We start from the raw sequence: 105000 nt of genomic DNA on the forward strand, positions 1-105000 counted from the left end.
CATATCACAGCTAAAACCGAGAACATGCTCCGACTCATTCAGCGAGTCTCGGGTCGTAGACGAGGCCTTGGAGAGGCCAACCTTCTGCGCATATACCACGCGTTCCTAATGAGTCACATCAATTACGTCGCCTCTGCCCACAACTGGACGAAGGTAGAAAAGACGAAACTAAACACACTCATGCGCAAAAGCATTAAACAAGTCCTTGGTTTGCCTCAAAACACGAGCACTTCCCGTCTCGACCAACTAGGCATGCACAACGGCATCGATGAAGTGATCGAGGCCCAGACCACGGCCCAAGTGATCCGCCTCTCCTCCTCCAAGGCAGGCCGCCGACTTCTAAGCGAGGCCGGCATGTCCCCACACCCCTGCCTTGAACGCGCAGTAACCCTCCCCAGAGTTGTCCGAGCTACTTACATGGTAACCCCATTTCCGCGAAATGTCCACCCACAACACAACAAAGGCAGACGGCTGGCCCGCGCTCGCGCGATCCTAAACCGTACCGCCGCGAATCGCAACTCTACCGCATTCGTCGACGCAGCGCAATACGGTAACTCCTCCTCTTTCGCACTCGCGGTAGTAGATGGCGACGGAGCCCTACGCTCAGCCGCCTCGGTTAGGCTATCAACAAGCGCCATAGCCGAACAAGTTGCTATAGCTTTAGCGATGACCGACCCCTCACTCACTAATGTCTTCACAGACTCTCGCGCCGCCATTCGGGCTTACGAAACCGGCAACATCGCTCCAGAAGCAGCCCGCATTTTACAAACACGGAAATATACGGGCTCGCACTACCTCTCTTGGTTCCCTGCCCACATGGGCAAAGACGTTCACCCACAACAACCCAACCTCAACGAAATGGCTCATGATCGAGCACGAGAACTGACCCGCCGTGACGATCAATCAGCCACCGAAGAGCTGGGCCCAGACGTGCAGTTTAATGACCCACTACTCACCTTCCATGAAATTACCTCCCACTACCGACACAACAGAAGCCGATACCCTTTACCCCATTCAAAACTCGAACGCGCGCAAGAAGTAGCCTTTAGAATGTTACAAACGAGATCGTACCCATCACGGGGCCGACTCAGCCATTATAACTCAGACATAAATTCACAGTGCCCAGATTGCACAGAAGTGTACTGTTCACTCGCGCACATGCTCTGGCAATGTCCCGCGTTACCTCAGGGACCTCTCACCAGTGAGTCCGACTGGGAGGAGGCACTCAGGAGCCCCAATCTCCGAAACCAACTTAAGGCAGTCCAGAGGGCCCAAGAACTGGCGGAACGCCACCACGTTCCAGCCCCGACTCGGGCGTCGCCTACGGTAGCGGCTGCTAGGATGTCCCACGTGGGCACCCTGGTGGCTTAAACTCCTCAGGACCATATATTAAAGTTCTTGACTGACTGACTGACAGCAGAGAAGTGAATGCACATACTTCATGTCGAATCGTTCTGAAGAAATAGAGTACTTGTGCTAGTACCACCAATTTTTTCGTGAAACGGGAATGCGGCATCTTCCGATAAATTAGATTGAATATTCTGCGCACCGCCACTTTCGAACTCAATAGTGATCTGTGAAGTTAGATGGCTTCCAGGGCTGTATGAGCTTGACAGTCGTACGCGTATTTTTTTTTTCGTAAAAGCATCCTCCGCAACATTTCAGAGTTGTCATATTTCATCCTAGAAACTTTCGCATCTCGATCCCTTCAAAGTATAATAAAGAAAAAAAGACGTTAAATTTGATTACCCGCGTTCTCAGGATCGAAGGTTTACTTCGTCCGTTGTGGCTACCGGCAAAATTCGAATCTTCTCTGCAGATGCCCCGAGTGAACGTTTGCCAAAGAAGTTATCCTTCTGCCTCACATCCGATGTTTTGGTTTTCTTTCCAGAAGTTTCTGATTCCCGGAATGCTCCCAATGTTGAAAGTTCTGGTTCGTGAGTGTTTGTTTCTGTTGTCGTACGCTACTCCGTTCCTGATTCACGTGGTCTTGTTTGCAAGGGTAATTTCAACCGCAGCGTCCCGCATATCATTAAAGTGGAATTTGTAATTGGGCACAGGGTGTGCTGGGCATAAAAAATGGCGTTGAAAATAAAATACGACATTAATCAAAACAAACCCACTTCTTGCAAGGCAGGAAAAAAAAAATATCAATCGGCTCTAATACTTCTACTGAATGAGAGTTCATTTTGTGTGACGTCATCAGTTCCCCATTCTCCAGAGCACAATAATAATTGTTGCTTTGTGCACTTATTAGCACACGCCAGAGAACTCGACAGAGCTCTAATTTGAAACATAGAAATTTCTTCTGATCTACATAAAATTTTGGTGTGTTTTGCATGTTTTACGAGAATGGGAATTTGTTTCGTTTGGCACAACGTTAATGAGAAAAAGAAGGTAATAATGCGAGGGAAAGTACTGGGAAGTTTACTAGCAGTAATTGTGATACAATTGAGAAACTTAAGTGCATGAAAAGATAATCTGAAACCTTCGAATAACGTGTCTGATGCTATACTACTGAACTATGGCGGTGGTCAAGCGTCAGACAACAATATGGGGTAATATGTTGTGTATCTCAGCGATAAATAAACAGATAAATAAATAAATAAATAAATAAATAAATAAATAAACAAATAAAAAATTTGTGCACATGTAGTTAGTGCACTATGGCTTAAATGGGTAACTGTTGAGCAACAGTTCATATGCAATTTACTTTGTCGCTCTACACTTCTATTTTTTTTGCTGCTGAGGTGAACTGCTGCAACCGGTTGTTCAACCACCGATGGGTGGCTGGGGCTCTGTGAAGCTGCCAATGGACAGCTTTTCTCCAGGCTACCTTTCGCACTGTACACGTGTTTTTTATTGCGTAACAATAAAGTTGTTTCTAAAAGTTCATTCGAGCGCGAAAACACGACACGATCACTCACACACACACACACACACACACACACACACACACACACACACACACACACACACACACACACACACACACACACACACACACACACACACACACACACACACACACACACACACACACACACACACACACACACACACACACACCCATGCATCAAAGACACACAGCGCTCAAGGGAACACGCCCAAAAATTAACAAAAAGAGATGGCAAGTACGCGCACCTGGTTGCACATGTCATCTCGTGTGGTTGTGACGCACGATTTTCTGACAAAGATTCTAGGCAGAAGCACAAGTAAAACTGCACGTGAAGTGTTAGAGGCCTTTTTCATTGAAAAAAATAAAGATCACTGTGTAAGCGCCCCTTCAATATCGTTGTTACAAAGCGAATTTCAGTTTATCGCTCTGAGGCTATGACATTGATTAACTGTACGTATTGATATGAATGCTGTTTGGCCTTCTGTGGTGTGTGCGCGCACAATGTGTCCTGTATATATTCAAGCCTTCGAGCTATCAATAAATCAGTTGGAAGTGTGCGCTGTGTGCGTTTGATGCATGGGTGTGTGTGTGTGAGTGATCGTGTCGTGTTTTCGCGCTTGAATGAACTTTTAGAAAAGATGTACCAACTAGCGCAACAACAAGTTCTTTTATTAGAAAGTTGTTTGATTGATTCATTGATTGATTGATCTAAACTTGATGGCAGGTATCGAGCACTCTTTCGCTTGCGAGCGTAACGAAGCGCATGATGTGCTTACGAAGTGGCTGCTAACCAATAATCGGTCGAACACTACTTGCAGGCGCGTAGTCTGTCAGCACGAGACCCTTGCTATGAATTAATGAAAAAAAGAGAATTCGAAGGGCTCATTTTATGTTTTTGTTTTCTTTGACACATCATTAGACAATCACGCCTGGGAAAGTACAAGTACACGACGTGTTAGTTGTGGTAATTGTGATGAAAATTGTAGAGTGAGTGAACCTGATTTTCTGTTAGTTCTCGGTAATGTTGAGTCTAATAAAGAAAAAAGAAACGAGCCCTCTGAATCTTTACATTCATTGTGTAAGTCGAAGGGACACCCCAGCGGGTTTTTGCTTACGCTTCACAAGCAGACATTTCTATTCACCGGCAAATGAGTAAGCTCTTTCACTGTTCATCACATTTTCACATTTTCACATTTATTACTTGCATTCTGCTGAATACCCTTGAATGTGTACGCCATCACAAGAACTGTTTTGCAATCTTCGAAGCTCCGCCATCGTGAGAACAATCTTACGAGTTGCGAAATTGTAAGCAAAGCCGGTAACCGCGTCATCAAGGGAATTACACAGTTGCACTTAGGTCAGAGCCGAATGAATGCGGCATTTTCGCAGTTTGTTCTTCGTTAGAACTGAACGTTAGAGCACGTTACGAACCTTCGACCTGTCGAGAAAATGCGGGCAAGTGAATGTCGCGTGTGCGGCTCTCACGTACTGCTCCTTCTTTTGTTTTTATTTTTTCTTCCCTACTTTCTTTTCTAAGTTTTCTTTCTTTCTTTCTTTCTTTCTTTCTTTCTTTCTTTCTTTCTTTCTTTCTTTCTTTCTTTCTTTCTTTCTTTCTTTCTCTCTTTCTTTCTTTCTTTCTTTCTTTCTTTCTTTCTAATTTACTTCTTTTGGCCTTCCCTGACATTCAAGGCGTTTTTAGGCAACTTTGATATTCAGGGCGTTTCACACGGCATGAACAAAGTAGCAGTGCGGATGCGAGTTTCAGCCGCGGTTTCCGTGCCCAACAAGTTGAGCAGAGTTTGCAAGCGCGCTAACCGAGAGTGACCGATGAAGATGGCATGCAACAGAAAGCACGCGAGAACGTTGGCGAAGTTCGCTGTGGGTGTGTTATATGAGGTCTCTTTTTACTGCGGTCGAACTGACACCGTCCCCATGGGGAGGTGTCTCAACGGGTGACTCAGAAGCACTAGAATAAATTGAGCCACAAACCGATATGTAACATGACTTTACAATGTACGAAGTGCGGATGCACTCTGGACTTTTTTACATGCTTGGTGCTTGTTAGTTACCGACAAGGATTCGTGTGGCTCATTGTTGAAGCTCACGCAATCGTCCGTAAAGGGGACGTGCGTGTCAGCGCAGCCTCGTTATCCTAGAGTAAGAAAAAAAATCAATTTCTTGGGTGATACATCGTAAGTTCACGTGTACCTAGTTGGCTGTGTTCGTTAATGACGAGCTCACCGCAGCGAAGGGTATCGTTCATCTGTTTTTAAAGCATTCTGTGTACATTATTTATGACGATGGGATCTGCAATTGTGCCAGGAGGCTTGCTTTTTACATTTATTGCCTTGCTGCAATAAACATTGTGGATAGTAGGGCATCATCCATCATTCTTCCTGGTCCTCGTCTCTTAAGCACTGGTTGTTGCTTTCGTTATGCAGTACCAACAGGCCCAACGTCACTCACTTTCGTAACTGTGGCCAGTCTAACGGGCCGACGACGTGGTGAAGAAGCTAGGCCTATCTGTCCCGGCGTGGGAACGGCCCGCTACGTGCTAGTTCACGCCCCGACGATCATAAATAAAGTTTTACAGAGAATACTGTATATGGCTTGGGGAAACAAAGAAACAAACAAAAAAAAGTTTGCCACGAGTGACGCTAAACGTCTCTATCAGCCGCTCCATCAGTTACATCGTTTTTACGTCACGCGCGAGTGCGTCATTAGGAACGTTTTTAACGACGTGGTTCATCCGTTCACCGCTGGCCCAGCGTGTTGCCGTTTCAAGGAAGTGGCCAACATGGCAGCCTTGACGACGTGAAGGCAGTATATTAATCACATCGCGTTCAACCTACTTCAGTAAGAAAACGATGGGGCCAGAATTTCATTGGCCTTTGTGCGTCCATACCAACAGAACTTGCAAGTAATGTAATCATAACACCACCTCGTGGCCTCACAAACCTTGCGTATGCCATGCGGTGCACCAATGTGGTGGCTTCAGTGATGGCAGTGCAATCTACTTGTTGTGCGGTTGTGAGTGCACGTTAAAGGGCATCAGATAGCCGTGATTCCGGAGCCCTGTACTAGGGCGTGCCCGATAATCATATGATTCTGACGTGTAAACAAATATCAAGGAGTTTCAATTGTAATTGTCACTGCTTGAAAAAAAAAACTAATGATAGGTGGGTATCACCTAACGCGAATAACCAATTTTCGAAATTTTCACTGCCTATGTTTTCGCAGCACATTGTGTAAATCCGAAGGCACGAACAAGAATTATAAATAGCGGCTTCAGAAGTGCACACGGATTGCAATTCGGATCAATCCTGTCCGGAAAATGCGCCTAAATTTCCGTGCTTTCTGGGCTCATTGCGAATGCACGTCGGTGAGGTGTCACGGGATTGACAGCGTCGGATAATATTCATATGGCTCGCAAGAGCTAAAAAGAGCGACCCCTGGAAGACACCAAATCCATCGGCCTATAGGATTAGGCTAATCCCGGAGCGTTGCATCACAGCCGGGTAAACAGAAGCAACGCATCCACCATATTCTTAATCCTCGCTTGCGCACGCATTTGCATAAGAGTCACGCCGAGCGTTTCCAGGCGTGTTCGCGTTGCTCTATGCCACATGGGTAAACAATAACGCTTACCTTTCGACCTTTCCACTACTCAGAGTCAAACACGTCCGGTCTTTCGATGCTGAAGGGGCTGATCCTGCTCTGATGCGTTGTGGAACGTCGGACCTATGCATGCTATGGGATTAGGGCAAAGTGCTCACGAAACACTTCTGCTGTTTGCAAAAGGCTGCATCCCTATGCTAGTGCACAGTTTGAATTGCTGTTTAAGTTGGCCCGTTTGAAACTTTTGGCACGAGCATAAGCGGGCTCTAGCTTTGCTTAACGGTCAGTGTGGACGTGTTGCTGCGTTAGACAGACGCGATAGTTGACGAACAAGTCGGAACAACATCCGCCCATGCCACAGGCAATCGTTGATGCAGTGCCCCGTATGCTCCACATCAACGATCGCTTAGGTGCACAGACGTGCGATGTTCTAAATTCTTCAGGCAGCTCTTTTAACGCCCACTTTACAGAATGCGCATGTTATCCTTTGTTTGACAAGCGCCTAGATATAGGTTGCTGATCAGACCCAGAAAGTATCAGAACGAAATTCGTGGTGCTTTTGAAGTTCGTCGTAAAAATGAAACAAGCGTCAGTGTGCCCTGCGATTCTTTACGGGAAAGAACATAACATTTTTCTGATACCAAGTTTGATTTTGGTTGCGCTCCTGGTTCAACTATTGTTAGTTCGGGTGGCCGGAAGTTGCACTGCTTGCAGGGGGCAACAATCTTTGGTGGGGGTCTGCTGATGATAAAGAACGGACGACTACGATAATGCTCGGCCTGCCTTTATGATGTGCTGGCTTCGCCGGCCGGGAACGTTGCTTCGCTATCAATTATGACGTAACCAAGACCGCAGCTCCTAGCGCTGGCCGCACCGTCCGACGATAGCTGGGGTATTATTATGTACACTGTCATTTTTCACGAAGGGAAACCCGCGAGCTCATGGCCTGTACTCTGCGGTGGCTGCGTACAGCACCATCAAGCAACAGCTGAAGAAAGCGCGTCCGCTTTTAGCGACATCTATTGGCAAACAAAATTACAAGCCACGGCCGGTGCGCAAGTGGTGGTAGATTACGTTCCCGCTTTCATCTCGTGGCGGGCTATGCCACCATAAATAAAGTTGCTTTCTTGATCTGTCGTTTGATAGTGCTGTAGGCAGCCTCCACAGCACGCAGGCCACGCGATCAAAGTTCTCCCTTTCATAAAGAACGATATTGTACCTTGTCAGTCTTTATGCAAGGGAACCCGCGAGCATGATGCTTGCGTGCTCCGGCGGCTGCTTGCAGCACGATTAAGCGGGAAAGAGAGCAACCTCAGCCTGTTATCGCGTCATCTAGAGACGAGCAAGACAGTCAGACATTGGCGATATGGAAGCGACGGTTAGATGTCGCCCCTTATTTCCTCGTGAGCACGTGGAATGGCAGCAGCAAGCGCTGAACCAGCCAGGATTTCACGCTTTTTGATATCGCCACTTGCGCAATCGAAAAGGCAGAAAACGAAGTGAAATAAGTTGTGTTCGATATCATGCGAGACAGTGCAGAACGGCCATGCGATCGCATCGCAAAGCAGAGTTTTGGACAATTCACCGCAGATATGTGTACGGTGTGCACACCTTTCGAAGAGGGCAATGGTTCTCGCAGCGTCCTCTCTCTAATGTGTCAATGTATAGCGCTGACTGCACCCCTCTCTCCTCCCGAGACGCAGTGACCCCCCCCCCCCCCTATTATATCATTGTATGAGGTTGACTTTGCGCGCCCTCTTTTGTGACTACAGGGGGTGCAGCCAACCTCCTAGCTCCACCTCCCGCCTCTGTGTGCATGTCTATAGATATTTCTCGAATTTGGACCAATCGAGAGCTTATTTCATCATCATGTCAGTCCCGATTACGCATTGATATTTATTATATTATCGGTTCGGTAAAAGTCATTCGCCGCAAAGTAGGAATCCTTTACAGAAGAGGCAAAAACTGCACAAACAACTTCACCTTCGTGCATTTTTCTGCTCAGAGCAGCTAGGTTAACTGAAAAGAATCATAGTGCTACAGAGATGACCCGGGTAACAAGGACGACGTGCCTTCTATGTCCAAGTCCAACGCACCTAGCCAACAATCTCAAGAAGCTGCACTTTTATGGTATTTGACTAAACTTCCTGATTCTGCACTGATGCTCGGGCTCGTTAAGAAGTTATTTTGAAGTACAATTTCAGTTTATATATATATATATATATATATATATATATATATATATATATATATATATATATATATATATATATATATATATATATATATATATATATATATATACATATATATATATATATATATATATATATATATATATATATATATATATATATATATGTATATATATATATATATATATATATATATAAGTATTTTATTACACAAAACAAAATGGCCGACTTGACAAGAGATGCGTGCCCCCTTCTGATTTCTCAGTTTTTTTCTGTATTTACGCCATATAGCTGCACTTAATAGGTTGGGCATAGATAACATTATACAGACAATAATTTTGGGTTTTAGTTATGGTGCTCATAAACGCATCAGACTGCGTACAGCAAGTGGAGCTGCTCAATAGGCAGCATCAAGTGTCGTCTGTGAAGCTGCGCGTCGCATCATTTTGTTTGTGAACTTCTAAACGTGGTAAGCAAAAAAATACTGCTCGAAGCATGAAAAAAAAAAAGATGATTGAATATGTCAAGATAACTCATGCTCCTTGCCCTCAAACAGGATCTGACAATGCATTCAGGCCAGTTGTCAATCCCCAGAATATCAGCCCTAGACCGGGAATGGAACCCGATACTAATGTCTTTCTGAGGTTGTCGCTCTTACAAGTGACCTAACAGAAATACAAGAAAATAGCGTAAGAGTAATTTTACTTATTCATTTATTTTCCTATTTTTTATTGTTATTGTGATCGCCGAAGAAAACGACAAAGTGCAGTGGGGACCAATAATGAATAAAGTATACAACAAGCCAATCGCCAACTCTATGCATGCGGTACTGAAGGTCGCAGATATCGGTGCCGTAAACTAATGTTTTCCTGGTGTGTAATGCTTAAAAAGCAAAAAAAAAAAAAAACTGCGGCTGTGCTTCAAATTCATGCAACTGTGCGACCTGGAACTTTACTTTTCGTCCCCATCTTCACACCATTTTACCCTTCACAGGGGCAGAGTAGGAAACCAAGTTGCCGTTTGGTAACCTGCCTTCTTTTCACAGAACAGCATTTCTTTCTATTTGAGCCACTGGTTATGTAAATTTTCGAATATGCGTACCCGAGAGAGCTGCCGAAAGATGCGGTTATAAATCACTTCTGAGTTAAAAAGCGTTTCCTGCATACGGTAGTTCTTTATATTGTAAATCCACTTGAACATGGATGAAAAGTACAGAGCGATGAAAAGATTATCTATTGAATATTGACTAGACCGAATGAAACACTTCCTTTGTTGCGCGTCCTTCTCACAAAACCTGTTCTTTTCTTCTGAGGCATTCCATTGTTACAAGCCCCTTACTCCGAACAATAGAGCTATTGTAACGATGTGAGTAACAGAAAAATAAGAAGAAAACAGGAGTGTGCCGGTACTTTCTAACAAAAACTCCTGAGTGGGAATTCATAATGAAGATATGAATACGAACACACACGTGTTCATCACGTTACTGTAGCTCTGATGAATATTCTGGAACGTGGGTTCTTATCAAAGACAAGCTCGAAAAAAGGGTGTACTTGGAGTGTCTTTCTTTGATGCAGCAGTAAGAAAACGCACACACCTCCAATCATGAAGAATGGGCGAAGCTCTGAGTATCGCATCGGTGGGTAACCATAGGTTACCTGAGAGTTGGCCCATATGGTAATCGAGAGACATAAAGTGTATACAAAAATGTAAATTTATTTTACCTTCCGTTCCTCTTAGGCGATTCAAGGATAATTTAGAAAATTGCTGGTGTGAAAGATATGTCTCGAAAATGAATCGAAGAACCCGCCATCTTACCGGTGGCAAGACACCATCTTAATATGGGTAATTGGTTGGGACATATAGTGCTCGACGTGTGTCCTTGTGTTACAGGTGTTTCTGAGAAGCCTCAACTCATCGGTACTCTTCTAGATTGGTTATCTTTGTCGGGAACGGTGATCTCCTACCTTTTAATTAACATATGTCTACGTCAAAGACTATTGTAAAACGCTTTTTTCGCGTATCTCACATATGCTTCAAATATAGGAAGGGTTCTATACCGTTACCGCATTGGAAGGCAAAGCTAGGCCCCAAGGAACGTCACCCCTAATAGTAAGGCGTGGCTGTCTTTGCGTTATGGCCACGCGCTTGCTAATTCCTGGTCACGAATGATGCGCACGTTATCAGTGTGGGTGGCATAGCGTTCTTGACAACAAAGTCACAAAAGGAGAAACTTCAAAAGCTCGCAGGGTTTCTTGTACATTGAATTGAGAAGACTGGAAGGCGAAATCTACCTTCTATATCTTCTCAGTCCATGTTTTGATTCTGCCCCACCACCTTTCGAAAACCGTCTGCATCTAGCGTAGTTTTGCACGGCCTTCAAGATTCCAGCCACCTTACCTAGTTTTGCATTGCCTCCAAAAGTTCAGGTACCTTACTTGGTTTAGCAGAGCCTCCAAGATTCCAGGCACCTTACTTGGTTTAGCAGTGCCTCCAAGATCAGGTTAAACTTGACCTCAATATGACCGCGTAAGTTGAAGTCATCACGAGATGTTAATTTATGGAGCGACTTCATAACGACGTCATAAGATGGCATGAGTTTTGGCGATCTATGACGCCATCGGGAATTCATAGGGCGGTGTCATAACGTGATGATCATTTTTTGCATCAGTCGCCTCCCATGCCGTAGGAAGTCGAGGTCAATGGTCAAATGTAGTGCTTGATAAGGTAGATTAGACGTAAACGTTGATGAAGAAGCACAATGTTACCAGATGAACGGTATTGTTGTGAGAAGGAAAAAAAACACTTGAAAGAGTGCCAAGTCTTTCAGCGTATGAAGCTTTACATTTTGTTTTAGAAGTGGTTCTTACTGCGGTGGCACGGGCTCCTGAAAATCTCCACAAACTTATTAGGTCTGTGGCCCCTTCAGATGGCAATAGAATAAATTTTGAATGACTAGGAAATATTTAGGTTCTAGTAAGCGCTGTCCAAATATGTGACGTCAACGCGAATCGGTTGGATATTTTAAGGTGGCCTCACCACCCATATTTTTTTCTGACGCGTTTTCTCGCCTATTCAGAGTCTTCTAGTCGCAATCCTGACGTTTTTGGAAGGATGAAAAAGTAGTTTACTAGTATGAGAGAACTCGTATTTTGTTAATGATTGTCTCTTGAGGTGACTGTGTCTACGTAAGATTAGTACGTTTTAATCAAAGTGTGTCAATGCATCTGCAATGTTAACCTGTGGCTTTTGTATATTTGATGTACAACCCACCCCTTATGTAACACCCCCCCTGTGGGGTCTTTAAGGAAATAAAGTGAAAGTGAAAGTGAAAGTGAAAGTATGGTTATCCTCCATGATGAGCCAGTTTAGCTATCAATAATTTTGTCTGTGAATAGCCTAGTGTCCTTTAACGGCAGCGACGTTTCAGAAAGTGTTACAGTTGTCAGATAATAGAACGTGACGGGCATACTCTGCATGCATGCACTTACCCATTCGTTCGTACGAATCACATATATTGTTTGATTTATTGATATGTGGGGTTTAACGTCCCAAAAACACCATACGATTATGAGAGGCGCGCAGTGGAGCGCTCCGGAAATTTCGACCACCTGGAGTTCTTTAATGTGCACCCAAATTTGAGCACACAGGGCTGCAACGTTTCCGCCTCCATTGGAAATGCAGCCGCCACAGCCGGGATTTGATCCCGTGACCTGCGGGTCAGCAGCCGAGTACCTTAGTCATTAGACCAACGTAACGGGGCTCTCATATATTGAGCGGAGGGTAGCGTTCCCCTGTGACATTCTCTTGCACGGAAGTCACGTTGTTATGGTGAAGTGCCCCGTCCTCGTTACTTTACTCGGCATGTCTCCTTGAGCCTCTTTGATTGGCCGGAATGGGAGCACATGTGTTCGCATTCCATGGAGTAAACAATATCACAAAGAGAAACAGGAAGTGTGCCAGAAATATGAAGCCTATACAGAGCAGTCTTTGGAATGCAAACGAGAGCTTGACTTGCTCTCTTGTTTGCCCCTGTGAGACGTGACGAAAGTGGGTATTATAAATGTGACCAGGTGCGGCCCATCGTCTCCTTAAAGCCTCCGACACCACGAGGATAGTTTCAGCGCAACAACAGAACGACGACAAAGGGAGAAGACGGAGACGACTGCTAACTTCCAACTTTCTCGTCTTCTCCTTGTCCCTTTGTCGTCGTTCTGTTCTTGCGCTATAGCTATCGTCATGTCATACCAACTAGCCCGAAACCGCCACACTGCGACACCCCTCGTGATTGAGACAATGACATGAGACTGTTCAGTTTTTGTAACTATTATCAATCGCTTTTTTATTATACACACGCAAGCTGCACACACACGCACATACGCGTCCTTTTCTTTCATTATCGTAATCAGACAACTGATGCGCACTGTACAAGTTCAAAACAACTTCACCTGAAGGTGTCCTAACACGTAAATTCTTTCCATTCGACATAACCGCATTAACTCATGCCGAAAACATGTGTTGAACACTAGATGAACAAGTTCCGTCAGGGTTCTGAGATGACACATCGACGACATACTTTCACCAGCCTTCAATTGACACTTCACATCGATTCCAGAAATAATAATTGTAATACCACTTTCAACATGAAGTGGCCATCTTGCTTCAACGACTCACGGCAGATTATTCCAAGCAGTGTTTTTTACGAGGTACTTTCGAGATCAACTTGAATATGCTCCATCAAAAAGGGGCCTCTCAAAAAGAATATTCTCAAAAATTGCTTTAAACGTTTTACACCTATGTGTTCCTCCGCACAAAGGTGACAATTACTAGAGCTTGGAAAAGAATTCTTCCACTTGAACTTCTTTAGTGATTTGAAATGTTGATAAAGTTGAAATAATCTTCGGATGGGGGACATCTTTGGAGGCAGCGTCTTGACAAGTTGCCGTGTCTTCCTCCAGGCAGAAGACAAAACGACCTGCCGAAACGTTGGGTTCCGCAAGACACTTTTTTAAATTAATTTTCATATCTCCCAATCCTCTGCATTATCCTGAACCTTGTTAAGACGGTGTACATTCTACAGCATTGTTGCAAACACGCTGATTTGTCAAAACACTGGTTTTACGCAAATGTTTGCCTTGAGACACAGAGCAGGATTTAAGGGTGTTTTTAACTTTACCGAGGGTGCAGTGTTGAGTGCCGTTTTTATACGAAGAATACGCCTGCGATTTTTTTTTTCTGATGATAGCTTTGTATGGGACACATCTTCACTTCGGTTGGCCCGATAAGACAACGAACATTCGAGTTGCACACTATAACCAAAGTTACAGTCATGGAATATGTGTGGCCACTCAGTGAAATAAAACGGTTATTTCATCCTGAAGGCGAGAAAACACTCCTGTATAAACTCTAGGAGGTGATCGAGTGGTAGGTGTTCAACTAAATGCCACCATTTACACCGCTCAAACCCACTTAATTACGCCCATTCTTTACTTTTATAAAACCATCAACCTTGTCCGAGGCATAAGTCCTGTATTGGGAGCACGGGCACAAAGAATGAACTGTCCACAGGTTAGTTCTTCCTGAGGAGAGGTGTAGTCTGAATGCCCTCAAGTGGCTGATAGAGTTTCCATACTCTTTTTGTTACTCTAGTTTGTCTTTGTTGCAGTTCTTCCGAGCACTGTCCTTCGTCTTTTATCCTGGCTCTCTTTTCCTTGCTTGCGAGGACAAACACACCCAGCTTGCGGAACCTTCACAGGCTGATTTTCTTTTACCTTTTAAGTGCATGAATCTCTTAAATGATCTATTCGTAAAATTGTTGAGAAATATCTATCTCTGAGCGCATTCAATAAATGCGGACCTAACAAGTGACTCGTTAGCCTCGAGCCGATGCTTCAGTGTGAACACTTACCCTCACAGCGATGAGTCGTCATGGCCATTGAATTTATAGTTTGTTGATTTCCAGAGCAATGACATTGACGTTAGTGTAAAATGATACAGGCGGGGAAAATTTTATCGAGTTCTAATTTCTCAGACTGTTCTCCATAAAGAATTCATGCTGCAAAACGCAACTTCCATGTTGAATAGCTTACAATAGAAACGGCAGAAGATTCTTTGGTCGAAGAGAGTAACAGTTGTAGCTCTTGAACGAATCTGCAATCTATCAAGGAAAACAAAGAAACGTTCTTATAATTTGGCGAGTGCGGGTAAATTGCATGATATTGTCTTCTGAAGTTGTCCTAATGTGAAACATTTCCACACGAAGGTGTTTTGACGTTACGTTATCTTGCCCTCAAGACATTTTTCTAAACAAATGAAACGTTATAAGGATTCAATCGGTGCAAACTTATGAACAATAAAGTTTATGAACTTTTTTTGAGTATCATTTGGGGTGTTGATGAACATGCTTTTCAGGCAATTCCAGAACTAGCGATTGATTTCGGTGTTGTGGTCTGATAAAACAAAGATGAAACTACACTAAAAGTGCACTTAATGTGATTTGCAGTTTAATCATTCGCGAATAATGCTACTGGTGGTTCCCGCCAAGAATTCTTCGGAAAACTTTCGTGCCGCCTCATCTTTAAGAAGTGGAGGCTACTAAAGGCGTAGCATGAGAGCTTTTCTCAGATTGCTACCAGTAGGATATTGTCACCAATGCCTAAGTGTAGTGTTATTATGAAAAAAGAAAAGCGCATAGGCGCCCGCGAACTGGTGGGCCACTAGTCCCCCTCTTTGTGAATTACCGGAGCTGCTAGCATTTTTCGCTACGTTGCGACTTACGACCAAAGTATCTAGGGCACACCTGTAGCCTTTCTACCGTAGGCCCTACCAAGTTTTATTGATAGGTGCTTAGCTAGGAGGTACTTCTAAGTATGCCTGCAGAAGAATGTCTAAACTTTGCAGAAATGGGAAATTGATTGCATAATTTAGGCGGCGCTATGACTGCCGACAATGCCTGTAGACCACGAGGTAGCTGTAGACACAGTCATCGGTAAATAGTCTACAATCAGTCATGGCTTTCTCACGGCAGCGAGCGGTTTAAGTTAGAGCCATGTAAAGCATTTTTAGGTTGCATTCAACATGCCACACATAAAAATGGCCAAGCTTCTGGAAGAATTTTTTTCTCAGTGGAGAAGGAGCAGAGCTTGCACGTCGGCTTGTCCTCCAATGAGGCGGTACACCTACCGGTGACGAATATAGAGCCTGAAACGACCAGTGCACAGAAATGGCAGTCACCAAACTCGTCGAACACCTTGTTGAGAGGCACGGTAGCGCCAACCTTCACGGGGTTGTTGTTCGACGGCGTTCCCAACTTGGTAAGGAGTAGCTAACTCACCTATAAACTCGGAAATCATGGCAAGTCCGTCGGGTGCAGCCTACTTGAACGTATCCTACTAGTTTATGGTGCTTCACATATGCAGCCTTCAATATCTGTGGCCACTCAGGTGAGATGAAGCTTTCGCCTTAATCTTGGGACTCCACAACCAGAGAACAAACTGCAACATGTTTGCTGCGCTGCAACTAGATGTGGCGTACCCTGTTGACAGATGCTAAAACTTGTCATAGAGTGCTGCCACTAGACACTTTAGACACTTTGCCTTAAGAACGAGATGAAATAACTTAAATGTAGGCATGATTGGAAAACCACGTTTGCTGTGGTATAACGAAGTATACATCATCTCAAACCGCTCTGTTCAAATATGATCATGCTGAACAACTTTGCAATACGTTTGCAATCATGTGATCTTTGTTTGGAATCTGCCTTTTGAAATAACATCTCGCGGATGCACTTATATCAGTCTGACTTGTAAATACGATCACACCAAAGCAGACCCTACCAAGCAGTTTTCGGGCTGCAACTAAAGTACCCATTTGGGCATGTCCTTGTCCTTCAACGATACAGTGACAAAGATGGAGACTCTAGTCAAACATTGTTTTCACCAAATATTCAACACTCTATGCCCTTAGTTCCGGACAATGCTCATCGTGTCATGGCCACCATGTCAATTCGATCATTTTGTTCAGGCGGGCCATCTGCGAATGTTCTGGATTCTAAGACCACAGGACGTTATTGCACACGTTCTTTCCTCAGTGGGTCAATGAAAATGCCGTCTCTGGTTTTTTTATTCTTAGGTTGTCGATGTCATAGATGTTGGTCAATGTGGTCACTGAAACAGTTGCTGTGGGCTTGAGCATGAACTCCTGTTCTAGCCACTTAGACAAAGAAGCCACGCCCTGTGAATAAAGTCATGTGTTTCCGTCACTAAGCTTTGGAACATTATCACCTTCAGATCTACTTGCAGATCTTTGATGACCGAAGCCGTGTGACGTATCCCGACGGCAGATGAACTGTGGTCATTCTGCTAAAATCAAGACCATGTTCCAAACGCAAACGTTGAAGACAATGCTACGAGAGGGCATTTTTGAAGGTTTCCTCATCTGTAGATGTTTTGGCGGCGAGGATGTCATCGCTAGTCACTCGAACTTAACGTTGTCACAGTGAGATGAACACAAAACACCGTGGCCATTGCACCAACCACCACATGCTTGAGAGTGTCCTTCGGTCACCAAGCGTGGCGTATTTCATTGTGGCAACATTACCATCTTTCTTTTGTTAAGGTCATATGCTTTGATCGAATATTCAGAGGACTATGGTAAAAAAACTGACTAATAAACTGGGCTTTACTTCATCTTTATCCTGCAGCGCTATTGGTAATAGCACTGCGCTTGAGGCACTCTTCATTCTGCAGCCAGGGTTCTTTGTCGCAATGTTACCGTGTCTTTTAGTTATAGTCACATGCTCCCGTCGCTGAGGTTTTGAGGCACTTTGGCCAATGGTCTGATCAAGTCAAGCTTGAAAACGTCATACTCCAGAGCACTGTGGCCATGACACCCAGGGCGCCATGCTTGAGAGTGACCTCCACCATCTGCTAAGAGCATTGTTTTTCTGTTGAGGCAATGGTACCATGTTTCTTTCGGTATAGACCTACGTCTTGATCCAAGAACTTTTGGGACATTATGGCTGAAGGGCCGACCGAGCCAGGCTTGAATGCGTCATCCTACAGAGCGCTGTGGTCATTTCATTGACTGATTCACGCTTGAGAAGGTCCTGAATCTACAGCCAAGGGTGGTGCTTTTCGTTGTGAAATTGATAGCGTGTTTCTTTCCTTATAGTCACACATTTCTATCACCGAACTTTTGGGACACTATGGCCAAAGGACCGACCGAGCCGGGCTTGAATGCATCCTTATCTTGAAGAGCCCTGGGTGGCAGCAGCATGGGGGCTCCACCGCGCTGTGCCGTCTCGTACAGCTGCTTCTGCATGATGGCCAGGGACACTTTGTTGGCTCTGAGGAGGTCTGACATGCAGATAAGCTCGCCGGTGTGTCCTCGCTCGTTGTCCGAGTCATACGTTGAGTCAGCATCCGAGTCGGAGTCTGCGGCCGCAGTTATGTCTTTAGCCGCCTTCCCGGACGACCTCCTGGACGACTTGACGCCGCTTTTGGCCGCGGCTTTGGCTTGCACGCGAAGCTGGGCTGGAGTCAAAGCGTTCCGTCGATACCTGCATGTATAAAAGAAGTGTGAAGTTGGATGTCATTCTGACCATACAAGTTCCTGTAAATACACAAGGAACTCTGGCACTAGTGTCTGCTGAAGTTGCAACGCATGACACTTCAGCTTGCATGGAAATGATGGTTAGTACACGGTTTTGTCTAAATATTATTCTTTCGGCTACGTTTGGCTACGTTCACATGCATTCGTTTTGTGTTCGAGAAATGTTCAGCAGTTCCACTTCACCAACTTGGGCACTTTATGCTTACCAATTAAATTCAACTCACAAAGTTGGAAACCTTTCCTTACTTTATATGAAACAAAACCAAAACGCAGCCCCAACGCAGTGGTCTAATGGCTAAGGTACTCGGATGCTGACCCGCCGAGCGCGAGATTGAATCCCAGCTGCGGCGTTGCATTTTTGATGGGGGCGAAAATGCTGTAAGCCTGTGTGCTCAGATTTGGGTGCATGTTAAAGAACCCCAGGTAGTCGAAATTACCGGAGCTTTCCACTACGGCGTCCCTCATGTTCATATGGTGATTTTGGGACGTTAAACCCCGCATATAAATCAATCAAAACCACAACTCAGCAATAAACAAAACCACAAGTGTGTTCAAAGCCCCGAAGCAAGAAGACTAGACCGATCCTCGTAATACCCATAATTTTGACGATGGCTGAACGATCGCCGTGCCAGAATTGTTTCTAACAAAAGTTAAGGGAAAATATGATTCTGACATGTAATAGACATTTTTTTCCGATTTAAGACCAGTAGTTTATAATGAATTGTGGAGGGCTTTTTTTGTAAACCTAACAGATTCAATGATAGTAATATCAAATGTTTCGGAATGCTCTGTGCAAACAAACAGCCAAAAAAAGACAGAATACATGGACCTGCCTTTTGTAGAAATTTCGCATGCCGTGTGGGTCATTGATAGTGAGAAGTATACGGTAAACTCGATCATTCATCTTGAAATTCCAGATTTTTGTAAAATACTCAATCATTGATTTAAAGGGAGACTGGCACTAATCTGTGGCGCCGGCAGCTTCTGTTTTCTTGCGTATTAGTTACTGTCGCAAAGTGGTGAACAATACTGATTGTTGGCCCAGTTGGTTTTTGCTTACTAGTACTTGTTTCTTTACTTTGTGTTTTTGTTATGTGCGGCCAAAGCATGTCAGCAAGTGGTGAACAAGCGCAAAACGGAAGAGATTGGGGTATGAACGTACAACAACACACATAGATCTATTTCTTCAACGAGTAAAAGTGCTCACTCAAAAAACAAAAAGTTTCGCACAAATTAATATTTTTCATACAACATAAAAATCGTGAAGATGCTATCACAGCCGTGCAATAGGCATTTTCAAACTGTATCTAGATTAGCACACTCTAACTGCAATAATTATGCTTGCAGAAACATGTGCTGCACAAGCACAAGAATTCACAAAACATGTAGCCAAAAATACCTATTGAAAATAACAATGGAAGACATATTTTTATCGAATTTAGTATATTACTGACATTTATTGTTGCTGCCAAAATTTATTTCTTTTGACTCGATATAAAACAGGTGAATAGAAACGTGTGTTGTGTACCTGGTGGGTTTCTGGCCCGTCCGGCGCCTAAATCTGCAAGAACAGTCGAGCCTGCGGATGAGCCAGTTGAGGAACTGCTTGATGACGATGGAAGTGACGTTGAAGAGGCTGTAGATACAGCAGCAGCCCGCTGATAAAATTACGAAGTTAGCCACGTGGTACCAGCTCGACACCTGCGGGAGAGTAGCCAGAGAAGGTAGATAAGGCGATGCTATTTTCGTCGGTTTGCTCACAAAGGGGGCAAAATGGGTGGCCATCGCCATTATTACCTAAAAAGGGAGATGCATTGACTTTGTAGAAGAAGGGGGGGGGGGGCTGTGAAAACGTTTCCTGAAGGAGAAGCCTGCACACGCTCATAATACATGATGCACGTTCTACCTGCTAACTTCAGAATCTCGGGTTTCGCGTACTGAAACTGATAATGAGGCAAACGTTTCTGAAGAGCTCCAACAATTTCGACCACCTAGTTTTATTCAACGTGCACTGAGATCGAACAGTGTATGGTCCTCTAGCACATTGCCTTCATTGAAATGCAGCCCTCCCCTCTGGCTGGGTTTGAACCTGAGACCCTGTCGCCGTAGCCACAGCACCAGTGAGACGTACTCTCGTAACTTCAGAATTTCTTATGAGCGGACTTTAATCTTAGTATGCTGGTGACATCATATTAGAGCATCAAGGTATTGAAACCGGATTCTGTGTGTGTCAGGTATTCATTGTGTTCCGATATTCCGGACCTTGTTATGTTCTATGTTCAACATCTTTGAGAGCCTAAAGTATTATAGCAGGTGCCATTAGGGCGCACGACCCTGTTCTTACATCATTCCACTAAAAAAGGTGACGCAAGTGCCAAAGAGCAAGAAACGGGGGGCATTTAGGTTAGCGAGGAAATAATCAAGGAAGCTAAGGTGGAGCAATGCCGTGGTTTGTATATAGGTGCACTACTGGTTGAGCTAATAGACAGGACAAGCTTTCGAATCAGCTCATGATCCTCGACTAGGTCGTCCACCGAGCAAATCACTGAAGTTACTCAGTGTCCTTGGATCGCTTCGTTTCCGTTCATTTCGTATTTACTTTGCAGAAATTTCTTAGCTCAAAAATCTTCTGAGTATGCCTGCGTCAATAGTAAACCTAAACTTACAAGCTATACGTGTTGTTTGCAACTTTCGATTGCCCTCTGTGAGACGCTTGGCATTCTGTCTCTGTCCCATTTCAGTGTAAATGCTGAAAGCATATATGCAGTGAGCTTTCCCAATAAAACGTACCATAACATATAGGCAACCAATACTTTGTAAGAGGGGCATGTTAGTGTAAGTCGTTCAAACAACTCCAACCGCAAATCTATATCTCCTTCTATAAAATGCAGAGAATAGCACTTAAAGGTGTTGTATGCTAAGTATGACGCCACTGTTGGTCTATAACCGCTGGCACAAGTCTATTCTTCATAGCGAATTCTAGCACAAAAAGACACAAGGAGACAAGAAAGCACGCTAGACGAATACAATAGGCCGTGTTGTACACTTGTATGGTTTCGTTATGTTAGAAGATACGGTGAACAAGCACCAACAAAGCTATTTTAATAGATCGTGTCAAGTCTGTTGCCTTCATCAGCCATGCCATGTTTAAAGACAACCTTAATTTAGAGAAAGAAAAGTTAAAAAAAAATGGAAACCTCGAGCTCCAGAAGTCCTGTGGCATCGGAAGCCTCGGGCTCACTGGTCACGTCATCGTCGTCTTCGGTGGTGACGTTCGACGCGGCAGACGGCGGCACCCTGAAGGACAGCTTCTGTCCGGGCACCAGGTCCCCGAAGCCGATCGTCGAGAAGGCGACGAAGCAAAAGTAGAACGACTCCAGGTAGTCCCACTGCTCGGTGCGAGCGTAGAGCACCGACGCTGAGGCGGAAAGCACCGCAGTGGCCACAAACAGGCACAGCATGACCCAATACACCGAGGGCTTCCAGTCGTCCAACCGGTCATCGAACGACAGCTGCGATATTTTTTTGTGCATTGGAGCTACTCATCAAGACACTATGCAACCAATTGTGTACCTCACTTGTTTTCGCTATTTGTATCAACTGTGTGATCATAGACACCCAGCTATATCAAGGTTTGAACGAATTGAACCTTCTGCCTCATAAATTAGTCATTTAATATAAATTTGCAGTGTACTGTTGCATATTATAACGTAACATTTCAGAAGAGGCAACCTAACATTTCATTATAATTTATTTCTATACCTATATAACCTATATATAACCTATATACCTATATATAACCTATATAACCTATTATAACCTAACATTTCAGAAGAGGCAACCGTTGACTCTGGCGTCCCACAGGGTACGGTTCTTGGACCCCTTTTGTTTTTAATTTATATCAATGATATTGTGAATGAAATTCCTGTAAAAATCAAGTTGTATGCAGATGATTGTGTCATATATTCTGAAATATTCAATGTAACCGATCAAATCATTCTGAATAGTGCCTTTTATAACATTGTGAAGTGGTGTGATTTATGGCAGATGTCAATTAACTTCGATAAAACAGTATTTATTTTTCTTGTGGGTTATACGAATAACCCACAAGAAAAAACTCTAATATTTAATTATTCCACCGCAAGTTTCACCCTTTCTGAGGTAACTAACATTAAGTATCTTGGCCTTTGGATTACCAATGACCTTAGCTGGACTAAACATACTGACTCCGTAGTTACAAACGCTAACCGAAAACTATTCTTCCTTCGAAGAGCTCTAAAACATCCGAATTCCACGGTGCGTACTCTAGCATACAGGACTATCATTCGCCCAGTGTTAGAATATGGAGTGATTGTTTGGGACCCCTTCACTAAAGCTAACATAACTAAATTGGGAAACGTGCAGAAAAAGGCAGTTCGCTTTATCTTTAATAGCTTTGGACGCACCTCTATAACTGAACTGCAACATCGTGCCAATGAGCCTTCAGTTACCGAAAGAAATCGTTTAATACGACTACAATTTCTTTACCAAATAATTAAAGGGCATTACAAGCTTGATGTTTCCAACATCATTTCCTTTTCTTCTGAGTACGCCACCCGCCAAAGGCATCAACTTACAATAACCCCTTTCCGGTCCCGAAATAACTGCTTCAAATATTCCTTTTTCCCTAGTACAGTAACTCAGTTGAATGGGCTAACTAATAACCAAGTGATGGAGCCGTCCTTAAAGTTGTTTGCAGCAAATTTGACCTGATTGTTCACATCATGCCGTTCTATTTTTTGTTTGTTTGTTTGGTTTATACATTCTTGAGTGCCAACATTGTGAAAATTATATCTGTATGCACCCTGCTAAAATCTCTGTAATAGGGATTGCAGTATGAATAAATAAATAAATAAATAAATAAATAAATAAATAAATAAATAAATAAATAAATAAATAAATAAACAAATAATAAATAAATAAATAAATAAATAAATAAATAACCGAAAGCACTACCACGTTCGTTACGCCACTTCCCGCGAGCCACGTGAAAATTTTAATTTTGGTTTGCTCAAAATGAAGATGATAAAAAAGAAATCTCATCGATATTTCTAGGCAGACATCTGATTCTATTTATGCTAAAATACAGCGTGAAGTAATTAGATAGCGCCCTTTTTATTGACGAAAGTCTTTATCGTGCATACTTGTGCTGAAGACAGAAATGTCCAAGTAAGAAATGTATGCGCTTAACACTGATTGCAGCATTCACACTCGTCGGCTTTCGGTAATCTGGTCATCGACGTAATGCGTCGGCTTTTATGGATGCATTATCGAGCATTCCTGGCTTATCGCTAGCGCTGGCGTTGGGTCTAGAATAAACTAGGTTACCCGGTTTCTGCACAATTTTAGCACAAGAGTCTGGAACAATCGCGAAGTTTTTAAATATCTTGCGTGACCTTCAACTAGGGGTGGCAAGAGGTTTTTAGTGGGTGAAGTCTGATCGCAATGAAGTGAAAGGAATACGCTTTCGTACCAGTGTCAACCCTCGTCCCCCAACTTCTCGTAAAATTTATACGTATAATTTGGTATTATGTCATGGGATAACGTCATCGTGTTAGCTCATGTTGAAACATCACAACACATTCTTGATGGCGGCAGCAGTTTTCGTCACCTGTTACGTCACGGGGAGTCCCGCTTACATGAGAATGGTTTTTAGAAGCACTCGCGTTAGTGCCAACGGTTGCTTTTTACGTTTGTTGAGGCACCTATGATTTTCTTCTCAAAACGTAGTTACTGAAAATATGGTGGAAGCGTAGGGTAAGTATGCTTATCGAATGACAGGAGATCAACTGATACTACATACAGTTGATAGCCCATCATACTCCCTGTCACTGTCTCTTTTTTTCTTGTCTGGGTTTTTCCAGCTTTATCTGGGGCTGCTGGCATTTCCACCAAAACGCTTCATCCCTACAGTGGTATTGCATCAGTGAAATTTTGAGAGATTACATTAGTGGCATCACTGGCTGGCAGAGCCCTGAACGGGAGGCTGGCAGAACAGCTAGGGTCCGCAAAACCCACTTTGAAGAACCATGATACAGGACACACTCGCCTGAGAGTCCCTCCTGTCGAGCAGCCCTCGCCTTCGCAGCTCCCTCTCGTGCAGTGCCTTGAGCAGACAAGCGAGTAGCGTGATGATGCGCTCCAGGAACAGGTTGAAGAAGAGAATGGCTCCCGAGCAGCCGAGGAAGCCGTAAGCCAGCACCAGGCTGCGGCCTGCCCACGTACAAGGCGTCGTCATGCCGAAGCCTGGAAAGTTCGCAATGTGCAAGTGATTGAGTAAATATTTTACTGAAACCATGTGATTCTGCACAAAGAACTGCGGTAATATATAAAAAAATGTAGTTCAACAGATGTGGTACAGCATTCATAACGCTGCACAGTACTAGCATCTGCAGAGTAAAGTGGGTAGCCCAATTAGGAGAGCCAGTCGGTGTTGCTAACCATGCTCGCATCTTCCTTGCAAGCGCCAAAACTTTGTGAAGTTGGACGAAATCAGGTTTGACACGATGCATGTGTGTGGCCAAGTAAGCTGCTCTTTTTTTGCCGTTTGCTTGCGCGTCTACAGCTCGCGTGGGTCTGGCGAAAAAGGGCTTGGCGGTTAATGGGGTGACGGATTGAAAGAGAAACGCAAACGGACGTCGACTTTTATGCATTCGGGACAGGCGGTTTTACTGAAAACCGAGCCTTTTGATGCGCTTCGCGGGAAATATGGTTTTTAGTAAGGAGAATCACGAGTATCGACGTATCCGGGTAAGTTGGGAAGTAAAGCTCGCCTTATCGACACGACTTTACTTCTTCTTCACTTCGCCTTGAGCGAAGCTCCTTTCTTAACTTTTTCGTTCCTACGAGTAAAGAACGAGGCTTTCAGCGACTTGCTTGAGTATGACTAATTGCCAAGTAATTGGAGGTATAGGGGCAACAGCTTGATTAACCGTGTTGTGTGACAATTTGTGAAACATACTGTCATTCACTACCCTTATTTTTTTATTGGTTACAACCACAAAAGACTGTTATCTCCGCTCGTCGCAAGCCATGAAGCAATCTTTCGCAATCTTCCAGATTGTCTGAGATTGTTCTGTTTAAAATTAAGTGCGAATTATGCCACGGCGGCCGCATATCGACGGAAACGAAATGCCAGTGGCATACATGTACATAAAAAAAGGTGCACGTTAAAGAACACGAGATGATAGAACTTTGCGGAGCCTTCGAATACTATGCCCCTCGCAACCACATCGTGTTAGAGACAAAAGAAAAACCACCGAATGATTATATTTTTTAATTACGTGCCGTTATATAGTACTCTAGTTTATTCGGGAGCTTACGCGAGCACATGCAATAACACTGAAAGGTGCGATCACCCCTCTACAGGACAAGGGCCGTTCCTTTGATGATCAGGTTATCAATGAGGCCGACAATAATTGCCGCTATCAGTATGAAGCGCACCTTGATTGTACTTTGAGCCGAATGGTTTTCTGGGCACAATTTATCCAAATAAAGAGTTTCTTCCTTACCGGAGTGGCAAAAGCTTTTTCAGTCACCAACGTACACGTCACAGTACAGTAGGTTGAAGGGATTTCTGGTGCGCCCAGTAATTGCAGATTTATGTGCTTACGTATACACAATGAACAGAGTGAAACTGCACAACGGCATTTGCACAATCGTGCGAAGACTTCTTATCGAACCTCGCGCGATTAGACGCCAACTTTCAAGACGTTCGGCAGGATAAGCAGTGACTCCCATCATTTACAGCAATGAAAATCAAGAAAGACCGCCGGCCCAGTGTGCGGAGGGCCTCTTACGCAGCTAAATGAGACCCAAACATATTAATTTTGAAATAAACTAGCGTGCTTTGAGAAAGAATGACCAAACTTTTCAGATAGTAACAGACACTTCTTTAAATTGAAACGAAATTGCACAACTTCAGGAACATTTCAAACAGACCTTTTGGTGCATTGACGTTCTAGTACATTGTAGGGGTTTGAAACAAGTGTTTTAAAATATCTAAAAATCATTACATACAACTCGCAATGGTCGTATCAGATGCAGCTGTCGCAACAGTATCTTGCATTGGTACCTCCGATACTTCCTGACGGAGTATCTTCCATTGTATCGCGATACAACTTCAAAGTATCTTTTCCCAGACCTGTCCACGTGGGGTGCCATTGATTCTGAAGGCAGTTGAAAGCACATGACAAAACATTGTGAAAACATGGAGGCAGTAGAGAAGTCAGGACATCACCAGCGCTGACTAACAACTTAATTGTTAGTCAGCGTTGTTAGTCAACGTCATAGGCTACAGTAAGAAACTGCTTACGTATATAAGTCTCTGTGCACGGCATTAGTGTACGTGCACCTGTTCACTCATACTTCGCCAAACGTTTCATTGTCTGTGTTCGTTGCCTGTGTTCATGACTTCTATTATGGGATGTATGTCCACCCATGTGCTCGTTATTTGCCAGATATTAGGGTGGCTCGAGTTCTCCTCTAGTGACTAACGTTCCTTTTTCTCCAAGCCTGCCCTAATCCACAAGATGAAATAAAACTGAATTAAATTGAATTTAAATGAATAAGGACTGTTTCATAATTCGGGTAAAATGATAGCTCGTTGTTGATGCAGTGCTATGAAAAAAAATTTATTAAACACGTACACTTGATAAAGAAAAAAAAAAGTCTTATGCGAGTGCTTTTGGGGAATGACTGTTTCACGTGCATCTCAGAAGAAACCGAACCACACAGAGGAAGGCGTGATGGATGGGTGGCCATTTTCCCCTGCTTTATCGCAACAAAACACCTCACTAAAAGTACGGCGGAGGCCAATAGACTGAAGTTGATGGCTTTCGAAGTGGACCACATAAAGCTGTTGAAACGCATCGCCGTGAGTCGGCTGTTGGAGGAAGGCCTACGCTAGAAAAGCGAACAAAAAAATTTCCTGTGGCAGGAGTTTGACTGCTACGTGGGACGGAGAGATTCAGAGTTGAAAGATTGATCGCATACTTTCGAGGGATTGATGCATGCGGGAATCGCAAAAATGTGGCAGGATACTATACGCGGCGATATTATCCGGAGGCGAACCATGCCGTGAATGCAAAAAAGGAAACCACCTGACGGCTGGCCAGGCTGTACGTGAGCGAGATAAAAAAATTGGTGAGTGGGAGAGTGAGCGAGCGAATGGATGATTAATAAATAAGTGATCAATTCAAGAACGAAGTCAGTGATTGAATGAGGGAGCGAGTGTACTAATCAATGTAGGAATGTTTTTTGACCAGGATAGTGAGTGTATATATTTAGGTCGCTTGGTGTCAATCAATTAATCAACCAATCAATCAATCAATCAATCAATCAATCAATCAATTATATATTCAATCAATCAATCAATCAATCAACATGTTTTAACCAATCAGTAAATAAACTCATAACATTGATTCAATATAGAAAAAAAATCTTGTTTGTTAAATCACAAAGCCCCAAAAGGAGTAGGCATGGACTTGCCTCTGAAAGATAAACCTCGTCAATAAAAATCTTTCAGAGTTTTTCATTTTGCACGACCATTTCGGGAATGGAACTTTCTATATACCTTTATCCCCTGCAAACAAACTTAAACGAGGTAGATTAGGTGGATTCAATGAAAGCAAACCCAGTACTATATTTTCGGTAGAGTCGTGAAATGAGTTTTTTTCCTCCGGAAGCTACAAGCCACCGCTACCAGATTACGCGACGTTCCTCTCTAAGCATCACAGTTAACGCATCTTTGTTTACTTCATGGAAGCAAGCATGTTTTCACTCATGTGATGGAGATTAGAGAAGCTGGAACAACCCGAAAACTTCCTTGACTGTGGGATTATTGACAATTTAGTAAGCCATTACTTGTCTGACTGCGAAACGAAAAACGACATAGGTGAAGGACGGGTGGGTTTTTTATTTTTGTCCGTGTTCTGTTTTTTCTGCAATCATGATGATGCGGTTATTAAATATGAAAACAAGATGGAGTGATAGAGTAAAAACTCTACTGAGAATGTCTGGCAGTATTTAGTGGGTTGGGGCTACAAGCACCCCTGCCGGAGTGATGACCTCTGGTCCATAGACATGGGCGGCTAAGGAAAAGAAAGCCTTTAATGCATGAAACCAGATTTTCCAAATATCCAATTCAGTCACTGTTTTGGGACCATCATTCTGCGACCACAGAAAGCTGACTGCCACGGATTCATTTTGTTCATAGGGGGGCGGGTTAAAAATGTTAACACTCTGCATGAGTATATTCAGTATATGCGGCGTGCGTCCCCCCCCCCACACACACAGAGATAGAGAGAGAGATAAGAACACACGCATGTCACGCACAAATGTTTGCTGAACATCCCCCTTTCCCCTCCTGCCTAAAAAAACAAGAAAAAAAAGGACTATGATTTTTCTTGGAATTGTCGATCTTTCTTCGTTGGGACGTTTGAATCTACTTTGGCTACATATCCAGGAATCCACTCACATTTAAAATGTTTTTTTTTTCGACCACAGCAGATATCTTCTGATTTTTTAGTTCATGGCGTCGCTTCCTTTTAACACCTCTGATCTTGTGCTTCGTAAGACAAGTATAGATGTATTTACCCGACAGAAAAATAGAAGGCATCGCAAAATGCTACAATAATAACGTTTCTTTTTCTTTTCATTGTTCGAACAACATGAACGCCAGACAAAGAACTCGGAAGAGGTACGTCGTGTACATGCACTCAATGAGCATATTTTCACATTTAATCTTGTCGCCATTCCCAGATGCTGCATTTTAGATTCGAATATTGATTAATTTTAGGTTCGAATATGATTGGCTTTGCTGTTGATACCGCAAGCAGTTGAAGCGAGATTGTCAAAACTGAATGAAAATATTCTGGACGAAAACAACTACTAGGAATGACAAACGATGAATTGGTGTGGACGCGGAGTTGCCACGAATCTTGGTGGGATGCCGAATAACCTCTGGTGTGTAAACTGGGTTTAACATTATAGCAGGACACGAAAAAAAAAAGACGCACGAACAACCACCCGGAGGATTGACTAACTTAAACTAAACTTTAATGTTGTGAAGAATGTAACTAATGGCGGCGTACAGGGGAATGGGCATCTCGTTATCGTACCTTTTATTACGAACGTCTTTAAACCCACACACAAACACACACACACACAAGCACAAACGCAAACGTGCATCTCAATGTTGCTATTGTTTTCGAGACAGTATAGAGAATTTATTGTATGCTATGACACTAGAACAAAATGCCAAGAAACATGCCTAAATTATATCGTTGTGCTTCTGCTAAACTAGAATTACTGCATGAAGTACAACAACCTTAAACACAGTATAGAATAAATCACATACATCAACTGGGATACAACAAATAAAACAGTGCAACTTATAAAGGAAGACCAGGAAATAGACCATATTTATCTGCAGCAGGTTCTGCGCCTTTGTTCTTGGCATCTGGAAGAGACAGCCGTATAGAGTCCCCCGCCGCAAAGCAATCTCAAAGACATTCCGTAGCATATGGTACAGACCGATGCTGCGTTCCTAAAAGACTACATTTCATGCATTGATACGCTTTAATGGAATCTGATGTCTCGTTTTGACTACTTCTGAATAAGAACCAAAATTCACAGTTCGCTGGAAAAATTGGATACCAATTAATGAGGTGTTTTTTTCAGAGAAGGTAGTAAGTCATAACGTTTCATTCGAAATGGGTATCAATGTTTAACGTATGCCAATCTCTTACTATAGGATTGGAGGTGTAAGGTAGGGAACATGTTTCCGAATGTTCTGCTTCCTTGCCCAAAGAAAAGAGGCAGAGAGCATTTGGAGTGTTATGGTTTTTGTGAATTCTTTATGGTTGGGGCAGCGCCGGTCGGTGATTGTCTCTGCAAATTTAATAAAAAATGCAATTTTGTTCAGATGACCTTTCACAAATGCAACACCGTGCAAGGTGATATCGGCGCTGACGCATCTTTTTTGTTTGATTTTGCAGTGTTGGTGTAGAGAAGGTTTAGTTGATCGTGGGTTGGGTTATGAATATTGCCGTTGAACATCATCACGCGGCTTCGCATGGAGTGGCCACCGATAAGATAATGGCCATTCCTGCAACGGAGCTGTTATGCTCGAGCTTTGCCGTGTGTTGTAGATAGGAAGTTAACATCATCATCAGTAAACGACACGTGTACTTTTCGCTCTCTTCATGTTGGTCTTTTTCTGCTTTGCTTCCAGAATACTTTCGCCGGCTGGCACAGCACGGAATGGAACAACTTTGATGGGTGAGAGAGCTAATACAGAAAGAGAGAGAGAGAAAAAAAGAAAAAGAAAGGATTATTTGCGACAAAAAAGAATTCTCGAAGAGGCAAGAGTTGAAGCAGCGTACCCACGATTCCAAGGCGTGTCGTAACCACTCAGATGTCCAGTCACACGTACAGCAATTGGGTAAGGAAGCAAATTGAAAGTGATGTGCGAAAATGTGAAGGTAAGGAGGAGAAAAAAGAAGGACGGGAAGAAATTAAAGCATGATATTGTTACGTGAGTAACAGGTAGCAATATGGTAAAACAAAGGAACATAGATATAGAGAAGCATAAAGAGAAAAAACAATAATCGATAAATAGGGAGAAAGAAAGAAACATTGAAAGATAGAAAAAAAGAAAGTAGTGCAAGCAACAGAAACAATGAAGAAAAGAAGAGAAAGCATAGTCATTTGTAGTAGAGTTTAGCTACGTTAATATTATTTACTGTATTTTGTTTTCTGTGACTCTGCCGGCATCTGGCACCAACCAATTTGCGTACGAGCAGCTGAGAACGTCACGACTACTAACAAGACAAATGTCCGAATGTGCAAAAAAATTCCATCATATCCACGGAGTGAATGATGACGAGTTGGGGAGCGCACATACGTCTATCCGTGCTTCTGCCCGCCAATCTGTCCGTGCTTCCGTCCGTCCGTAGGTTGGTTCGTAGGTCCCGTGCGCCCGTCTATGTGTCCATTCATGCATCCGTTCATGCATCCATCCGTTCATCCGCTCATCTTTCCGTGCGTCCGTTCGTCTGTCTGTCTGTCTGTCTGTCCGTCTGTCTGTCTGTCTGTCTGTCTGTCCATCCGATTGTGCGTGCGTCCGTCCGTTCATGCATGCGCCTGATATCGTTCGAGAATGCAGTTGGCCCGCGGGTAACACCGACGAGACGCGAGCCAAGGAAACCGAGCACAAGAGTCTTGAACGCACCCGCCGCTCTGCTTTCTTCCATGTCCAAGTAGCGATCCACCTCAGAAGACTGAGGTGCAACCAGTGCCGCAGCCAATCGGAGAGTAGCGGTACAGTGTCATCTGGAATATCCTCACTCAACTGCAGTTTGTATGAACTTCTATGAGACAGCGCCGTCTTCCATACTGTTCGGGAGATACTGCGTTCCTTTTTTTTCTTGTCTCTTCTTCTCTTGGTTACGCCACACGCAGAATAAGGTTAGACTAAGGGAAGCTTCGTCCCTAATAACAGCACCAGGACCAACAGCTGGAAGAAGCCTACCGGTCTGGCCTGAATAAAAGTCGCAAATGTGTACTGTCCCAGAATGCCAGACGTCGTGCGCACCGAAGGTTTTAGTCGCAACACAGTACACAAAATCAGTATACGCGATAACGAGTGTGGAGTTGCTTCCCGATTCTCAATTTTATCGAACACGCATCCCACTGCTGCTTGGTTTCGGGGCATGCAGGAAAACACACCAGGGTGAGCAGCAGAGACCACATCACGCGTTATTTTAACCATACAAGGGCCGAACAGAATGGTTCTGGCGATGCCACGTTTCGGGGAGTTGTTCTTTCCAGCGTGGTACGAATAGAGGCAATAAACTGCTCTGCTTACAGATTCGCAAAGCACACTGCCATACTTACCGAATATCTTGACTCCAATTCCGGACGCAAAATCTTTGAGGATGCAGGGACTCCCCCTCAAAAAAAAAAAAAAAACAGCCGCTGAGCAAGCTGCACACATGAGGATAAACTCTCAGTTGTTCGCCAATTTCAATTTTAACAGTCGAGTTTATCCGTGTCACAACGTTTCGAAAGGGCTGATTCACATTAAGGCTCGCTCAAATGCGTCCAGAACGGAGGTATTGAGTGGTACAGAAACCTGTAAGTTAGAAAATAAAGTGACTCGGGGTCGATTGCAAGCGCGCGGCACTGAAGACGGCATACGCGAGTCCATTGATGTCATTTACTACGTCACAGCGACAGCAGCGCTGGCATCTCCAGTGGTCGGCCTCGAAGCAAATATGTAAATTTTCTTTGGGTGAAGCAGCGACAGCTATGGGAACGGTCGACGTTCATTTTTAGCTACAGCTGTGTAAATTAAAAAGAATTACCACAAAATGGGACAATGATGTTGTCATTGTATAGGTGTCATAGGTGTTATTTTTATTGATACAAAAATCAAGATATTTATAATAACTTTAACTAACGAGCATCGGCTTCCAGCTCCCGTAAATACATTATTGTACGAGTATGAAGACTTTTCTGAAAACAGTAGGGTGGCACTGGCAACTTTAATCGTCGCACACAGCTCAGGGGTACTGAACGCTGGTACGCACTTCAAAAGAGGCAGGTGACAAATAACGCTGAATATATGACGTTTGAGAAATAAATTTCAAGAGCGGAAACTTGCTGAACCCCCCACCCCCAAACATGAACACAAGATCAGAATTATTCTGACCCCCCCCCCCCCCCCCCCCAGTTCTCCTTCCCTCGAATTTACGCCAATGATTCTTCGGTTGATACTGGCTATGGCAGTACACATCGGTCTCGCTGTCTGGGAACTACCATCAAGCGACCTCCGACCTCTCAGGGTTTCTACGAACACACTGCGCTTTCTGTCTAGCCGATTGCTTGTGCCTGTCCGTCCCCATGGTACTGTATGTGGCCGTCCCGTACATGGAAACACGTATGTTGCTATGGCTACAGTAATCCGTTGGATTATCCGCTTACAGTCGCCGAAGTCCGGTCATCGGTCCTCGTACGACGCGTTTGGCGCGTTGTGTAACGAGACAGCTTAGCGGGTCCTAATACTTCAGAAACATTTGCACGTCGTTCGACTTTGCTTCGAGGCTCAGCGTAAATGACACTCACGCCACTAACTTAGTGGCACGCTCACAAAAATTCAGATGGAGGGTAGAGCAGCGCGAAAATTCGATCATGAAGAATGAGAATTTTAGAGTGCAGAAATTCTTGCTATGAAAGAAGTGGTTTTATGTGGGCGCTGGGTGTTTTCTAGCAATGGCCACTGCACATTGTATTTTCGTTTTGTCTTTCTAAGCAATGCTTAGAGTTGTTGAAATGAAAATGTTCTGGAATACCGAGTGTCGCTGAAGCCAACTTTTGAACATGTTAACTTGTCCTTTTCAAAGTTACAACCATGAAAAAGACAAATGAACTTGTCAAAAATACGGCACCAGGGACACGCCATGTTTCCACAATTTTGGATCATATAAGGTTTAAATGTTCCTCAGATGTTCTAAAAAATAGGAGGCCTTCTATGTTCCAAACCCAAACTATGATTACGACAGGTGCCATAAGCGGAGAACTTCGGAAATTTCAACCACCTGGGGTTCTTTTAAGGGCACAATAATCTAAGCACACGTTCCTTTGTCATCAGTGTCTTCGTCTTAATGGGGCCGCCACAGCCTGGATTCGATTTCAAAAGTATGCAGAGCTGGGCTTGCTTGCTGTGCATGATTAAAAAAAAAACAGCGCGAGAAGCGTCAGGATACAGAAATGAAGGAACTGCGTGCATTGCCGTTTTGTGTGTCCTTTGGTTTTCGAACTCTCTGTTATCGATATTCGAGCCCACGACTTCCAGATCAGCCGACGAGAAGCTGTAATGACTAGCCCACTGGGTAGAATTGCCTTTTAAACAAATTAGTTGGTTATAAAATCTACCTCATTGTCTGGTACCAAACTCTTCGGTATGAATATCCTCGACAGCATAAAAAAGCACTTGGGCCATGTGCTTGTCAATGCAGTGATAAATCTTTAATGAAACATGTCCATTAAGTCAAGAAGAGCAGACAAACATTATTCTTAGGTAATGCAATCGTCTGCGGCATTTACAACTGATTTCCTTGCAATTGCAATCATGCCGTTACCATACAATAACACTTACGACGTGGTGCAAGCGTTACTTTTCCAAGCGCAGTGTAAGACACATTATTTAGGTGTGGTGGTGGTGGTAGTGGTTACAATGAAGAGGAAAAAGGCACCTAATTTCTGTCTGCCTTCAGGCGACACGGCGCAGTGCCTTATAGGGGTGGGGGGAAGGAGGGATAAAAAGAATAGAAGGAAAGTAGAAGCAGAAGAAGACAGCCAACGAGAGGAAAAAGAAGGAGATAGGAAAGTGGGGATCCGGTCGAAGCAGTCCAAGGGCGGGGTGCCACAATGCGAGAGCTACACGGCATCAGGAGACCGCGGAGGGCGAACCAGTCGGCGGGAGCTACGCTGAAGTCGGAGATCGCGAGGGCACAACCGTCCAGCTTGAAATCCTGCGAGCGAATCTTTAGGTGTGGACACTCTGCACAACGGCGCATCCAGACAATGTTCGCCTCTTTCCTCCTCTCGGCTCCCATGTCGCAGCGCCTCCCACGCAACTGCGGCGGGCGCATGTACTACAGGAGACGAGCAGCGTGCGTAGCGTTCATAACGACGCGTCGCACATGAGAAGTCAGCGTTAGAAGTATTTATAATATTAGGGGCGAAGCTCTTTATAGCGGCACCCTTTCGTCCCTCGTAGCCGTAGTAGTAGTAGTGTGTAACCAGTATTACATTTTAGACCTCCAAGGTGGCACCGGTGAGAGATTTCTTCTGTGCGTTGTTGAACAATAAAAAAATTACCCGCAGCTTCCCTCGGGGGAACACTGAGGAGGATGCGGAGCATATAATTGGTTAACGGGGTGTAAAAGTGCGACTTACTTGGGTCGATGGCTAAATTGGTTAACGTGGTTGTGAAATGGGGTGTTAAATTGCGACTTACTTGGGTCGATGGCTAAATTGGTTAACGTGGTTGCAGGAGGGGGTGTTAAATGAGTGAACACGTACACACGTATGCGAAAGGGCGGCGCTGGTCGAAGGGACGTCGATCATTGTGTTTGTGGATTCGTTGGAATTCATTTCACCGCGACCTTGGACGTCGACGCGCCGTACAAACCAACCGACGAGCGGCAACTGAGCGAGCGAGCGCCGACCTTGAGTATATATACAGCTCGACGGCGTATGCACTGTCAGCTGTTGAATGTTCTCGAAGCGCGACGCCACATGCGCGTCCACTGGAGAATCAGGAGAATTGTAGATGTCGAACGCGGTGTGTAGAGGAGGAAGGGTGCACAGATGGTGGAGGAGTGAAGCACGCGCGGTGTGTAGAGGAGGAAGGGATGCACAGATGGTGGAAGAGTGGGCGACGGCGCGACGGCGCATGCGCGCGCGTCAGCTGTCGAATGTTCGAGAAGCGGTGCGGACGGCGCGGACGGCGCACTACAAGGCGCGAGTATAAGATGCTTCCGCATCTAAAAATAGTGCTCAATGTACATGCCAATGGCTGCTAATGAGGAATGAAAGACAGGAGAATTCGGCTTTCAGTTAACGCGCACGCTGCGAATTTTTTATTGTTCAACAACGCACAGAAGACAAGGAAGGGTTGCTACGTTATGCTCGCTGGGCGTAACCTCCTAGGTTTTTGAAGGGTTTAGCGAGCGTTGGGCCGCAGTGGCTTGAATACAGTGAACTAGTGTATACCATGAACTCGAGGTGGTAAAAGGTGGGAAGTAGACACGAAGCGCAAGCCGTAAGAAAGTGTGCGTGTGCCTCCTCTCGTTCAGTCCTTGGAATGTCCACTGCATGGCGGTGCTTTTATATGAGGAATATATGATGAAAAATGTGAGATGGTGGTACTTGGAGAGTTGAATAGGTGGACGAACGGACACAAGACAGATGCATGGACGGACGCACGGATGACTACACGCACGAATGGACGCATGGACGGACGCAGGGGCAGATGCATGGACGAAAGGAGGAACGGATGCACAGATGAACGTGCGGATGCACGAACAGACGCACGCACGGACGGGCGTATGGACGCACGGGCGGCCGCACAGACGCACGCATGGATGGACGGAAGCAAGAACGAATGGACGGACGGATGCTTCGCCCCACTCCATCATTCACTCCGTGGATATGCTGCCATTTTTTTTTCTTACACCGTGCATCCAATAACGGCGTTCGTCGCGCGTGGAGTTTTTGCGCGTTTCTAGCCCTAGCTGCAAGTACATTCGGTAAAAAAATTGGCAGATCCCACGTACAGTGGGAATCGTTAATATGTGAAGCACGATTGAGACATGTTGATATGTCACTTTAAAATCAGCCTAGTGTTACAAGCTGGAGGTAAATGATGCCGTACATGACTTACGTCTCATGATTATTATGTTTGGATGTGTCGATTTCCTTCTTCATCTATTCACGTCACGTGATACCGAATTTAGTATATGTGGAGCTAATGAAACGGCCGCGAGCATGCTATGAGCGTGGAATGTTGTCATGTTCTTACATGACACGCTTGTCAAGATTATCATGTTTGCACCAGTCATATACTTTCGTCATCCATTGACGTCACGGAGCACCGAATTTGGTATATGTGGAACTAGCAAAACGGCCGCGAGCCCACCAAGAATGGACCAATATACTCCAACGTAGCGTTGACGCACGCGCACGCTGGTCACAGCGACGCTACGTTAGCAAAACGGGAGAACTCTATAGTCTGACGCCAGGCGCGACCAGCGTCCGTCGGCGCGGCCCGATGGCAACCGGCGCGAAATGCAACCTGCTGCATTTCGCGCCGTTGTGTTACCCAGACAACACTGCATCTCCCTCTTTTCATGATGGAGGCACGCCGGACGCGCTACAACGCACATGCGTCAAAGCAACGCAGCTTGGCGCGCACCTGGGAGTATATGGCAGGACCGACGCCTGGCGTGGCAACGCCGGTGTGACACGACAAAATTAACGTGGGGAGCACGCGCACCGCGTCACGTCGAAATGTATTGGCACGTTGATTGTGACATGTAGTCATGTTCTCACATGACACGCATCTTATGATTAGCATGTTTGCACCTGTCACATACCTTCGTCATGTATTGACGTCACGTTATACAAAATTTGGCATATGCGAAGCTAGAGAAACGGCCACCAGCGCATCAAGAACGTGGCATGTAGTCATCTTGTTACGTGACACGCATCTCATGATTATCATCTTTGCACCAGTCACATACCTTCGTCATCCATTCATGTACCGTAATACCAAATTTGGTATATGTGATGCTAGCGAAACGGCCGCGAGCGCATCATGAGCGCGGCATGTAGTCATAATGTTACATGACACGCATGTCTATATTTTCATATTAGGGTCTGTCGCTTGTGTTCTCCATGCAATCATGTCATACCGCAGCGGTTTGGCAACATGCCATAAAAGCAAAACCACCACAAGAGCTGCAAGACAATGAAATATAAATCATGACATTCATGACATACATGTGATGATTTTCATGTTATGACTAGTCAAAAATGTTTTTCACACCATTTTGTTATTGCATACCAAGTTTCGTATTGATACCATTATAGAAATGGCCAAGAGAGCTGTAAGTCGTACACGGCTAGATAGATAGATGGATAGACAGATACGCTCAAAGTCACCGAAGCTCACTAAGAAATACTTCGCATTAAAAAAATTACAATGAGGCGAAAAAAGAAAAAAGAAACACATGTTTGCTTCGTCGCGCTAGGTTTATTACGCCCCCATGTTACATCACCTTCCACGAAACCTCGCCCAGCACATGTACTAATGCCGAACTGTTATCTGGACACGCTCTCCATCACAGCGGGCGGAGGGTGTCCACACCTAAATTATTAATCTTACACCGTGCTTGTAAGCAAAAGTGCAGTTCTCGTATTTTATGTTACTGAAGCTGTTATTTTTCTTTATTAGGTGTTCAGAGGGCCCCTCAACCATCTCCGCTAATTTGCAAACTTGTCACGTATGAACGCGAATCAAGTCCTGAATTCCGTAATGCTCAAAAGTGCCAAACACTGCAGCGCTACGAGCCGTGCGCGTGCGCCACGAGCGTCACCAATCTCTCACCCTCTCCGAGACTTTAATATGTGCAGCGTTGGCAGGGACGTCGCTAATCACGTCTGGTCATGTCATCCGCAAAAAAAAAAAATGGCAGCATATCCATGGAGTGATTGATGGAGAGTGGAGCGAAGCATCCGTCCGTCCATTCGTTCTTGCTTCCGTCCATCCATGCGTGCGTCTGTGTGGCCGCCCGTGTGTCCATCCACCCATCCGTGCGTGCGTCTGTTCATGCGTCCACACGTTCATCTCTGCGTCCGTCCCTGCTTTCGTTCATGCATCCGCTCCTGCGTCTGTCCATGCGTCCATTCGTTCATGCAGCCATCCGTGCGTCCGTCCATGCATCTGTCTGTGTGTCCGTTCGTCCACCTATTCATTCAACACTCCAAGTACCACCATCTCGCATCTTTTCATCATATATTTCTCATATAGAAGCACCGCTATCCAGCGGACATTCGAAGGATCAAACGAGAGGTGGCACACGCACACTTTCTTACGGCTTGCGCTTCGGGTCCACTTCCCACCTTTTACCACCTCGAGTTCATGGTATATACTAGTTCACTGTATTCATGGCACTGCAGCCCAACGCTCGCTAAACCTTTCTAAAACCTAGGATGATACGTCCAGCGAGTATAACGTAGCAACCCTTTCTTGTCTTCTGTGCGTTGTTGAACAATAAAAAATTCGCAGCGTGCACGCTAACTAAATGTCGAATGCTCCTGTCTCTCATTCCCCTTTAGCAGCAATTGGCATGTACATTGAGCATTCTCTTTCATTGTTCAACAACGCACAGAAGGAATCTCTCACCGGCACCACCTTGGAGGTCAAAATGTAAGACTAGTTGCACACTACGACTACGACTACGACTACGAGAAATGAACGCGTGCTACTTTAAAGAGCTTCACCAGAACTCCCTCTGTCCGCTCGCTAGTACGTACGCACGCCACCCTTTCTGCTCGCATGGTGAAGAGAGACCGGCAAATGAACGAAGCGTACTGAGGGAACAAAGCAAGACGAGCGAAGGTCGCTTGTTGCTTCGCGTGTAACTCCACTATAACAGCACCGTTTCTAAAAAAGGAGTTACATGTTTGTAGAAATTTCGCGCCAAGGCATACACCATAACTGAATTTTGACTTGGGGTGGCTTAAGGCCCCCGAAGTCAAAATGTATGTTGCCCATTCTATATATGCCTTTCGAAGCTGTTGCTGTGAAACAGTTCCTGCCAGCTTTAAAAGAGGGTACATGTTGTGCACTCCTTAAATTAAGTCATCAGTGAATAGTACAGTTGTCTTTCTTTTCTTTGCTATCAAATAGACCATTGTTTAGGGGCATGTTCTGACTAATCACAGTTATCAACTTCCTTACTCTTAGGCCTGTATTCACAGACCAACTTTGGCCTTATCTATGGTTTTCCTCAAGTTTGTGTACTCTCTCCATGTGGTATATGGGCACAGAAAGATTAACAGGGTAAAAGATGATTCTAAGATTAGTTCATGAATACTAGCCAACTGAGTACGCCAAGCGCAATAAAGGCATACAACTGATAAGAAAAACCTAAGGTAAGGATGAGGTTTGTTGGTGAATACGGGCCATGCACGGCATACACACTTGTACGACTTACTGCCCACGAATGGGTGCGTGAGTTTAGGGACATAATTACGGGTTGTCTTAGCAACAGCTCTCACTGTACTGCGATGAGATGTCTTGCAAATCAAAGTCCTAGCGTGCGTTAACGTTCTAGCGACCGATGCACCGTGGAGTTGAGTAATCGCCTCGAATATGAAACCTGCGTTGATATCAGCAAGCGCGAACACTCGTTTCCATGGAATCGAGGAATGCGGCGGGAACGTGTGCACTTGCAACTGAGATGTCCGGACACTCTTAATGAGCAGTGTCACACACGCGAGGCCAGGGCACCGTCGAAGCCTGTCAGGAATGCCGGGGACGCTTTCGCTTTTCGGTGAGCCGAAAATGAACGATGCCCCCGTTAGGGACCAAATGGGTCGTTTCTTTATTTAGGCTATCTCCTGTCTTTGCATATATAGTGAGAAGGCTATGACCATAGCTGCACAACTTCATATCAAGGCCATATGCCTCATGAGTTTACAAAAGTTTAAAAATTTGGGGAGACCTGGTGATAAATCGCGAGACCAGTTTTGGTGTAAACTTGAGTGGTGCGAAGAAAAACTAATAAAGGTATGTTAGAAGTCACGCTATACTGAAGTATAATTTGTGAGATGTCGGCCTACCAAAAACTTCATATCCTCAATGGAGGTTGAGGTCATCAGTAATGTTGTCATGAAGATACATGAGGTCACATGTTGACGTCATCGCACAACGTACATGTTGGCAGAAATGGTTGCAGAGTCAGTGGAAAACGATGTTAGTTCCAGGAAGCTTTTATGCGGAGGGGGGTGGGAGGTGGTAGGAGACAAGAGAGTAACTGTAACAGACTCAGATGAAAAACAAGGACTAAAAAAAAGCTTTCTTTTTCCAGTGTTCTTATGCTAATGCATCAGTGACTCAGAGATTTATTTGTGTTATGCACACTGTATGCTAATCATGTCTTCTATATGTAGTATATAGCTCATTTTGATCTCGTCATGTCACCGATCATCACTGCGGATCATAGTAAAACAGGGTGACTAAATATCGCTTTTCGGAGCTTATTTTAATATACCAAAAATGTACGCGTCAATGGCACAGATAACAATCATTAAGGTTGACAGGGATCAGCGTCCACTTGTGACACAGTGTGACCCGCTGCTGGTTACGGGACCAGAGAGAGAGGGGTGGGGACAAAGAAATAAATGAAATGAAATAGTAACGATGATGCCTTTCTTCAAGTCATAAGAACGTTGATGGTGATGCTTATCCCGTTGAACCAAAAGACATCATTATCATAGGTACTGCTTCACTGCACAGCCGCTTTCACGGCATGAAACTGGTCAAAATTTCTTTTATCAACAGAATCTATGGGATGTTGGCTGAAAGCAGCTGAGGCACGTATATCTGTAAATGCCTCGCTTCACGCAATTATTGTGCCCCCACTTATTGCGCTTTTGGGCTACAGCGAGACACTCTTCCACGACGCTAATTATCTCGCCTTCCTCTTACTGAGGCAAGGTTTGCGTGGGTTGTCCCTGTCCAGCGCATTCCCCCTAGGCAATAAAGTCGTTGGTGGACGGGAGCAAGCGACCACTTTCCCTAATTAACGATCTTAATGTTTGTTTGTTTATTGCGGTTCTCCCTTCTGAATGCCAGCTCGCCTAGGGACATCGATCACGAGATTGTGGAGTCCTTGTCTCGGACGTGTGAAGTGCACTCACTCACTAACTCACTCACTCATTTAAACGAGCTTACCATAATGACGCAGCAACAAGATTTCACGATCAACACGTTTCTCAGCCTTTCGTACATTGCAGACTGATGGTTTCTGCCGACAATCTCCAATTCACCTATCATGTGTCTGTGGAAAAATAGCTGTTTATCTGTTCAGGCTTCCAAATTTCGACATTATGTGCGTCTCGGAACTCTCTCCTTGACTTCCGAGCTGAAAAGAGATGTTATCCCCTACTCCCGTTGTCCTTGCCGAAAAAAAAATTTAGCCTCGCCCGAAGGGCATTGCCGGACTTTAAGTAAAACTAATTCATTCATTCATTCATTCATTCATTCATTCATTCATTCATTCATTCATTCATTCATTCATTCAAAGTGGAGGTCTTAAAGCTCGCGGCAAAACGCCGTGTGTTCGCGAAAAACCCTCCGGCCCGTCGCCTATCTTGCACCACTGCTTGTAAGCCACGCCCACCGAAGGAGACAATCCACACAAGAACCACACCAAGTTTCCCAGCGCAGAGCGAGCAGAGTACGAGCGAAGAAAGGCCCTTGCTTCAACCAGGGGTGCCACAGTCAGCTTTGCATGTTGATTTGGAAGCTGGAGTTCGGACACCATGGTTTGCGGCAGGTGTTTCAACACTACTTTGTTTACGCCAAAGAAAGTGAAACGAAGTAGCTCATGTTAACTCCATAAATTCAACCAGCTTTGGCGTGTAAAACTTAAGATGTCTAGTGTACACTTGTCCTCCCCCCCCCCCCCCCCATTTTTTGTCTTAAAGTTACAAAACCTGCAAGAGTCCGCAAAACTTGGCTTTTCTGATGGGACAGTAGAGGAAGAAAAGGTTCGCCGGGACCGACTTCATGCATGTTTCGTTCCATATTTGGTAATCCCAAACCTCCCGTGACAAGTGAAATTCCATAACCTCCCGTTAAAACCTCAAAATGCGCTGACTTGCGTACCAACTGCAGAGCTTTCATCCATGCGAATAAGCTTCCATTTGAGAAGCGCCCGGCACGCTTTTTCTCGACGTTGCCCAAGCGTTACCTCCGTGTTACCATATACCCCCCCCCCCCCCCCCCAAAAACTGGCCGCCGCAACCTGTGCCGGCACCCGTACACCTCGCAAAATGGCTCCTTGGCTCACAAACGAGATCTTGAAAAGTCGCGGCCTAGTGAGACAGGGCCATCTAACGCGCCTTCCATTCGACAGTGACAAATTCGCGTCGCAGTGATGGATTTGCCCGGGCCAAGGCAAGGCTGGCCTCCACTTGGTCGCAGTTGTCGCTATAGCACGTCGATATTTTGTGTGTTCTCCTGATTTGTCTCCACCATTGCACTGTTCTTTCAGCTTTCCACACCACGCCCATGACGATGCTGTCGCTCGTAACGACCGAATTACGACGTTCCGAGGCGCCGCTTGTCTGACAGACCATTGACTCGATTGAGGGATCAGAGAAGGTGCCGGAAAATTGATTGTGTCGTGTCGCTGGTATTTCCGTGAACATTTTGGTCGTTGATTCGTTCAGGAAGCGGAATTGTTTACGGCTTGGCTTTTTATGATGGCGCGTGATAAAAAAACCAAAAAAATTCAACAAGCGGAACTAGCAATTGTACTTAACAGCGGCCGTAAAAGGTGCTGAAGTCGTAAGCGTATCTGTATGAACCCTTTTTCGATAATGGATGATCTATATATCGCAGGCTCGTCTGTGGTCAGTCGTTTCTGATATGGCTATCTGATGCTCTATCTTGGTGACCTATAATTTGACGTGGCCACCTTTTATTGTGGCTGGGGTATGCAGAGAATGACCATCATCATTTTCTGTAGCAACCGAAGTTTAGTGCCTAAACATGTTAAAAAAAAGCTTGATTGATATCGCTATCCCGTTCAACTTCCTAAGGCAAAGTTTAATTGATTGATATGTGGGGTTTAACGTCCCCAAACCACCATATGATTATGAGAGATGCCGTAGCGGAGGGCTTTGGAAATTTCGACCACCTGGGGTTCTTTAACGTGCACCCAAATCTGAGCACACGGGCCTACAACATTTCCGCCTCCATCGGAAATGTAGCCGCCACAGCCGTTATTCGATCACGTGACCTGCGGGTCAGCAGCCGAGTACCTTAGTCACTAGACCACCACGGCGGGGCAACGAATGAAGGTTAAATTACGGACATAGAGACGGTTTCAATATTGAAAGCGTTGTCCACCCAAAAAAACTTCCGGTCACCTCATTCACCAGCTCGTTACGTCAAAACTGAAAGGAAGTTCTCACGTTTTTTCAAGGGTAAGGAAAGTCTCTGTTTAGTTTTTCAGATAAAAAACGTAAAAAAACGTGCGTAATGGCAAAGTCAATCTCTTGTAAATTTTATGTATTCCAAACGAACATTTATTTGAATAAATTTTGACAAATGATGAAAGAAAAGTGTAGAAAATGAGCGGGATATTTTTTAACGCTCTTCTTGCCCACCTATGTTTTTCAGGCACACCGGTGGACGAAAGCGGAAGTCATCAAGGATCTGTGTTTGTAAACAGTGAAAGGGTCTATACTAATTTATGTTGTTTGGCGTCCCAAAACCAGAACATCATTATAAAGAACGCCGAAGTGGAGGGAAATGGAAGTCTTGACCAATCTAGTGTTCTTCAACGTGCAGTGACAGCGCACAGTACAGGGTACTCTACCATTTCGCTTCCAAGGAAATGCAACCTCTGCGAACAAGATTGAACACGTGACCTTCGAGTCAGCAGTAGAGCACCCGTGCCACTGATCGACCAAAAAAGATGTCCTAGTCTCGTCGTGGAAAAAGGAAATAGTAGATAGCATTGCCTAATTTTACGGAAAGAAGGAAAGAAAAAAAGAAAGAAAGAAAGAAAGAAGGAAGTGAGGAAGAAAGAAAAGAAAGAAAGCAAGCAAGCAATGTATTCGGTCAAACACAAACACGCGAATCCAACTTTACTGTAACAAAAGGGCTTCCGATTTTTTTGTTTTCCTTTTATTTTTCCTGATCAATCGTTTGATGTTGCCTCTAGCAAAACCGCACCCATGACGACGCCATCACCAGTAACGTCCGAATTACGATGCCCCAAGGCGCCGGTGGCCCGACAGACTATTCACTTAGATGACGGATCTTAGAAAAGCCAGAGAATGGTTATGTTGTCTCGTTTGGGACCTTCGTGGAAATTTATTTTGTAGATACTTCGTCTATTTCTTCCCTTCCACACCTCTCGATGCGCGTCGAATTTCTCTCACATTGAGTGAGTCGTTCGTCCAGTATTTCTTTTTCGCTGTGTCATTCAAAGCAATGGTGGTTCCACAGTAGCGGCTGTCTGTCTCAACGGCTCCCGGCAAAGCTTAGCAGTGCACGACACTTGTGGATGCTGGGGTTTGTTGCTGTGGCGTCGTTTCGAAAAAGTTGTTAAGATCAAAACATTAAAAAGACCGCCCACGTCTCACCGTGATGGAAACCGTGAGCAGTATGCGAAGCAGCCATTGACCACGTTAAAGTTTTTTTAACAGGTACTCTCTGTTTATCACCGTAGACGTTCATCGTTGCGCACACGGCTGCTTTCCAAACGGTCACCTCCGCTGCCCTCATGCCTTAATACTTCGATACTGTGCGTGCGAGAGAGAGAGAGAGAGAGAGAGAGAGAGAGAGTATTCTGCGCTTTTTTTATACAGAGCACCGCAGCACTGCTAGCGGTCTTCATTAATACCAGAGCACATGCTGGAGTGGAGCGAGTGCTCTATACCACAAAGACAAAGCGTTTTAAAGCAAAGGATTTCTTTGAATACTGTAAGTACTTTTTGCTCTTCACTACTTTCATTTTCTGGCTCTCCGCAGAGCACATTTGGCTCTACACAGAGCTCTTCATCATGGCGTCTCTCATAATCGTGTCGGGATTATAACACGTAAAATCACATATATTGTGAACTGGTGCGTTATTACGTGTTAAAACCACGCTATGTGCTGTTATGACGTAGACCTGCCGCTATAGTTTAGCAGTTCTGGAGCTGGACTGCTGACCAGCAGGTCGTGGGATCGAATCCCAGTAACAGCAGCCGCATTTTGATGGAGCTGTCATGCTACAGAGGCCAATTCTCATAGATGAAGCTGGACGTTAAATATCGTGAGATGGTCGAAATGTCCGGATCTCTCTACTATACGGCGTCTCGCACAATCATACCGTGGTTTTGGGACGTAAAACACAAATAGTTACGACTGCTATTAAACCCAGAATATTGAAGAGATCGCAGTTCATGTTCCACCACCGGGGGTTCTCGTGCACGAAAATTTATAAACGCACGAATATTTGTCAAAAGAGCTGGTTGGGCGTATTGGTGATTCATGATTACTCGGAATAAAAACGTCTAACATAGACAAGAACACCATGCTTGTCTTGTTTTATTTAGACCTTGTCTACGTTAATTACTCGTATTTCAAGAACGAATAACCTTTGTATTTCACATAGCACCGAAACGAGGTCGCCACAGGACCGAGAATTGACCCACGTCTATGAGTTCAACAGCGGGACACGTGAAAAAAAAACCACACACAAAACATGCACAAGATGCTCACAGCTACGCGCGACAGCTTCGGCAAGGAGAAGGAAGATGTGTCCTCAGGATATCCCCCAAGGATGCGTATTGCGCTGGTACGCTAAGGAGGTGACACACCAATACAACGCCAAAGCTTCCCTTCATTCATGATGCTACCACCGCAGCGTGGCGGTCACCGCCCCATGATGTCAAATGTTTGGAAGCGCACACACTCACTCACGTGTGTCTCGCCCTCTAGTGGTGGGTATTCTGTTTCAAGGGCGACGCCTGCGTGCGCTAAAGACCATTTATCACTCCTTACGATTCTCGTTCTCTCACTTCTGCGATGCTATACTTGATTACATGCGAGACAGCTCTGTGACTAGCCTGTGTAACGCTGTCCCTCCATCCGCACAACTCCCCTCATTGCAGGTGTTGGAGCGGTGACAAGTAGCTCACACCTTTCTAGCAGTGCGTGGTTACGTCTCTCTCTCCCTGCTGCCGCGTCTCACCCCGTGTCAGTTCTCTCTCACTTCACCCTCTCCACCACTAACAATGCTCAGGCCCATCCTCTCGTGGGCATCATCTCAACCGCAACACCTGTCTCCATCTGACAGCGAGAAGGAGCCGCGAGCCGGCGGTTGCGGGCGATGCACGCGCCTCGAGAATCTTGCGGCACCGACAATGTGGACAGCGCACCGCGACGGCTGTTGCCGGCTTTGCGAGGGTTAGCGAACGCGATCGCGCTCGCGAACGGTGACGTCAACACTGACGAGGTGTGAGCCAGGAGAGCTGAACGCAAACGTCAGCAGTAGAAAACCAGTGACACTCGTGAAGTGCGAGCCAAGAACACCGATTGCGTCCGAGAATGTAGACGGTGCGTGGGTAACACCGACAAGACGTGAGCCAAGGAAGCTGAGCGCAAGCGTCTGCAAAGCATCCCGCCTGCCGTGTTTTTGAGTTTCAAACAAACGGTTGCTCGAGTAAACGCTACAGCGAGTATCGCGTCAAACCATTCTTTCAGCACACGCGTTGACAATCGTTTCAACTGAATCAACGCCGTGCGCACCACTGCTGCTTCACATCCCATAAGGGTTCCCTTCGGCGTAATGGTACATAGTTTTTTTTCGTTTCCTTACTCATCGTTTTCTTAATGTGCGCCTAAATTTTCAATGAAAGCCTTCAAAAAAATTGTTCTCTGCCTCGTATTGGTTCTGATGACAATCTGCATAATTTTTTGTTGTATTTGTTTCAAGGCGAAAACTTTAGACACCTAACCGAACATAAAAATTTGACCCTCTGTGTTGATACGAACGATACATAGGATCCTCCTCACTTGATGACACTATTGTAAGACGTTCCCATGACGTCACTGATCACCAAGGTTTGTGACATCGCATTGACGCTCTCATGTAACCGCTATGACGTCACGCCTGTGACATCACATGATGACATCACCACAGAACATCATCGCATAGTGAAGGGTGGACCGACCACGGAGGCCGTGCGATACCAGGTAAGGTGCAGAAGGCCGTCGGGGACACCAATTTTGGAGGCAGTGCGAAACAGCATTAGGAACCGAAAGCTTTCGAAGGATCCATACGTAAACTGAAAAGAAGATAAATTGTCCCGTGGAGTCAACCTGAACTAATATTAAGGAAACGTACGAGTTTTTTCTTCTCAAAGCGTGTAGAAACATAAATTAAAATTGACACCCTATAAAGTGAACAGAGGGATGACCGATACTGTAGCTCTGTAGGGACACCATAGAACGTGTTATTTAGAGGTTGGTTGTTCGGTCTCTGCTAGAGGCAAGCTATACTTGTGTCCACTTTCCTTCCTTCCCATTTGCATTATAATCTCTACTAATAGTATGCCTTATGATTTCCTTGACATCAATAATTGATATGGGGAGTTTAACATCCCCAAACCACCATATGAATATGAGAGACACCGTAGTGAAGGGTTCCGGAAATTTTGACCACCTGGGGTTTTTTAACGTGTACCGAAATCTGAGCACACGGGCCTACAACATTTCCACCTCCATCAGAAACGCAGCTGCCGCCGCCGGGATTCGATCCCGCGACCACACGGTCAGCACTCGAGTACCTTAGCCCCTAGACCACCACGGCGGGGCTCCTTGACGTCACTACTTTTTAGTTCTAGTTGAGGTCGTGTCTAAAATACGAGCCTTTATACTTATACTTTTTTCTTGAAGAAAAACCAGAGAATTCTTCAGTTTGCGCACGTCCCATTTAACTTGAGACCTCCTCGCATATCACCCCAGCCACTCAATTGCTGGTCCATTTTGCTTTTCGTTGTGCCACGGAAAATGTTTCATAATCATCATCATCATCATCATCATCATCATCATCGTCGTCGTCGTCGTCATCGTCTCGTAATGTTTCCACATATATAAAAGCAATGCTTGTTAGGCACATTAAGCGTTAATTATCTGCGATCGCTTGCCATAAGACGCTCGTAACTCGCTAGTGAGGTGGTTGTTCTCATCATCGAAAAATTATACACCGAACGGATCGCTGTCTGAAATACGAGTACACTTCTTTCCACTATTCATGTTCTCAATACGGCTTCTAATTTCGTAAGAAAGGGAGAGAAAGGAAGCCTGGCAATTATCGCCTAAAAAGTTAATAGACTTAACCATCAACCACAGTTGCAGCACTCTGGTTATTAAAAACGTTACCGACACGCCTCTATTGGAAATAATAAACGAGATAATAAACTCAGTGACAAAAGCTTTGCGCTGCAGCAATTGATAAACATAACTTTTTATGAAACCTTGACCCATGCTGCTGATGAAACTAACTTCGCATAGCACCACTGAGGGGCACTGACAGAGGCAGACGTTAATTTACCAGAGATTGATCTAAAATTATTTTGAGTTTGTTCTAGCTATAATAACGGGTGATGAAACATGAATCCAAAAGTCGATGAAAGCGATAAAAATAAGGAGACCCCCCCCCCCCCCCCGAAAAAAAAGGCCTGTTGTACCATTATTTCAACAGTGCTTATAGAGGGGTGCATAAAATAGATGAATCGGAACTAGACAGATAAAGTTGGTTGGAGGGAAAGAGCTGCCAGGGACAGCAGAAGGAGGTATATTAACGCTAGAAAAGTAGTAAACTAACTAGCATCAATGCTGTTAGGTTGGGGCGGAATACGTGCAGTCTGTCGGAGGTAATTAAAATCAATGTAGCCTCTTGTATGCAGCTGACACGAATACTGAAGACAGCAATAGTTCATTGCCGACTAGTTAGTTCATGCTTGTAAACTTGACTGTTTTCCTCTTTTTTTTCTTTCTGGTTGTTCAACGAGTGGAGTTTAGAAGGAACAAGAGAATGAGAATGACAAATTTTCGTTTCTTCAAAAATATTGCAGCACCTTCATTACTTTGTGATTTATTTGAGATGGCCATGGGCCTAGAACTTTATTTAATGCAAACGTTCGAGTAGGATCTAGTAAGACGTTCGCAGTTATGTTCGTTCATGTAACAATAACTGGTTCTGTGTATAATCGAATGCGATAGCCTATTTTCTTTACCGACTATGAAGCTGCCATGTGAAGAGCTGGCCAGTTCCACTTCAAGCTCCTCATTGCACCTCTATTTCAGGGTAATGCTCGTAATACAGTTGGAATATAAGTTCTACAGCATTCAATTCTTGTTTGAAATCGATCTTGGCGCAGTAGAACACCTCATTGAATATCATAAGGCAACAAACCTCTCACTCTGTTCAGGATATCAATAAATAAATAAATAAATAAATAAATAAATAAATAAATAAATAAATAAATAAATAAATAAATAAATAAATAAATCAATCAATCAATCAATCAATCAATCAATCAATCAATCCATCCATCCATCCATCCATCCATCCATTCATCCATCCATCCATCCATCCATCCAATCCATCCAATCCATCCATCCATCCATCCATCCATCCATCCATCCATCCATCCATCCATCCATCCATCCATCCATCCATCCATCTATCTATCTATCTATCTATCTATCTATCTATCTATCTATCTATCTATCTATCTATCTATCTATCTATCTATCTATCTATCTATCTATCTATCTATCTATCTATCTATCTATCTATCTATCTATCTATCTGTCTATCTGTCTATCTATCTATCTATCTATCTATCTATCTATCTATCTATCTATCTATCTATCTATCTATCTATCTATCTATCTATCTATCTATCTATCTATCTATCTATCTATCTATCTATCTATCTATCTATCTATCTATCTATCTATCTATCTATCTATCTATCTATCTATCTATCTATCTATCTATCTATCTACCCTCTTTTAAGACATCTGGTACGTAGTCCTGTTTACGACAAAGCTCAGAGTGTATTGTGACCGGTTGATCTACATTCGTTTTTTTCCGCAAACAAGAAAAGGGAGGTGTATTTTGGAGGTCAGATGAAATTGCTATTTTTTCATGAACTGAATGACATGAGGGTCTTTCGAAAAACGTGGTGTTTCGAGAGGCTACGAACGTGGAAAGGGATTTCGGAAATACCGCAGTGCCCCTATGTTTCGCGAATAATATCACGAAGTCGGCGCTGTGTGGCCCTCTAAAGCGACACCGGAGGGACGGGAGGGGATACAGATATATCACAGGAACGGTGTTCCCTTCTCCGCTCTGTATTTTCGGATACGAAAACTTATCATTTGTCTCAGAGATTTCAGACATGGTCCCACGTCGCAAACAGAGGCCACTTTTTATACGCCGCACTTTCACCGCCAGCGATTTTCTGCCATAGACACCAGACGACGCTGGCCGTGTCGACATTCAGGCCGTGAAGTCTGCAAAAAAGATGAGATCTAGATATGCAAATGTGATGCGCTCTACATTCAGCGTTTGCAGAAGCTATAACGATGGAAGCCTGAAACAAACAGTGCTTATTTATTTCGGAGGAACACCAGCCAACGAAACGGGAGCAACAACAACTCGGAGGAATTCAGTACCAAACATTCGAATCCTTGTCTGTATGTAACATGTAACATTTTGTATGGACAAAAAATAATTGAAAATGAAATACGTCGGCACATGCCACTATTGCATAGCGCTCCTGCGTTTAACTGCGCACAAGAGGGCGAATTTGATTGACATGCTGTCTTGATTCATCTGTAAGAAGGAGCTTTGGAAAAACTAGTTTTGTCAACTAGATGCTTAAGGGAATACGGGTCAGATGGAGAAGCAATAAAGTCAAGGGAGGCCAAAATCAACAAATACTTAAAGATGAAGAAAACCTAGTGGTTTAGTTTATTTTGGGTGTTTGAAGTGCCGAGACCACAATTGTGTGTTTTGAGAAGACGTCTTGGTAGTCTACTACTCAAAAGAATTTTCAGCGCCATAGAAGTCCCTTGGAAGTACGTGGTTCTGAGTACGTGGCGCCCACGTCGCTATGCGGCCACCAGAACTGGGTATAATACGAAGGTTTTTCAACATTGTAGTGCAACGTCTTATACAATGAAGGTGTGACTTTTACACCGAATACTTCCTCTTACAATGCCGAAAAACACAAATAACTAACCAGTAAAACGGTAAGTTGGGCCAGTTGGTTAGGATCCATCGTGACCAGAATAATTACACACAGCGACGCAGCCCGTAGTTATTTTCAATTCTCGTTTTTTGTTTGTCATATTGTTCACTATAGATTAGAACATTCTCAAACATATGTGGCGTTACATTTTATTATCTAAGGGTGCATTTAGGGCTTAATATTTACTCCGTTGAAAGCGCACCTAAAGCCTAATTTATGGTGTGAATCTAAATGGTGCTTTCTGGCTTCAACAAGTCGAATATGAGAAGGGGTGTTCCTTTAGCTGGAGGCCTTGCCACTTCATTGCTCATACGAATTTCGTAAGAGTTTGAAGTCCACGTGGTGTATTTCATCCAACGTGAGATTGCGTGCCGTGAGTAATATGACTGGAACCTAGCAGAACGTGCATGAAACTGTGAAACGTTGCGTTTCATGTCCACATCCAATCTGAGTGTTCCGCATAACGCTGTACTTAACCTCGACGCCACAGTGAAAGCAATATCACCGTTATTAAAAAGGGCTTCTCCCAACTCGATATTGGAAAAGGTAGCCTAGCCGTTCCGTTAGGTTAGATGAGATGCGTCGCAAATAATCTTGTGAGCTCTTGTGTAATCGATCTGACGAGAAAAAAACATGTGGCAGCCATTGTTTTATAAGGCGCGATGCTGGCGGTGGTTTGTTTCGTTGTCAGCACAAAGCATTCGATATTGGTTTTATTCATAACGAATAATGTTACTTCGAGCGATACCGTCAAATGTGAGTGCGAAATGCACTAAGAGTAAAGTTTTTTCAAGTAGGCTTGCTTTAAAGGAAAAAAAATACAGCAAGTGGGGTGTTTTTAAGGACTTGTGTTCAGCGCAATAACGGTTTTGAAGTGAAAAAAGAAAGAAAAATTCGTATCGTGTTGTGGTGTGACGGTAGGTAGTATTCGAAGATTTATTGCATTGACGGCACTTATAGTATTAGCAAATTTCATAACACCGCACATCAATGGCGTAGCCAGGGGGCCGCACTACATCCTGCTCTACCCCTCTTCCCATTTTTTCGCCAGGGCATACAGAGCGAAAAGTGACCATTTTAAGGAGGCGCTTATCTCCCTGAAATTAAAAAAGATGCCCTCTCTCGAAAAGATTACGCCATTTCCCGCTAGAGGGAACCATGTGTGCAAGCGTAGCAGTGGGCGCTATCTACACTGGCGACGGCGTTAACGCTCACGCTCATCGCGGAGTTGCACAGGAGAGATACTTGGGGTGGCGCAAAGCACGCAATGATGGACGGGTATTTTTCACTATAACGTGCCAATCGTTGCTAATGGAAAATGAGAGACAGACGACTCCGATTGTACACAGAGACCCGCAGTACACTGTAATTTTTAATGTGCACGCTGCGTATTTTGGTGTTCAACAACGCACAGGAGAAATATCCCACCAGCACTACCTTGTAAGTCAAGATCTACTGCTTATATATACGGGTTGGCCAGTCAACGGTTGTACAGAGCGAGCAGTCAATTTTTTCAATCAAGAAACTCGCAAGCATACACTGCCTGCGTCGGCGTTGTTGGGCGAGAGAAGGGGGTAGCGTAGGAGGGTAGAGAGAGGGGGAAGGGACGTGTATGTGCAATGGGGGTGTAAACGCAGCGGGTAGGGATGCCTAGAGGAGAGAGAGGGGAAGCCAGCGCGCTAGCTTGTGTAGCCATTTCATGCGTCGGCGCTGCGAGGCGAAAAAGGGGGAGCATAGGAGGGGAGAAAGAAGGGCAGCAGACGCGCATGCAGGTGGAGTGGGAGACCCCGCAAGACATGGGGCACAAGTTTTCAGTATTAAATGGTCCACATCAACAAGTTCTCTCCACACCCCTGCCGCACATTATGTCGCCATAAACCGAACATCATAACAAATGATTTGAGTTTGTAAGGGAGGCTTCTCCTATCGCATTCTTGCAAAAAATGGTGCACCCTTTACAGAATTTGCCAAATGTTGTGACGCGCAGTTCGAACGCCATGGCATATATTGGGCTCAAGAGCCTCGTGTGTATCACGAGACAAGAAACTTCCGAGATTTGGCGAGACATGTAAACACATTGCGAGGCCTTGTAAGTGGTGCTCCCAATTCAAGTGATAAATGCGTAATGAATTTTTGGTGTTCGGTTAAGTGATACTCAAGTGAGTGTGTGCGTGCCGACAGTGTACCGATAGTAACACGTTCTCAACTTCACATGACCTCATCAATAGCGATACCCTGCGAAATTATTGTGACGTCACCTAAAAGGAAAACTGCTGACGCTATATGACGTCATTGGTAAATAATTGATGATGTCATCACAGATAATCATCTCGCCTTCCAAGTTGATTTTATTCCGGAGACTGTGAAATCATGTTAGGCGCAGAATGCTGTCCGTAACAACACTGATAAGACACTGTCACTTATAAAACAAAAATCATGAAGTTCGGCGTAGTTTAAAAACAATAAATTTTGACGCTTTTTTCACAAACAGAATTTGTAACGGGATACAATATGGCTAACTGATGACCACATAGTCATCAATAAAGGCAAATGGGGGAATAAAGCATTCCAAACTAGACCATCAGAAAACTAAAATACAGAAATTAGCAACAAACAAAAAAAAATAGATGCAAAGTACGGCGAATTTGCATATCAACAAGAAAATTTTCAAGAAAACGCAATAATACGAATCACGACATTCCATTATGATAACTGATCTATCCATTTTTTAACTTTTATCGTTGCCACTGTAGTACAGTGGTTGCAGTGCTTGAATTCGGAGTCAAAGGAAGAAGGTTCGACCCCAGCAGTGGTGGTCGCATTTTTATGGATGTGGAATACTAGAGGGCACTGCACTTACATTTAGGTGTATGATAAAGAAGCTTGAGTTGTCGAAGTTTCCGGAGCTCTCCATCATGTCCTGAAATTGTGCCATTGTTGATGCTCGTAAACTCTTGTAATTATTGTTATAATTTAGAAAATGTCAGCAGTTTGCACTAGAAGCGTAGAAGTGAATCCCAGCGGGGCTGATGGTCTTCTATCTTGACCTGGTTTGGCTGAATTGTCAATTAGAAACTAGCCTTATAAATAATAAAAATAATCAAGTCACATGGAACTCAACGGTCAGGCTCGTTTTGATAGCCCGCAGCCTAATCAAATTTAATCAAATTTTGCGTGAATTAGCCAAAACGCGACCTACTTATGCCGAATAAAGGTAAGCTCTCTCTGTATTAATTAGTATCGTCCTGAGTATGGCTTCAGTAGCGTCCTTGAAAGTTCAAATTCGTTTGCTTTAAATATGTGGACTTGATTGGGTCCGAATATTTGAGTTGATGAGACTCGGATAAGTCAGACTTTGTTAAACTATGCGTAACGCGGTTTAACTATACTTACCTACGCTCACCTCAATTACTCAACCAACTCAGGCGATGTTGGTAAGACCAGGTGCAAGTTAATCCGTACTTAATCTCAGTCCTAATCACCACTAAATACACCTAACTTCAGTTAGGCTTGCTTCGGTGAATAGTTACTATAACCCTCCAGAGCTTGGATTCCGTAGCCTTATTGAAATTCCGCTTGGATTGCTGCTTTCCGTGGCTCATACCAGTTGCTGATAATATTAGATTTGTGGTAATGCCAGCCAGCATAACAAAAAGCTTCGAACTTCACTGTAAACACTTAGGATGTCTTTATAGCGTAGAACTTTAGGTGTAGCTCCACTCATTGTACGGCATAGAAGTAGTAAATCAGTGCCTACAACAATGCTAAAATCTCTAAAAAAACCAGCAAAATGTAACTAACAAATTCTAAAATAATAAAGACTACGGAAATAACAAGGAATTATTTACAATAAATTACCTAAAATAACGGAACTATCTTCCCAATGGTTCGGCAGTGCACAAGCTACGAAAGAGTGCGCTACTACCTGAGTGAGCATTTGATTTTCCAGGGAAACGCTGGATTGCCCGAGCTACGCACTTATTTCAGGTTTCACGGTTGTTATGTTGTTTTTAAGCACAATTTTGTAGTACAAGACCTACACGAGGGCGTTTTGACAGTAAAAAAATGTGACTGCGTCACAACAGCAGCCGCTTTTGCTGCTTCAGTTGTCAGCGGCCACCGACGCCAACAGTGTTTGTAACCGTTCTCACGTAAAATGTGTAAAAAGAACAAAATAAAAGGTCAATATCAAGGATCGCATTGGATTTAAACCTGGCCCTTCAGCGTGGTAGTAGAACATTCTACAATAGAGCCACATTGGTGCTTGAAAGTACTTAGTTGGGTTACTCCAGAGACATTTGCCAACAATAATCTCTCTTGGCGGTGCCAAAAACGGGTGTGACCCCTTAAAAATTGCACTGCCGAGGCTGTGACGTCAGCTTTGGTACTGCCGTGTGCAGTGCAGTATCGCGGCGCTTTACCGTCCCTGTGAAAAGGTATATATAGGCGTTATGTAAGGCAAGGAATTGTGTCATTATTATGTGATTTAGCCTGGTAGAATAATAAAGTAATAACAAGGCATCACGCAGTGCTCACTGTGTAACGAGTATGTCATTCTGTTCCTCTAAGCCAATACGAAGAGTTCACCAATAATTATTCATCGTCATCAGGCACAACATCAAAAAAGTGCGTAAAATAAGGCCGCTCTCGTAGATTTTCCTGTGACTGTGCGGCGTGTTTCGCGCGGGACTGCAGTGCTTTCTCGAAGCAAACGTCCACTTGAGTGGCGAAGCCACCCTGTTAGCAAACTAGGCTGTGCCCTGGCTAGCATACAATTGGCGCCAACTTCTACGTTTAGTTAGCTCAGCACTCACCATTCATAATTAACTGTTGATTGTTTGCCAACAGATCACTTGAGGGGGCTGGCTTGAAGAAGAGAGCAGTAAACCAAAAGCAAAATGTTCAGGCTTTAGTTTAGTGTTTTAGGGGCGAAGCTCCTTAGGGCGTGGGCTGTGCGTCCCCTGTATGTAGCCACCTCTAGTTTAGTTCTTGCATTGTTCACTAGATGGCGGTACCGTCCCCTGTATGTAGCCACCTCTAGTTTAGTTCTTGCAGTGTTCACTAGATGGCGGTACCGTCTCCTGTATGTAGCCACCTCTCGTTTAGTTCTTGTAGTGTTTACTAGATGGTGGTACTTGTAGCTGATGATGAAAAGATGCAAGATGTTATAAACTAGAAAGCGGTACTTGTAGTTGATGAAAGACGCGAGATCTTATAAAATAGGAATGATGTCACATATGGCGCGTGTCATTGGTTGAAAGCAATCGTTCGATTTAGTGCGGCGACGTACGCTAGGGGGAGCGATGTAATAAAATCGAGTGGGCAAAATGTACAGAGGATTCATGGTTTACCAGGTTTACCTCCGGAGCTTCGCCCACTCATCATCATTCACTTCGTGGATATGGCGGCACTTTTTTTTCCTCTCCATTTTTTCACAAAGCTGGTGGTATAGAAAAAGTGTTTAACAATTCAGACGACATGGTATTCTTCTATGGGAGAGCATAAAGTTGTCCCAGTTACGTGAAACTCAAGACAACAGACAATTTTCGATAGATCTTGAAAGATGCTAGGAACTTGGTGCTGCTTCTCAGGAACTCCAGATGAATAAATTTGAAACCCGTGTGCTCGTGCCCACTTTGATGTTTTTGTTTTCTTTTTGGGCATTCAAGAACTATCCTGCAAAGTTCAAAGTTCACCCAGTGAAGTGCCGTTTAGTTAAGTGGCGAGTTCTTCTTATCCTTGGAAACTGTTCGGTTCTCCGCGGACTTCTTATTGTCAAGATTGTTTTCTATTTCTGCAGCTGATTTTATAGGCTTTATCTGCGCTTAACAACGCGCGGGGACAAACAAGGGAACTCAAATCAAAAGAACAAGAAGAGGGAAGAACAAGAAGAGAAAAGGCACCTTTCGGAAAATGCTAATGATCTCAGCGTGACTGGAAGTCCCAGATTTAAGCAGTTGATTGAAATAAAATAATCAAACCAGGCCAATCCCGGGAAAGAGTTCCAATGAATGCGGGTGGTCTTTATATTTCATCATGTTCGGCTGCTTCACTAAAACTATTCACCAGACACCACCTAAGTGCGCCTGGGATGAGCGCAAACGTGATTGGGGATGGTTCTTCAGAACTTCGCCACAGAATTTAAAATGTAAAGTCTGATAAGAAAGTAGAAAGAATTCGCATTTCCCACATCAGAGAGCAGAGGTTTAAGTTCGGTGCAATTGAGCGAAATACATAATCCTAATATTTGAGATTCATTAGTGTACAAAACCTTCAAAATCTTCAAGTGAATTCAGAAATACATTCGGCAGCCCAGGTTGAGTCTGTAAAATCGGAGTCCAAAGTTTGCGGGATGTACTTGTCCACAAAATGGTAATTTTCAGATCAGCTTGAGCGACAGTAAAACAATGGTATAGTAAAATATTGTGCACTAGCGAAAGTGAGAAAATTCCGAACCAAGAATTCTGAACACTTTCGTTAAAGATGCAAATATATCATCGACTGTGGCATGTAACAAGAACGCATTTATTCAGGCTTCATATCGAAATTGTGAAAATTTTGGGCAAGTTGGTTTGTATGCATAATGTAAAACAGAGCTCATCACCTTCCAGTTGGTCTTGGTAAACCACACTGTTTTTCCGCCATATAGACAGCGTTGATTTTTTCACGTTTACGCGTTTTACCCGTCTCTATAACAGTAATTATAATATTACCTCAATGCTGTAGGTTCCAACCCTACATAACCAGCCTTTTTTCGAGGTGAGCAAAATGCAAGAACGCCGGTGTAATCAGACTTGGCCGTGCGCTAGGTAAAACCTATGCTAGTCGAAATTATTCCTTCAACACACGGTCTCCAATAACACGGTCTGCAATTAGTTCACTTCTTTGTTTCGGCACGCTAATTAATTTCCTCAGATCATCTGCATTCAGAAGCCTGGCTTAAGTAGCCCCCAGAACCCACGTCTGGGGCTACGTCACGATAAGAAATTATGATTGCGTTTCGGTCTATTTTCTAATTTCTCGTGGGAGCTTTTCGCGTGAGTTTCTTCTTCTTTTATGAAGTATTCTAGTTACTGGTCACATACATACATACATACATACATACATACATACATACATACATACATACATACATACATACATACATACATACATACATACATACATACATACATACATACATACATACATACATACATACATACATACATACATACATACATACATACATACATAGATGCATACATACATACATACACGCGTGCATGCATACACTTTTTATTGCCGATATGTGAACCCAGTGCTGTCACGGGTAACATTTATTATCGGCCATGGAAAGCTCATCAAATGTTGTGAATCGCGGAACAACATTGCCCTGGAAAATACCGCGTGAAACTAAATATAGATCCCAGTTTTCCACAGAAAAAAGTATGAGATGAAAGCGAGGCAGGTGAAAACAACAAAATAATGTTATTTCGTGCTCAAGAGTGTTGTAAATGGCTTTAAGGGGCTGCTGCGTGTGCAAAAATATCGGTCGTACGGCGCTCGTAAACAAGTGTGGGTGGCGGGGTCTAGTTTGAAGCGCTTATCTTCCATTGGTGCGCGTCATGCGCGCAGATGGAAAACAGGTACTCGATCCGTATGTAAGCACGTAGGTTCGGTGACATTCACGCTTGTCGAAAATGTGATTAACTAAATTGAAGAGTCGTTCCTCTATCGAGGAAACGGGGTGAATAAAGCTTGATGTGTGGGTGCCAGAGCAACTACCTCTCTCCCTTTCTCCCTTCTTCCTTTCTTTTTCTCATTCTATTTTTTTCTCATTCTTGCTTTGCTGCTTTCTTTGTTTTCTCTTTCTTTTTTCGTTTTCCCTCTTTTTTCTATCAATTTCTTTCTTGGAGTCTGTATTTCTTCCGTTCTTTTTGCTTTTTTTCTTTTTTGCCTGCTGCCTATCATCTCTCTCGCTCTTTCTTTTTTACTTTCTTCATCTGCTTTTTTTCTTTCCCTCTATCCTCCTTGCTTTTTTTCTCTATTCTTTTTCCTGCTATCCGACACCCAATGGACTTCCATCGTCGTAGACAACAGGTCTTACGAGGCTTAGTATTAGTGTAGAAGCCTTAAACAATGCTTTTCCCAAGCCGTTTCCTTCATTGATGCCGTGAATTGGACCTTCATTCACGCGTTTAACATCGCGACACTTCACCTGCGACACGCAACAATGACGTTAGTGCGTTCACATTCAGATGCCAATTAAACGGGGCAACGTGAAATCACGTTGCACCTTACTAAAATATTTGACCACCGAATCAAAAGCGGCTGCTCACTCAGAAGCCCTCGATAGAAGGAGCATGAATGATTGGAAAGACGAAGCATGCGAATACACACACGATGTCTGGTTCGCTTTCGAGGGCCGCGTTTTGTGGAACCTGCATTTTCGGTCACTCACCGGAGCCGGATTTACTGCATACGAGCATAGGTCTGCAAAATTGTAGAGCTCACTCAGACTCACTCATGACTTATATTTAGTGCTTAGGGCTTGCTCGTACTCAGACTCACCATAATTTTCCTGAGCCAAACTCAATCACAATCCAGAAAATTTTCTTCAACCGGCTCAAGCTCAACAAAATATTACTCACCTGAACTCACTCTGACTAAGAGTCACAGCTCGATCTGTGTTTGAACGAGTCCAAGCGAGTCTACTCATGAGTGAGTTATCCAGCGTATGCATACGTGGCAGCCACCCCAGAAATGTGAAACAAAGCTGCCCTTAAACACTGAATGACGTGCAGATGGGTGTTCTAACGATATAGAGAAGAGCTATACTGGCAAACAGCGCTCATTACAAAAACATTCACTGGCGTCAGAATTGCGACACCAGGGGTGTACTTATGCAACAACCAACTAGAATAGCAAAGAGCTGAACTGGTTGGTAGGTTTTATTTCTAAAAGCAAGGGTATGCAAACACAGACAGAAGAAAAAATCTACGAAACCGCATCTATGGTTTCTTTACTTCATTGAGGCACGCGTGGTTGCATGCCCTGGAATATAGAGTAAAGTTATTCGAATATTTTTTCTCTCGTGTCATTAATTGATTGAGTGATTTATTGATTGATTGATATGTGGGATTTAACGTCCTAAAACTACCATATGACTATGAGGGACGCCATAGTGGAGGGCTTCGGAAATTTCGACCAGCCGGGGTTCATTAACGTGCACCCAAGTATGAGCACACGGGCCTACAACATTTCCGCCTCTATCGAAAATGCAGCCGCCGAAGCCGGGATTCGATCCCGTGACCTGCGGGTCAGCAGCCGAGTGCCTTAGCCACTAAACCACCGCGGCGGAGCCGTATAGATTGCAGTGATAAATCAGGTATGCTGACCATAACTTAGTAGACAAATTGTGACGCTACGACTAGATATATACTAACATAAGCGGAAAGAACACGCATGCTCGTATTTTAACAAACACTCCACAGTAGTCAGCGCAGACTAAGAAGGCCGTTGGAATGAAGCGTTTCGTGTCATTGCCATAGGGCACTTCGTAGAGCTTTACGACGCATATTGTATGCCGGCTTTACACAATGCACTGCTAATTGCGATTGAATCCGACAATTACATATTCTGACGCCAATGGCAATGTGTGGTTGTACCGCGCATTATTACAGCAATATTTCATGGTGTATTGTGATGAGTATATACAAGACGCATGCGTTTGTTAAACACGCCAGTTACTCTCAGTGCATTTCGAAGCAGAGGAAGCTATTTTCACTTTATTCCGAAACAAACGCGTGGTTGTGTGTTAGAACATCCGCTTGCCGTGCAAACGACCCGGGTTCGATTCTAATTCTGAAGCAGGATGTTTTTTTTTGCTATGCATTTGATTTTCATCATTATGAATTTTTCGGTCACACATAGGATGATTTTTTGCTCACACCCAACGACGCCTACAGCAGAGGTTCTGGAAAAGGAGCTCTTTAACGCTATCGCAGTAAAACGTTCCTCAGCGCCTCACTTCTATTCCTATGAAGCTCAGCAATGCACATGCATTTCAGGTTGGTGACTTTTTACGCACGCATTCACGTGCCGCTGGTTCTCAGTAGAAAAGTTGACAGACCTCGCTGATTTTAGCAAATATTGCAACGCCACTGCCGTGCGTCGCTTTCGCATAGAGGTTTTTTTTTAATTAGCGAGAGGAGACTGTGGCACTACGTTGATTGAGGGACCATAAGAATGATAGGTAGTACAGGAATTTGCCTAGTTTTCTTGCTTGCGGGTCTTAAAACCACTCGTGGCTTTGTACATCACTGTGTTTTAGTTTTCATTCTAATAAGAGAAAGGACGGTCATGAATTTTGTGAGACGATAGGAAATGGTAACCATAAAAGGTTAAAGTATTGAAGTGCAACTGCCGAACATTTGCTGAGTTTTGTTTCTTGACAAAACAGCTTCAAGCCACGCGATCCCAATCTGAGCCAGAAGTACGAAGATGACCCAATCCACGTACTACCATTCATTCCCATGCTCGCTGAAGCGGCATGCATTGCAGCTCCCATAGACACTAGCGCCAGAGTTCTCACTGGTGTAACTCTATGCTGTGGCTCACGTGGAAGTTCCCCGGCATGGCGTCCACTCCCTTCCCCGCTTTCCCTTGCCACTATATGAGATTTTATCTTGTAACCTACGTGTAATGCAACTTTAGAATATGCGAACTGAACATAAACGTCATCTATAGTGCAGTTTTAGAAATTATTGTAGATTCAACAATATTCTACACTCTGTCGGCCAACGCCCTCCTAATTTATTAGCGGCCTCCGGCTGTGTCTGTTTCATGAAACTTGGCACTCTGCCTCTGAAGACTGGTGAGCCTTGGCCCAATGCGACACGAAAGTAAGAGCCATCTTCTTTTTCTTTTCGTCGGGTGCCTTTATGATGGCATTCATTACTCCCTCCTTCATTTAAAGCTTTCTGAACCATAGGTAGCCGTGCAGCTCCTCCCGACTCAGCCCAATTATGATTACGCACCGATGTTATGTTATGATCACATTTTATAAATCAATTGTGTTGTAGAGGTTTTCATAGTGCCAGAAAGGAGAGGTGGATGCCAATGCATGGCGCCGGCCACTCATTCTTTCTTGCACAACTGTTTTCACGAAAAAGAATGCAAACACAAGACTCAAGGCACAACACTCACGTATTTAGTTCATACCATTCAATAGAAAAATCTGTCTACTCAGCACAGAAGCTGACGAAATGCAAGTATTCACGCAGTTGAAATGACTACACGTGTAACGTCATGATATGTGACACAAAAGTGGTGTTATCAATTCAAAAAGATGATGATCCTAATTATGGCACATGGTGATGTCATGATGTAACGACACGATTTTTTTTTACTACTCGTGTTAACGACGACGGTACTTTTTCTTTTCTTGTACGGCGTCTAAGACTTTCGCTTTAACCCTACTTTTCCCTTCACGGTAGCTTCACGACTTTTTCCTACGACTTTTTTCGCTGATTGTTCACGGCTTCCATGTTTGCTTACCCAACCCAACATGCCAACAGTGGTAGTGAAAAAAAAAACTTTTGGCAAGAAGCCTACAAACTTCGACACCTGTCTTTTTGACATTAGCGAATATATGTAGACTAAACATTCTTCTAAGCTGTACTCATGAGTACAAGACGTTTTCTTGAATTCTGCGAGAGCTTCTGTTATCCAAAAACCTAAAAGATGTTTTCCTTATTCTGTGATAACTTAATTACATGATTTACTATTAGGTGTTCGACAATGAGGACACTAGTGAGTGAAAGCTTCTTGGGATGCAACGGTTTCTGCTTCTATCGCAACCTAGTTGTGCACTATGTGTTGTTCCTGACGGCAGCAACGGCTGAGTACGGCACTCACGTCAGGATCATTGATTTCTGGGATATATATTAGCAAAGCCAGGGGATTTACTGGGGACATTAGGGAGCGATCCCAAACACTCGTTGTTCTCTGCCCCCCCCCCCCCCATCTTCGCCAGCAAGAATAGCGGCGTGAAGTGGACACGTTCGATGGATACGCGTACGGTGATCGCCGTCGGTGCCATAAATTGAGGTATAGTGGGTCGAAAGACTGGTGGCAAACGAACAAAGCGGACATTGTGCATCGTTGCAAGAGGAGGGCTTTTCAATCAGAAGGGTGGAATACTCGTACGTGCTTGATACCGAGAGGGGCAAGTTGGGTCAAGTTGGGGCGTATTAATTTCGTGAAAAAAGTAATGTCAGGGTTTTTTGTGATCCCCCTATTTGGTTCTCATTTTATATCCTGTGTCTTTCTGGAAAAATCCGGGATCCCCTTGGCCTATTTGGAAAAATGGGAGCCAGCGAAGCCCAACGTCTACGGGTTTGATGTACTTCTTTCCATACTTACTTCTTTACTTGCTTCTTTTTTGCCTTCTTCCCCTTCCCTTCCTTTCTTTTGACCTTTCTTCCTTCTTTTTTTATTTCCTTGCTTCTTTCCTTCTATCCTTCGTTGCTTCTTTTCTTGCTTCTTTATTTCTTTTTCTTCTTTTTTTCCTTCCTTCCTACTTTCATTGCTTCTTTGATTTTTCCTTATTCTCTCCTCGACTACCTTCTTTTCTTCCATGTTTCTTTCCTTGATTTTTTCAATCTGTCCTTTTTTCTTTCTTCATTAGTTCTTTCTTCACTTCTACTATTCTTTCCTTCTTATCTTCTTTCCTTCTTATCTTCTTTTCTTCCTTATTTGCTTTCTTTCTTTCTTTCTTTCTTTCTTTCTTTGTTTTCTTCTTTATCATTGGTGAATAATTCCTAATCAGTGTTTTCGTTGATTATGCCGGAAGAATTGTCCCGAATCGCAACAGTACGACATTTCAGTTTCTATGGAAGACCACGCAACGGGCAGACGGACGTCGTATCGTTGCGAGAGAAGGGCTTCTGAATTGAAGGGTAAATTATTGGGTACGTGCTTCGTACCAGAATGGGAAGTTGGACGAGTTCGGACGTATTCATTCCTATCGGAAAGTGAAGGGCGGCGCTGTCTGTTACCCTCTGTTTAGTCCTCGTTTTTTTTTTTGAGCGCGGTTCCGTTCAAAAAATAACGTCCTCAATACGTTCGGGGTGGGTGAGGAGTGTTAATTTTTATGACCTGCTTTGTTTCCGCTGCGAAATAGTTTTGTGATATCCCTATGTTACCATCATAGATACAGTTCCACTTGAGCAGTCTTGCACTTTGAGACCTTCATTAGTAAATTGTACGCCTCGTATTTACTACTCAAAAATAATTCTGATGGTTAGATTAATATATTGTCCGTTAATCTTGTTCGTCTCATGCATGACAACCTCAACTGACAGGTCATGACGCAAACAATAAAATAGATGTATTAGGTGCAATGTAACGTAAATTACAAGATGCCATGAAAGCCCACGCTCACAGTTATTCCAAAAAAGCTGTGACGAAGGAAGACGTTATAGCAACGTCACTAGAAAAACGAAAGTGTTTTAGGGAGTTCCATCACCTACAATAAAACTTGACGGTTGCGCATCTATTTGAACAGTCTCAAAAAGAAAATCCGCATGCATTTTTTTGTTTCTGTGTGGTAGTCCGTTTGGCAGTTGTTAAGTATCCACAAATGGCGAGCTTACGAGACACTATCTCGTCGCGGTGTGTATTGACACATTTATTGATAGATGTAGATCAGTGCTAGAAATAAAGCTTTATGGTAATTGATTTGATTGATATGTGGGGTTTAACGTCCCAAAACTACCATATGAATATGAGAGACGCCGTGGTGGAGGGCTCCGGAATTTTTACCACCTGGGGTTCTTTACCATGCACCCAAATCTGAGCACACGGGCCTACAACATTTCCGCCTCCGTCGGAAAAACCTTTATGGTACGCGTACTAATTAGAAGTATGTTCAGCATTTGTAATAGTCATATTCACCATCCCCTTGATGGGCGCTGATATTATCACAACCCTTCCGGCAACAATCAAGATTATCATAATTGACATTATGCACAACACAAGCACTATGCTGATTCTATAACCCCTGATTCTGTAACCACGAGCCGTGACTCGTTTCTCAAAGGGACTCATACAGTACTCCAGAGCCACCATGCATGTTCGACGTCAGACACCTAGAAAAGACGTATGGACAATGCGTGTTATCCATTAGCTCTGCGCCACCACCACTGACATCTACATCATCAGCACCATGTCGATTCTATTGCGTCTCAGTGCAAGCACAAGCCGTCACTGGCCTCTCAAGAAGACGTGAACACTACGCCAGTGCCACCATGTAGTGTCTACACGAGCGACATCTAAAAAAAAAAGGATGTACGAACAGCTCGTGTTATCCATTAGCACTGCGGTCATCAGTCCTACCAAGACTTATTTGCTCACTTGTCATGCTGGCGCTAGCACAAAGTAAAAAAAATACGAAACAGAACAGAGAGGGTGGTGCCAAGAAGCTGCGAGTAACAAGGGAGCTTCTTAGCACCCCTTAGCTCCTGGGACATCTATTGAGAAATAGAGACGACGCTATCCGATCCAGGCCATCATTTTATCGATCCACGAGACATTTTCTTTTTTTTTCTGTTGTAAAGAACAACGAGGCATTGGCGTTTTCTTTCTATGACCCTCCGGGCGCTGCTAGGGAAACCACGGTGGCGCCAGTGACATCGTCCCTGACGCGGAAGCCGATTCAAGCTCGTAGCTAAGCCGAGCCACTTCTTGCGTCGTTGGTCCTGAGATCTCTCCCCACATGACGCTCCATTAGTTCTGTTACGATGCCGTTTGCTGGAGCTGGGTCCCCGCGACTGTTGTTTATTTCCGGATTGTCATTTCTCCCGTATCTTCGCTTTCTATTCGTGTCGCTATCTTACAACTTCCTTTGAAACCAGTGACGCCGCTCTCGCATTTTGTCATTTTTATGGTGGCAGTTCAATGACACGATTGAGGTTTCAGTAACGCTTCCTACTGCCCGCTTTGTTTGATAACCATAGGTTTGTTTACTAGTTTATCCTATGCCATATTCGTCACAACAGGGCCATCATGTGCATTGCAGCATTAGTTTCTTTTTTCTACAGACGATTTAAGCAAAGCAGGTAAAGCAAATCTTGTCGTTCTTTCCACTGTTTCCATAGTGTAGGTTAGCGTATAGGTTAACATAACCTGATTAGCATCCTCGACTTTCCCTTCTAGCCTGCTTTCCTTACTTTCGAAAAACCCCGATGAATTTTGAGACTTTTGTTGACTCAAAATGCACGCAACACCGAGACAATATCACAAGAAAAAGTCATTTGGTCTCTTATGGTATTACCAAGATGACTGTGAGATTAAATTTATATTATTTTTTTCTTCTCTGTCAACTGTAGAAACTCCCCAAATCGATCCGCTAGTTCATAGGCTACCATCGTTGCTACGACATCAATGGCCATAGAAAACGAGTAGTCATACACCTCTACGTCTACATAGACAGCGTCCGTTGAGCGCAAGGATCTATAAAGGCGATGCTCTTGAGGACCAAGGCTTGTCTTCAGCTGTGGTCGTGGTGTAGAACCGTTGCTGTAGTTGAAGCACATGCGAGATGCAAAAAAAAAAAGGTTTTACAGTAGACTTCTTTGTAGACAAAGGATATTTATAAGACGAGATTAACCTATCTAGAAGAGTGCTGATGAATGAATCTTTACTAAAATGTGCCAAGATGTTGAGGCTTTTTTATTTATTTATTAGAATACCCTCAGGGTCCGTAGGGCATTACAGAGGGGGTGGGTACAACATATATAACACACAAGAAAAAAGACAAAATAAAGAAACAAGTATCAGATGCGCAAATCAGGAAGGCAATATAAGTCAACTAAAAATGTATAAGAATTCAAGCACATACAAGACAAAGATAGATAAAGGAAACTGCGTATAGTTACAAGCATTGCTGAGAAATTGCAGTCTTGAATAACAAAGGGTCTGTTATTGATACAACGGAAGAGGGAAGGTGGTTCCAATCGGCGGCTGTTTTCGGTAAGAAGGCTGCTGAAAAGAATTTTCAAGGATATCAGTAACACAAAGGCACAGACCTTGCGTTATGTCGCAACAAAGTATCAATTTTAAATAATATCTTACCACTGGCAAGATGCCGGGTTTTTAGGTTCACTTTTGAGGAATATCTTCCACACCAGCCGTTTTTTAAATCCTCCTTGAATTGCCTACGACGACTGAAAGGTTAATTATTTTACATCTACATATGCAAGTCATGTCACCTAGTTTGTAACATATGGCGAACGCACGGCTAATGCTCGGTTAACGCATGATACTCAAAGCTTCGCTTAAGTTTGATGATTCACTTCGTGGAGATGCGTGGATTTTTTAAATTACTTTCGAGTGATTAGCTCTTGTCTATTTGCTTATATACTCTGGGCGCATATTTTTCAAAAGTGGTGGAACGTAAATATATTGCCCTGTTTCATGTGGTCCGTTTTTCTTAACCACGTGTTTTGTTGCGTAGTTTGTGCCGAGGCTACTGAGTATTTATTTGCCTTCCAGCTTGCCTTTGCGCTAATATGTGCTTTTAGCTTGTACGTATACTTCTTTACGATACCGTGTTACCGGATACCGAATAGGATCTGCGCATGCACGGATCTTTACGGAACGTAAGCTTCTACGTTTCCCGCCGGATGGGGTTTAAAAATTTACGTTTCCCATCAAATAAGCTTTACGTTTCCCACTCTATCTCGCAAATTCACCTTCGTTCGTAGAAACTCGTGGTATCCTCATAGCGAGGACTCGAGCGCCAAGTTGAAATAACCCGAAGTGCGAGCGGAAATAGCTATACATTGTTTCAGCTGGATTACCAAAGCTAGAATGGCCTAGGACATAGACGCCGCAAACGGGCAAACTCCCGACAATCAAGATAGGCGGCGCCTTCTAACGGGGTTATAGTGAACCAGGTAGTTACAAAATTGTTATTGCAGAAACGTTGTGCATTGCACGTCTGATGCGAAAACCGCGCAGCGGTGTTATTACAAGTGAGTTACCTTTTTAATCATTTTCACATAAAAAACATTACGCGTAAGCCAACGTGTTCATTACTCTGGTTGCAAGAAGTGTCACAAATTTTCGACACCATCGTTGCAGTAGCCTTGTATTTTTGACCTTTTGCGCAAACGAGGATACTGTACTACACAATAAAAGAATGTCTCGTGATTTTGCCACAAGGGTGATTCAATCCTATGTAAGGTAAACGCAGTGTATATACAGCTAGCATGACCAATTATGGTTTGTGAAAACGTAAAGAAATACGCTTTTACGTACGTACGTAAACGTTTACGTATGAGGAGCTAAAACGTTGAAAGATAGTCATTCCGGTAAGACGGTAAACGCAAACCGGCATCCGGTAACACGTTAACGTAAAGAAGTTTCGGACAGGCTAACACTTCCTAATCTTTCGCATTACGCTATTATTTGAGCATCTCTTAGCATCTTGACTTGTAGTATTGAGTCCTAGTGCTAAGCGCTTTTCCTTAGGTGTTATTATGGGAAATATTTCGCCTTGATAGTGATAACGGTAATGATTCATGAACCTCTCCCTGTGCGTTTGACGAGCTTGTAAAGCGGGCACCGCCTTCAGCACTAAAGCGTAAGGAGAAGCAAACGTTATGTGCAATATATACCCAATAGGCGTTTTGCTTTTTCATGGCATCGCTTATTAGTGAAGACATCTGCCCGAATCAGAAGCGAGACCACAGATAAGAAATATTACCCTAGGCTAGTGGAGGAGATGCGAGAAACGGGAGGGTCCAACTCTTTTTCTTTTCCAAAATTTAAAAGTGCGCTCGTGTGTATATAAAATACATGAACACAAAACTGCACACATGAACGTACATAAAATGTGACTGTCCCCCCGCCCTGCTTCCCCCTCAACGCCTCACACCCTCCATAACGACGAAAAATTATTTGGATGTGCCCCTGATTACAATTTTTCATCATATATGAGCGCAATTATCAAAATGCCTTACCTTTTCTTTTTCTTTCCCAGAAACATCTAAATGTACATTAACTCTGTCTAGTGTTATTGAAGAAACGGTAAGTGTTTCTTTATGCATGTCATGACAGCAACAATTGACTGCATAGATGCATTCGTGTTCGGCTACAGCATTGGCCCGGCTTCAATTCGTTACCAACGGTAGGGAAGAAGTTTGAAGTATTTATCGTATATCTAACAACCGTTTTACTCATACTAGGCAGGTTTATTCAAGTACAGCTTAACGCAAAAAAGGTTTCCTATTGATGCGAAGTAACGCTCACGGAAGCGTTTCGGCAGGGAGTCTGTTGCTGAGAGTGTTTTATGCGTTCAACCCGTACGCTCACCCATGCATAAAGATCCAACTTCTCAAACCTACAACCTTTATAGCGTGCTCACGTGGTTCTCCCTCTCGTTTAGTAGACGACGAACGTGCGAGGAAATGAAGCTTATAATCTAGTGCGTCGATTCGTGTACGTATGACGCCGGAGGAACATAACGGCTTTCCGAAAGAGTGACCACGACGGGATTCTCGATCGGACACTCACAGCCGACTCGCGTACGGGCACAAGCGAAGTGCGAACTCGCAAACAATGCGGGGGCGGTGGTCCTTTTGCAGAAACTCCCAAGTGTCAGGTCGGTAGGGCTTTTAATCTGCGGGCTCTTCAGGCGAGCAGGGCACGTTCGACTTGCGTCACGGACTAGAAACTACGCACTTTTGCATCAACGTTGATCTAAGCTTTAGGGGTACTAGCTCCGTAAACTGATGCCTACAGGGTCTGCAACAGGGCTGCTGCTTGGGCTTGTTGCCATTGCATTCTTAAAAGATATCTCTTTTTGTGCGCAAGGCATTTCATAAACAACTTGAGATAGGACAGAGCACACTGTCCTATCTGAATTTTCTCTGAAACGTTTTGCACATGAAAGAAGGGTTTAAGACTACCGGGTCCTAAACTATACTTTGAATCGATACTGGTTCTGCTAAAGAGATTTCATTGATCCCATTGAAGAATATTATACCAAAGATGATTTTCCTGGGTGTCGATATACCGTTTACCACGTAATTACGACGTGGCAGACGCTCTCTCAAAATCAGCTACTGGGACTTCTCTCAGAGGCACTGAGGCAGCCCTGGGTTGACGGGTACTATATAAAAATGGCCCATTTTCACGCACGGTTCCCATGAGCTTAACGTTTTCATGCTTTTTGAACGTTTGACACCCAGCTGCAACAAATGTGAGAGCGCAAAAGTTTTATCATCAGCAATTTGTTTTGTGCCGATAATCATGCAGGTGAAACATATTGCACAAGAAAAAGAAAAATTCATTTATCAACCCTTTTAGATCCCGCGCAAGTACTGCGACTGCGTTCTTGAGAGCTGAAAGTTGAGATAAATAAATTTCAGTTTTTCTTGTGCAATATGGTTCACTCGCAAGATCTTTCGGGGCAAAATGTGCTGAAGAAGGATTAACTGTGCTATTTCACGTGTTTGTTGTAGCAGTGTGCAAAAAGTGCATCAAAACCAAGTGGTGGCCAGAAACAAGCCGTTTTTCGTAGTGCAGCGATTGTGTCTTGGTGCTCTTCTTATGTCCCGTTGCATTGCACTACCATTGTTATTCAGATATGCCGTACCAGCAAGCCCGCCTCTCAACTTCAATTGAGCCACGCCAGTTTTTCTTTTTATTAGTTTCTATTTTTTTCTTCTGAAATCCTAATACCACTCTTCATTTCTATACAGAGTAGCATGTCGGTAAATGTCACTTTGAAAAAGTACCTTTCCCTCTGTAAAGTGCAGCTTGAACAAAAAAGCCTTCCAAGCCTGCTCCAAACAAAGTTTCGTCAAGTTGAAAACCGAGTTGATCGACATTTAGCCTTGGTAGCCTTTCAAACATAGCGCATTGCTTTGAGAGCTAGTCGTTTCTGTGAAACTTCTTTTTGCTGTTCTCTCTTGTTTTCTAAGGGTGGGAGCGTGGGCTAGGGACATGAAGTCTTCTTTACTTAAACGACGAGAGGCAGCTACCTGATTAAATTGCTTCTGTCGAGAAGTCCGACACTTCTGGCACCGTCATGACAACAGCAGTAACAAGGAGCATTTTTTCGTATTTTTTTTCCAATGGACAGTCTTTTCTTTTCGCGCCAATTTCGAAGGTACCGACCAAGGAGTTTATGGCTGCCAAGGCCTTTTGATGCACTTAAAAGCATGGCGGAGTTATTCCAAGAGTTAAAAAAGTAAGACGATAGGATAGACGTCGTAAAATAAAGTATTGGCACAACAGAAACACGTAATAATGTGTTATCTTTTGCCTGTTGAGACTCCGTAGCTCGGAAGATGAAAATTATGCAACTATACTCGCCATATAACGCACAAACGAGTCTACAATGCAGGCTCGTCACACGCCTGCCTTCCCCAAGTCCAAAGAATTCTTGGCGCCCAGGTAACGCGACTGAAACGCGCCGGCTACCCGACTGAATTACTCAGTGGCTTGACAGCGACTCTACTGAGCGGGCTTTCGAAACTTGGCTCCAGGACACGCCCAACTCAGGAGAGGCAGAAAAATTCTGTCATTCTTTACGTACACGATGTGAGCCATGCGCTCAAAAAATTGTTGGCAAGGCAGGCGTGAGACTCGTTTTCTCGGCTCCTCGTAAGCTCGGCCGCCTTTGCAAGAAAGTGGACGATAACGATCCCAAGAGGCATGCGCGTGTCAAGAAACACAGGACGTTGTACGTTGAGTGTTGTGAGCGACGCCATTCCATTGTCCTGTGGTCTGTCTTATACTGGACACACCAGTCGCTCTGCGAACGACCACCCGAGAGAGCACGCAAATTATCTCAGGACTTCAACAAGCAGTACCTTGGCAGCTCATTGTTTCTTGTGTGGCGGCGGTCCACTCTTTCATGAATGCAAGATACTCTGAAGATATCGTAACAAGACAGAGCGCGATACTAACGAGGCTTTTCATATCTAGACAAAAGGGAACATGTGCGTCCGTGAGCCTTCACTCGCCCTTTAGAAAAAGAGATAATGTTTTTGAGTAGTTAACCTGTACATTTCGACTCGGAATGTCTTCTTGCCTTTCACTCTTGTGTGCACGTGATGGTTTTTGTTTTGTGTTTGCAGCAATATATTTTCAGGTGTAATAAATTTACACACAGTTGTTCATCAGCGCTTGTGTCATGTGTTCAATCTCTATCCATCCCGCTTTTGAGCTGTTCCCTCAGTATCATGTACCAAGTGGCCCTTCAAGAAACCCTTCTTCTATAGCTTTGTAAAGACTTTCGGTCATCAAATGAGACTTTCACGGTTATCTAAATGAATTACAGGAAGAACTTGAAGACGTGATTTATTCAAAGGCCTGGTTTTTCGAAGTATCAAAAGAGGACTTTCGAGCAGAAATTCTATCAGAAATTGAAAGATGAAATATAATTCCAACTTCTTTAGTCTCTTAGCGATAGTGCCGCTAGTCTGGTCAATATAACGCTGATAAGTGCTCGTAAACGTGTATTAAATGCACCAACGTCCTCAGTGAAAGTGGTTCGCGCATGTACGTGAGTTACAGTCGCAATGAAGTCGAAGCTAAGGAGAGGGAACGTAGGAAGAAAAGGAGTTCTTGAAATTGGGGATTTAATACTGCTTAATGTTGACAATTAAATAGTTCTAGAGCCGACTCTTAACCTCAAATTATTACAAACTGCGGCAGTAAGTGTAACAAGAGACACCTAAAATGAGGTTACACACAGAAGGATATTCTGCTCGAACTTACCGATAACATCATCTGGGGTTCTAGGCGTCAAAGGCATGGTATGACTATGAGACGCACCGTAGTGGTGATCTCAGGGAACCTCGACCATCTGGTGCTCCTCAAGGTGCGCTGGCATTGAACGGTGTATGTACTTCTAACATATCGCCCACATTGACATGCCACGACCACGCCTTGCATCGGACCCGTGAGGTGGTCGCGTCAGCAGATGGAAGCCATAATCACTGTACCACGACGGCGTACAGGTTGTTTCCCAATGATACCCAGCCACTATGAATATAACACAAGATATAACGTGTATTGCTTGTCAGGAGCAGCAGCATATGAGCCGCACAACACAAACTATACAAACAGCGGCCAAAAGTGCGAGAGGAAAAATTCATTCCACCTGATGTAACACTCAGTATTGTGTTAGTGTATGGATCGCATTCCAGATTGGCCCGCAATGCATCGACAGCTGAGCCCCCTTGCGGGCCCTGTTTGCCAGCGCTGACCGTACGCACGACAAGTGTCGAGGCGTCTGTGGCGCTACACTAATCTCGTTTCGGGAAGTGAAGAGGAACGTCCAGATGCCAATGTCACGTGGCACCACAGCAGGAATCTAATCTTTGACTGATGACCTTTTGCCAGACCAGAAAAAGAACAAAGCAGCTGCGATATTTATAGATCATACAATTAGTTTCTCCTGTCCTTGTATTTATTTACTGGTACTTCTTTGTATGTGTGTATATTTTATGCAGTTCTGCATAGTGGTGATCCTAGCCATCTGGCTTTCGGCAAACAAGAATTTCGTCAGCCGCACTGCCCCCTGTCGCGTGTGTGTCACACATACTTATCTCCTATAACAACGGTGCGGTCATCAACAAGGGCCGTACCGTATCCCACGACAGACGGTCTTATATTAATATGACGACCTTTTATGGGTATAGCTGTCCCAATTTTTCTTTGTGACCTTTCGGCTTTGAAGTGTGGGACGTATCGGGTTGGAAGAAATGATTGTGGTTCTTCTTGTGCTGCGTTGAATGACGTGTAATTGTGAATGACGGATACTTGTCCCCTTTGCTCAAGTGACGTGTTGGTAAGTGCTGACATACTGAGAAAAACAGTGCAATAGATAGATAGATAGATATATAGATAGATAGATATATAGATAGATAGATAGATAGATAGATAGATAGATAGATAGATAGATAGATTGATAGATAGATAGATAGATAGATAGATAGATAGATAGATAGATAGATAGATAGATAGATAGATAGATAGATAGATAGATAGATAGATAAAGCTTTTTTGCTTCTGGTCTTCCTTTCTGTTAGGTGACCCACTCATGTCCGCAATTCCACATCGTTTAAGGTAAAGCCAGAAAAAAAATGACACAATTGTAATTTTATTAAGCCAAAATTTATAATAATGAGCACGTTATATTTCGGTAGCAATTGCTTCACAAGTAACAACAACGTGCTGCTTGTTATATTTGGCATTTGGATCACAATTATTGTATAATTAGAAACGTTTATTGTTATTTTTCTAACATGCACATTTCTATTGTAAATTCAAACTGTATCGTGCCTTTAATTGTTATTGCATTATCGAAACTTCGCGCTGTTTCCTCACACTTACAGTCTTGTTCTTCATGTTGCTGTTTTACCATTCGCCTCTGCAATGTCTCAGGAAGGTGTGCGTAATATGAATAAATGAATAAATAAACATTTCTCAGTAATGCTGGAATGAAGAACAAACTTCTGTGCTTGAAATACATTTCGTCTCACCGGTTCTTTTAGACTGGTTCACATTTCTGCATTTGCTTTCTCTCCTGTTCCTTTCTCTCCTTCGTATTTTCTGGCACTAGTGAATTCCTATGTAACATTATTCTGCACATAAACGACCACACACACAAAAAGGAAAAATTAGAGTTGTGTGAAAATTCTAACATATGCATTTCGCCAGTACACGTATCGTTAACAAAGTCTCCTCATAAACTCTATTTTTGAAAACCCTATCGTAAAAAAAATCTAATTCAGCGTCACAAAAAACAACGCAACAGGCTTAACGCAGCATCCACATATAATCAAGCAGCATGCGGGGATAGTATTATAGAAGACCTCACGTCGTCGCCAACAGAAATTTGAACAGAAATTTTCCCAGCGAGGTTTCCAAGAGGGCTTTGTGCGAGACCTGCTCGTATGCATCTTTTCCCGGGGTAATTCGTGTGAATTCATACGTCAAGCGCACAAAACAAAATGGGATTCCATTAGCATTGGGAATAATCCCCTGCGTTGTACGGCCTGCCAGTGAGCTTTATGCCCATTTCAGTGTCTCTGCCCTGGATGATGGCCGCTCCTGCGTCGAGGTTTGCTTCCTCTTATCTGGTAGCTCGCTGGTTCACGAAAATTCTGGTGTCTGTATGTAAATCAGCTTTGTTTCAGAAGCACCCTAATCGTTTGATTATAATCAAGCTCCACCAAGTAAAGTTTAGAGGTGTGGTAATATTCACAATCTGTCCAAATATAATTTCGGAAATCATTGATATGTGGGGTTCAACGTCCCAAAACAACGATATAATTATGAGAGACGCCGTAGTGGAGGGCTGCAGAAATTTCGACCACCTGGGGTTCTTTAACGTGCACCCAAATCTGAGCACACGGGCCTACAACATTTCCGCCTCCATCGGAAATGCACCCGCCGCAGCCGGGATTCGATCCCGCGACCTGCGTGTCAGCAGCCGAGTACCTTAGCCACTAGACCACCACGGCGGGACGAAATTTCGGAAATGTAGTGCGCGATAAAACGCGAAATTACCAAAAGCACGTGTCTCACTTTTCATTTAATTTTTTTAGGTGAAAGCATGCGATGCCCCATCAAACCCAAAAGTTTTCCTCCGGCGTCGGTGTCCCACGACGTCGCAGTCCACATGCGTGAGGCGAAAAGCCATCGTGTGAACACGTCCCCCGATGACATCGTCACGACAATATTTGTCATCAAGATTTGTGACGTCTATACGATGTCACGTGGCGTCATGATGACGTCATTACACTACATAGTCGCTTGCAATTCGGTGGACCAATTTCGGAGGTAGTGCTTAACAACGGGAGCGGCAGTGTATCCCAATGCTTCTGATCGTCAGCCCACAAGGCAGTGAAAGTCCTCTTGTACTTTTTAAAGACGACGGGTTTGTGTGAACACCTCTGACTTGTGATGGAGTTATACACGCTGCAGTGAACTTACTGTTTCTTTCTTTTTTCTTTTCCCTTTTTCTCTCTGCCTTCTTCCTCATCTTCCCTAATCCCTATTGTAGGGTAGGCAACCGGATATGTCTTTCTGGTTAACCTCGCTGCCGTCACCCTTTTCTCAGCTTCCTTGCTTCATTCTGATCGTGAAGACGGTGCATAGTCCGGTTAGATGCAGAAAACTTTCAAGAGAGGCGGCGGAAGAGCACTATATCCACAGGGAAGAAACAGAAGATGGCTTCCACTTTTAACTGGTCATTGGAAAATGCATGAATAAGAGATCATGTGAGGTTTTATTGCACTAGTAAATATATAGTCACTGTCAAAAACTTTTTGCCATCGCCGTCACTGACATGTCCAAGATACCTACGTGTAAGTATGTATAAATGAAACACACAAAATATGAAACAAAAAAAAAATCCCCGTATCTCTCGAAGCGAATGACGACGTCGTAGTAGCCCACTGGTACAAAGACGGACTGACGAACCGATGAACGGACTGGCGCACGGATACATGGATGAACGCATAGACAGTCTAGGAGATGGAGGAACAGATGGACGGATGGACAGATGCACGGACAAAGCAAGGTCTATATTTAAACCATATGCGCGCTACGTAAGTGCTGTAGACGGTGTTGCACACAGATGTTTCGCACCTGCGCTCCGAATGAGTACGCCTGGGAACGAACGGACATTGCGCGACCCTTAGGTGCTTCACTCCTGCGAAAATGTTCAAAGTAAGCCACCGGTATTCGAACCCATCACTCTGTAGCCTGACGCATTACACCACTGTGTCTTGTGCCGCACAGTTCCTTGGATGATAACATTGAACACTTGGCGCAGGAAGTATGCGAATACCAGAGGCGCTTAGGTATGTTCAGTATAACCCACAGGATGGTGCATAGGGATGCTTTAAAGTAATGCTCCCAGGTTTTTTTGCCCCGCTGCGGGGATCTAGTGGCAAAGGTACTCGGCTGCTGACCCACAGGTCACAGGATCAAATCCCGGCTGCGGCGGCTGCATTTTCAATACAGGCGAAAGTGCTGTCGGCCCGTGTGCTCAGGTGTGGTGCACATTAAAGAATGCCAGGGGGTCGAAATTTCTGGAGCCCTCCACTACGGCGCCTCTCATAATCATGTAGTGGTTTTGAGACGTTAAACCCCACATATGAATGAATCAATCAGATTTCGTTTTAACTACTTTTGAGGCGTGCACTAAGAAACACGTCATATCTACGAAGTGAGTGATGATGAGTGGGCGAATCAGTGAGATTGTTCGGCGTTACCGTCCGACGTCACTCGTGGCACTCACCACTCACACATGCAAAAGAGTGACGAATCGGTTTACAGTTATATACAATGTTTATTGGTCGTAAATGGGATGTGTTAAGTTCTGGATTTCATTTGGCCTTCATTGTTGCTGATTGGTGGTATCACATCTAGCCTGAAGTGTGCAAAGACAAGGGTTGTGCACGTTTTCCTGGTGGTTGTTACCAGTCATACGAAATTCATTGCGAGTACATCGAGACGTTATGTAATGCACAAACCAATCGCTGGCTGTGGTCATCGTCGTCATCATCTGCATCGTCAGCGTCATCACGGCCACGGCACACGCCACCAACAGACAAATTATGACCTTAAGAAGATTCGCCCCTAAATGCAGCCCATTTCTGTGCCAATTCACGATGTGCGATTCCGGGAAGGCAATGCTTCGAACTGCCCATGCAGAAGCAGGTGCAGGGTGGAGTGGTCCCTCCACACAACAAGGAAGCGCTGGCATATTTGACACTCGCAGCACTCTGTCTGATCACGAAGTAACTGTGGAAGTTCTGCATTCACGTTCGGCTTGTGTATACATGTGAATTGTCTTCGAGCGTTCTTTTCTGTGCTTGAGAAGCTTGGTGGAAGTGTCGAGCTGTGGCAGCTGATAGCTTGCGATCGTCCAGTGCACTGTTATTTGCATTCATTACGTTTGAGCAAAGCTCCACAAAAAAAAGCGCTGCTTCACGGCCAGCGTGTGACATTCTCATCTTTCGCTGTTGCAAGAGGAAAGACAGCGAGGTTAGCCAGTTGTCAGACTGGCTGGCTAAATAATAGGTGTAACCCCAAGACACCAGAAGGGAGCAGAGTGGGCCATCTCAAGACATCGCAGCTTGGTAAACGATGGGATGATCGCGGAGGCCGTGCTAAGCTATCGCTTGTCCCTCCGATCCCGGAGGCAACGAGAAACCATGTTAGGCGTAGAGAGCTTTCGGAGAGTTGCGTGGCCGGGTCAATACATCGACTAAGAAAAGAAAAGAAGACATGGTTGTTTTCGCATTCGAGTCATTTTTTCGTGAATGCACAAGGGACCCTGCGAGCTGTTATTAGAAGTGCTCTGGCAAAGAAGACTGTGCAAGTCAGCGCATATGTCTGCTGAAAACACCGGATAAGTGGCTTCATCTCTCCAGGCAGTGTGCTTCACATGGTGAGTGGATCCGATCGGGTCTGATGCACGGGACAAGGCTCGCTCGTCTAACGTTTGCGGGGCAGGTGGCCAAACAGTCGGGACAGAAAAAGAATGTACACAGGGCAGACAGAAAGTGCGGCTGCTAGCTTCAGTCAACAGGCGATCAGAGCATTCGCTTCTATGGACGGCGCATTCCAGAGAGACTTTGTCTGGTGCTATCTACCTGCGCACAAAAAACACACTGCCATTATCACGCTTAACAGCGGATATGTTTACGACGAGCGTTGGAGCATGGCGGGTACGTAGAAATGATCATAATGACAAACCACCACGTGATCTCTTCTTTCGTATTGATCGGCATCTTTTGCTTTTCTCCCCAAACACGGTCGGCTATTAGTCCGACGTGGCCTGCATTAACCGGTAGGCGAGAGAACATGCATAGAGAGAGAACACGAGCATAAACACATTATACGTTACAAACTAACACTTCACGAAGCGACCTTGTTATGCGATAATGCCCTCTTGTAACACCACGTTACGTATTGTAATAATGACGTCACGAGGCGATATCACGTGATGACAATCTTTTGCATCATTCGCGTTGGCACCGCGGAATCGGGACGCGGGCGATGAATTTTCGCGTTTCACGAGACATGTGAGGCATTCTTGTTAGTAATTTTTGCTTCGAGCACAACGTTACAAAACCAGCATCATGTTACAGCCAATTGTGAAAAAACATATACATGGCAAAACACGGTTGTCTAGCGCTCTTTGCACTTCGTGGAAGACTTTCCTTGTTTAAACAATACAGAGTACAAAAAAATTTGTTAACCTGAAACACTGCCACAAAAAGCTGTAATAATGTTAAGATCCAGTTCGAATATGTTGACAGCCACGTGTATGAACACACGGACAAACTAAAACTCAAAAGTGCTATTTTGTCCGAATATACCTATTATTCCTAAATATATAAATCCAAAATAGCTTTATGCGAAGGGTCTACATAATTTTCATGTGTTTATCACTTTTTGTTTTTATCACTCCAGGGCCTGCCAGCAGATCCTGATCGTCCGACGCAAAAAGATATATTTGAGTAGAGCTGTCACTTGTGAAGTGTTGACGTGCCCAAGTGTGTAAAAAGTCACTGTAAATAAACTCTAGAAAACTCTATATCCATAGCAAATAAATTTATAGCAAATAAAACAAAACAGCGAAAATACTGGAAACCACCACACCCTACCCTACTTCCTGCCCCAAGGACTGGCCTTGGGCTTTGAAAGTGTTCCACACAACGTTTTACTTTTTACTTCACTCTGTCCGGAACAACGTTCTTACACCAGCAAGGGTGAAATGAACGAGACGAAATTTATTGACCGGGAAAAAAAACACTTCAAAACCTACAAAGCTGAGAATAAACACGAAGAAAGAAAATGCGCAGTGAATGCATCGCTAAACTGCTTTTTTTTTGTGGGATCACTTGCCGTGAAACGCCTTGGCATGCTTTTCGTACTGGATGAGCTCTTCGCGGAGCAATATCTAGCATTTTTTTTTTCTAGGGTAAGCGGTAAGCGACAGAGTTTGTATCTGCACCGGCTCAAGGAAACTGCGGCCACATTCCACAGTGCCCTCTGAATATCCGAGGTCCTTTTACGAGAATGTCCGCATGGAATGAGCCGATGCGGTGCATTTTATGCTGGCGCATTTCTTCGGTGAATGGTGGACACTTGAACTCCCCAGCTGATGTTTTTGTGACCTTTGTTTTTTTTTTTTGCTTTACACATAAGTGTTGCTGTTTTTCTAAGCTATGGAAAACTTGTGTGTTATGATGCTGAAAGCAATTCTTACTAACGAACTATTCGAGAAGCTTTCTCAAGAACTGAAAAAAAAAGAAGTGCAACGTTATATCCCTGTTCATGGCTGCCAGAAAGCAGCGCCAGTAAAAGTGTCATAAGAGAGTGAATTACACTGCGAAAGGCTTCGGAGAAATAGCATAAACTGATGTAACATAAAGGGGCTTATTTGACAGAACTCGCTGACGATTCGGAATGGTGGCAGTCAAGGCCGATCACGGACTCCTTGCATGAGAAGCGTTGTTAGAAAAAAGAAGAGCAGAAGGGGGGACCTACTAGGAGACGCTGAAGAAGGAGACGTATTACGAAGCCCCAATGCATCGTCGCTGGGTTTTTAAGTTATTTAACAAAAAATATAGGCGAAATATACATCGTTGCCAAAATCCACTACTACTGATTTTTTGGGCATTTTACGAGACACAACCACGACATTTATTTCTCGAAAGCATAAAATGCCTCATAAGACGTGATTATGTAAAATTATGCAAACTTGAACAGCGTTCGTGGAACGTAAGATCCAATACCTACAATGTTTTGTAATATACTCAGTGCTCTATTGTCAAGGGACCGACAACAAACTTCGAGCTAAAGACGAATTACAGGTTATCATACCGTAAAGTTCACTTACATCACTTCTGATTGAAACATTTTGCTGCTCACGAACGCTATGCTAGTGAGAGTACCACGGCTAAGGAGGATGTCGACGTTAGGGATTTCGGCCGGAATTTCACAAGTAATGTTTCTTTATTTTTTAACTCCTTGAAAAACCTGGCTCTTCGCAGATATTTATAATATAAAATTTGAGCGGGTCGTTGAATTCGATTTATTCCAACGTTGGTGTCGCGATTATTGTGTTCAGCTGCTGACCGGGTTGGATCCCTGTCGCAGCTGTTGCATTTTGACAGAGGCGAAATGGTAGAGGTCGGCGTACTGAGGGATGTCGGGGCATGTTGATGAACACCACATAGTCGAAACTTCCGGAGCCCTACACTATGGCGTCTCTTGTAATCAAATTATGGTTTTGGGATGTAGAACTCTAGGTATTACTGTTATGAATTCTGTTTAGGAAGGAATATGGCGTGAATGACTGTACATTAAATATACAGTAAGTGACTTCGCACTTACAATACGAAAATACAGTATATCTTATTCGTACACTTACACATAATCTAATTTTTCAAATAGGATCTAGGTATCAAATAATATACATTTGATTAGTGCATTATTGATAGACGGTCGACCACAATGCGCGTCACAAAGAGTCGTACTCTACAAACGTCCGTGAATTTGAATGTTTACAAAGACCACGTGCCTGAATACAATGGCTCATCGGTGACGTCAAGGCTTTGGCCACGAACGTCTTTCTACCTTTCTGACAAGACCTTCCGCCTGAATCGATGCTTTCAAAACTGTGGCATGACCTTGTCAAAAAAAAAAAGGACAAGCGAGAGCAATGACGATTTGTAGTTGTAACGTCCCAAAACCGCGATATCATTATGAGAGACGTCGTAGTGGAGGGCTCAGGAAATTTCGACCACCCGGGGTTCTTTAACGTGCACCGAAGTCTCAGCACACGGGCCTACAACATTTCCGTCTCTAGACAAGCGAGAGTGATCTCTTCCTGTTTATTGCCGTCTCTTCCGCTAGGGAAAGTGGGGAGGGTGTGTCGCTTTTCTGCGTGAACGTACACCCGCTGCGCCTAAACGCGCTGACTTATGATGCGTCTAGGGCACACGCGGATCTCGGACAAATCGTCGACGCTGTCGACCTGAAGGCCACCTATGGGAGGATCGCGTCGAAGACGTCCCAAACGGACATCGATTGTCGTCCTACGTTCGCCTGTTGTCGGATCACGTGTCGACGCCTGGCGAACGAGCACTCTGTCTTCAACGTCTCGTTATGAAGATGATTCGGTTTGCCATTCCGGGATGTGCCCTAGATCTGGCGTATAGTTTGTTTTCTCTTGTAACCCGTATCGTCGACATATCTGTTGTCTACGCCGTCATCGCCATGGTGACAACAGATATGTCATAATATGTAATTTCAAATACGGTAAGTATTATGCACATGATATACCCCACTTTCTCGCTGCCACGTTTTGCAAAAATAATGCGTCTATCAATTGAATTTTTAGTCCGCATGGCATGTTAAGAATAAGAGGGCCTATATTTTATATATTTTATTAGATTTACTCCGAAACTGCATCTGGGATCAATTTTTTGAGTAATGAAGATATTCATTTGTTTGATATTGCACGAGGTTCATGAAAACTCGACGTTTTCATGATATGTCTCAAAGTAATGCAGCTTTTTTTTTGTCATTTTACGAAACAAGACACACCATACATGGACGGCCATCTTGTTTTTTAGACTGAAAATTCCATGAGGGCGCTTAAGACGTAAGAAGTGTTTAGAATGCGTTGACTTGCGCACAGGGGGTTTTTAGAGAATGTTGTATCCTGCACAACGAGGTACGTGCATGTGGCATAAAGATAAGATGTTTCATTTTCGGCCCAGGAGACCGAAAGTTTAAATCACAATGTCAGAGCATTTTGTTAACTTATTGGGGTTCATCCGGCTCCGATATGTGGTGCATTTACGTTACTCACACGGGTACCTGTAACGTCAGTCGTAGTTACAGACCACATCTGTCTCTCTCTATCACGTTTAACTTATCATGTGCCACACTGTAGAGTATAGCCAGACTTCCTGCAGAAATTTCTTTCGCAACAACAATATACTGAACGTTTTTACAGCACAAAAGACAATTTTTGTTTTTTAGGCTTAACTGTACGTGGAGATGCTTTGTGCATTAGAAACAAACTCCGCGATACATGATAAATTTCCTGTCAGGCATCGCATGTACATGCTTGTTTTCGTCATCAACATAATCATCTACATCACCATCATTCTAAACCTGTTTTAATTCACTGCAGGTGGAAGGCCTCTTCAAATGATCTTCGATTCACCACATTCTGTGCGAGCTCATTCTATCATATCCTCACAAACTTGTTTATTTCATCCCTCCATCTAACTTTCTGCGCTCCTCAACGGCGTTTTCCACATCTTCTCGACCATCCTGTTAATCAGGCTGTACAGTGGTTGTGTGCTACGCGTTACGTGATCATCACAGATATTTTTTGTCGACTGCATCGCCTACAACTTCTGTTTGTTTCTCGACTACTTCTGTGACCCTACGTTCTTACTCACACACGTTTACGTTCTAGCGCACGTGCCGCGACACTTAACGTTTTTTTTTTGCTTTGATATCTTCCATGTCTCATGTACAAACCGTACAACTGGCTGTATACAGCGAGTCTTTACTTTGCTGTTTAATTACAGTTGCAAACTTCCTGGTATTATTCGGTAGAACGTGAGCAAGATAGAATATCGTTATGAAGCCCGGTTCGAAGTGCCTTCTGATTTACCAGCATTGCTCTTCTGCTCAGTGGACATCCCCACCATGGTACAAGAGTAGAAACATCTGTGCGCACAATATTGGTCGTTTGAAACTATCCTAGAATACCTAGCGCTAATACAGTTCCGAAGTGTTCACTACGTTATACTTCTTCCTCTTGCGAACGGTCAAAATACCCACACCACGTGCGTAAGACACCCGCGTATCTGCGCGCATTGTCAATGATGTTGCCAATGCTGTTTAATTAGGCTTGAGTGCTCTGTAAAGGGTGGGCCTTTGAAGCATCGACTCCTTTGAGTATTTGTGTGTGTTGAAGCCTGGTTACAGAATGCAGACCCGCAATATTAGGTGCATTAGAAACACAGCTTGCATGTGGTTCCTGTATACATTTGCCCTGGTACAGCAAGAAACACTGAAGTGGTGCTGTGGTCGTACACCTGCTTGCAACTAAGAAGGTCTGGGTTTAATTTCCACTCGAACGGAAAGGCTTTTTATTTGCATTTATCTCAAATCTAGGCTCCCGGAACGCGCGGGTTCTTCCTCACAACCAAATCCGACATCGTAATCCATGCGAAACGAGCTCTTTAGTGCTATCACGTTTAAATACAACTACGGCATTGCAGATGTTTTGCGAGGAAGCCAATCACACGATGTTTCTTGAAGGCGTGATAATTCTGCGAACCCATCGCAGGTCCTGGAAAAAAAGACCTCCACGAAGACGTGAGTGTGAACAGAGATCGATTTTGCAATCATGGTTCTTTTTTTCCCGAAGCACGCCGAATGTCTCCACACAATGTCATCTGTCATAGGGGAACGTTTCTTCCATTTCGGTGTGTTATTCTTTGTGTTACACTCAAAACGTACGCTGCAAACGAGCAGTGAAGGAGAATCCGCTTCAACAAAGCTTGTACTTGGGACATTTTGAACGGAAGGAAACAGAACACATTTGGGAGCGTTATCATTGGTGCGCAACAGTCGTGGCAATCCTTCAATTTTGACTTGCACCGTATTTCCTGAACTTTACTCAGAAGTCATTTTTTTTTTGGGGGGGGGGATAGGGGTGCCGTATATCTAAAAGCTCACGCAGTGCTTCGTTTAGTTTTTGGAAGAGAAAGCTTTAGGCACTTTGTTAAACAATAAAGTTGACAACTGATGTCGACCATCCTCCCAGGGCGTGCTGGTGGAAGTTATCTTTTCTTCCACTTTTTTTTCTTCAAGTTTGCATTACAATTACTTGTATTTACATCCCCTATGCCTTCCGTGGCGTTAATGTCTGTTACTTCACTACAATATTGCAGGGTGTTAGTTATAGACACACAATGCATGCACTCTTGTGAGTAAAAAATGGTTTACCATGTTCGACACGGCCTTGTGACTGTTTTGCGTTGTTTCCTGGCTTTTCTTTCATATAATAGATTGACTCTCCGCGAACTTCAGAAGATGCTTTAAATTGGCAGGCTTGCGGGTTGTGAAGTACGACTGCTGCCAATTTTCTTATGAGTACCAGTCTTAGGATTTGCAAGCCCACACAGAGCTGAAAGAAGGACGCTTAAGGAAATTCACGGAGGACCAATCATTGTCATGCTTTCTGAATTAACAAGAGTTTCGATGCCAGTAATGCTAGATTTCTTCGTAGCGTATTATTTTAAACTTTATGGACTTGAAAAACAGTGAATATTTTGGCAAGTTGAGAAATCCGTGAAAGCCTCGTTCCTGTTCGGGTTTTCGTTCGGGCCCTCTTTCACTAAAATTAAGTGGGCCATACGTATTCCGGCAGGAACCTCCACCTTTTAACAATAAAGAAAGACAAAAATTGTCTGTTTGTTGAAAGGTGCCTCGGCCATCTGCATCCTGGTCACTCAACGCGAGATCCGAAGATAAAAAAAATGAGAGAAATAATTCAGTGGACGCACTTGGTAAGGCTCCTGAACTTTTGAGCGTATTCCGTGTTCGCTAGACATTGATTCCGTCCCCGCTACGTGGCCGGTTTTGCAGGAATCGCACTTCTCTTAGGTTTTTTTCTTCCGTCCATGTTTTGATCTATCCGAACATCTTTTAGTCTGGAACTCTGTTTCACTCATACAACCGTAAATTATTATGGATATTTACCTTATGTCATAATAAAGTAAAGCATAAGAAAAAACGTAGATCACTTTATAAACGTAAAACACCCGCGTCGACAAAACTTAACTTCCCAGTTTTGTGGCCCTGGAAAGCACGACATCATGTTGAGGCACGCCTGAGTGCGGGAACTCCCAACCAATTCTAAATTCGCTGGGATTATTTCACGCACCCCTATATCTAGGCACACACGCGCGTCCCTGTTACTTCGTCGAAATACTGCTTCCCGACCTTCGGTGGAAGCCACACTGTAGCACTTAGCCGCGACCCGCTATTGGCATGAACATCATCTGGTGGGTTTCGCTCAATAAATTAAAAAAATACATCTGTTTGCGTTTGTATTGCTAACCCATTTCGTAAATAAATAAATAAATAAATAAATAAATAAATAAATAAATAAATAAATAAATAAATAAATAAATAAAATTTCAACGGCCCTCACAGCTCGGACAATGAGCCGCCACATTCAACGGCGTCTATATCTATCACCACAATTCCTCTCTGCACTATTATTCTAAGCCGCAGCGTTCATACTCGCTTCAATCTCAACTCTTCAGCGCCGTCTCTGTGCAGAAGTTGTTTTCGATATCGCTCCCGATGCACATCGGTGTGTGAATGCGGGCCGCGTCTCCAGAGGACCCGTCTGGTTTCCAAGCAGAGGGTTCGTTCTAAGGTTGCCCAAGCTCGAAATAAAGTGCCCTCGTTCTACTTTGCATACTGAGAGCTTCGAGTGCGCCTGCACACAGGAGATGCATCTAAGATGGCAGCTCGTAACGGCGCGCGTTCGCAGCACATTCGTAGCTGCTGGTACGTGCCTTTCCGTTACTTTACTTCTTTGAGTGTGTTTCGCTTCGGCGTCCTCCTTTTCCGATCTTCTTTTATGCGGGCGTGCTACGCTTCCGTACTTTCTTTGCTGTTAATAAAGTGAAATTTTCAGGTGCCGCAACAAATGTTAAATGTGACTTTGGAGAACGCTTCATTAGTGCCAGTGCGAACTCTTGCTCTTCAACGAAAGCTGTCGGTCCGTCTTAGTTCAGAGAGTGGTTGTGATTCGAAGTCACATGAGGGGTAGGGCTGCTTGCGTCACACGTGCGTCTGAGAGTTTTTACCACGGAGATGCAATCGATTTGTTCCCCTCTCTACAATACCTCTGTCAAATTCGTTCCTCCTCGTTCTACCTTTGCGGTTTGAAGCAAAGCCGCCGCCTCCTCATATCTCCAGTGATGCCACAGCGTCGCAGTGACGCGTTCCCATTGGCTGTTCGCATGGCGTCACAAACGGTGACGCACTATCTCAAGACATTGTAATTCTTGCAGAGCCAGCGTGACCTCCAACATTGGGGACTCGCTCGCTCGATTCCGTGCCGACCAGTTGTGCCCCGCGATCTCTGAGGACAGCGCAGCTCTGGCCGACCGGCTCGCCCTCTGCCATCTCCCGACGCCGTAAGGCTCTCGCTGAGTGGTGCCCCGTCCTCGGACTCCTGCGACTGTGTCCATATTTCTCTATCTTTTCTTTACTTTTGTATGTGGGTGTCCTCATCTCTATCCCAACCCTTTTGAATCCACCCTATCATTTTTCATCCCTCCTTACCCCCCTCTTTCGTGAGACACTGTTGAGGTGTCGCACTGTGATGCAGACAGTTACGGGGCTAACTTTTACCTTCTTTGCTCGCTTTTAAGAATAACTTTAACAACATTGTGAACACGAGCAATGCAAGACGCCGCCCCAGAGATCTGTGCACAAACGACGGAAAAATCACTTTATGTTTTTTACGTCCGAGTCTCAGCATGATGGGTTCTTTCCCCGCTGACTGCTAAGCACACACGAACACTAGGCGATGGGCGAAAGCAGGAGCAGAGCCCGGTGATTGGCTGGATAGGGTGCATCTGCCTGGAAATGACAAAATAGTCGAGGCGCTGCTGTGGTCATCGACGGCGTAATCATTCTAAAAAAAAAACAGGACGTGTAGACAGGAACATAAAAACGAAGTCAGGACACTACAAGGTTGACTTCTTTCGTGCGTGCATGTTGAAGGCAGCGTAATTCGTCAGTCTATTTCCACCTCGCCTAGCAACGACATTCCTGTGCGTCGCCATGTCAACCGGACCAGCTGGTAGGACATCGCTTCCCGCCACCACGAAGTCGCGCAGCAGTGCCTAGCGATGGAGCACTCGCCCTCTCTTTTGTCCGTGATGTAATTGTGCACCACGTGACTTACCCAATGGATAGCTATTTCCTGCGACGGAATTCCGCTTGTCAAAACGTTCTCTTTCACTATACCCCAGCTTATGGGTTTATCATGCTTTTAAGCCTCCACCCGCTCCTCCACTGCTACCATGTTTTCATTTCTGCCGGCTCTCCTTGCTGTTCAGCCACAATAGATTCACTTATTACTAGGCGTGACTCTGTTACAGGCAGTGATCCTTCAGATAGACGCAAAAAAAGCCTAAAAAATGTGGCAAAAACGTTGTTAAATTACAACTTATTTTCTTCATTCTTGAGATTCCAAATATTATCTGTTCATGTTTGACGTCCGAAAATTAGGATAAATTCGTCAGAGACGCTCAAGTGCAGGGCTTCGGCAACTTTCACCACACGGGGTTCTTTAACGTACAACTAGGCCTAAGTAAACGGGCCTCAAGCAAAATACAGTCTCCGACTATAGATGCAACGATAAGTGAAAAGGCATGCTGAAGCAAATCAACAACGACAATCAATTAAAGGGGACAGGATGTAGACTTCGGAGCAAATGCGGAAATGCTTTGACCACACAAAAAGCCCGAGCGGTTAGGAAGCAATCATGCCCAGATATCTAGGGCAATCACAAAACCATTTCGTGTTGTTTGCTCAATCAATGACCGCGAAAGATTCCAGCTTCACATTCCCCAGCCGAAAGCGAAGGGATTACGCCACTGTCTCTCAGAGTTTCGCTTCTTTGTTTCATTCTTTGTATTTCTGTACATCTCTTTAGTTGATACTCTTTGTGTCGATATGGTGTTAGTTGTAACTCCTACTGGTCGCGGAGGCAAGCGGACAGTAAATTGCTTCTAGGCTAGATTTCTATCATTTGGATCGCCGTTTCTCCACTGGAGAAACACTTCGACAGTCATCCAGAGCCTTCGGTTTCGGACCATGCCGAACGCGTCGCTCAATGCTGCCGAATTTTCGGTTGCTGTTTAGGAATTTGCGAATCGAAACTTCGTAGTCAAATGTGCGACTTGTGCAAGTCCCAAGATATCATGTCTCCGTGACATAGTCGTAAGCTAAGGTAGACAGGGTGTTGTTTTTTAGTCTGCGTTAGTGGCACGAGAGCAGATGTCTCACTCGTTTCAGTCTGCTTTTTATTGTCTACGAAAATTGAAGGGTACCAGACGCCTCACTTGCATCAGGCTGCTTTTTAAAGTCTATGATAATTGCAGGGTAGCAGATGTCTAGCTCGTCCCAGAATCATCCGACTGCTTTGCGTTGTCATCTCTGGCCCGTATGCCATTTGTAAAATGGCCAACAACTGCGTCAACTCTAAATGTTATAAAACCAGAGTGTAGTAGGCCATAATGTAGTAGACGCAGCGCTTTCAATCGACGTTTTCAACAAAAAAGCACTGTTTGTGCTACGATGCTCTCGCATCCTTTTTCCCTTGCTTGCTCGGAAACGGCCCGAGATCGTGCTCAAGAAAGAACGTGTAAGACAGCGGTTTGCAGTGCTTTTATAAGTGTTGTTCATTTTTGTGAAACGATTTAGTTATTGTAAGCAAGTACTTAACCATCGGTCATTTCGAAGCAACTCTCTTAAATTTTTGCATCACTTGTAGTTTTCGTGTGTCTGCGGATGTATGTCTTGCAAGCAATGTCATTTAGTGGAATCATGAACCTTTGCTGCTTGAGTAACCTGCACCCTTTGGGACCTACACCCTTCCTTTCTGCTCTATTTCAGTTGACACCACTGAAAGAAGGCCAATACCATAGCCTGCATTGCCCCTACGCTTTTCATCAAAACATCCAAGTTTCTACTAGTAGCTCTTATATCGTACACACATTTGTCTCCCCACATTATTTAATTTCCCTCTCCTTTTGAAATAATAAAAACGGAATAATTTTGCTAACGTGGTTGCTTGGGCGAGTTGGTACGACATGATTCACATAAAAAACAGCGCCAATAACGAGGGACAAGAAAAGAAGGAGAGAGACAGTGGCACTGATTTACAACAAATTTATTTGCTGGAACACGGTTCCAGCAAATAAATCTTGTTGTAAGTCAGTACCAGTGTCTCTATCCTTCTTTCCTTGTCCCTCGTTATTGGCGCTGTATTTTATGTGAATTATTTTTCCATATTTAGAGCAGGCTGCTCTGGAATGATTGGCCTCAAAAGCAAACTTATTGTCATTAGCAAAAATAACACATATTGGTATTGAATATGAAGTGAGCTTTGGATATAAATTCTTGCATGTACTACCAAACTGTGCTTTTAAGTCCTGCACCTAATCGTTTTCTCTCATTTATACTTCACCAAAAACTAGCCTTCTTTGACTATATGTGCATACATAATTTTTTTCATGACTATTTGAAGAAAAACAAAGCTCTTCCACTTGCGAAAAAAAAAACCTCTGTCTTCTTGTTTGTCCATAACACCAAACGTTTCACTTTGCCTAATATGAACACCTTAGACACGCGACCCCTCTCATTGCATCGCTTCGTTAATTTTCATTGTACATAACCACTTTTCTTTGTACTTTGTTTGGCATTGGGGTTATTCTAAATCAGTCGATCAGTTAGTGGAACGGTACACCCACCATTATAACTTACATAATAGAAATGTTTGACTTATTAGTTGCCAGCTGATTATGTAAAATTCTTTCCTTGGTATGTCATGTCATTTTGCCATATATTTTTTTCTTGAGAAAATAGTCATTGTTATATGCTTCTTGCCAATATACATTTTGCGCTACTTTTTTGCTTAATGTGTTGGGTTTGTCCTTAGCTTTATATTGTTCTCACTTTACACTACTGCTTTCTATAAAAAGTTCAATATGTGTTATTCATGATATTAACTCCACCTTGCAAGCACTGCAGTAGAAGTAAGCAGTATTGTCAAATTGATAAATAAATATAAGTACATTTTCCACTTTTAGGTTCTCGTAACTGATAATATATCACTAGACAGTTCACAAGTAAGAGTTATCACAAATGAAGAACTGTTATAGAGTAACGTGCGTTTACGCAACAACGTATTTTAATAGACATTTTGTATTTTTGCATATATGCGGAAAGATACTCCCAATTTCTATTGCCTTTTCTAATACCTATTCTATTATACTCTGTATATTATTTCTAATATTTTAAATTGTCAAAGAATGTAAGTTTTACTGCTGTTATTTTTAGGCTGTATTTATTGCTATTTTCTGTACGGTCGCCAGGCTCCCTGAAGGTATTCTTGCTTTTTTGCCTGGTGAAACTGCCAAACATTTGAAGCAGTGAACTCAACACATTCCTCTACAACGTTGGAACAGCCGGCTCCCACACGTCCCAGCATGCTCCAGCCTCGTGCATACCGACACAAGTAGGTTTCGATGACCCCCACTAAAACACTCCTCCTTAAAGCTCATTCACGCTCTAGTTTAGGCTGTTCACAGCCAGGCGAAATCAGCAAACATTATAAGTGCAGGCCAGCCTGCCGTTCCAGTCTTTTAGGCAAGCGTGTTGACCTCTGTACCTATGTTCCAAGGGAATGTGACTCACCAATCGTGGACACCACTGTGCCGACGAAGTAGAAGGACCCCACAAAGTCCCAACGGGGCCTCTTGTTCGGAAGCAAGTTCCGAGACGAGGCGTTGCCGTGCTCCTCAAGCAGCTTGACCACGTCTTCGGGGTCCACCGTGCCGTTGTACTTAAGCCAGAAGTCTCGAAGGACCTGGTCGTACCGTTCGCGGGCCTCCGCTTCCCAGGGTCCCTCGACGGCCCTGAAGAGCAGGGCACCCAGGATCATGTACACGAGTAGCACCACGCCCAGAAGTATGAACCGGGCGTTTTCCTCGCGAAGTCGCAGTAGACGTCGACAACAGCCGCCCTGGCGGCGAGGCAGCTGCCGCTTCATACAGCAGTACGACACTGGCACTTCACCATCGCAGGTCGTCGCAGGTCTAGGAGGTCTTCTGCCACAGACGACGTCATCGAGGAGAAACTACGTCAACTCTCTTATCCTAACATAAGCATGACCCTACACCACGTATCTCTGTCTGCGCTTGCGTATGCTCTTAGATTCATTGAAAACCTTTAGGTCAGCAGCATGCCTATAGACTAACATGTCTCGAGACTACAGCAACAAGTCTCCACTGTACAGATCTTACGAAAACTTTTTCATGGACGGCGTTGCCTGACAGACACACAAATGACCCACGTATGGCAATGTGTTCCTGGCCTATCATTCATAAGTGCATGTGTTGTCTTTGAGTTGTTCAAAACCTGTTGTGCGGTATCACATTCCGTCATTAGACTAGAGGCCATCAAAGACCCCTGGCAGGTGCGTAGTCATGAACGTGACAGGAAAGAAGTTATAGTTTGCTTGCGTGTACTGTTCCCAGATCTACGATTGCTCGTACACCTGCTTCCTTTCTATTACTTGTTCTGCAATTTACTGTAGTAGACCGTGAACAGTGACTGAACGGTAGCGTTCCGTTTGTGTTCCTAGTTACTGCGAAAATTTTTCACTGAGGTGTGTTGAAGCATTCGACGGAGAAGCATACAATGTAACGCTGGATAACACAGCAGCACACCCTTCGCACTATTGTCTGCTCTGGATACTTTTACACTCACGAGTGCCAAAGCACTCAAGGTTCCATCACAACATAAAACGCACACCACGCAGCAAAACAGTGTTTGCACTGCTTGATGCCGAAGGCAGTTTTACACCCAGGTGTCTTGAATCCTTCAAGGTTCCAGCATACAACGTAAACGGAAGCTACATCGCAGAATACCACTCGCACTGATGTTCAAAGATTCACACTCAGTCAACCCGAATCCTTGAAAGGTTTATAGAACAATTCATGTTGACCCTGCGGAAAAATGCTAGCTTTTCTATTTAATAAAGACAGCATAAGTCATGTCGTAGACTGTAGTAGCTCCGTATTTAAATAGCGATCCAAGTGCGCTGTTTGCGAAAATGTGTCGTTTCAGCTGCTTCCTCCTCGGTGAAGTATAGAATGAAGAAATGTGCGTAATTTATAAGCCCCGACCTTTTTATACCCTGCCCTGGGGGCAACCAATGGCAGGTTGTGTTTTAAAATTGAAGGAAATGTGCGGAGTGTGCACTTCACAAAAGTGTATACTACGCACAGTTGTCCCCCAATTTAAAGTAGATCGTTATTGGATTGAAAACACCAACGCATTGTATTCAACGCAGAACACACGTATTTACGATTAAGAACATGAACCGTTTTTTTTTCGTTGGACGCTGTGCCTCGAACTGTCGTTCAGCAGGTTCTTGTTTTTTTTTACGTATCTAACGAAGACATCTGTTATTGGCACATTAAGAAAAATTGAATCGTAAATAAAACCGTTCTTGAGTCTTCAAGCAAAAAGTTTTGGCTCCCACTATTGAGGCTAGCAGGTTTGCTTGAATATTTTGCAGAAATTTCAATGATTCCAACTGTTTATCAGAAACCTTTTTTTAACTTTTTATTCCTTGTATAGAATTTCACTCCACTTGTTATGCTACTCAATTATTACAGACGAAGAACCGTGTTCTTGATGTTCAATTACTTTGGCAAGCCGAAGTGGCGGCAGTTCTACGTATTAAGATGTTGCGGTTTTTACAAAATAGGACAACAAAGCACAACACTTATATCGGAGCTTGTCTCTCGTTAAGCAGAACCTTGATATTAAAGTTTGTACGTACAGCTTGGAAATGAAGTATTGCTTAGCTCAGATATAGGGGCGATGTTTTTTCGCCTGCTCACATAATCATATTTTGAAGCCTTAGTACGCCTTTGAGAGCGGTCATGCTGATAAACCAGAAAACAAGTACTCTCATGAAGGTAGAGTGCTTTTAACCAGTGGAAGTTTTATTGTTAAGAAAGATTTAATGTAGCAGATTGCCATAACACGAAACCTCTCTTGTTCCTGCCTTACGCAATCGAAAACGAAGCATAAAACTTTTATTGATTTATTTTGACATGATTTAGGCTACGAGATCTGGGGTTCTTAAAAGATAAGCGTACGTTATCTGACCTGCTAACGAACTAGTTGAAAATATTAGCTACGAGAGCTAAGCCATTCCTCAATGTTTTTCTAAATGTGGGACACGCTTACAAAAGGCAATGAAATCACGTTTTTCTTTTCCTATTTTTAAGACGTTATTGACTTTGAATCAACCTTAGGGTAACCTTTAGACACCCACTTGTACTTCATGTATATCTAGCTGCCGAAGTTACCTTAAAGTATGTTTGACCTTGTATCTTGTAGACACTACGCGTAATTACGATTCATTTGATTAGGCAAAGCTACGTGCCCAGATAATGTGAAGGAAGCAATGTTTTAGTGGTCCTTACAATTATGGCCAACCACAGTAAAAAGTCTTCACTTGAGTTATATTTCTGAAGGTACATTTAAATGCTTTTTATTGGGTATGCCACAGCTGTATTCTTGAATATGCGAAATGTGTCCCACAATGCTGACTACATTACACGCACCAGTAAATGATCATTCATTACTAGCTTATTTGAATACAAATTAAAATGATTTTTATTAATCTATCCTTAGAGCTCTTTTCTGAGTCTACATCAATCTGAGCATAAAGCTGCTCTTTAAAAGAGTTTCAGAAAACACCTTTTGCGAAAATTTTCGCGGAAATTTTAATTGCAGGTAACAGGGAGTTTAGCGCTGCTGTCAATAATGGTTGAAAGGAATTTTAATTGTAGGTAACAGTGAGATTAGCTCTAGTGTCAATAACGAATAAAATGTTTCAGCACAAGCTTAGATATTTAATTACAGCGAAGCTTCCGGTGTAGTTAGTGCGCCTTGTGCTTAACGTTGATGTTGGGTTGAAGTGAGCCTTGTCGCCAGTGTAAATGAACTCAAGTGCAAGCGCATTGCGGCAGTTTCAAGCACTTTGAAAAAAAAAAAGCTTCAGTGTGTTTTCTGTTGATGGATGTCGATAGTGATCGGAGACGGTTGGATGAGCTACCATAGAACAAAAACGATTGTCTCTACATTGACGGTCTGGAAGTCAATCAATCTTCCTGTCTGAGAAAGCATAAAAGCTAGAAGGGAGTATTCAATGAAGCTATTTACCATCTAACTGCTGAAATCAAGCCTTAATTAGCTTAGTAACAGCTTACGTGCAGCCTTGTAGAAGCGTTAAGAACCTACGCGTACAAATTAAATATGCTTGCTACTTTTTTTTTTGATTGGCTAAAGTACTGAGCTTCTGTAGCAGTGAATAAGCTGCCAATATACTAGCACAACACTCTCACCTAAAGTGCTCATATCATTTGGTATTTACATGACAGACAACATTATAAGTGAACTAGCGGATGCATTCGAAAATGCAATCAAGAGCGAGCTATCTCGTGCTCACTTGAAGCTGCCTCCATCAATCACGGTAATAATTTTTCTTCTACATGTCCTATGTTTTCAAAGGTGAGAGATGGTCTTGATCACTTCAACAAGAAATGTTTAGCATTTGATTTTTGCATTGAAATTCACTTGATTAAGGAGTTTATCGCTTACGATTTAGGCAAGTGCCTGAGATCTCACACAATCTAGATCAACGCAAACCGCTACCTGTTTGCCAGGCCCTTCCATTCAAATTGGAACATACCTTAAACTTCGTACTCGTTTCTCAGAGCTTCAATTCGGCACTCGGCCTGTCAAAGACCAATACGTTAGTCGCTTGGGACCATAAGTGCCGCATCGCATGTAGGCTCTACAATGCTGAACTGACGAAGAAAGGGTGAAAAACTAAGCATAAATGCTCACAAATAACCGCTACTTCGTAAACTTTTGAAAAAATAATGTGCGTGATGAAATAGTGAACAATTACCTGCGGCGATGTTTATGCTTTGAATAAAATCAAGGGGTACTGAATGAGGGTGCTTAATCTATCAAATAACAGTCACCTCTGATAATCTCCCGACCGTGAGTGCCGTGACAGACTATTGAGTTGAAAAACAAAAGAAAGAAAATAAAAACAAGGAAGTGACGTCAAGTAAGTCACGCCAAGGGTTATCCGTGAACCTAGCTTCAAGGTATCAAACGTATCCTCTTGAAGTCGAACTCACGCGCGAATCACGCAAGCACCACAGCGTTGACCACACACCACCCCACGGCACGTACACCGACAGAAGAGACAACGTCCACACTTCTGACGTCACAGGTGAGGAGCAAAATGCCCTGAAACACCGCTTCTACGCGAGCGTATCCAAAAACAGTCACGTGGTATGGGTTGAACTACAAGCGAAGGGCCACTTGAATACACGCGCGGCCGCTCCACACAAGAGTGGCAGGAGATCAGCTGGTTTGGAGGGGCGGCGTCGCAACACTGAGGAGAAGGTTGTGAGCGCTTTCCGGTCTGAAAAGATTCTTCCTTATCCTCTTCCCTCATTGCCGGCGGTTCTTTTCCTCCTCCTCCATCTTCAAGTGACGCTTGAGCGCCACCACCATGTGCAGTCTGCGATTGCGGGGCCATCTATCGGGTAATCGTTGCACCATCCGGCGATGCTTCGCCACAGAGGCCACCCCTGCCCAGCCGCAACCAGCACAACAAGCTTACTAGGTTGAGGAAGCTAGCATATCTTTATTGGCACCTTTAATGGAATGTTAGTTATTGTTCTTGATGACAAGTTTTTTCGTGATATTTGAAAGCGTCCTGCTGAAACTTGACGCATATATGAAACAGTGAGAAATTCAGAACAAACCAAGGCCGTATTTCAGATGTTCTGATTGTTCGCACTACTGGATTTGCTTTCCCTGTGCATAAATATTGTTTTTTTGTTTTACTTTTGCTTCATTAAACGTGAAGAATGCAAAGTGAAATTACGTATTCACACAATGAGGCATCGTTGATCGTGTCGATGAAAATCGCAAGCATCGGGAACTAATTTACATACCTCGGTAAAATCTCCCGGATGAAGGTGGTCAACGTGTTCACAAAAACAATTTGACAGAAAAACATTGGAGAACAGACTTCTTTCTTTTTTATGTTAGTGACACACATTGTACTTTGGTTTTATTCTTGTTTCACGCTGTTTATTTATACCGAAAACAAGAATAATTTATAAAAGTTCAAACAAAGCTTGTTAGTAGTCTCCTCATTACGTGGCATCAACAACTCACATTGTTTCGGTGGACTTTGTTTGCACTTGTTCACTTACCTTCACAAGTGCATTATTAACAGCTAGCTTAATCAGACTTCCCAATTAACAGCTAAATAGCTAATGCTGTCAGCGCTGACGTTGAAATTCATGGATTTGAAAGGTGCCTTTTATCGCCAATCGCCTGAAAAAAATCAAGAAGTTGACCCCATTCGTGCAAAGATGAAAAAACTTTGCACGACTAAGGAAACCTGATTGAGCGCGCAATCGGCGAATCTTTGCATATCAGGCAAAAATGTGCCAGTGAACGCTCAGTCACTCTCCTGCCCATAGAGATAATATTTTTGTCAAAATTGTAATATTCTGCCTCAAGGCGCACGTTCCACACGCTCTCCCACACGCTCGCTTTTTCGCCTCGCAACGCCGACGCAGGCAGCGTCTGCTAGCGAGTTTCTTGACAAAAAAAAAAAAAAAATGACTGCTCGTGCTGCACAACCGTTCAATGGGCAGGCTATATACAAAATACAAAGGCGCTGTATAGTGTTTTCCTAGGTAGTGCCGGTGGGACCTGTAAGTTATTGAAGAACAAAATTTTGCAGCGTGCGAGTTAACTAAAAGCGGACTGCGGGTCTCTGTGTCCAAGCGAAGTCTTCTGTCGCTCATTGCACATTAGCAGCAATTGGCATGTTCCAGTAATAAACACCGGTCTATCACTGTGTGTTCAGCGCCTCCCCAGGTTTCTCTCTTGCGCAATGGCATGATGAGGGCCGGCGTCAACTTCGCCGCCAGTGTAAGCGTTAGTGCCCGCTGCTTCGCAACCACACATAGTTCTCTTTAGTGGAAGACGGTGTAACTGTTTTATTCCGTCTCTGCTTTCAGCCTGTTATACTTTTTTTCTAGTGCTGAAAGCAAACCGGAACGGCACCATTGTTGACCTCCCAGCCTTTTCTTGCTTGTGTCTCGCTTTCTACCGATATTCACCGTTTAGGCCCTATCTGAGAGAGTAGGGTCGTAAACCGGGTAACGTGACTGCTTTACTTCTTCCTACCCCCTTCCCGCATCTGTACACGTTGTCCGTGCAAAGTGCCTGATTTTCATCTTCTCCTAATGTTTAATTCAGTACCATTTCACTGTTTCAGTAAAATGCAGTCAGTAGGAAGCAATCTGGCCAAGCTACCAGATTTTAGCAAGTGATTGCTCAAAGAAAATACGCAGATGCTCACGTTATCATAGGAGCCCCGCCGCGGTGGTCGAGTGGCTAAGGTACTCGGCTGCTGACCCGCAGGTCGCGGGATTGAATCCCGGATGTGGCGGCTGCATTTCCGATGGAAGCTGAAATGCTGTAGGCCCGTGTGCTCAGATTTGGGTGCACGTTAAAGAACCCCAAGTGGTCGAAATTTCCGAAGTCCTCCACTACGGCGTCTCTCATAATCACATGGCGGTTTTGGGGCGTTAAACCCTCCATATCACAGCAAACAGACCTTTTCAATCTTTCTAATTCCGTTTAGTCTATGTAATCTTGCACCACATGCTTTATCGGTAGATTGCCGCGCCTATATATTATGCGGAGAGTTTCAGTAAATGCCAGTTGTTAGTGTCCGCACTGTCCTCCGGTTTGTTTCTTTGGTTCGTACGTTTGAATTTAGCTGCATTCATTCGACATGCAAGATCCCCATCTAGCCCCGATTTAAGCCGTTCTAACGTTTTATTCTATTGTGGTGTTTCTATTCCCTCGGCGCAACTCGTGACTTCAGGAGTTTGTTCACGTCACTCCAGAATGAAATACGCTCTCGATTGGTCAACAAAGGAGATCTGTATGCTGTGAATTGCTTCTTGCTGTAGTCGCATGCCCGTTCTATGTTACGTTGTATGACTATCGTGCAAGATAAATTGTCTTCCCTTTTGCGCTTGCGACCACACAAGCAGAGATGGCAGTGTGTAGTGGAAAAGTGCGAAATCTGAACTGGCTTAACCCTTATAGGGCTGACATTCCATGCGTTTTATAAAAGAAAAATAGGTGGCGAAAAAGAAATATCGCTTGAGGTAGGCGAGGAAAAACATACCATCTCGACTTTAAACTTAGGATATGGTTTAGGGGTCCTTTAAGCCTTCTTTTTCCCTCTACGTCAATTTAAACGTTTTTTTTATGTCTATCGCGGTAGTACAAGGGTTATAGTTTAGCCTGCTGATTAAAGGCCGCAGGTTAGATCCAGGTGGCCGTGGTTGTATTTCAATGAATGTGGTGGGATTGAGGCCCGTATACCTTGTAATGTGAGTGCGCGTTACATAAACACCCAATGGCCAAAAATCACAAAGCTCTACTCTACGGCGTATCTCATTACCGCATACCGTTTTCGGCACGCGCACCCCACCATATGATACTGAAACCTGATATATTACTGAAGCTAGTTGATATTAGGTAGGGAAAAAAGACGAAATTTCTTACTGTATATGATCGCCTACTAGCTGCATTGTATTACACAAGCGCTAAAGGAACAAAAGAAGGAGAACTTTTCCTGAAGGACTTGCTTCTTTGATAGCCGCGACAAAATGGATATAACAGATAATTAGGTCAAAGAAAGCATTAGAGACTGTAATGAATATCCGTTAATTACAGTCTAGTAATTATGGCGTGGATTAAAATCAATTAAGTTGGACAAAGATCAGGCTGTCCGTCGGTGCGATTCGAATCCAGGACATACGAATAACGCGTCATGTTAAATGTCGGGGAAAGCTCGCGTGAACGCCGTAACACGTGTTTACGACATCATATAATCCGACATTTCTTGAGACGATTGTTAATGTAAAAGGGACGCGGGCAATTAGTTGTCGTCGGTGACGTCAGCAGTCGCGAACGACTTTACGACAGCCCCCTCTGTCTACATTGGCTCGCCAAACAGCGCTTTCAGCGACAAGCAGGTTACCCGTAAATGCTTCTCTGGCCATGCTAATCTTTTCGTACCCATTAGGATTTGCAGAATACACTTTCGCAAAGCCGCGAACTCAAAGGGCAGTCTGTACAAACCAACAGGGTGGGTGGAGGTGTTAGGATAGCAAGGACGTGGAAGGGGGTGGGGCGTAAAAGATTAGCACGAGACTTTGGGCTATTAGCGAATTAACGCTGTAAAAAGGGAGGCGCCCCGTCGTGCCGTAATGAGTGACGCGTAAATGCTTAGAATACTCAGAAGCACGTCGTTTTGTCCACCAGGACGTCGAAATACAGACATTCAGTATTTACTTCAAGGAAAAAAAATCCTTGTTATCCGACCTATCAATGTGTATGACGCAAGTGGTCGGTGCACAAATGATGTAAGAAAAAAAAAACATTTTAGAACTTATCGCGTGATCATGCAGTGATTATTTGTGCGTAATACTGGAGAAAAAGGAACTCGAGAAGATGACCAACACTGACTGTGCGAATGAAGGTATTACAAGAAAAATAAAAAAAAAGCCTATGAAATAGGCTGAGGAAGTAACAGTCATTCAGGACGGGTATTTCGAAGTACGAGATTTTTGATTGCGAATACTGCTCAGCCCCTGAGGGCATATCTATGTTATTTCGATCTTGATTTATTGGCTAATAATAAATAGATGTACTTCACCACTCAAGTAGATACTCAAGTAGATAGCGAAAATATCATTAAAATGTGGTGAAGGTAAGGTTCTACATGATAGCTAAGAGCGCAGGTGACTTTTGTCCCCGGATTTGTTAGGTAGCTGTCTTAAGGTAAATAAGGTTACAACCTGGCAGCAGTAAGCACAGGAACGGGTTGATTGGCGGATTATGGGAGAGGCCATTTCCCTGACGTGGGCGTAGTTAGGCTGATGATGATGATGATGATGATGATACTGTTGTGGATTACTACGTTAAAAGTAGACCACATGACCCCTTATGAATCCGACTGAAGTGACTCGAAGGTGACAGACATCTTGGTTGTCTCTTCAGTCGATTGTTATGGTCGGAGGCATCAGAAAATTTCACATCTCGCGCGGTATTGTAGTGCTTTAGAGATCGGCTCACATTTAAACCTTTGACGAAGTGACGGCAATAATAATGTGAACATTTGACGTCACGTTTTAGTGACGTCAGTGGTGCAGTGATTACGTCAGAAATTCTGGCGACTTATGACGTCATGACAAATTGGTGTCGTAACATGGTGGCTTTTTTGCATCACTCGCGTTGAAAGCGACACCAACGGCCGCTTTCCGCGTTTGAACAGGCATCTAAAGCTTTCGCCCTAATAAAAAGCTCAAATTATGCGAATGGCTTTATTCATCAGATCACAACCTCACAAAAAGTGTAAAACCTAAATTGAGGACGATGCAGCGTGAAAATAAAAATAAAGATGATAGGTGTAACCTTACAAAACAGGTGGAGCGCCGAGTGGGCCAAGGAACAAACAGGGACTAAAGATATCATACTTAAAATCAACAAGAAGAAATGGACAAGGGCTGGGCATGCAGCGCATAGGCAGGATGACCCCTCGCCATAAAGGGTAACCGACTGAAGTCTGAGAAGCTTGGTGGTTTGGACTAGTTAGCAAAACATGATGATTGGTTTAGCGCGACCTCAGGACGACGACAAGGGGACAAGAAGACGAGTGCTAACTTCCAACTGAGTGTATTGTGAAGAGCGCGAAACAAAAGGAGACCGTTTTTGTCGCATGGTTTTTCTGTCGCATGGTTTACTGTCAGTCAGTGCTGGACTGAGATACGCTCCTAGCTGCAGGAATCTGAGTGTAAATGCCTGAGGCATGCTAAGTTTTCTGTGCTATGGCGGATTCTCTCACCTCCACAGACCGAAAATTCTTACTAAGCTCATTGTACGTCGTTGGAGAATATTTGTTGTCCAGAACCTCATGGCCACGCTGTTCAGTAGCTGCGTGGTCGACAACTTCTCGCGCAGCTGTGTGGGCCATCTTGTTGATGTGGGACGATGCGCCCTCGATCTTTCACTTGTGAGCTGAGAACCAGGCGATTGTTTGTTGCGGTACTCTCCTGTTTCGCAGCATCCGCAAGGCAGATTGGAATATGGGGCCCTTACCGAATGCTTCGACTGCTCATCTCGAGTCACTGTGTATTGTTGTCGTCGTGTCGTCTAGCAGGGCCAAGGCTACGGCGACCTGTTCGGCTGCGTCGACCATTGCGGTCTGGACCATCGAGGAGAAATTAGCAATGCCATCTTCACGGTTTTCAAATTATTGAAAACAAATTAGCCAGACTACCTTTTTTATAATTTCGTCAAGCCAGCATAGGTACTGCAAATACAACATGTTCTCCACTGTGCTGATTTATAGAAACTTTTTTTTGATTACATGCACAATTCCTACTTCACTTGTACTCGGAGTGTGGCAGTTAACTCATTGCTTTCGAATGCAACGAATGTCGTTGTGTCTTATCTTTAATGTAAACATTCGACAGAAGTCTGTCTTTGTATCATCTGTTCTATCTGCCACTACCAATTCAATGAGTGATTAACCTTCATTGTAATCATACTTTTCTTCTTTTCTTATGAAGATGTTTTCGTGATACCAGGGGCGTAGTCAGAAGGTGGCACACTGGGCCTGTGTCCCAAACCACTCATCGCCGGTTTTTTTAGCCATAGCATAGACAGCGAAAAATATTCAATTTAAAGGGGTGCCCCTCCCAAAATGAAAAAAGTGACCCCCCCCCCCAAAAAAAAAAAAAGCTTTCTGGCTTCGCCAATGTGTGATAGGATTGTTCAGCTCTCTGCCACTACGTAGCGCGAGGTATATACAAGGACTTCTCTAAATGTTTCATTACGGCTTTTACCTTGCTCAGGGCCATTGCGTGATAATTTGCAAGGAAAACAAATAAGTGCAATAGAATAAAACTACACATGATGGCGTGACCTAAAGCTTGGTTATAGCTGAGCTCGAATGTCAGATTAAGTCACCTTACGGTTTTACGCAGTTCCGCGCAGACGGGATTGTCAAGTGCTCACCTAAACCATGTGCCTTAAAAAACAAAAACAAAAACCATGGCATACCCGCGAAGTGAATTTGATGAGTTCGCGAATCAGTGGGATCTTTTGGTGTTACCGTAAGTCAGTCGTGACATTGACCACTCCCGCATGTAAATGAGCGACAAAGCTATGTAGAGTTATATATACAATGTTTTCGTGGTCCTAAATGGTATGCTGTGTTGAGTTGGAATTTTCCTTTGGCCTTCATTCTTTCCGCATTGCGGTGTCAAATCTAGCACCTTCCATGTGCTCAGCTACGGCGCACTACGCCAACGCCAGCGGAAAAGTCTCGACCTTGATGAGCTTCACCCCCTGAAAGAAACATTGCACCGTAGCGACGTCCAGGCATTCGTATGATCTCATTTACGCGGTCCGGAGAAATGCCACGCCACCATTGCCACCATTTATCCCACCACCAACAATGCAAGTCAAGCACTGAATTCAAATTCGTTACTTTGTTTGCTTCATCGTAAGCGCAGCCTTTTTCTTTCCTTTCCTGGCACGTTTTCATCAAGCCTTATTATCGCTCAATAACTCATTCTAGGCCAAGGAGACAGAAAAAGAAAATTTCTTTGTGCATTTCCGAGACTACGGCTTCACTTTTACGCTGCGTTTTCTTTCGTAGATTGTTCATAGAACTTCCTTCTTTGGTAGTTTATATAGCCTATACCATTTCATTTTCGAGGCAATATATAGAAAGTTGGAGGGACCTCCTTGGTCTCATTTACATGCCTTTATTGTACCAGATGAGACCACTATAAAGAGTATCATGTTGTGCGTGTGAGCTCGCTGTTTTGGTCATTTCGTTGTCAATGAAGCCTTTTTTTTTGCTTACTTCATGTATTTTTCGCTCCTACATTGCCATTGAACCAG

At 43.9% G+C, this 105000-nt stretch overlaps 1 protein-coding gene across 1 annotated transcript; it reads right to left on the reverse strand.

Moving 5' to 3' along the window:
* Positions 1-13019: 13019 nt before the first annotated feature.
* Positions 13020-97659, reverse strand: LOC119165215 (potassium channel, subfamily K, member 13). Its single transcript, XM_075871159.1, has 5 exons — positions 92572-97659; positions 24410-24606; positions 21519-21833; positions 19850-20022; positions 13020-18268 (listed from the first exon to the last, which is right to left on the reverse strand). Exons 1-5 carry the CDS (start codon positions 92924-92926, stop codon positions 17881-17883), a joined length of 1428 nt encoding a protein of 475 aa, XP_075727274.1. The 5' UTR covers positions 92927-97659; the 3' UTR covers positions 13020-17880.
* Positions 97660-105000: the final 7341 nt, after the last annotated feature.

Source organism: Rhipicephalus microplus, chromosome 8 (assembly GCF_043290135.1).
Source record: "Rhipicephalus microplus isolate Deutch F79 chromosome 8, USDA_Rmic, whole genome shotgun sequence".
NCBI classification, from domain to species: Eukaryota; Metazoa; Arthropoda; class Arachnida; order Ixodida; family Ixodidae; genus Rhipicephalus; species Rhipicephalus microplus.

Excerpts from the sequence above, each read along its gene's own strand:
- LOC119165215 (XM_075871159.1), bottom strand. The coding sequence starts at position 92,926 with ATGAAGCGGCAGCTGCCTCGCCGCCAGGGCGGCTGTTGTCGACGTCTA. Across the intron at positions 24,607-92,571 it reads CACAGTGGTGTCCACGATTG|GCTTCGGCATGACGACGCCT; the intron begins GTGAGTCACATT and ends CGAACTTTCCAG. Across the intron at positions 21,834-24,409 it reads TCGACAGGAGGGACTCTCAG|CTGTCGTTCGATGACCGGTT; the intron begins GCGAGTGTGTCC and ends AAAATATCGCAG.